At 38.0% G+C, this 144,179-nt stretch overlaps 2 protein-coding genes across 3 annotated transcripts; one reads left to right on the plus strand and one right to left on the minus strand.

Moving 5' to 3' along the window:
- Positions 1-6,779: 6,779 nt before the first annotated feature.
- Positions 6,780-70,005, minus strand: LOC139718960 (NAD(+) hydrolase SARM1-like). Of its 2 annotated transcripts, XM_071630409.1 has the most exons (10): positions 69,877-70,005; positions 61,004-62,425; positions 30,356-30,536; positions 29,323-29,443; positions 27,841-28,073; positions 20,937-21,008; positions 12,988-13,132; positions 11,710-11,899; positions 11,027-11,148; positions 6,780-9,622 (listed from the first exon to the last, which is right to left on the minus strand). In XM_071630409.1, exons 2-10 carry the CDS (start codon positions 62,369-62,371, stop codon positions 9,460-9,462), a joined length of 2,595 nt encoding a protein of 864 aa, XP_071486510.1. In that variant the 5' UTR covers positions 62,372-62,425; positions 69,877-70,005; the 3' UTR covers positions 6,780-9,459. The 2 variants fall into 2 exon arrangements, with proteins under 2 accessions (XP_071486510.1, XP_071486517.1); XM_071630416.1 differs by lacking the exon at positions 20,937-21,008.
- A 36,074-nt stretch (positions 70,006-106,079) lies between these two features.
- Positions 106,080-133,224, plus strand: LOC139718979 (uncharacterized). The gene is made up of 8 exons (XM_071630422.1): positions 106,080-106,156; positions 113,721-113,814; positions 114,904-115,098; positions 116,784-117,011; positions 118,763-118,900; positions 119,702-119,830; positions 121,388-121,624; positions 124,969-133,224. Exons 2-8 carry the CDS (start codon positions 113,739-113,741, stop codon positions 129,948-129,950), a joined length of 5,985 nt encoding a protein of 1,994 aa, XP_071486523.1. The 5' UTR covers positions 106,080-106,156; positions 113,721-113,738; the 3' UTR covers positions 129,951-133,224.
- Positions 133,225-144,179: the final 10,955 nt, after the last annotated feature.

Here is a 144,179-nt window from a genome sequence, read left to right on the forward strand (position 1 = left end):
TTTACATATCTAGCTTTCATTTTATACCCAAAACACCTTCTCTTTCGCATGTTTTGCACAACTGAATGCTCCTCACTAGTACTGTAAAGTGGATATTTTTTCGCACGACTAATTTTTCGAGCTTGGCCAGGTAAGAAGAGTTTCGTGTGTTTTTAATTTCGTGGAATCAAGACATCAGCTACTGGAACATATGGCACGCAAAAATATTCGCAAGTTTTTATTTTCGCGCAGCTTCTGGTTGCGCGAAATGCGCGAAGATTTCCACTTTTACAGTACATTGTACCTTTAATGCCTACTTACCCATTTCTCATCTAGTAATCTCTGTTTAATATTTGTCACTCTTAGCTTCTGCTTGTTCTCATGAGAACATCCCCCTCCAGCACCTTTCAAAGCCTAGTAGGCCTACAGCCGTATATGTACCTCGTACTGGCAATTAAATGCACAGATACAAATGTGCCATGTACATGATTATATTTTGGTTGGTTTGTGTTTCTCAATTATGTAAATGTTTTGCAAGTTTATATGTTCATACAAAATATGTTGAAATTGCAGCATACATACACAGGAATGTATGTAAAAAAATACACACACACACACACACACACACACACACACACACACACACACACACACACACACACACATTCCTGCACATTCACCATGCTTAGCTGAGACATGATGTCACCTACACTGTACAAATAAAAGTAAAAGGTGAAACTACTGATGTCACTACACGACAAGTAAAACTGGTTCAAGTAGCTACCCAAACTCCTTTCAATCTTGAAGCACGCTGCTAACATGCAGCAAACACATTAATTTCTTACACAGATTGCTCCATAATTTTTTTTTTTTTAGATAATATGTAGCTCCACACATTCTGTCAGATAGATTGCTCCACACATTAACTTCTTGGAGAGATTTCTCCACAATAAGTTTATTTTTTGTCATGTTCACACAGATTACAAGCAGTCATATGTGTAACCTAGATGATGATTTTACAATACTTTTATTACAAATATCTATCACAACGATGTCCAAAATCAAACAAGTATTGATTACTGCTTTTCTACAATAATCAATGTTCTCTTGTACTTGGATTCTCGTACAAATAATATTTTTCTGTTAGTGGACAAAATGATGGCAGAATCACAAATCATAGCATAGATATATGGCAATCAATCTAACACAAGAAATAACACTGCACTGATTAAAGATGTTCACTGGGTACTTCAGATTGTAATATTCCTTACTAGTTTGCCTACTGGCACAGTGCATCCAGTCTAGCTTACTATTCTATGACCGTTGCTAAACAGGTCACCAATTATGATCTCAAACATTGTATTAATCATATGATAATACAAGGTACAATTAACACATCCCAGTCATAAGGTGCTCCAGATGAAGGAAAAAAAAGAGGGGGAGAGGGAGAGAGAGGAAACAGAAAAAGAGGTTGTTACTACAATAAATAGTTGGACCAATTACCTGCATCCAGGTGAAAGAATCAATCATGAAATAGAGTCTCATGAACACTTTCAATGCCCTACGGCAAGCTCATATCAGGGATAAGTCACATGCCTTCTCCTCTCTACATGGACAACCAGAAGGAGGTGAAATGCAAGATATTCCCAACATTAGTAGTGAATATGTAAATAATGATCATGTGAAAAGATGGCTTGAAACACCATATACATGTATGTCCTATCATGAAAATTATGTAATCATCTGCAAAATCATGAGGTATTTGGCATTAACTGATAATGGATAGAATATCTCTGCAGTTATCAAGAAATGTCCTTGCAGAATTATCAACATAATACAGAAAGGACAAATTCTTAGAATAACCCATCCAATTTAATCTGATTGCAGTAAAGCTTTTAAAACCTTGATACAAGTGTAGATTCACCTTACAATGTACTGTTTACTATGCATCTATGTTCCTTACGGTACTCCTACAAGTCGACACAAATATAATCCATGAATCTTTACCAACCATTTGGTACAATCCAATATTTGCAAATACATCTGCATCAAACCCTTATCTACTGGAAATGTTAACATTCACAAATCAATCAAGAACATGCTACCTTAAATGCAAAAATTTATACCAGTTTAAGTACTCAAAACACAGAAACCACATTCATTAACTACACACAAAACACTTCAAGAGGTAAAAATGGCATGACAGCATGACTCTAAAATAGCTATAAAATCATCTGTGATCATCTGCAAAACTATTCTGAATAGGAAACGTGCAACATCAACTGAAATCAAACATATTCTGAATAAAGGATTTTGAAGATACTATACAAAAAAGGAGTATTGCAGCATTGAACATTCTATCATAAATATCCACAGTAACTTTTGAAGAAAAAAAATAAATGAAGTACTGAATACAACTGTCCAAGTCTACACTAAGACTGTGTTACAGAACACCATCCATTGAAGTTCAAGTACAAAGTCTAATAACTATCATGCGTTGCCAAGGACATATCTCAGAAAGTACAATATTACAGGTAACAAATCAATAAATATATAATACAACAGGAATTTCAGATGGAAACAAATACAAATTTCAAGGGTTTACATCTACAAATAAATGGATCTGCACACTTAAAACAGCTACAATATCAATTCTATAGGTGCTTGGAAACCTGTTCAAACATACAAACTTTCAAAACAATGCACAGACCAGGGAGCCATCCCAAAATATAACATTGCAAAGTTCCCCTATTCTTCCATAGTAGTCATGGAGAAGTTATTATGCAATCAAGTATGAAAATAAAGTTCATAAAAAGGATCACACAACAACCAGATCAAACTGCAATAATGGCATGTCTAATCTACAAAAAATATTTAAAACACCCATATCATTATTGGTGGCTTTTAAGAGTCAATTTTCCATCAGTAGAAGTGGGTATGTTAAGAGCCTTAATCACATTTGCATAACACATTGGGATTTTAATCTACCTCATCAACCATCCAGCACAAAATTTCATGTATTCTCTGTTTCTTTCAACATAGTTTGCAAAAAAAACCTAATACTTCACTTTCTAATGCTTATGTTGATACATTGTAAGTCATACCTCATACTTGTGTAGGGATATTTTTTTTTTTGAACCAGCTGGTATAATGTTTTTACTACTGCAATAATATATGCATACACTACTTTCTGTACACTGTCACATGTCACTTCACCTACACATGAACCATTACCTAAACCTAGCAGACTTCCAGTCCTTTAAGTTCTGCTGCCATACATGCTCTCTATTGTATTTGTTGACTTCACCTTATGACCTGCATTGTATCATATTTCTTTCATTTTGTCTAATAGGAGATTGCCATCTTCTCCAGACTGAGTTATCTTAATATTATGTATCTTGTTTCTAAAACACTGCATTCATATCATTCTTTGCAGTTGCCATAATGATTATTCAGCTTATGTACTAAAATTATACTGATTAAAAACCTCTTCGGGCCTCAAATTGAAAAACCAAAGAAAAACAAAACAAAAAACAAAACTACAGCAGTTTGTGTTTTTCTGGCAGTCACTAAATTGCAGAGCCTCTTGCCTAATCTCTCTACCTTTTTTAGTGAAGTTTTGGCACATGATCAGTCACTCAACACTTGTATTCCTTGTAGGCCCTTATACAATACTGTGACATTTCATGGTACCTCCTGCCACATTATCCACATTAGAAACTGCAAATAAGAATTAATTAACACACAATAGAGATCACATTTTTATTTGAAAACGATATTTTTTTTCTTCTCATGACAAACATTTGAAAACATGTTCCCCTTCAAACTGGGTGGCAAAATGTAGCACTTTTCTTTGTGGAAACCACAGACTTTTAATATCGCTCACTACTAAACAACACTGATTTTCAGTCAATCTTGATTGGTAAACCAGCAAAACATACTAGTAACATCATGCAAACATTTTCCATACATCACATCAACATCATGGCTATATACTGTCCTTTCCTGTTTGGAAAATGTTGCTATTACCTTTAAAAAAAATGGTATAGGAAATATTCAAGGACATCTGATTTTGCTGATGGATCCCTAAAGTTTCTTACAAAAAACAGAGCTAAGACCAAGATAATATACCCATATACCTAGGTGGTGGATTGACAGGTGGTAATGTTAGGCAGATGGTAGTGTTTTGACCATCAAAAAGCTTTTGCACAATGATTCTTGACATCATAATTTCATATAACATGTGAACTGGTTTTTATATCTCAAAGCATGAAGCACTATAGTTTCCTGAAAAAGAGCTTAAGAACACTAAACCTTATTCCAAAAGCACCTTACCTATGTCGATATTGGAAAATGAAATAGCCCTAGCAACAGAATGACTCCCTACAAGGACCTATGAAGCAGCACTTGTTTTTGAGGTGGGAAAATAACTTAGTCCACTATTTACAAAGTGATGGATTATGAGTGGAAGTCATATGCCTCTCTATTTCCTACATGTGGCACTGCCATGTTGTCACAGCAGGAATTCATTCATATTAGTAGCATAGTTTTTCATTTTTCTTTGCAAGTACCTAAAGACAGTAGAAAACCAGTATATGAATCTGCCATGCCATCCTCTGAATTCAAATCAAATTTGTAGGAGGTCTTTCTTTTTTTTAATGCTATTCTTTTCCTTTTCTTTCAGTTTACCCTCTGCATAAATCATATCACCCGCCTGGATACCAAACAAATACACAAAGCATTGTTTCAGTAAATTGATTGATGTTTATATTGCATCAGTGGCTTGCAGATTATGATTTTTCCTTTTTGGCTTTTGCCCTTCAGAGAATGACTTAACGATTTGAAAGTCAATATTCAAGTCTAATATATGTATATACAACATATACAATTTCATTCACTTTTAGATTAAAATTAGAAATAAGGAAAACATTATTTTCAGTCTTTTATCATCTAATAATTACATGTATGTTTTTGCTATACGCTATGTTGTAGTTTTCCCTGTATTAAAAGTTATCACTTAGGGATGTGTAATAGAACAATGTACATAAAACAGAGCACAATCCTGTTTTACACTATGCTTTTTTCTTATTTTCTTTTCTTTTTTTTTGAAAGCTGATGAACACTTGTTAAATTTGCTCAATTTTCACATTACAGCATTACCATTAACAACTTCTAAGAGTTACATAGAGGAATAATTTACACAGTAAAAATTCAAAATGGTTGAAGGTTTCAATGGCAAGTGACCTACAGGTAGGTAAAAAATAACAAAAAACAAAAACAAAAACAAAAACAAAAACAAAATCATGCACTGAGAAAACAGCATGCCCAGGGTGCCTGGATTAAGGCTAAAACCATAATTGTACGGACACTATCCTTTATGATCTACACACTTAAACTTGCTTGTATTCAATCACTTTACATGTGGAAATATGCACATGTATATAGTGGAAAACCATTTTCCATTTTCCACTTACTTTTTAGTAATTGTTTGATGAAATATTCACATTAAGACTTTGTCCCTTTCTGGAGGTTAATTATTCCAAAACAGATAAAACTGAACAATTCCTACTTCAGTGTCTCAGAAATTACAACTTTCTTTCAATTATATTCTAAAATTCCTTAATTAAAATTTACAGTATAATTCCATGACATTCCCCTATTACTTGGTACCATCTCCATAAAACACATGAAATCTTGATAAAAGTCATTTTGCCAGGAATGTTTTTTTCACTCCTTATGCAAAATGTTTCTACTCTTTTTCCAGGATATATCCTTTGAATATTCCCCAAAACAAGTCAATTGGGGTCAAAAAAAAATGACCACATCAAGCCATAATCAGAAACATCTGCATATGATTTACCTCATAATAGTGTGCAATGGAAAACATAAAATAAAAATCACGCCAGTGTACTCTTGACCTTATACTCAATACATGCACAAACATGCATACATCACATATACATACTCCGCATGCGTACACACCCATTCAGACAAATTACGACTACCTTATGGTATCTACAACAAAAAACAAACAATAAATAGTGATGAACTGTTTGGCAAAAAAACAAGACTAGAGGGAAAAAGGAGAAAAAAAAATGGTTTTCCATTTCATATACTTTGCTTTAAATAGATTTTCAAAAATACTGTCCAAGACAATTTTCTTGCTTTGGCTGGCATTGATTGACATTTTGTTTACACAAGTATCATCTGATGATACTTGTGTAACACATATCAGTCAAAGCCAGCCAGTTTTCTAACTTTAAGAAAGAAGACAGGGATCTTCTGATGACATCATAATACCTCTCTTTTTCTTTCTCAAGGTAGAAGCATTCACATGATGGGAGCTACAAAATACTTAAGTCAAATGAATTACTGAATACATAATAAAAAATTTTCTTTGGTGCTTTCCTTATGATATTGCAACTGATTATCACTGGTGTGCGAGTGCTTTCTAGATTTTACTTATTTGCGTTTACAAAAAATTCCATGATAAAAAAGAAAATCAAAATAATACATCCTCGATATACATGATAGGGTGCTATTTTTCTGTACAGGGCTTTGCAGTATGCAAGCACTACATTACATTCCTTGATAACATCATTTGTCTTTTATCAGTAAACACTCATCCCTAGAAATGAAAAAGGCAATTGAGCTAAAAATATAAAAAATACTACAAAAACATTTTTTTTCACAGCCGATTGGTTGGTTGTGCATCATATGACTTCCTACGACTTCCACTATCTTGCAAAGTACGACAGTAACACAGTCTCCTATACAGAGCAAAAATTATCGACGGGTGACCAAGCGATGATAAGTACAGTTTGATCAATTGATTGTGACCAAGAGACAGATGACGTTGAGTCATAGCATGGCAACCACTCACACTGGACTCCACGGTATCTAATATTCATGAGCTGACATGATGGAGGAGGCTAATTGCACAGCAATCACACTACACTGCCATAGTTCTGTACATGACTGCTAGATGATCACTTGCAATGCTGCCTCCATTCTAATCAGCAGGTGCATGCTGCATGTGAAGATCTTTCTGACTGTCTTCTCACTCTGGGCCATCATGCATCCATACATGGTATGAATAGTATGGTGATATTAACTTTGATGATTCCTCTACAACAGAGGGATTATAATACAGCTAGAAATCATCATCAGCACAATTCATTGATAATTTATCATGAGAATAAAAAATGTTGATTTTCATTCACTGGCATGTACCTGTAACACAAAAATATAGCCTCAGGGATTATCTGTGACCTATTAAGTAGTAATTATTTGATGTTTATGTCAACTGAGAGGGAAATCACACAGAAACTATACTAAACTTTGAGAAATAGACAGGCTGACAGGTAGACATGAACAGAATTTGCTTACAGCAATCATTGCACTGCCGGGGGGCGAGGGTCAATACAATACATTTTGTCATTCCCCCATCACCATTTCAGTAGCCATGCTGCTAACAACGTCATTAGACATAGTTTTTGTTTTTCTTTGGCACAGATAATGGCACACATGCAAAATATGCTATTGGTTCAATACAAGATTTATGCCTTATAGCAGATCAAATGACAATAAGATGAGCTACCAGTACTGTTGGTGGAATAGGAACATGACAATAATAGCTCTGCATCCTGGGTGTAAGCACAATTCCACAGAGTACATGTACTTTAAGGACAGTAGCCACCTCTGCAGTTGCACAAACATAAAATATGAAAATTAATCCAGCACAAAGTCAGTATTCTGCAATCTACAAGACCTATTATGCTAACAGCTGATACATAAAAAACATCCACAGATGTTAAAACTAGCTGTGATTTTATGCCAACAGTACTGATAAAATCAACATGTATGTCACCAATGACTTCACAAACAGGTCAATTGCATTTTACTCAAGTTTTGCTTGCTTTATGTACACACATAGATATTCACTCCACAAAGACATTTGTGTTTAGGTGAGGAGGTGTTAGTTGAATGTAAATATCCAATTCTTGATTTGTAGATTTTCTCTATACACAAATATCAAAATTGCACACAATTTATATGCTGATTTTGAAAATTTGAAAGATCAATCAAGCACATCATAGCGTCAAGACTTCGATACATGTCATGCCTTAGCTTGAAGTGTGTTTATCAGGATAGTCTGCCTTGCCACGCAAGAGAACCTCCATCAATTGGTACATGATATAAGCTTTGGTGCATATTTATCATAATCACACATTTAATGGAATATACTATGTGCAAATATTGAGTAGCATTCTTGACAAAGTGCATTGCAATCTCCTTCAATATTTTCTGATAATCCGTTTCAATGGAGTCCTGGTTTAATTAATTCTGACATGATTTCACAAATCTACATGTTCATTGAATAACTGTTTGCTTATGGTCTATATATAAAAACCACAGATTAACAAAGATATCACTATTGATGATACTTTTATGTCAAAGTGTCTACAAGAAATCTGCAAACATACAGTATGCATGCTCCTCATGATCTCAAGCAAACGCACGAAGTCTTTACATACTATACATGTGGATGGTTTCAATGTTGGATTGAGAGTAAGGTGGACTGCAAGTTACGAGAAGGTATCATACAATTCAATTCAGTGCTACAACCAGAAGTTATAGAATGTCCTCTGACAAAGGGGAACACGGGATATGCTACAAGGTCTGCTATGGCACAACAGTTTGACATCATTGCACCAACACTTGTACAGCACTGCTCTGTTTGTACTTCAGTCTAAAAAGTGCAGGTTCTCAGGTGACAGGGTCACCAGACATCTGATCACTACACGATGACGGCACCTGCACGGCTGCAGCAGTCTGAGCACTGGATTGAGAAAATCATTTGGTCTGTAGTCGAGGATCTCCAAAGTTCCCAGAATTGTGGAGGTCACAAATATAAGGACACCATTGTATCATCACTGCATTCCAACGATTCATGATGACTGCCAAAGGGGGTTGTGTCTCAAGGGATTGCCTGTTGGCCCTCATCAAGGTCTCCATCTCCTACTGTCCACTACAAGGGAGATGGACACAGACACACAGTGTCAATGTTTCTTTAAGTGCTGGGTATTAGGGCCAAGCAGGCTAAAATATGCTACACTGTTGATCACTGCACCACAGAAGCAATGCACATAAACACAGAAGCTATTTTCTAGTCTTCTACAACGCTCCTGCAGCAAGACCTGATGAAAACGCATTCAGTTCTGACCAACTGGTCCCCAAACAGCTGTTGAGATGATAGACTGAATCATCACACACAGGGGACAATGCTGGACTGCTGTTTATTCTTGTACTAGTGTCTACTCCACAGTTTGGAAGTGCTAGGACTCTGCTTTTTGGTCAATGACTTGAGGCTCCTCACTACTAACCACTGAAGTTGAGCAGAACTCTACAGGAGACATATATCCATGCATTCAATCACTATCTCACAGACGGGAAAGGCCAAGGGATGGGTCTAGATGTCTACGACACGCTGCTTCCTCCACTGCTGGTTCGAAGGCCATGACCTGCCATCATCTGTCGCACGGCCATGATTTCGTTGTCAATGTATCTGTCCATGTTCTCCTCTCCTTTCAGAAACCTTTCCAGCTTATCAATGCAGGCATCCTGGTAGTCATGTATCCACCTATTGAATGACAGACCAAACTGGATTAATGAAGACTGTATTTGTTGGAGAAATCTAATATCCAAAGTAACTGTCGAATGGAGATTTGGGCAAAATTGCAAAAAAAAAATCTCACATATTGGTTGCTGAAATACAAGTTAAGTAAAATCCCCATCAGGACTTGTTAATAACTGTGACAAGTATGTGACTTCAATATCACTTGTAGAAAATTCATTTGCTTGCATACAATGTGACAATATTTTTATATTTTCAGGAAAGAGACACTTTTGTCAATCTGCACACATTCCCCCTCCCCAAACCTAACAAGGCCTAAAAAGGCCTGTGCGTATAGGTAACCAAGGAGTGCTTTTTGAACATACATCTTATCAAAAGATACAGAAGGTGATCCGAGAGAATACTCAGATCACCTAACTATGTCATACTGGTTAGTAAAATAAAAATCTGTGATTGCATAAGCACAATCATGTGTAGTGTAAGTTTGTTATGTTCATCTGCAGGCTGAATATTTCTATCATATTGGATGGCAAAAACTGCAAAACCTCAGAATTTTGCGTGAGTTGCATGATTCGATGATGAGAGTAATATTTGTCCTAATGAGTGCAATTTCAAATAGACAGCTGTAGAAATCAGTTACTTCAATTTGAGGTAGAATCTGCTGTCTGCATTAAGTTGTGACTTAGACTTTTAGCAAGAGTTTGTACTCTTGTAGAATTCACACACTTAGCAGGCGTATGTGCATCTGCTCAACTGTAGACAAGACAACATATGATTTATTATAGCATGGCCACTTTACTACTGTAGCCTGTGGTAAATTAATACAGCAGCTTGCATGTATGTGTTGCATTGAATATGCTCTGACATTGCACATGCATATCAAGCAGACAAAAATACACATCTTTACTGCACTGCTAAAATGCCTTGCATAGATACTGTTATGTTCTCACATGGAGGAATCTGTAAGTGTAGTCAAATGGCAAATGAGGCTTAGCAAAAGATGAAGAATCCTTTAACTACAGAATTTATCTGAAAGTCTTTTGAATGCCCCAAACAATATCTACTTCAGTACAGTTTGTGTGACCAAGTTGAGGGTATGTGTTCTTATAGTAATTTGCTAACCCATGTAACTTTTTCAATTATAGCTTTTGTGTTGGGAATACATGGAATGTCCTGACCTCACAGTTTGAAAGACGTGCTGTAAGGATGACACAAGTCCCTCAAAAGGATTTTAAAACCTTCCGGTAAAACATTCTGTATTTTCCCTCCCAAGCCAGTCATCATCTATATGATGAAATGAATGTGTGAGTGACGATATGACTGCATAGTTTTATTTCTTTCTCTGGACAATGCAGAAAAAAGGCACAGAGTCTCCTCCGTACAACTTGTATCTTAGGAGCTGCCTCTTACTTGATGCCATTGAAGAAGCAAATTCCCTTCATGTCTTCTGGAAGGTCATCTGACTTTGGCCACTTGAAGTTGTCAATGACGGGCACAATATTGCACTTGCACTCAAGAGCAGTCACAATTTCCTGAAAGAAATGATCAATACATTCTCTGCATTTGTCTTTGTGATAAATATATGTGACTCTAATGGTACTGAATTATTTACTTTTGATCTGCAGTGTTTTGGTAACATGGCTTTGACTTATTTCCTACAAGTTGTTGATTTACAGTGTAACTGATATCCAACAAAACAGATGTAAATCAACACTGGCTGGTCCATTTTTCCATTTCCCTTTTGTAAGAATAACCTTTCGTCGTTGGTCTTTCTAATACATGTGACGGCCTCTGCTCAACAATCAAAGCTATCATCATTTTTTTTTTGATATGGCATGAAAAGAACTGATCTGAAATACCTTTGGCATACTGCAGGAATGGGGAAGGTTGGGGAACTCTATGTCATATTAAAAGGACATCATGTTTGTTAACTAATTGGCATTCAAGTCAGCAAAACATATGCTTCCTATATCTATCTGAATTCACCTAGCATTTCTTGAGCTTTCCTCAAGAGGCAAACTACTCAACAATGTCAGCCAGGAGTGTCAGCCAAACTACTTCCGTAAGACAAGATCCTATGCAGTCCTGCTCACCCTGTGGACCCAGTCCTTGTGTTCTTTGTCTCCCATGCAGCGGTCCAGTGAGCCGGCAGACAGCACCAGTACAAAGCTCTTGGCGCTGCGCACACTGTTTAGCAGGTTGTTGTCAAACTTGCCAGCCTCAAGCTTTTCCACATCGATGAAGACGGTAAAGCCACGCAGCTGGAGATGGACCTTGAGGAGACTGTTGCAGGGAAAACAGATGGAGGATGAGATGGAGGGCATGTCAAAACATCCTGTACAAACTCTGTGCACTTGTTTCCTATATGTAGTTTGATTGGAAGTTACAGTCGCTGTCAGCTTAATACACAAATTGAAATCACTGTGGCAGCAACTAGCTATTCACAACTAATTTGAACAGCTGATCAACTTTAGTCAGGCTGCTCCATTATTGACTACAATTATGAGAAGTTTACTTTTGTCAGGTGTATGATGAAATAGGCCTCGCAAGAGTCTTCTTTTGAAACATCTGTCCCTATAAAGATACCAATGCTCTTGTTGCTACCATAACTCTCCAAAGATATAAGCATGTATGACAAGGGGAAAAGAAAGAACAAAGACAATTTGTCATGCACAAAAATACAGTAGTCTCCATAATACACGACTTGATGAATTATAAAAATGACTCTACTCTGACGATAGGTTGATAACGCATTTTGAAATACTGTCAACTCACAGAAATGTCTGAATGCGTCAGTTACTCTTTTTAAAAATCTTATTATTAGATGTCTTGAGTAATGGTAAACCACAAAAATATTTGTGGATAAAATTTCAAACAAGGGCCCCACTCTGAATCACTAGAAGAAACTTTGCACAACAATTTATATTATATATGTGGCAGTTTCCAAGAATCTGTACAGAGGTCTATTCTTCTATTAAAGACATGGGTATTAACACAACAGGGTCCAATTTGCACAATCATGACTCTGTTGAGTTAGGAAAAACATACATTTACACAAATGTTTTTCTCAATTCCAATTGCTTTGTGTGGTTTTTGTTTGTGTGGTTGTTTGTTTGTTTTTTGTTACAGAGAAAATATGAGCATCATTTGTTTTCCAAGATCCCAAACAGGTTTCATTGAATAAAAAATTGTCATAAATGGCAAACCATAAACAAACAACCAACCATACAATTTGTGTCTCTCGATGTTGCTATCCCTGACATTGTCATAATTAAAGTATAAACTCTCCATATTGCACATTGTCATCCTATTGCTACTTTTGCTGCATATTTGCAGCATACAGTAGCCTTTGGATGTGACCTGCTACCCACCTGGCAAGCAGGGAGCCTGTGGACCTTCGGTAGCTGATGAAGACATCAAGACTCTTCCTGGGCTGTTTTTGAGTGTCACCCTGGTCTGTTAGCTGCTTCGTCTCATTCTGGGGACTGTCAAACACCTGTGGGTACGACTCCAAACCTGTAAGAGCAAAACAACAACCCTTTGTGTGAGCTACAGGTCAATTCAGTCTCTTTTCCTCACAGAAACAGTATTTCTTTATGCCCAGAAATTTGGAGATTTTTCTCTGTATACTGTGAATGGTATGCTGTCTTCATATAGTCAAGATCAAGACCTTGACCCCTATTCACGTTTATTGTGGGGCTTCTTGTTGCAGGTGCACATGTACAGAGTGTTGGAAAATAATCATATATTTTGAAACAGCTTCACACTTCTCACCTTAGTCTGAAATTTGTCACAAACCAACACTTTCTTGATACTCCAAGTTTGTAAGGTCATGCACGCATGCATAAATATGCTCTCTTTTTTTTTCAGTTACTACTAGAAAAAGTGCAAATCAAAAGTTTCAATTACAGATTAAATACATGTTGATAAGATCATGGTATTCTGATGATTTTTGTACATATTCCAAGTTAAGATTGATAACTTTTCTTCCTCTGTATATTAAAATGAAATTTTGCCATCACATGTGGACAAGCTTTTTCTAGGTTTCTATACTTTCCAAGTCTTTCATGAGCTTTATCATGTCTGCAGCTGATGAGATATTACCAAAACAAAATATTTGATGGGTTGCCATAAATTTTACTGCAGAGGCCTTGTTTTTTTCATTATCTATGTATATCATCATTCAATCAATTGTTATTAAATCTTTTCATTATTCCGCAAGATAAATGAAAATGCAAGGGAGAAATAACGGGAAAATTTTTTTACATGCTACAATGCTATTCTGCACAGATATATGTGATGCAAAAAGGCAGCTTAAAATGCAACTGATAATATATCCTCCCCAACACACACACACACCTATGCACCAATCCTGTATAGCAAATATGAGCTCTTGATATCTGGGTTAAGGCCCCAGTCACATATAAACTTGGATGCTCAAGGATCTACACGGTGATCCGAGGAGATCCGGGGAGATCCGGGATAGTTTCGACCTCGATGGAGTGTCGACGAGCGTTGGTATGACTGTACACACGGTATCAACACGGCAGCCACACGGACCACCCCGGATTGCTCTGCCAACACAGCAATCCCCGGAAGACACCGGATGTTTTTGACCTCCAAAAGTTGCCATGTTGGCCTCCCGGATGTCCCCTGATCTACACGGACATACACGGATGTCCAAGGATGTCCAAGGCGTCAACACGGATCTCTCCCCAGATCACCCCGGATCAGATCCGGGGTGGTCCGGGGTGATCCGGGATGTCTATGTGACTGGGGCATTAACAATGAAATTGCTGCAGACTCGTTTTTTCAGATATAAACAAAAGGCCTGCTGGTCTAATGCTCACATATGCACTGCCCTTCATCTGAAACAAATTACTACCTCCGCCAAGGAAGGAGGAGGTTATGTGATCACTAGCGTTGGTTTGTCTGTTTGCAAAATATCTCAAAAAGTTGTGAACGGATTTGAATGAAACTTGCAGGAAAAGTTGATAATGACACAAAAAACACATGATTCAATTTTGGTAGTGATCCGTGGAATTTTTATGGATTTTTGAAGGATTTTTTTTATCTTTTCACAGATAATAGGGTCAATGAACTTGGGGATTCAAGCTGCACGTATTTGAGATTTGCATACGCACTCTGAAGTACATGCCCTGCTCAGGCGAGGTATCGCGTAACTGGAAGCTGATGACATAAACAAAAGGCTTCTATTTATTGGGAAATTGGGCGATTTTAAGCATGCATGTATAATGGGTGGGAATGAGCTACTTGGCAGAGGTCTGCGCTCTACAAGTGCTTTTCTAGTTTTAAAAATCTTATGACTCTGGGATAGCTGCAGACACCCTGGATAACATTCTTTTAATTTGGGTACATTTAGACCCTGCACTGCACCAGGGACCCATACAGCGGGACCACCACCATTTGTGCAAACTATGATCCCCTTTTCTAATAGATGAATCCTGCCAAGTTTGGTCAAAGTCCAGAAACCAGTTTTGAAGAAGATGATTTTGTTTTTTAAATTACCAGTATGAAATTAGATAATTGGGATATGTACAGTGTAGGCTCTGTGGGACACCACTATCATATGTACAATCTATGATCCTATCCTTCGATTGATGATTACTGCCAAGTTTGGTCAAAATCCAGCCACCAGTTTTCCGTACGAGAAAAATGCAAAAAAAAAATCACAAAAATTTGCTGATTTGGGGCACTTGGAATCTGCCATAGACGTCCCTTTGGGGGCACCATCACTATATGAATAAACTTTGATCTCCTCCCACCTCTGATGATTCCTGCCAAGTTTGACTATTATCCTCTCACCAGTTTTCAAAACAAGATGAAAATGTAAAAAAAGTCTGCATACAACAGAGGTTGGATAACACATATTGGATGGTAAATGATCGCAATAGCTCACCCATGTCGTTCTGTTAAGGTGAGCTAAAAAAAAAAACCATGTTTTTATCTGTGAATTTACATTAATCACACATTTAATTGATGCTGCCTCAGATCTGAGTTCTAAATCATAGTTGACCTATGGAAAGTATACAGATCAATATTGGAATTGATAGCAAGGGAAAAGAGCAGTTTCAACTGTTTTGAAAAGAAAATTCATTCATCAATCTAAGCCAGAAATAGATTGAGCCATTATTTTATGACAGACAAAAGTTTCAATACAGTGCAATGTACCGTAAAGTTCCGTGTATAAGATGCAACCGTGTATAAGACGCACCCCTACTTTCGGACCTAAAATTTAAAAAAAAAAAAAAAACCGAAAATTTCCACGCAAATATTGCGTGTGTCATACATATCATTTCAGCTCAAAATTTCCCTAGAATGCAGTATGTATTTGCCCTATTTTTCGTTTCCTTTTATACTTTCTTTTAACGGTATTCATTGGACATCGGCAAAATATGGAAGACGCAAAATGCGAGACTTGTCTTGGTACTCACTTGCTATTGTTTCGCCTTTCAATCGTGTTACATGTGTCATGCATATCGTACTCATGAGTGTACAGTACAATCTTTGCTGTCATACATAGCATCAGAGGGTGTCTCGCATATTGACGCATGTCAGACTGGAAGGTTCATTACGAAAAATAAGAAAAACATCAAAATGTGTAGCAGAGGGATCATACGGTGAGACGTACGGGGTGCGTACGGTAATTACACTCACTGTTGTTTCGCCCGGAGGGATTACCAGTAACATGTGTGTCTCTTGTACCATGCTTGTATGCACAGTGCCAGCCTTTTGCAAAAGGCAGCTCGCTATAATTTCAGCACACGCACACAGAGAGCAATGGACTTGCACACACAGCGCGCAATGGGCAAGCGCGCTCCGATCCGATCGCTGTGTGCACGCGAGTCCATTGCAAGAGCCTCTCTGCAGCTGCTGCCTTTGCAAAATGCTAGCTAGCTAGCTACAGTGTAGCTATGCTATCCTAGCTGGCCTCGTGAAATGAAGAGCAAACGAATGACACGGATATGCATGCATGCTTCACACATCGTTCATATTTACGGTGACATAGTGTCGATCCTACTCCGTATTTTACAGCTTTTGTCTATGGCCATATTGATACTAGTACATTGATAAGTTTTACGGAATCGGTAATTTAGTAATGATACCTGTACATCGCATATTCCATATTCCAGCTACTAGGTTGGCTGTTGGTAGCTTGGTAGACATGTAGCTGTATGCTACATCGGTAGCATACAGCAGTGCTGTTACAGCTGTTGTCTATGGCCAGATTGAAAGATCGCTCATTTATCCGCAAGTTTTAGTGATTGCTTACCTTCCAAACGTCGATGGGCATACATGGCCCCTATTGGGTGTACATGACAGATTTTTTTCCGTGATTCGACTGTACCCGTGTATACGACGCACCCCCAATTTTCAATGTTTTCCGACGAAAAAATAGTGCGTCTTATACACAGAACTTTACGGTAATACTTCTTTACACAATATGTTAATCATCTTTGAGATATTGAATAAAATTAACAATAACAGAACAAGAGATCAGGTGAAGTTTTTCCATTTTGTTCGAAAGGACAGCTCTTCTACAATCTCTTCAATATCAGCTTGCTAAATCTAAGCCTGGTAGAGTCCCTCCATGCTGATTTACAATCAATCATACCAAACACTTGAGATGATGTATGGCAGGCATACATTACCATGTGTGTCTTCATAATAAAAAGTACACTTCTAGACAATTCAAATATGAGAAATATGAGAAATATGATGCCGAACACATTTCATGTATAGAAAATGACAGCAGAAGACACATGGAACAGAATCCCACATCTTCAAGGTCTAAATTCTCCTGTGGATACTTCCGGGTTGTTTTACAGTCCAGTTTCTCCTTAATCACTTATATTTATATGTCAGACGTTCAGTTTTATGAAGAGTCATTGATTCTGACCACACATTTTCAACTGTTACTTTGAAAAAAAAAATGATTAGGTCTCAAATTTGTTCTGGTGGTTGGTAAACTACTCGAGAATGTGACGTAACAATGCTAGCATTAATGAACCTTGTGTCATGTATCCTGACAGGACATTGTATCAGCAGTGTTAAAATGTGGTCACATAAAATGCTATTTCTCATCTGTAAGCAGCAGGAAAATTGGTACAAACAGCACGTGAAACAATAATGTAAAAACAAGAGTTTGATACCACTATTTAACTTCCCTCCTTCGTATCTTAGTATCTTGATATTTACACAATGTAAAGGGTGCTTTTGGAGAAGATATCACTACACTAAATGTGATGACAAAAAAGTAGAACAAACAAGTTACTAGTAAGAGAACATAGTGCAGTGCTTTCATGATACCCTACATGAGACAGCATGTCATGTATTATACGTCCATGGTGTAATGTCTATGCGACTCCCATTCAAGTACTGTTATTACACATACACACTTACACACAGAGCAGGTGATCGATAGCTAGCATCTAGCTGCCTGCATCTGTAAATTCAGGAAGCTGGGAGTATACCATGGCATTGAGATCATTGCTCGCACTCGGTCTGTGTACAACTCTACACACTATTTTGCAGCAAGCTTTCTTTCTTTCTTTTTTTCCCAAGTGGGCAGTTTCGGTGCTTGTGTCAGTATGGTAGTTTCTACTCAAGATGCTTTTTTTCCTCAAATCCTAAAATCACATAAAAGGACACATCGCAAGCAGTCACATTTACAGAGGCAATATCTTAACCATGGTCTTGTTTGATATGGTCAATATTTGGACAAAGATGATGAAATAGGCAATGACAGATTCTGTGAATACACAGATATTCCAAATAGTCCACATAGGAGAATGTTATCTATATATTCATCTATATGGTTTGCAAATATTTTCATAAATGTGTTACGATGGCAATAACATGCAAATACTTATGTTATAAATGTTCCATTAAATACAGAACATGCAATACAATCATAAGCAATATATTCAGTGTAATGGGACTTGTACAACAATTTCATGTGTGGTTAAATTTGCTATTGAGGCATGAGAAGTATTATCACTTTTCAAGAAAAAGGTAAGCAATTTCCCGCAATGGAAACAATACACAACACACTTGTGTTATGGGAGACAACATTTTAGGGAGTTGTCAATTTTGTGAATAGCAGTCACTTTCTTCTTTTTAAAAAAAATAAGAACACAATTATGAAAAGAAAGAAATATAATGCACATATACAGTTGTACCCTTGTGTGAGGTTGATATGCAGAAGTTTGGAACAGTAGAACAGTATAGCCTTATCTCATGATCACCTGCAATTCACATTTTGTATAGTTTGTGTGCTCTATTCCACAGCACACTAACAAAGCATTCACTTTGAGCAAAAAGCCTTCATTACAGATGATCAGTTTATTCTGCCAATGGGATTAGAATGAAATACATCATACCTTTTACTTTAATCTATGCTGTGTTTAAAAAAAACAAACAAACAAAAACCTTGTCAAAAGTTTAATATTTCACAAAGGAGTCTATAAAGTATCAGACTGTATAATGTGTTATTTCAGGGTAAAATGCAAAGCATTACAACAGACTATAGTATACTACTACTACTACTACTACTACTATTTCGAGGGCATGTATTAGCTTCAGCCGATGCCAACTCGGGTTCCATAAACAAAGTTGAGCCTCCAAACCTCTCTATCTAACATGACTGTCCTTAAGTCATTAATGTTATCAAGGCCTGACTACTGTAAAACATGATATATTCGCGGCATGAAATTTTCGCGAATTGGAGCCAACAGCCTTTTTCGTGGCATGAAATTTTCGCGAATTGCTAAACTGGCATTCAATGCATGCAGTGTAGACAAAAGCTTTCACGTGCATTTAAATTTCGCGAATTTGGCGCTCGCGAAATTCGCGAAATTAAAATGCGCGCGAAAATTCCTCGTTTTACAGTATAGTATACATGAAGACATTATCCTATTAAGCAATCTTATCTTCAATATACATAAGTGTGATTGTAAAAAAATATAAAATAAATGTCACTACTGACATCAAGGACTGGTCAATCTCACTAAACAATTCTTTAAAAGAAGTGACTGACATCTCGAAACATATTAGATGTTAAAATATATTGATTTGTGCTGTGCAGGTGTTTGTGTGTGTGTATATTCAGTAGCAATGGAATTAAACAAAAGAGCAGTGATTTTTCAGGACTACAGCTGCTGCTATGCTGCCAACAAAGAAAATAGTGCAGTAAAACGTAAACTTGATACAGTGCACTTCCATTATAATGAACACGGTGATAATGAAAATGCTACAACAAAGTAAAAAGTCAGGCCCCAAAATTATCATCTATATATGTTTGTAAACTTCATTGTTTGGCCACAACCAAATTTCGATATAACAAAAGAAAACTGCCAGTCCTGAGGACTATGTTACAACCCGAGTTGCCTGTACAACCCACAAACATACTCTACAGTATGTCAATTGCAGGTCTTCCATGATGTGCCTTGGACACTTTCAAAGAGTTTAGCCCACAAGTTGAACACACGAGTCCAAAACAACAAATCATTTGATTGCAAAGTTATAAATAGACTAAACGTCATAAGTCCTGTTGACCATCAGTATGTAAACATGGATTGGACCTACAGATTACACTGGTAATATGCTACAGTAGATGTTACCATTCACATTCAAGCTTTAGATAAACATTGCCATTGGTTTTGAAATCTACAGCTAGATGCATAATCATTTCTTTCCTAACAGGAATTACTTACATTTATCAACCTACCCCCTCCCCCCCCAAAAAAAAGACCAAAACACGACACGGACTGGAAACAAACAACCAAAAGCAATCAGACTGGAGTAGGCAGAGGGGCTACCTCTACCTGCTTACATTTATGATGCCCCACTGTAGTGTCTTTACACACAACATATTTCCAAATTTTATCTATCCATAATAACTACTTACAAAACTACTAGACCTTCCAAGCTGAAGTCATGACCTGAAAATGGCGGAATCTTTTCCCGTTCATTGACCTTTGACTTCAGCCCATATCACTGCATCTGAAAATTGTAATATTGAAGAATTTTTGATAAAAGCTTTAACTGTCAACTAAAGCTCAACATGCTGGTTTTTTTTTTTTTTTTTGTTTTTTTCGTAGATTGTGCTGACGATATCTGGGGCATATGAATGACTAGATGGTTACCCCAAACACATAATGCCACAGGCAACCTTTAGGGAAGAGGCATAAAAGAACAAAGCAATCACGCAGAGAAATAAATATGCCATTTGCAGAACACACAAGGATCACTCTGATTCCAGTGTAGGTGCCAAGTGTTCATAGTCACGCATGCTTACCTTGGAATGTTTTTTTCATGGACATCTTACGAGGAGCAAAAGGAGGAACAGGATCGGAATATGGATTGAAAGCTGGAAGGAAGATAACAAAAGACGAGTGTGCCACAAACAAAGACACACACAAAAATAATATGAAATCAAACAAAAACAAGGGGAGTGAAATTATAGTAATACAATGAATATAAAAAGAGCAACATAAAGGAGATATAAACAAAATGACAGACTGCATCTTAATGGGTTCTTGCATCATGCTGTGAAGGTGAGACTTTCAAAGAATTAATATACAATACAGGGATATAGCAAGATCACCTTGATACACACAACAAAATAAGCACAAGATTACACTTGGAAGGTACACTGATTAGCATAAATGCTTGTGCAACAAGTTCTTCCCTCAAAATATAACCTTCTCATCAAAACTCTACAATATTCTGAAATTATCTATGTAATCCATTATCTCTGAAACATTTCTAAGTGTGTCTAAGATATCATGCCTTTGGTTATCAAATCTTCAGCTCACATGTGCTTTACTTATGAATTCTTTACTTGAATATTGTTTGTGTCAATAGTTGTTTGTTCTTTCAACTGAAAGCTCACACATGAGTCAACATGGATGCTTTTGGAGAAGCAAGATGTTTCTGTCATTTCTAAACCATGGACCAAAATAATCATCAATGACAATGCTGTATGACAAAACATTTCAGGCTGAGTCACTTATAAAAATCTAGATAGTAAAGTGTTTACCTAAAAAACGTTTTGCATGCATATTTCTTATTTCAAACTGTAGCATTTAACTAAACAACCCACTATTGGACATGTATGCCTTATAAAAATCTAGATCTTAGTGAAGTTATCTTAAAATGTTTTGTATGCACATCTCATATTTCAAACTGTAGCATTTCACTGACAACCTTAATTGGACATATCTTTAATTCCTATTCTCATCAAAGTAGTTGCATCACTCACCACAGAAACACAAGATTATATGCATTTCACTGCATTGTAATTTAGAAAGAATATTTGGCATTAACATCATCTGGCTCTTGATTTTGTCCAGGAGACCTTAATTTTTTCTACTACAATTATAAAAATGACAATGTGATTTGTGATAACAAAATCGAAAGTGGTTTTCATGATAATGAAATATGCGACATTTTGTGTAGCTTTAGCATTGAGCAAAGGGTGTCGTAAATATTATTACAAGAGAAAGTATACCTAATGTGCTGTGAGGCTTAGTCATACAATATTAAAAGATCAGAATGTTTCATAAAACTACATGAAGGAGCTGTCAATATTGCCTTTAAGTGTTGACTTCACTATGACTTTATGCCATCATTAGATGAGAATGACACAACTCTGCAAAGGGACTCCAGCTTGAGAGAGCTGCACTGAAATGTCACTTAAACCACATACTGTATGTAATATACGTATGGTTGGTGCATTGGTGCATTATACATGTTGTGCAAGAATGGGGGTAGGGTAAGAAGAATACATAGTATGTTTATGCATATGACATTAATAGCATGTGATGTTCTACAAAAAAAAAAAAAAAAGATACACAACTCTCTCTCAAAAAGATACCTACATCAGTTCAGTTTATACATGCATGAACATGAATAACAACTAAAATGGGTCACCATCTTGGTTCCACAAGAATTTTCTCTTGCAGTGGAATTCTCTGAAACTTAGACCCTAAAGCCAGATTTACTTCTTACGTATTCATCACAATGGGGTAACTTGCTCATCACAAAAGAAAATACACTGAAGATGCAAAGTATAAACTTGGATTGCTCGCTGAAAAAGGAAAGAGAAATGGCCAAGTCATTTTTATATGTGATGGCTTAAAATGACCACAGAAACAGATTTAACACCAGTGATAAAGTATTGCTTCCCTACAAACACTGATTATCTTTAGGATCCACACTGGTGGCTGGGAAGAAATAGCCAACACTTTTCCACGGTCCCTTTGCACTATAAAAACCTGAATATGATCACAGAAGAAATCAACAATCCTGAACAGAAAGCATTTATCAAACACAGTTCTGAAAAAAAAGGCTATTTTCCTACATATTCACTAAAGGCAGGATAAAACTAGGGGAATGCAATCTAAATTGGAATATAGCCATGACCTATCACTATTTTTAGTGGACGATATGATTTCAGATATACAAGTAAAACCTCTCTAATGTTCATAGCTTTAGTAACTCAAACCCCCCATATCTTGTTCTACTACAAGTAATTTCAATTCCCTTGGCATGATGTATGGTGACAGTTTGCTTGGCTGACAGCCTACCTGGAAGATACTGTCATGGTGCAGGACAATAAAGCTGACACTTCAAGCTACAATTAAACAGGAGTACCGGTATGATAAGGACTCGCCAACCACTAATAGAGCAAGACTACATCCCATGTCCACAAAGTCTACTCAAATACCATGGTAACGGACATTCAACACCACAGAATGATCATCCATGTGCCGACAAACACAAAAAGCAGCAAAACCATGGCAGTATGCCTAAAACATGCTGTACAACAGAGTTTATCAATTCATTTGGCTGCTGTGGTGATGGGGAAACAGCAGCTACACTCCTAACAGCTGTGCAACACGGCCGTCTACATTTCTGAGCTCTGGAAAATGGCACATTATTGAATGATAATGAAAAAAGGAATATTGAAACAGATCCATTAGGAAATGTCAAAAAAAGGGCACAGCACAATAATGTTGAAAGTGCGAAATATTAACCAAACAGGTTTGCCGAAGTCACAATCTCAGAATGGGGTTAGGCTAACTCGGACTTGGGGACAACTCAACCTCACTTTGACGGCGGGGTCAAGTTATTCCTCTGGATTGTAGAGTGTTGTACTATGGGAGCGCTTTGCGTTCTGGCTGGTGGCAGTTATGGGCCCAGCTGATACAATGTGGGCATCAAAGAACCTCTTTGGCGCACATACAAAATGAATGTGTGTGTATGTATAAAATATGGGGGGGGGGGGAATTGTCATTGTCATTGTCATGAACTGCATGTAAATTGTCTGAAATGGGGCCCTGAGACCAAGTTAGCCTGGATCCTTCTGGAATAAAAGTCAGTACACCGACTTCTATTTTTGATCTCAAAATACTCCAAAACAACTCATAATCCCGACAAATCGCGTCAGCAGGTAAGTTTCCTGGTAGACTCTTTCGATTATATTATATTGCAAGTAAATATAGTGCAAGATGGGTTCTCAAACCCTTTAATACCAGAACTATGTTTTCACTTTAAATATATCTTAGAGTTTAACACTGGTAACAAGGATTGAGATTAATAAAAGACCCTAGCTGCAATATTCTCCCTAAAGTACTACCAGCATTTACTAACATGAGAGAAATGCTATAAGATATTGATTTTGTGTAACACACTATCAACAAATTTAATTTATAAAAAGTTAAACAATAAGCAAACAAGGAGGCTATATCTTGCAACAATTAACATTTATAAATCAACTGTAAATGCAAACGTAGAAAGCACTTGATGAAATCAGTATATTTTGCTTACCACTGGGTAATCATACCCTCTGACAGAATCTTAAGTGGGTTTGTGTTTAATGAGATCTGTATTTCCTTTGAACACGCTTTGTCATGAGCCATGATCAAGAAAACTTATCTTGACCTAAAAGTGTCAGCCATCATTACTGGGAAAAATGTATTTTCACTTTCACAAGTGCAGTGATACAACAATTCGAAACACAGGCCGCTTCAAACTACTAGAGTGCGCTGTTTCTCATCCTATCAGACTGAAAGATATCTTTGCATATAATGACAATTGTCATTCAAAAGTTAATGCTAAGCTGTTTACACTAGCTTTGCCTAGTTAGGAAAGGCATTTCAATTAAAATGGGTAAAACTGTTTTTTATTGGTCTGTTTGATTATATAGGTGATGTCATTGCCTGAATTATCATCCTATTATGTGGTGACTTTGATTTCATCTATATGCTTAATCTGCTGAACAAGGCAATATTTGCGACAGGACTAGTCAAGCTGACCTCTGACAGAAGCCTCACAACTTGTCAACTCTATGCCATCTTCTTTCCTTTGTGTGTGATATCCTCCCTTCCTTTGTCACCTTAATAAATGCCACAGCCACAGAGATAACATCCTTGTCTGTATTAAAGGAGTTTACCTCACCCCTTGAAACTCCTGGGTAGGAGCCTAATGATGCAATGCTTGCCTTCCACAAGGAGCCAAGTAAGTCTAGTGGTACCCACCAGTTATATGTGGACGTCCTTCATTCACACTCTGTCAGAATATCTGCCTAAATCATCTTGTGGCTGATGATAAAAATCATGACAGTAGGCCTGCTACTGTGTGACACCTGCTTCTGCCTGGGTTTGATGACAAACTGACTCTTTCTAGACACACTATACCTGACTCTGGCTTCCCTTGGAGCTAACAAAGGGCTTCTTTTGTTCTATGGTTAACTGCATGAATTAGTCAATAGGTACAAATGCAACCCTATGCCAGTCATTAACATAGTGAGTTTAAAGCCAAATTCATGGAAGTAGCTGTCACTCTCCATGGCAAATATTTGGCATTGATTTTGTAATGGTCTTCTCCTGATTTGTCAACCCCCATACTATCTTTATCCAACTATTTATCAATGCATATCAATTTGTAATTGAAATTGATACTTTTGTTTGTAATGATATTGTAGAGGGCATTAAATAACTTGTGACTTGACTTTAACATGGTTATGGCACACTATAAAGTCTCTGATGAGAAAAGAATTTTGTTTAAAACTTAATCATGAAACAATAAAAGAAAAACAATCTGTTTGCATGAAGCTGATTGTAAAGATAGGATTTTGTTAAATTTGATTGTAGCAGTGACACATAAATCAACACAGCTGCTTACCACAGTATACAGCTTGTACTGCACTTCCATTCCACATAAATTTCAAAGAGTTGACACTCCTCACATGGAAAAAACCAAATCATCCTCACTTTTGTAAACAAATGATGCTCAGTTGAAGACTGATTGTGTCCTCATTGAACTTGCATGCTGCAATGATTTATGAATATGCAATGTATGTGCAGGAGTCACAATAGCTGCTTAACATAAATCAATTTCACCACTGCTTGACGACATGGCATCATACACAGCCAGCCTTGATTCACGATACTATTTTTATAAACTGTATTTTCAAGGTACATCATCCAGTCCTACGTTGATCATGAAGGTCTATGTTACATATCAATAACCTCTTCAACTAACTGATGAGATATGCACTGCTTACACACATTATTTTTTTCAAAGCACACTTTCTAGTAAACTTCTCAAAATGTCAGTAGGCTGAAGTGATACAGACATATTTACTGTTATTCAAAAATTGAGTAACTTTCTTAGCAGCATTCTTTTTGAATTTCATGAGTAAAATAGTGAAGTGATCAAAGCAAAATTGCTTCAATGTTTTTTTATTGTTTTCTTTCCTAGAATGCAGTAATGTTCTGAAAGAATCTCTGTACCATTCAATTTGCCATTATATAAATATACAGTGTATGTTGTAGACATCAACCACCATGTCTGGTGGTACACGTGACAAACTTGGACCGTATCCATGTCTTGCATTCCATGAAGTTGTCAAACACTTCTTGAACTTTGATCCAGACCATTACCTGTTTTCCACAATCAAAGCAGTGAAGAGCCCTGAACTGCAACCTTAATTCCTAACATTCTCTTGAATATGAATGTTCACTGATTACCCATAAAACAAATAATGAAAGCCTTTGTGTGGATGTGTTGAAGTGAGGTGGGTAAGGGTGGGATTTCACGGAGCACGCGAACGATTTGCGAAGGACGCGAATGACAAAATCCAACATTCGGAAAAGTTTTTCTCCGAATGTTTTCCGACAATGAAGCCGAAAACTATTCTTGCGCAATTTGTGCGAAGTTTTCACGACGTATGTGCGAATGTCGTGTGTATCATTGCTAAAGTACAGCATGTTACGTACACGAAGAACACGCGACGGAAATGCGAACAACGAAGAATTTTAAACAATCATGGGAGAAAATGTACCCAAGGAGAGGTGGAAGCTGTCTTGAGTTGAATTTTTTTCTTTCCTCTATTTCTCCTTTCTTTTTCTCTCATTTCTCTATCGTGTGCTTGCCTCCATTTTTTCCCTAGGACATATCTCCACTAGTAAAGCATTTGATCTTCTTTTTTTTTTTTGCAGTTCCTCCAACACATAATCTCTATAGTTCAAATGAAATTTTACATACTTTAGATCAATTTTAAGTGTATTCTGCGATTTTTTTTATATCAAATATTTATTTCTCTTTGCTAGTCTTTAATTTCTTTTGTTACTGTAGTTGTTAATAATTCTTTGATGTTTAGATGTATGTTACGATTTTTATTTGTAGAAAACGTATAGGTCATACATCCCCCAAACGTGCGCTAAACGTTCGCGAGAGTGTCTCAAAAGGTACGCGAACAGTTTGCGATTACGTCGTAAAATGATCGGAAAAACTTCGCACATTTCGCGTAACATACGCGAGACATTCTCCAAAGTTTCGGAGTCTGTTTGGGGTTTCACGAACATTTTGCGAACATCGCGCGTGTCTTGCGAAGGTCTTGCGCATATGACGAGGCTTTAAAGACACTTTCGAGAACAATTCACGAGCAAATCACGACCAAGTGTGCGGAAAAGGTTCGCAAAAGATTTCAAACTTTTTTGAAATTCTTGCCGAAGTAAAAACGACATTCGCGAACAACTGACGACGCTTCCGAACCCTCACGTTCGTTTGGCGAACTTTTGCAGACTAAAATACGAATGCTGGATTTTGCCATTCGCGTCCTTCGCAAATCGTTCGCGTGCTCCGTGAAATCCCACCCTAAGAGACCAGTGAGAGAAAGAAAAGAGACTTACCCCATGGATGGATTGCCTTGAGAATCTTCATACGGTGGACACCATTTGTTATACCGCCATCATCTTTAAGATGGCCATCGGTGACAAAGGGCAGAAGGTTCATGTCAATGCCACAGTGGGTTAGATTGTGTGTGTACTGGGGATACTCTGGACCTAGTGTCTTCAGCCAGTCATACAGCTCCTTGTCACCACTGTTGGAATTTGACTTTAACTGGGCTAGCTCCCTCAGAAATCTATTTTACGAAATTGAGTCAATTTGATGGGAAGAGCACACACATAAAATGTCAGAATGAATATTGATGCCTAATTCATATCTGTCAGAACTACAGGTTTTAACCATTCTTCACATCACTTTGTCAACTGATACAAGGAGCTTATGTTTCTAAGTGGATGAGTCCACAAATTTTCAGTCTTGAAATTCCTACTTTGAGTCTGTTAGGAAAAGTCATATTGTCATTAGGCACTTTATCCCACAAGTAATTGTCTGTCTGGAGTCCTTATGGGGGATTTCAAACTGTTTGTCTGATGGTTCTTACTAATAGCCACTTTATTGGGTTTTTCTTTCAGTGGAAACATAACAGAAATACAAAACTGAAATTTGAATTCCCACACCATGCCACATTGTCACTCATGTTAATCATAAACATACTATACCAAACTTTAAATTATCATGAGTCAATTGATTTGTAATCATCACTGATGTATAAACTTTTTTTTTCAACAATTTTCATTGTGTCAAAACATGTCATTCATTATTTAGTGTATATATAGATATGGTATTACCAGACACTGTTGTAATTTCGAACGTGTATCTCTGCGTAATAATGATATTCTATACACACGGGACTCTGCAGACCTATCTCACTGAGCATTGTACGGGCTGAAATCACCACAATGAGACACAGAAATGCAGAAATGCTGTTAAAGAAATTAACATTTTACCTCAGATCCAGCAGAAGATTTAGATTTAACACAAGATTTTGATGCATAAATTGTTCAAAATTTTCATATTTGACTTTTAACTGTACAATATGAACTTTGAGCCTCATTTGCCGCTTTTCTTTGTCGTCCAATCAGTATCAATATGTAGAGTTAATTTCGGGTATGACTAGTGATTCTGATGCATGAATAAGATGTGAAAGATGGTGATTAATCCATTACAAAAATCATATTCAGAATCATAGTTCAATTTTGCACTGTGCAAAAAGATAACATTTTGTGGAGGAGTTAACTTGAAGTATATTTTCAAAATCAGATAAAATAATGCACATAATTTTGCAAAATTCATAATTTTCAGGACTTTGTACATGAATAGTGTTATTTTTGCTAAAATTTTCATCCTCTGACGGTGGAATTCAGAGCAAACAAAAAATAAGTGTCCGATGATATAACAGACTCTCCTGCATTCTCGTTCAAGAATCAAAATTTGTCTGTGAGGTGTGTGTGTAGAGAATGTCCTGAAAGCAAGTTATCCATCCTCACCTCCTTCTGAGAAGACTGCTCTCCATCTCAATGTCCTTGATCAGCTCCTGCTCAGTGATTGTCAGCAGTAGGTCTCCATCCACTTTGTGATTCTCAAAGCCAAAGCAAAAGTTGCTGAAACCTGCAATCACATTTTTTAATAGCTCGGATGAGTAGTCATCATTGGCATGCACATTGAGAACACATGAAAATAGACATCAGTGAATAAAACCCAATACAAGCCAAAGACAAAGCCTTACATAAAAAACGTGTAAATTAAATCTGTTCGACTGGACTTACTTGTGAAAATCAAGGAGAGAACGGACGAGTCACGAAACTGTTCTCTACGTGATTTTCACAAGTAAGTCTACAGTCGAACAGATTTAATTTACACGCTTTTAGCTTGCTACCTGGATGAATCGAAATCTTACATAAAAACTAAATATGTCATTTGCATTAAGGGCCAACAGGTGACCCAGTTTCAATTTTTGCTTGATTATGCAATGACTAGCTATTTACTCAGTCTTGGCAGTGGTAATGTATGTAAATAAAACAAAAAGAACTCACTGATCTTTGTACGAGTAGCAACATCTCCTTACAATACCATTGGCACAGAATACCATTCAATGTCATGTCTAAAATTGAAATCTATATGATGAACTTTCTACTGAAAAATTACAGTTCATCATACATTTGCTTACAAGTGAACCAACAAACATGTCACAACCTCAAAGTTTTAAATCTTCAATGAAAATCAGTTGCCATAGGACTGGGCAGAAATATTCAAAATCTATTTGTTTGTTAGTATCTATACTTCCTTCCTCCTCAGCTAAATACAGTATAATACTCCATGTATGTCAAAGTTTTGTCTCTACCATATGATACATTTTAGTTCTTTAGACAATTGGAGAGGTCATTAATTTTTTTCTTTTTGGCAAAAAAAGATCTAAATCTACCAATATGATACTATTTTCACCAAGTGACCCTTCAATGTAAAGATAGAAGCTAACAAATGCACATAACACTCCCGGTCTGAAGCACAGGAAAAACTCACCAATGTTCTTGACCCACATCTGGACCTCCTTGACACTCCAGCAAGAGATGTTAAAGGAGAGCTTGGCTGGGATCTCCTCTCCAATAGTACGCAGGGCCTGGATGGCCAGCTTGGAAGCAATCTCATTGTTGGAGCTTGCCACCTGTCGCAGGGAGCCTACCACATTGATGTCATGGAATACCTGTTGACATGGTGGGCAGGAATGAGAAACCATGAATTAGTTGTCATTATTCTTACAGCTAACATAACTTACTGTGTTGAACTCTAACAGATTTCAACTGTAGACTATCATGCATGAAATGATAAACATTGACTGTAAGACTTAATGCAGATATGTGTAACAGTATTATCACAAGTTCCAAAGTTTTGTAATAATAATGCTACCAAAATGCCAAATCTAGCTTTCTTCAAAGTAAGTATCTGTGTAATATGCTATCAAAATGGTAAATATGGCTTTTTCCAAAATTAAGCATAATTGCAAAATTTACACATCTTGGAAAAGAACACCTCAAAATGTTGCCTTGTACATATTTATTTTTGACACTTTATACATCATCAAAAGCAATGCCTTATGAGAATGCCACCTCAAATTAAATATCATTTTATTACATGTTGCCATCAATCAAATGTCATTAATTGCTCAGTGGAGCCCTAGCTTTTTCACGAGCCCAAATACTGTAGATCACAAATGTGAGTCACTATTCCGAACAGCTACATAAGTTATAAAAACAACAATAGATCCATGAATGTCTATGAATGCTTCTGGTGTTTTCATATAAACTAGAAACTTTCAAAACTTGATTGTGACAATTGACTCTTCACCCTTCACATTAAATGAATTTAACTTCTTGTCTTTGACATGATATTATAAATCTAATCAATGTGTCTTTGCAAAACTGTATATTAACACACTAAGCATCACTGCTCCTACCTTCAGTTGTTTTCATCCCGTGCAAGAACATCCATAAAAGGAAATACAGTGTGTAGATACAGACAAAAGGACAGACAGACAGATAGACAGATAGATGAATTGATACCATGATGTTTTCAGCAATAAAGTACTTTAAAAAGGCATGTACTCCCCCCCTCCAAAAAAAAAAAAAAAAAAAAAAAAACCAAACATATATATATATGAGAATGATTAAAGGCCATGCTGGTAATTGTGGTTATTATTAAAGTGATGGTGATAACAATAAACTAGACATATCGCTACGGCTACTGATATGCCTCCGCCATAATGCATGGTTCTCCTAATAGGTCTATAGTACAATGTCTTGACAATGTGTGATGACAGTTTCACACAATTGGCAAAATATTAAAAGGACAGGTTTGACACAAATGTGCTGAATGTTCACTTTCCTAGAACTAGGTTCAATTGGATGAATGATTAAAATGTCAGAGTGCAGGTATTTGGGGAACTGATGATTTTTACTTGACTTTTGACCCTTTTATAAGTTTATGCATTGAGTAATTTTCAAGGTATTGAGGAAAAGTATAATTTCAGTATCAAATGGGAAAATAGCATTATCTAAACCTGGCCTTTGACCTTTGACCTCACAGTTCCAAAGAGAATCACTGTTAGGTTGAACATGCATAAATATGTAAGTTTCATGATGATACCTGGAGTTACTTTCGAGATATGGAGGAAAAAGTGCAATTTAGCACTTTCACTTGACCTTTGACTTTTGACCTTTGACCTTTTGGCAAGAAACTTCCCCAAAAATATATATTGGGTAATACATGCCATACATCAAGTTTAAAAAAAAAAACCTTCAGGCATATTGCATTCTAAGGAAAGTAGTGATATTTTGAGGAGTTGACCTTGACCTTTGACCCCCTGACCTTTGACCCACGACCCCAACTTCCCTAGATAATCACTGCCCATCAGTACAAGCATATATACTAAGTTCCATGAAGATACCTTAAACCATTTGCGAGATATGGAGAAAAACATGAAATTTCCATTTTTTTTTTCACAAAATAACCTGTGACCTTTGACCTTTGACCCTGTGACCCTAAAATCCACACAAAGTATTATCCCCCAAGGATATACCCTCATACCAAGTTTGATGTAAAACCACCACACGGTTCTTGAGATATCGACAAAAACAAAACGGGACGTACGGACGTACGGACGTACGGACGGACGGACGGACGGACGGACGGACGGACGGACGACCCGAAAACATAATGCCTCCGGCCACTTCGTTGCGGAGGCATAAAAAGAATTATAAAAAGATGGTGATAATGATGACCACACATGAAAAATCAGGAGAAATAAAGTGAAGATAGTTAACATGAGAATAAGGATGAACGTTTCTACTGAGTAGGAAATGATGCACCGTGTACATAAGAAGTCCAAATCTTCATGAGTGCATCATAAAATAATGGGGGAGTAGCCAAGAATTGGGCGGGCAGGGAAAAAGAATAAACGTTCGCCTTTCCTTGGTCATCTGCTATCCGCAGGTTAAATTCGCATGTCATCCAAGCTGCATCAGCATTGCTACACAGCATCCATGATTGGACAGTGCATCCCCCATATGCTGAATATTTCCTGGTGTTCTGAGGTGCTCATTGGCATGTGTGTCTGTGTGTTGTGTGTGTGTGTTGTGTGTGTATGGCCCACACCACTGTGAGCAATTTTCCAGTAAACTACTCACATAATATGTGCTGCTACGTGATCGTCATAGTACACTGCAAACCACAAATCACTCTGGTTTATTTCGTTGCACAATAGTCCTCTTCTTGCCTTCTCTCTCTCTATCTATCTATCTGTTTATCTATCTATCTATCTACGTTATATCTCACTCTCTTTCTATCTCTGTCTCTTCATTTGTCTGTATGAGTACAATGACCATGTCAAGATACACAATGCATCATATTCTCCCCCCCCCCCAAAAAAAAAAGCCTTACTGTGAAAATGGAAATTTTTGTGCATTTCACACAACCAGAAACCAGCAAAAAAACAAAATCATGAATTTTCTTTTCTTGCTATATGTTCTAGCAATTAACATCTTGATTCTGCGGATAAGAATACTGTAAAAGTGGTTTCTATCGGTGCCGACTTTTTCGCGTGTGTTTAAATTCGCGGTCGGTAATGATAGCATTGTAACAAGCGACGAGTTCAAAACATTTTCGCGTGATGTTAAATTCGCGGTTCAACCTCAAAGCGCGAAAAGCGCGAAAATTAAACCATCGCGAAAGAAACCGCTTTTACAGTATGCAAATTTCATCTAACCTGGCTGAGCGTGAAGAAAATGCAAAAACATCCACTTTTACAGTAAGATTACAATAATGCAACAATACAAATTAGTTTAACAAACAGCCTACACCTACAAGGAGAAAATCATCAGTCATTCATGGAGAAGTGATAGAGTCAATGATATTGATACAATGTGGCATCAGTAATTGCTCACCACAAACCTGAGCTTACACACATATAATCTTACAAGATTTAGGCTTGCAGGTAATGAGTTGCTATGACAACAAACATTACAGATAAAGACTGAATATCTTTCAGAAGACATCATCCTTTTGCATGACTACAAAAGATTCAGATTTGAAAATTGAATGGTTATCATACTGTTTTCACATCAACATTAGATTAACAATAGAAAGAGCTCTTGTCATTTAATTGAATTAGATTGACTTTCAATTGTAATTTCATAATTCATCAGCCCTTCTTTACATTTTTTAAAACTTTATAATAAGCAATAAAATCTAACTCAAACATGAATTAAAGCTTGTACAGAGGCGGCAGTTCCACTCTGCTTAGCATCCGAAGAAATCTTTATAAAACATACCTACTATAATAGCAAGCCTATAATAAGTAATTTACAGAGACAGACATTTTTGATGAGTTAACTTGATTTATAACAATATCAAGCCCATGGAAATTACACACAAAGCAAATTGCAGTATACGCCCATGACCTTGGGTGATGACTATGTTTCCATCAATGTGCCATTCTAATAAAACATCCTTTTCACAATGCACATATTGCCATACTCTCAATGAGGTGGATTTACAGCAACCTGCACACATGCAGGAAGTTTGGGAGCTAATCTATTTCTCTCTACAGTATATGTATGTCTCATTTATTTCTGGCTTCATGTCAGCACACATATAAATGCATGAATACTTTATTCATCCTAACACGCCTCAGTCTACCCATTGTACTGATATTCTTCAATGTGGCAGTGTGTGTGTGTGTGTGTGTGTTTTTGTTTTTGTTTTTGTTTGTTTGTTTTTTTTTTTAATGAATCCCATCAGTGTTTAATACCATCAGGTAAGAAAGACGTAAGGAGCTTGTCTTTCGTAGATGTAGTGTTTGTCAATGTAGTTTAAGAAAGGATTTAAACAATGTACAATTGCATTCTAGTCAAATGGCTCATTTTAGTACCTGGTATAATTAGGAATGATACTATCTTAGGCTTTTTAAATGAGAAGGGCTATGGAATGCTGTCAAAATCTGATAAAGGTAAGCCATGATTAAAATAAAGAGGTTGAGAAAGTGGACTAGGCATAGTTGTACAGTAACTATGACTGTCTTAGAGGTATGATTCTCAAGGTATAGTTCTCAAAACTCCTATATTACATAGATAAAACAACACTGAAACAATGCTGGTGTCAGGGAATAGTAAACAATCAGAACTGGGGCAGGCCTCTACACTGCTCTATATTGGCACTTGTCTGAAGGTAATTGGAGGTTGCTGTATAAGCTAGTAACCATGGCTACATGACACTGGCACCACTTTCATGCCTGGTTTGTCTGGTCAAATAATTCTTAGCAAGCCATAAATTTGGTTTCCTGTTCACTCATTACAGTACACTTCTTACGTCACAGATTTTGTGAATAATTATCATCGTTACCTCATCATTTATCAGCTGCTGTTTATGACGAATATTTTGGGAGGTTTTTATCTTCACGAATTTTGCAAGTCAGGTGCTATTCGCAAAATTAAAGACATGCGAAATAATGACTCTGATCCCGATATGAATGTGACACGCACACATACATTTCTCCATTCAGTACAATACTCCATGATCGCATCGGGAGTCCCAATTCGCGAAAATTTAGACTCACTAAATATATGGCGTATACAGTATTTCATTATGTTCCTGATCTAAAGGTATGTGTGTATTGATGATATAAGAATTTCTTTCCAATAAAAGGAATCATCTTATTCATAAACAAAAAGAAATTTACTGATTGAATGTGAGCACACAACTGGAGAAAAAAAATGGTCGAGGCAAATTATGAGAAACAAGAAATTGAAACAAACTCCACAAAATTAAAGTTATGTAGGCCTACATGTGTAATGCATTCAGCAGTTTCTCTCACTACACTGAGTAACCTCAAGGCCCAGTTACACTACCCAATAGTCGCGTAAACGCATGAACCACGTTAAAAAAAAATTGAGCCTTATGCGATGCATGCGCGGTTTGCGCATTTCATGAGTTTGTCTGACGTGGAACCTTCGTAGTTGTCAGCCGATGTGTGGCGGATCGGCGCTTTACGCGATTCCGAGTTTTGAGCAGCTCAAAACTCGGCTTCGCACTAAAGTTTACGCAGTATTGCGCTGTTTTTCGTAATTTTTGCGTAGTTTGCGTAGTTCTTACGCGAACAATGAGCAAAATATGCGTGGAATATCAGTGATCGTTCACGAAATGTCGCCGCAATTGCGTTCACCGACGACTTTCCACTGACAATTAGCAGACATTATGATGCATGTTTCGCACTTGTAACACCTACGTATCACTGACAATCACTGAAAAAAAATCAATTGGCGTATATATCTCTCACAGAACACGTAAATAAGCGCATGTAATACTTATGAAATACTGATGAATCACTGATGTATCACTAATAACTCACGTATGATTGGCGCTATATTAAAACGGCCATTTTATCATATCCCGTCAGGCCAAATCCTGCTGCCGAAGGTGCACATCAAACCCATGTTTTGCGTGATCTTTCCGTAATTCTTGAGCAATTCATCAGTGATTTTCATCGCGTAAATCAGCGAAAATGGTCAAATTCTTGACAGACAAGCACGCGAAGCCTAATTTCTTACGTGATTCATGCGTTTACCCGACTTTAGGTCAGTGTGACCGAGCCCCCATGGAATCGCAAAAAGCGCTGATCCGGCGCACATCTGTCTCTTTTGCTCGCAAATAGTGCAGTGTATGTCACATATCTAAAAAATTAATTAACAAATATTCCATATGAAAAGAAGCTGGCCAGTCAAAATGTGGATGTTAATACTGTATTCATACATAGAAGAGTGTACTCTGATTAACTGTCAGCAGTCATGAGATCAAGTTAAAAAGCACCATTGCGACATACATTTCCACACGTACATGTATTTCCACCTAAAAGTTATCCAGCCTATTATACAAAATGCATGGATACCATAATTATGATGTTTAATCCACTTACACAACTTTTAATAACCAGTCATTAATAGGATTGGGAATCTGGCATATGCTTCAGAGTTTGATGAGTTCTCCTTGAGCACCACCTGCCATCCAGGCTTACAAATCCCATTTATGATGTCATTGATATTCATGTTTCATAATATTTGTGTCTTACAATAGTGGTGAACTTTTTCATTACCCTACATACATTGTACTATGTCCAGGTGGTGGTCAAAATTTGTCCACTTGTTCTTTCACCCATTTCTGATATCTTATAAGAACTGCAGCACAAGTTTATCATTAGAATTTTGTATACTAGCCAATTGCATTTACAGTAGCACAGGCAGAAGCAATTCCTTTGACAAAGGTGAATGTACTTGGGATATGCTACTGTTTACAATAGAGATCCTTTGTTTCATGGATGTGCTATTTTCTCTTTGAGTCATTGCTGCACCCAGGCCTGCTGTCCCAGTGATTTTTTATCGTACAAAATATGGATGTTTTGTACTTAACCGAATACCATGTGTTCTTTACAGGTCTGAAAGATTGTCCAGGTCCATTCATAGTCAAATTTTTGACACGTCATATAATGTGTATTATCTCTGTTTCTCCAAAGAGTATGAATCATACCATACATGAATGGAACATACATGTATGAATATGACAATTCTCTTACTAGTATTGTATTTCTATAATGAATGTTATTGATATAAGAATGGGACAGTGATTCATTATGTACTGCTCTCTAAATATACCCCATTCAGTTTTTCCATGGCAGTGTACAAACACAAGGAGGGAATCCTGTTCACCTGTCAATCCCAAACACTCCCCTTTCCTCCCCAACTTAGCCTCACACTCGAGGACGTATCCTTTTGCATAATCAATTGCATTACATCCCAACCAACACGCCAGCCTGTCTACACATCAAATTTATCATTAAACTTGAATCAGAAAGCAAACAGTGTCTGTAATGCTACAGTATACCTTTGTGAGGAACATTCTACCACAGAAATATTTAGGAAGAAAGGGCAGCACAAGTTTGAGTAACAAATTGGGTAAGCAGTATAAGGCCAAGTAAAACAAGGTAGTAGTTTCTCGTCCGGGTTTTTTGAGCAAGGCGATGAGGGAGGTCCTTACTATTTGATATCTTACTATTTTTTCGAGGATTGTCAAAATGAAAGTACATGGTGTAATATGTGTTCTCGTCCGATAATTCTGAGAAAGGTAACGAGAGAGGGCTTTACTATTTTCTATATCCAATTTATGAAATGAAATACATCACTCTGGTAGCTGTGTTATGAGAGACCAGGTCCCAAGTGTATGTCTTGCCTGCACTCTGTGCATTTTCAAACAAATAGATTATGTACCATACTTGAAATGAAACTTCATGCATGCAGAAATACATTTGCTTTTTCTTTCCACTACAGATGTCAAGGGAAAATGACCATCTTAATACTGGTATTTGGTATTGTAATGGCATTTCTGATACCAGTGTACTTGCAATTCTGATGTATTGTGCTATCAAATGAAACAGGTATAAAACATGTTTTTCAACAAAAAATGTACGACTGAAATAAATTCCATGATATTCAAAACACTGCTTTATTCATCATTGGTGTTTGTGACTTTTTGTGTCCACACAGCTGGTATGTATCTGCATTTCTTCACAGTACAATTGTAGCGCATTCAACTGGAAACTGGAAACTGCAGATGGATGTCAAGATAATACTGATATGGCATTGTAGCATTAAACATTTAAAGATGTTTCTTCATGTTCTAAAAAGACATTTGATAATCACTCATCATTTGGATGATGAATGATTGTATACCACACTACAGATGATACGACTCACGGCCGTGTCCGTGAATTTACATCGTAAAGAAAAGTATCCCGCAGAAATACGAGATAAACCAGAATCCGTGGAAAATTATTTATTTTGTAGATACACCCATTTGATAATTCTACATTTGCTGGAAAAGTGCATTCATTTTCTCTTCAAAATAGAACTATACATCGCCGTCAGATGCAACGTTACAGAGCAGAGTGTACGGGCTACTACACATTCGAATGTGTTCATGCGTGCGTGCAGACAGCTGACAGACCAGGGGGGTGTTTCTTAAAGCTGTTCGTAAAGTTACGAATGACTTACAAGCGACTGGTGATCAGTTCTTGTGCTGAATTATGGAAATTCTGCTAAGTATAGCACATCAAAACTGATCACCAGTCGCTCGTAAGTTGTTCGTAACTTTACAAACAGCTTTATGAAACAGGACTCATATATAGGGGATGGTACCGGTGACCGACCCTGGACAGCTACCCGACAGACACGCACACTTTGCCAATACGGTGTGGCACGGCCACTGCACCGGCACCGTACCTTCCGACACTGCACACACATGCGCATAGTCACAATGACATGAAAATATATAGGGCCTACAAACTCGATACAATCCTCACAAGCATTTGTACAGTACAATTCATCCGCTTGAAATATGAGAAACGGGGAAAAATACGAACAATGCGCGAAATATGCGTGGAATATCAGCGACTGATCGCAAAAATGTTGCCGCTATCGCGTTCACGACGTACCGAGTGCGCTGTACATCACAGCGAGCCCGCCCAGGCCCGCCCACGCCCATCCCATATCCAACTACAGTTCGACTGCTTTGTGGGTCATTCCTTCTTGCCGAGCTCGCAGTGTGAAATGCATGCGTTATTACATACGCACTACAGAAGCTACACGTACTACAGCTAAGTAGAGGACGCAAGGCCTAATTAGAAATGAGACATCACGATTGGTAGGCGAATTGTCGATTTTTTTTCGGAAAATTTTTGTCGAAAAAATAGTAAATATCAAAAAAGTCGATGCGGCAACTGAAAATCGATGCGGGCGGGGAGCGGGCTGGGACGAGAATTATGAATTTCTTGGTATTTTCAGCGCCATTTTGAAAATAGTAAATAGTAAAAAAATCGATGCGGCGGCCAAAATCGATGCGCGCGAGGACGAGAAACTGGTTTCTTTTTTTACTTGGCCTAAAAACTGTCAACAATATAAACAGAGAGACCTACCAAACCTGCATTTGTGTGTCTGTGGCTCCCTAGACACCCTTTCACTATACATACTCAGTCCTTTAACCAGTGACAAAGTTGTCACGGCCACTCGTCTACAAATCTGTCATGCCTGTTCACTTCACATGTGAAAGCAAGCTTTGGGATTTGTCTACCAGTAAACTCTTTTCCCTTTTGAAGACAGCCATCCAAGGACTGCTTGATGAAATATGACCCCTGTCTAGCACCTACTAAAATCAATGTCACAAGCTGAACGATTTTGCAACTGGTTCTTTGCCTTTCTAACATTCTGGTCATTGCAACATATTAAGACCTCTTTCAATCTGCCTGATGGCACTGGTGAATTCATCCTGCATTATTAGACAATTTAGTGCTTCCGTGAATCGTCACACACACTGAAGAGGAAGAGAGTTTCTGCTAAGACGTGGCACTGTTCCATATCATCCACTGGTTACACTCGACAGTGAACTGCCAGTACAGACATTGATCCAGGGTGAGGTGTACAGGTGTGCAGTAATCACAATGGAGATTGTAACAATTAACTTTTCATATCTATGCATCGTGCTGAAGGTACAACGTATATGACTAAGTTTCGTATGGCTATCAGAGAGTTACACAGTACAAGCTATTTGCTAACCCTTTTGCACATGTACTTCAATGCTCTCAGAATTGAGCTACACTATGCAGTTCAGACTATAATTTACTATTTTTGGTTTCTAACATGTGTTTACCAAGCAAACATCATGACTACAAAAGTATATTGCCAGGTACTACTGTACATAATTTTTTTTTTTTTACCACTTGCCTGATCGAGCTAGCAGATTTTCAAACTGTTGCAGAACCCTTGCCTAAACATGAATTTTACTCGCCCAAAAAGAAAGTCCAAAAAAAATTTTTTTTAATGAATTTAAAAATCTCTTGTTAATCAAGGGCTGAATAAAACACAATCATTCAAATAAACAGCACATATTGATTCCCATACTTAAATTGGATTAACAAACTTGGTTCAATCAGGTGTTGGTGTCGCATTACATTGGTGCTTCTTTGCAGAAGTGTTGGAAAGTTGCCGTCAAAATTGAATTAAAGGCATTATTTACCATATGCAGATGAAACAAAAATCCAGCTTTAATGCCTTTAGTGCTTCAAAATAGTTTTAAAAGGTGAGTTAGGGATAGAAACAAACAATGTAGAAATTTGAATCAGTATAATCAATGTTAAGAATCATTACAAAATGTGAACAATAGTTGAATAATAAGATTGTTTCTAGACTAAACCGTCTACAATTATAGTTTATTCAGAAAAATAGTGATATCTCCCTATATTTTAGGCTTTATTGCAAAATTTTCATGTAATAGGATGTTCTGTGATACAACTGACCTACACACATGCATCAAAAGTGATATAAATCTCAACATTTTTTAAATCACTGCTCCCAACGGTAAACAGTACCTTCAGAGTGTGTTGCATCACTGAAACAGTCATTACCCTTGGGCTTCTGTATGACTTTGAGAGTTGGGGGGGGGGGGGGGAGTGGGAAAAAAAAAGGTGGCTTCAAGACTTTTTGCTTGCCCAATTTGGGCATTTTTCTCATTGTTCCAAAACACTTACCCGACTTTGATTTTCACATGTCCCAGGCCATCAGGCAAGTGCTTATTGTAGCACCTTGCATTTTGTACATTGTATACATTACGGATATATTACTGTTACAGCAAGACTACGCTCTTCCTCAAATGGATATTTCTCGAATAATTCTGATCAAGAGATATCCCTGAATTTTCGATGATCTTTACTAGCACACATTAACTGATTTTATCTTAAATCACTGCTCCTCTGGGACGAATGTTCTCCTGTACATTGTAGCTCACAATGATTGCTTTGCTTCCTCCATACACAATGTCTACATAATATGACCTTCCTCTGTGGCCAGCATTCAGCATACCAGGGAGGTCATACCGTACATGCTGCAAGCACAAGCAGATGGCAATCAGCAATAATTATTGTCTCTCCTATCCTGCATCTCATCTCATCTCATCTCATCTCATCTCATCTCATCTCATGCTATCAGAGCTTCTCATTCTACTGCCATGTGGCTGGTCCTCGTATACCCTGGATACTCAGACTTTGAATGATTCTACATGATCAGAAATTGCTATACTTGCTTTGGAACATTGTGATGACAGAGTTATTAAAAACAAGCTATTAAGTAAATTAGTGTTAGAATGTACATTGGAAGCTACAAGTTGTTTTGACCCCCCCCCCCCCCCCAAAAAAAAAAAAAAAAAATCCTAGTAAACTCTTACTGATGTACTTTATCGAGGGATGCACACTAACCCACTTTTTCTACTGGTCCAACCTGTCTGTCGGACCAATAGGTACCCAGTTTTCCCACTTTTTACTGGTCCATTCCTGAAAAACGTACTGGTCCGACAGTGATTTTTACCGGTCCCGGACCGCCGGACCAGTGCCAGTGTGCAGCTTGACTGCACAAGAGTGCTAACAAACCTATAAAAATCATTAAATTTTAGCTCATTATCATTACTTACTTCAGACTAGAATAAACATGCACAGTGGTGTACCTTGAGCATTTCTTCAAGTCAATGGTAAATTTCACAGCAAGGTTTAGTTCAAACTAAGACATCCTATGAGTGTATAAAACACATAAAGTATACCAACACTATGAGCTACATGTATGACTATCAAAGAGATCAGTAAGACAGATACACGGCTTCAAAAGGCAGTTACTTTTACTCATGTAAAGGCTTAGTGATACTGATAACATATATTGAGTGGTTTGTGATCACTGACTATCTCTTCCCCTCTTCACCTTAATACAATAAAAGGCCAATTATGCAGACACACTGGTATAAATGCACACACTTGTTATTCATTAAATTAGTTCAGCAGTGCCGAGTCAGATAATTATCTCCTCATAGGCACTGAGAGACGGAGCACTGAGACTGACAACACCCTGTCCCCAACCAGCAGTACTCATTAGTGGACACAGCATCACTACAGAATTCATGATGATGACCACATTACAACTTTTTGACAAGAACAAGAGAGGTATTCAATGTTTGCTAAAAATATTATATGTCTCGATAATGACGTAGCCACATGACTTTTAAACCCACCATTATTTAGCTACATCTGAATATTATAAAGAGGAGCTCCTTGCATACTCACTGTGTTTAACTTATTTAACAAATTTAATAATATAAACCAAGATACATTTCTCTGCAATTTTTTTTCTAGCATGGTTATTAACTACAGCTGCATGTGCACATTTCTACTAACCACAAAAATGACACAAATCATCGAAATAGCAAATTCAATTGTTGATGATAATCTACTCAAGATATCTAGTACAAAAACTGCACATTGCTAAATGAAAGTGTGTGACATACTTTTTGCAATTGCTCCATATATCAAACCACAATTTTCGATCCTTTCCTGAAATATCAAAATTTCTTCCCTGTCAATGATTTGCTTTTATTGTGCATCATGTAACCATGAGCAGCTGGTCCATCATGAGTCACTCTCGTAGGCTCCTTTCAATGGCACAGATGGATCACACGCAGAGCAAATCCCGCTGATTACGGATTGCTACTCTGCTTCTCAACCACCAAGGCCTGTATTAATTCTTTGGGGATTACATAATATCCTCTGTTAACTGTCATCCCTCCCAACCACATGTCTGATAGCAGTGAGTGTACTTGTACATATGTTAAATACCTCTCAATTAGTGATTGAAATTGAGAGCAATTTGAAATATATATGCCTTATCTGTTGTAAAGTACATTCTGTTAGTACACTGTAAATACGGTAATCTAGATGGCAACAATAAAAGGCCAACAAAAATGTGATTGCACTAATTTGCTTCTGATCTGGCCTTTGTTCTGAAAAGGGATTGTGTACCTCCTACAGAAAATGTTGACTACATGTACTTAAAGGGATGGTACAGTATTGGTGGAGATGAAAATTGGGCTTTTAACTTTTTACGAGATACCAAGAAGTTTATGATATAGTACAGAATATACCATTTTAAGAGGAATTCAAAGTTTATTTGATGAAAATCGGGTTTGGAATGACTGAAACATCCAAAAACATAGTAAAACAAAGCGATCGTAATAAAGTGGGGGTCCCACACTTTATTAGGATCACTCTTTTTTGGATATCTCTGCCATTTCAAAACCAATTTTCATCAAATAAATGTTGAATTCCTCATAGAATTACATGCTCTTTCATATTTCATGAGAGGTTTCTCATTATCTCACCAAAAAATGTTAGAAACCTGAAATTAGGTCTCAACCAAAACTGTAAGATCCCTTTAAAAGCAATAATTCATCATTTTTGACTAAGCAACATTATCTGTTTAGAACATTGACAAACTATAGCCAATAAAGGATTGGAAATGATGAAAGATATACTGTACACTGTGAAGAAATTTAAACCAACAATTTAACACGATATATAATTGGAAATTAAATACACTTTTAAACTAACTGCAATGTTGTATCAGGAGTTGCAGATTTAAATTCTAAAGGAAATAGATGTTTATAACATACCTACGTCAGTTTAGTGCATGACAAGGGCCATCATTTGGCTCATAGCGTGTGTGCTCCCACTCTGAATGACATGGGTTTGATTCCAGAGTCTACCTGAGCTATGTTGTGTTGTATGATACCATCCCCTCTAGTAAAGTGCTGATTTCACTGAGCATGCTAACGATTTGCAAAGGACACGAATACTGATAACATGGCAAAGTCCAACATTTGGAACAGATTTTCTGTGAATGTGTTCAGACTATGGAGCCATAAAACAGTCATGCATGGTTTGTGTGTAGTTCTCACGACATACGTGCAAATGTCATGTGCACCATTGCTAAACTACAAGCAGTTATAAACAATGAAGAACATGATGTGAATGCAAACAATGCAAATTTTCCCAATAATCACAGGAAAAAATTTTCTAGGGTGAGTTGATAGTGAAGTCAAATCTGTTTTCTTTTCTTTCTCCTTTCACTTCTCTCTGTTGTTTTTTGCATGCACCATTGCTGTGTTTGTGTGCAGACTTCTTTTCTAAAGACCTACCCCCATTAAAGGAATTGATGTTCTGCAGGTTCCCCCACACATTACATTTGAATCTCAATTTATACAATATTGGCATACTCTGGAGCCATTTTAAGTGTATTCTGTGACTTTGATCAAACATTTCCTTCACTATACAGGTTTTTAGGATTTTTGTTATATAATACTGTTTGATAGGTTTGCATATGTTATAATTTTAATTTGTAGAAAACCTACTTTATGAAATGAAATGAAGTAAAATGAAATGAAATGAGGTCATTAAAATGAAGTCTGACACCTCAGCCACAAGCTTTATAGAGGTCAGGTGTCAAGGGGTGCAGATTTTACCCCAAACATGTGGCAAACATTTGTGAGATTGTCTCAAAAGGTATGCAAACATTTGTAGATATATATATGTTATATGAATAATTGAAAGAACTTCACAAATTTTGCAAAACATACAAGAGGCAATTTTCAAACTATTGGGATCTGTTTGGGGTTTCACGAAGATTTTGCAAACACCGCACACTTGTGAAGGTCGTGCGCATATGATGAAGCTTTCAAGACATTTTCATGTGAAGTGCGTGCGCATATGATGAAGCTTTCAAGACATTTTCATGAACTTATCATGTGCAAATCACAACCCAGTGTGTGGAAAATGTGTGCAAGAAATTTCTTCTTTTTTTTTAAATCACTGTCGAACTAATAATGACACCCACAAAAAGTTGATGATGCTTCTGAACCCCTGCAAAGGTTTGGCGTTCTTTTGGAGACTAATACGAATGTCGGACTCTGCCATTTTTTCAACATTCCCATCCCTAACAAATCATTCGCATGCTCCATGAAATCAGCCCTTAGGAAGCAAGACACTCTGTTCCTCATTCATGAGTGAGCTTTAATAGCCACAACTCATGCATATAAAAGATTCCACTTCACTCATTCATCGTAAAAAGCAGGGTGCCAACCTGGTTAAGTAATCCACCCACTTGCAGTACTTGAAGAGAAATGAGGAAATGATGCCGACCCCTGGTATCAATACCCTGGTATCAACCAGGTACATTGTGCCATACTACACAAATAGTGCATGCTCTATCATGCATCATATACTTGATTATAGAACGAAAAATACTAAATTATACCAAGTGCTGTTTTGTTTCACCAAGGCCACTGGCCAAGGTGAAATAGAATAGCACAATTTCTTTTTTTTGGCTCATGTACAATGCAATTTAAGTAATTACAAAGCATTTTATGCTTGACCTATTCACTATAAGAGAATAGTACATGATTTGAAGAAAAGAAAATAATGAATGCTCTATTCCTATTAACCTGCTTGGCATATGCTTTAACTCTTTATGTGCCAAGTTCGCACGTCCGACTCAGTCGACGGCGTGCCAACTTCGCATATTACTGCTCAACAAACAAAGCCGCCAAAACCGATCGATAAATAGCTAGAAATCCCGCGGAACAATGAAAGCGTTTCTCCCGCTTTTGTTCCTCTCACATACGGCTTGCATTCTATGTGGTGATTGACTATCAAGCGGTGTTCCCAACTAGATTTGCGTGTTCATTCTAAGTTTCTGTCACGGTTTTATATGCAAAAGTCATGCCGTCACAGTAATGTTGCAAAATGGTCATTCAAAGAAAAATTGAAAATAGATTTGTCATGCAATTTATATCAAAGCAAAGTTTGGCTTTCCTCTTAACTTTGCTCACTATTATGTCCAGCTCAACAGAAATTTGTAGAAGTTATACACATTGGAAAAACAGAATTCTTTCTCAAAGCATGTCTACCTTTGTGTCCTAGAATAACGTGGCACACAGGGGTTGCCACCATGGCACATAAAGAGTTAATATAACAAAGACAGCTTGATATAACGACTCTAAGTGTTCTCTCACAAGAAATGTAATCAATATGATACAGTAAGTTGATGTGTGTGTGTGTGTGTGTGTGAGTGTGGGCATTATCATTAAGATTAGCCTTTAACACTGCACAATACTATCAGACAAAGATATGAACTTACCAAATTTTCACTAGTGATATTCTTGGTCAAGTCTCAGCCAAGAATCAATGATAATGATGATGATAATGATGGTTCAAAAGGCACATGTTGTATTAGTTATGGTACCATGGCAATACCAACATCAATTACTGTAATGGTTGCACAAATACTAATATGCACTATATAGTGTAGCTTGATTTGTTCTGGTTATTTTAATACATAGAACTTAAAATGGCATTACCTAAATCATAACTTGAGATATGATTATGGATTGTGAAGGATAGACAAAGAGACAGATGGAATGCAGATGACTTGAGAACACACAGCCTGCTATATCATTACACCAATTGTATGTGGCAAAGCAGTATTAAAGTGATTGATGAACTTGAGAAAGGCCACAGTACTGTACCTACGTGTATGATATTCATGACTGAATAAAGTCTAGTAACATGACAATGATGTCTTTAATGTAACATTTTCTCTATTATGACTTGTATATATTGCTTTATATTTTGACAAATAAATGAATGAAATAAAAAAAAAATTAATGAAATACATACATCACACTTTTAACAGGAATGTGCAATGTCTGACATTGATTTTGTTAGGAGAAAATTTAGATTTATGTTCCATTGTTGGCATATACCTTTTTCACCTGTTGGAGACTACAGTTTTCTGCACATATTCCTAAAATTGCTAATGGCATAGTTAATGAGGATACTTTTGGACCTGCGTTTACAGTTAAAGTACATTTTAAGCATGTTTCTTCACACCATCAAGTTCCTTGCCATGAACATTGACCTGTAACTAGTAAAACCAGCTTCAATAATACGGTTTCCTCAAACAACTAATTACCCACAGATAATTAATGAACTTTCACCATACACACAAAATATATTGTAGTGCAACATGCGTCTTCAACTATGTCTGCATTTATAGGGCAGTCAAGAAAAGACTTGAGAAAATTTGTAGTTGATATCTCTCATTCCCAAAGATACCATGTGATAATTTGAAAATTATCATACAATAGTCTTCACATCCTCTTCTACATCTGTATTGTATACAGAATTACATGTATGTGGCTGACTTTGCTAGAAATACAGCCACACAGCAACACTACACAGCAAAAGGGCAAGCAGGCATGACAACTAGTACAATGTACCTTCAGGTTATACTAGGGCAATTGGAGGGGAGGATCTCCCCATCTGAATATCACTGAAAAATTTAATCAAAACTGAGATGTTCCTTTCAGACTGGAATACAAGTTTGGATATATATGCACATGTGTCCGTAAATTTCTGTGTGAGTGTGTGCTGTTTGCACGTTGTGTACTCCAGATTATACGGATCCACAAGCAATTTCTATGTTTCGTGCTTGGCACAACACTGTATGATGCATGAAGTGGGAATTGCATACAATGTGTGTGTGTGCACCTCGATGTAGGTTGTAATATGTTTTGCTTTTTCGAACACAAGTAACCAACAGTCTTAAATTCTTTCTGGCTGCCAGGGGCAGTGTGCTTGAAATTGCCTCTTAATTGTTTCATTTTCACTTAAGAGAGTTTGTTCTGACTGCTTTCTATTTCGTTTTAATATTGGTTTGTTTGTTTATTTTTTGTCAAAATGCATCTACCAGTATCTCTTTTTCTACTCTATTTCCTCACTGTCGTGTCTGATATGATGTCAGTTGCACTGAGTGTACTGGAGGGTACGCTGTTATTTTCGTTTACAGATATTTTCGCGGATGACGAGGTCATACACATTTTCGCGAGATGTTGTTTTCACGAATCGACGCCAACCTTTATGTAAATGCTCTATCAACGAAGTGTATGGGGACATTTTCACATGTTGTTAAATTCGCAATCGGACTGTGATTAAACCCTCGCGAAAATAACAGCTTACACAATATTATATTTATATGGGGGGGTTGCTAGGACACAACAGTTCAAGCTGCTGTTTGGGGAAAAGGTTGAGTGATAATGTATGATGCCACTGCTTGGTGTCAAATTGTCAGTGGCGGATGGGGGGGGGGTAGCCCCCTCCCCCCCCCCCCCCTTGGGCTGCCAAGTGAAAAGGCGATGTGCATAAAAAACACCATCATGTGTGCAGAGCCACACAGTATACAATTTCCAACACTCTGTCTCAGGCTCAGGCCAACAGCAAAAATGTGAAGAGCTTTTTTTCTTTTCTTTTTTTGCTTGTCATTTGGTCAAACCCTTCCCCCTTTAGCAAAAAGCTAGATCCGCCCGTGATCGTTAATGTAAAGTAGCAAAGTAATAACACCAGAATACATTTTCACAGAACCAGGGACAAGATAATGACCAGCAACACAATGTGTCAAACAAATTCCTTATTCCTGGTGGGTACATGTTACAGGAATACAGCACTGAGCAGAACTTTGTCTAAACCAACTTTATAATGTCATTGTTACATGAGCCCAAACTATGGGCAATTGTATGAGGCACTTACCTAAAGATTCTGTAATTGCCTGTTTGGTGAAGATGGATTTTGTTGGGTTTTGTTATCGCCTGGTAATGTACATGAACGAATGGCCCTTTAAGTATTAGACACTTTATGCAATTACTGCAGTATATTAAGTAGAGTAGGGATTTTTGTGTTGTTTTTTTTTTTTTTCAAACTGTATAGCCCTGGGAATGTATACAGGAGTTTCATCACAGCTACAATTGACATGACAATGCATGCAAGCTGAAATTTGATACGGCTTTACTGATGTCACCTTCTTTTATTAATCAAATCATGTTCAATTTTGTTAGAGGAATGTACACATATATCTGATGTTGCTTCCACTGAGGTAAAATACAGTTACTGTAAATGATGATCATGATACACAGCACATGCTATGATGCAATTCCATTAGCAGGCAATTAGCAACCACAAGCACTGATGATCTCCACTATCACATTCAGACTACACTGTGTATGAGAGAGCAGCCAACTCTGCCAAGACAGACAGAATGAAATGATATACAGTAAATGACAGTCTCTGCCTTGGAAATCTTGTTCAGAATTTGCACATTTTCAATCATGCAAACAGTATTACTGGTTCAATTCAACTGCCATGGCGCATGGACCCAGGTCATATTCAATGCTGCTGCTGCCCACTTTTTGTCAGAGGTCCTCTGATTATATTGATTTCCTCTGCTGATTGCACTGAGCAAAGCGGAGTGGCCTGATAGCAATGCGTATGCAGATACTGGCCTTTTTTTCTCCTTCCTCTATGGTGTATGACCTGAAACCAAAACCTAAAACTCTACTACTTACAGCCACCATATCTTAGCTCTGGAATACTGGTAGCACTGCTAGTCATCAAAATTATAAAATTGCCAGATGCATGAATTATTTGTTTAGATTTCTTTTTCAATTCATTTTTTTCCCTTCATTATGGATGCAATTTGCTGATGAACAAACAGCAACTACATTGTATATATCACAGATGATGTACACATGTACTTCAAATACGTACTTGTACACTGTATGTTGGTTTTGTTTGTTTTTCCTAACCACTGCAAATAGTTCCGCGTTCATTTGAAAAGAAATCATACAAGATGAAATAAAAGAAAATTTCATATAGGAATTTTTTCATGAGACTTTACTGTGTGTATATATATGCTGCAAGTCTAGCCATAAATGGTTAAAACATACAATATAAATGCCTGCTATTTACATTCTACTGCAAAATTAATGTTTACATTTAAACAAACAAAAAAAAACTTGAATGACATGTAACTGTAGTACATTGTAGGTTGCTAATGTACTTCAGTCACAATGTCTAATTCTGAGTGCATCTACATAATGAATGGAAATACAACATCTATAAAGAAATTGAAAAAAAAATAATGATGTGGCTATTAAAGATCATGGATAAATCAAATGATGGTGCATGACTAGATATTAGTGACAGCATTAGTAATTGCATCAATAATTAAGATTTGACGACATGTACAGTTCAAGAAAGAGTCAACCACTCTTCTTTTATTATTTTGTTAGAATGATGTCTACAGTAAGTATTAATGTTTATAGCTGCTCTGCAATGCATTAGGTGGGCCAACACATGAATAATTCTCGATTTCATTCCAAGAAAAATTCACTCCCAGATAATACCTACATTGTACTGGTATTCAAAGCTTTGAGGAACTTCGCATAGCCTCGGCTATATTTCTTCTTCATGAAACTGCACATACAATATCTCAGATCTTAACACTGCCAGGTTCAGAAAATAAACATGAAAGTAACAGTGATTAATCTATCCCAAGAGAAGCTACGTCCAGCAAATCAATGCAAAGCTACAATGATAACTCCCTTTACTGCCCTTAAGGTTTTCCAGACACTCTATTTCCTGTTCAAACAGAATATGACAGATCTATGGTAAGACTTGCTCTGACACTAACAACTGCCTGCCTACAAAGTGTATCATACAGTACACTTCATCAGTATAGATTATTGGACTCTTTCCAACCATACTGAACAGTGGTATCCAAAGTTTCAACCGTTGTGTATGCAGACATCACCTCTCATGTTTCAGGAAGTGTACAAATCTTGTACATTATACACTGCATGCATAATTGAAAAACAAACTACAGCTGTACAATGTAAGAGATCTTACTACAGTTGTACAGCATGGTATCACTGCAGCATGCCTCTAATTTTGGTAATTTCTATCTCCGCAGGACTCAGACTTACATTGTATAATTTTGCAGAGATTGTGCAAGAGAGCCCACCAATGTGTTCTGTGTTCAATAAATGTGTTTGATATTGCAACATTGTACATAAAGTTTAGAGTACCAAAGGTAAGCCTCTTCCAGCTTTGAGAAAACTTTTTTTTTTTTTTTTTTTTGGGGGGGGGGGGGGGGGTTAACAGTCGGCATAAGAATTTCATCACAACCAGATCATGTATGAAGACTAATTCACATTGATTTACACAATGTGGGAGAGAACAATTTAATGAAGTGTTGTTAGGCTACAATTTGTAGGACTATTTCACTGCCATCATCATCACAATAACATAATTTAGGGGAATACATACTGAAAAGCATTAAAATGCCAGGATTTACTAAAAATCAAATCCTCCCTCTTTCCTTGTTTGAATTAAAAGAAAGCTCTCATCTTACAGTTCACCGCCCTCTTTTACTAGACAACTCAGTTTCCACAGAGATATTCTAAAGATGACACTTGGTAGCATGGTGAATCAGCAAACTTTAAAGAAAAACGAAACCCAAACATGTACATGCGCACTGAATAAATGCAGCAATTAATAAAGAAGAAAACATCAGTAAAAATTAGAATGATCACTGAAGGTGATTAATACCCCCACCCCTTGTGTTGCTATATATGTGATATCATGGGGGCAATGATGTTAATACCAAGTTTGTCCACTTGTCGAATTGGAAACAGAATAATTTCAATTTACTGTACACTTACAGAGTTGACATTGAGTATAAAACTTACAGAAAATGGAAACATGCTTTTCCCCAGCATCACTACACGTAAAGACCATCATACGCACCAAATTTGACCTTCATAGCTTGGTTTATTTTGATACAAAGATGAGTGGTTACCATGGCAACACAGTTTCCTTAAACTAACACATTGGTGTCTTGCAAAACTTCACTTCTAGATTATGATACATACTAAATTTGACTTTAATTGCTTGAAAAATGGAAAAGTTATTCGATCTGCAAGGTTTTGGTAAATTTGGTTTTGGTGAAAGTTTGGGGAAAATCCGACAATCCGTTCAAAAGTTATGAATTTTTAAAGTATCTGCACAATCACTGCTGGAGGAGAAGACTACTACAGTATATGATGTCACATGCGTAAAACGACATAAGGAAAATAAAAAGAGAATTTCACGAAACTTGACTTTTTGAATAAAGTGCACATTTCTTCGACTTGTTACTGATGTATGTTCGGGGTAATATTATTCCCCCTGACTTCTGAAAGAGAGAAGTCAAGTGTTATTTTGCTATGTGAGAAAAGTGAGAATATGTTGAATTTTCTTTACACTTTCTTTATATCGTTGTACTCATATGACATCACAAACTGTAGTAGTCTTCTCATCCAGCCGTGACTAAGCAGAAACTTCAAAAATTAATAACTTTTGAACGGATTGTCCGATTTTCCTCAAACTCTCACTGATGTGTTCTACTAATATTCCTGCATTCACTCAATCCACTTGTCTATGTAGGTGAACTTGTCCTTTAAATACTATGGAAGTTATTCAATCCACAAGGTTTTGGTAAAATTATGGTTACCATGGCAACACATTGTCCGACAAACACAAAAAACATGTCTTGCACATATATACCTCAATATCATCATTTACTCTAAGTTTCATTTAAATTGCTTCAAAACTATAGGAGGAGTTCGCGACGCAAGATTTTGCAACAGACCGACCGACCTACCGACCGCCCACCCACCCGACCGCTCACCCGCCCGCCCGGCCGACCGACCACACGCCCGACTGCCCGACCGCCCGACCGCCCAACCAACATCACTGTGATTCCTGTATACCCCCTTCACACTTAGTGTGGTGGGGGTATAATTTAACATAAATTGGACAATCAACTCAAAGTCATATTTATACAATTTTAAAGTTTCGGTGCAGCTGTTGCTGAATGAGAAGACTACAAAAGAGTGTGACGTCATGTATTGATTTCCAACAATTTCACAAAATTTCATTTTTTTTTTTAATGAAATGTACACATTCCTGTACAGTGTATGTCCAGGGTAATATATATTTTACCCTGCACATTAAGCTTCTATACAGTTTGTGTAGTTGAATACTCTTCCATTATGCTTGAAAGTGAAAATGAAAGTTAAATTTTCTTCAAATTTTCATCATATCTAACAGTCTTCTCATCCAGCCATGGTAGCACCAAAACTTCAAGAATTTGTAACTTCATTGTAGATTGTCTGATTTTTCATCAAACTTTCACTGATCTGTTCTACTACTGTTGCTGCATTCAGTCAATTTACATAATTTCAGTTTCATTCTCCTCTATTAATAATAGCCTCAACAGACAAAATCTACTACTCTCTGATTCACCGTCATACTTACAGCATACACCACATGTTTACCTCACAATATACCCTTCCCCTTCACAGAAATCTTGTTAGTCACACATCCAAACAGATTTACAAAATCCATGAGATGTAAGAAGATATGACAAATCCAACGAGAAGTAGACAGATTTTGAATGTCAACCAAAGGGTGTATCTATCAACTCACTTCTGGCATGGAATTAAGGTTTCCAAATGACTTTGACAGAGATTTAGGCAATTGATTTATAAATGAGTTGTTTTGATTCATGGGATTAGATAGGCCTGTCTGAAATGCCGAAAGAAGTGTGATCTCAAGTGCGTTTGAGTCAGAAGCGCATTTCTCTAGAGATGAGAAATACGTGTATCTCAGCCCTACCCATGCCAACTACATGTACAATGTACCAATGATCTCTGCTCCTTGGGTCAAACAATGCAATGGAGCTGCACAGTGCTCAACAAGGAGTAACCCATTGACTCGCAGGAGAGATGATAAATGCAACAATTCGAGAAATGCTATCTGAAAGGCCTAAACAAGTTGCAAACATGCTTTGACAGCGGCTATTGAAACATGTTTCAAACAAAGGTGATTTATAAATGCAGACAAAGTCACTCACAATGTCATTCAAAGGTATACTGTGGGTACTCTGGGACAGTGACAAATGAGACTCATGGACAGTTTTGCATGATTTCACAATGCTCAGCATCTGCATTATGTACGAAACATTTTGTATTTTTCTGCAGGACCTCGACAGTACTGCACACAGTTGCAGACAGATCACTCAAAACAATAAAAAATATTTTAAGACACTAGCATTTCAAGGTAGCACTAATACATAAGGAATGGCTCTAGAAAACTAACATTACGACTGTCAATTATGTCACTGATGAGCAATTCATCAGGGCTTAATACTATGCATAATATTGAAAGTTGTTTATCATGAACTTCTGTATGGGACAATAAAGTCCATGTAAGTAGAAGAGGATATCATATCAAATCTTTACTACAAAGTATAGTTTCTATTTTTTCCCCCTCAAAACAGTGAGTCCACTTAGCATTGAAAATTTTGTGATCCGGACTCCCTACAGGCTCTAATCACTTGTCTTTCACTGACTCCTTAGACTGTAAGGACCAGCTTTACGGTTTATAGTGACCTCGTCTACAGCCACTCTGTCTATTTTCCAATTGGTCTACTGGCAAATCGTCTATTACCGATTCGTCTAATACCCATTTGGTCTACAACTTGTTTTGTCTAGTACACATATTGTCTAATAGTCACTTTGCCCACTACCCGTACTGTCTAATACCCAACTCGTCTAAGGAGCATTTCGTCTACTGAGCAATTGATCTCTATACTCACAATGTCTACTTGTCATGTCGTCTAATATCCATTTCGCCTACTGCCACTTTGTCTACTCCCACCTCGTCTACAAGTCATCTCGTCTACATTCACTTTGTCTAGTTATCATATCGTCCAACCCTTAGTTCGTCTATACCCAACATGGTCTATACCCATCTGGTCTACACCCAACTCGTCTACACCCAACTCGTCTACTCCCAACTGGTCTACACCCAACTGGTCTATACCCAATTGGTCTACTCCCATCTGGTCTACTCCCAACTCGTCTACTCCCAACTTGTCTACTCCCATCTGGTCTACAAAACTCCCAACTCGTCTACTCCCAACTCGTCTACACTAAATATTGGTCTACTCCCAACTGGTATACTCTCAACAATTTACCCAAACTGATCATTCCCATCTGGTCATGCTAATAATGAATATACCACTTTGCCTAGTGTGCAGTCCGTCTCACTGTCACGAACTATTCATAACCCTGCCCTGGTACGTACAAAAATCAATAATAGTCTATTCTTTAAAGTTGTTAATTATTCCGCACGTGTTGAATATAAAGACATATTAATGGTGAGACACAACTATCCAGTTAACATCCTGGCCGTAAAATAACTAAATAATAATAAACTAGCTCAGTTACAATCCTCCATCACAAACGAATTGTCAGTCATACGAAACAGAATTACATTTCGACCGCCCACCCCGTCCACCCCCGTCCATGCATGCAGCGATCTTGGCGGGATCCCGAATGAGGAATTATCGAGTAATATTTCGTCGCGTTTGGTACACAAGTAAAGGCACATGATGTGTGGGTGTAGTTGGATTGACACCGGATGCACGCATATAATTACACATCCAGCACCACAACACAGCAAGTTTTTCACACTGTGACATTATTCTTTTTATAAAAAGTCATAATTAGAACAAAAAATGTAAACCGAATGGGGCACCAAGCGTGTTCAACCTATTTCAATGGGAAAGGAAACTAGATGAAGTAGACTTACGTAAGGAGTTTGGAGTAGACAAAAAAAAACCTATATAACAAGTAGACCAGTTGGGAGTAGACCAGTTGGGTGTAGACGAGTTGGGTGTAGACCAGTTGGGAGTAGACCAGTTGGGAGTAGACCAGTTGGGAGTAGACGAGTTGGGAGTAGACAAGTTGGGAGTAGACCAGTTGGGAGTAGACTAACTGGTTATTAGACTAATTGAGTATAGACAAGGTGGATGTAGACCAACTGGCTATTAGACAAAATGAGCTGTAGACTATTTCATTCATAGACCTAATGATTAATAGACGAAATGGTCAATAGACATAATGGGTATTAGACGAAATGTGACTGTAATAGACAAATTAGAGATTAGAATAAATGGTTAGTAGACGAAATGGCAATTAGACTAATTGGCATTTAGACAAAATGGTTGGTAGACGAGTTGGTAGTAGACAAGTTGGTAGTAGACGAAGCGAGTTTAGACGAGATGGCATTAGACTAGGTAAACAGTGGACAGTGTGGTTGTAGACGAGCTGCCAGTTTACCAGTTTTACAACCATAGACCATGGACCCACTTATAACTAGCATACAAGTAAACAATCCCATGCAAATGTGATGGGAGTGGAAATTGTATCAGAGTCTTGATCAAACATTGTGAGTAGTAACAAACAGTGTAATCAAATTACATACTGTATACATGGTATGGTAAGTACCATTGTGCCACACTCACTCTGTGGCTTGAAATTATGTGTGCATGCTACGTATGGTATCTACTGTCTGTATTTCACATCTACAAATTGATTTACTTTTCATTCATAAAAGCTGACAATAAACTTACAGTAAAAATTGAACGTACTATGTAACAATAACCTGTGACAGCAAAAAACAGGCCATCTTGATCTATTCATAAGAATCTTTGTATGTGAGCGTAGTTTTTTTTTTAACTGACTGTACATTGTAGCTTCAACAGCGATGAACAACAGTATTGGACTGCTCTGTGTTACAGGTGTAGATTTCCATCATCATACCTTTTACCATACATGCATGTCACAGAAAAACTACATGTAGGGCCACAAAACAGATACATGGGTGTTGTACAAGAAAGCATCTCATTGTGGATGAAAAAAAAATATTCTGTGGGTTCCTCTTATTGGAGATTATATCCTATCAAGTGAACTGCTCTGTTACAGGGCATGTTGATCCCATCTTCTACCAAGCTGATTGATTGCTTTCACACATTTCTGGGGTCATTATGTGAACAGTGAAGTCTAAGAATCTTGGTTAACCTGCGACCCTTAACCTTGCCTACCTGAAATCTAATAAATCAGCTCATCTTGGCATGCTCTCAACCCCATCATCATGTTTTACTACAGTACCTGTCCAGTTATTTTCAAGCTCTTACCAAAACAAAGAAAAACAACTGTACACACTACCATACACCGAACATCATTCTGTTCTGTGTACGTCATACTCGTAAGTGAATCTTAGTCCAGTGTATTTCTTTGTCTTCGAGGTTGTAGAAGGCTGTATTCACTCATGATTACTGTAGGTACAATTTGTATATTGTTGCAAATAACATTTCAACTGCTTTACAAAATATTTTAGTCATGTGCCCACATTTGTAATGTGTGTATGCTAAGGAAACTCATTTAAATCTAATTTTCTTGTACACATCACATACACTGTATGCTTTATATTTGGTCAGACAGGCCCTTTGATTGACTTTGCTCAATAGTGTACATTTGATACTACAGGTGTATCTTACAAGGTTTGAACAATGAACGAATTAGGGCCTTAAAGACATGTAGATGCAGGGCTGCCAACACTGGAAACTAGTTGAGAGTGAGACTCCCATCTAGGCCAGTGCTATAATTTAGGAGCCAAAATGAGTGAGATCAATAGAAATGCATGCAAATGAAATAAAGTGTTAGAGTGAGAAAGGACCAAAATGCGTGAGTCTCACGCTCAATGCGTGAGAGTTGGAAGCCCTGTAGATGTCATGATAATATAAAAATATCATTGCTTATAAGATAATGAATAAGGAACATGTCCTTGTATCATGATCATTACTATTGCTATCATTACCATCATCATCATAATGACATTGCAACAAGTGTGCAGTGTTAAAAATTGGAAATATGTAGTATACACTGGTTGCTGAACCGGGCAAAATACAGAGCTTTGTACAAAAGTGTACTTCCCCTTGAACATTGGCCAAGTAATGTGTTACATTGTCAACTATACATTGTACCACTGCACAGTCCTGTAACCTAAACCTGCAACAACAGTCTTTATGGGATACAGGATGGCTTTGTATGCAAATTCAAAGCTTCTCATTTCAGGATGGACTAAAACAGGGAATCTCAGTGCCTTGTTCTCGGACTCCATAAGAATACAGTAAACCTGACACAAAAAGAGTATTTTGGATCAGTCACTTATAACTGTTCAAAATAAATATCAAATATGCTTTGTTTCAGAGTATTCCCTCATGTGTAAATCATGTAAACCTGTAATCCATTTTGTCTAATGTTTCATACAAGTACATTGTATGAAACACAAAGTTTTCCCCAAGCACAAACCGTATGATCATCTCTGTCTCAACAGCAGAATAAAGACAGACTAGAAATGTTGCTACATATGGCAACTGGTATGAATCTGCCATTGAACATGGTTCTCCCAATACCATGTAGGTCTAGAGTACCTTTTGACGATGTGAGACAACAGTTTCGCAAAATTGGCAAAAAATTGAAATTACATGTTTGTCACAAATGTGTTGAGTGTTTACTTTCCTTGAACTACGTTTCATTTGGATGGATAGCTAAATCGTTTAAGTAGGAAAACAAGTAATAGGGGAATTTGAGCATTTTCACTTGACCTTTGACCCTTGTCCTTTGATGGCCTACAATTTTTCAAATTGATAACTGGTAACATCCATTTTCATTACAATACTTTGAGCTATTTACTTTGAGCTATTTGAGCATGATTGTTCAAAATATGACATCCTTATGAAATATTCTCAAATAATTTAGAGTTGAACCTCACGTATCCGGACAAGTCGGGACCAGGGCTCATCCGGATAAGGGATTTGGCCGGATACGGGAGACTTAATGCTTTATACATGTACAATACATACACATGTACTGATGTAGCCCATTGTAACTTTACCACATGTAGTAATGTGTATACTGCAACCTTTTCATTGTTATACACTCAGTAACAGACAGCTACATTACCTAACACCGTACCGGGCCCACGGTAAAAAGTGATAGCGCATTGCGATTGGGTTGCTCTCTTCCCCACACTCTCTCTCCCTCTCTCTCTTTGTGTGTGTACTGTGTGTGAACAATTTTTGAGTGTTCAATATCATTCGTTGCTCAGCCAATGACTCGAAACCATGCATGTCTATCTAGTCATATCGACGGCTGTGTATGGACCTATATGTGGCAATGCGATATGAGAGGACTCGAGCGCATAATCTGTCCATATTCTTGCGATGATTTGGGGATGTTTGGGGATGTTAAAATGTCTGAAGGTAAGCAATTTGGAAGGAAATTTGATGTAATGTATGTTAATCACGTTGGAAGTAATATGTAATTCATGTGTGTTTGTGTAGGAGTTCTCAAGGAGTTGGGAATCCCCTTTCCACCCGTAATTATAAAAAAAAAAAAAAAAAAAAAATCACGGCGAGATTGTGTCCGTATAATAGAGAGATCCAGATAAAGGGAGGCCGGACAAGATAGGTTCAACTGTACTTAATTTTGAGTTCTCTAAACCAGTGTTTTGCAATCAATGCAAATTCATGGTGCAGTTGTTAAAGCCCTCCTGACCTTTTGCCAAGCATCATGATTTACAATCATCTACATTGTATCATTGATTTTCTATATTTTAATACCTGACAACACAAACTGGGCAATCATTTCAAACTAAATGCACTTTGAATACACTATATTTTGCAATCCTTTTTGCTCATTGTTTCTCTCAAGAATTTTACAAGTCACACAATTTTTCTGCAACAAAGTTTAAGAGAGCAAAACATACTACATTGTATGATACTTTCTTCTCTATCTAAATTATATGTCTCTTCTCTGTCCTAATATCCAATCACCTCCTCTCCTCTCTCTCCTTTTCCCTTTCACAGACCCACAAAGACACAATCCTACAATGTATATCAGATCATGATGGCCTACTTCCTTTGAGCCGAAAAGCTTTTTCTTTCCAGTTGTCTCCTACTTATACATAGATTTGTATGTGACAAATGAAGTGGAAAATTTTAAAATCTGACTTCTAAGAGAATGTTGTGAATGTGAAGTTTGTCGCGCGAGATTTATGGCCAACTATAAGCTGCTTTGTCACATTACGGCATAGAGCTACAACATAACATATTGATTAGTACAGAGTACATTGTCATATGTTCAAAATTGTACGCATACACTAACAAATATTTGGAGACCAAGCGTACCTCAACAAACTGCTAACGGTAACAATGTAAACTGTATAAAAACATATCTTGAACAAATGACAAATCATGCCATAGTACACCCAGATTTCCAAAGACTTTGGGCACATGTTAGCTCTGCGCGCTGTTGTGTGTGTAACAGGGTTTTAAACATTTCCCCCCTCTGCAACATAAATGAGAAACTGAGAATAAAATTGTGCATGACACAATGCTTGGTTCACTATACAGCAAAGCTCACCTTAGTTCTGCCTTGTTCCTTCTTGATGATCGCCTCCATTGCAAAGTGGAAAGCTGCCAGGCACTTGGCCTCCCTCCTACTGCACTCCAGGAGAGGCATCAGCCTGGTGAGCCAACCCTCTGATCTTCCCTGGGCATGGGCCTTATCACTCCTAGCAAACTCCCCAGGATCATGGGTGGTCACAAAAGGCTCCACTAGGTCCAACGTTCCAGAGCTGACTACTTGCCTCTCTATAGCATGGTTGGAAGCCAGGACGGCAATGGCCAGACATGCATAATAACGTATGCTGTTGTCTGAGTTGAAAGCCAGGGGAAAGAGCCATTCTGATGTGCGAAACTCGATCATTCGTTGCTGGTTGGCGGAGCCACCATACATGGCACAGTTGGCCAGTGCAGCTGCGCAGTGTCGCAAGGTGATGTTGTCACTCATACGGCAGCTATACAGCACAGCTTGCAGACCACCCCTGTCTATGACCTTGGTGCATGTGTCTTCTGAGTGCTTGAAGAGGTTCTCTAGGATACCCATACCAATCTGAAGAAGGGTGGGCTCTTTCCTAGAGCAAGCTAATTTCACTACAGAATCTAATCCTTTCTTCACTACAAAGTCACGATTGTTGGCAGTCATGATTTGCTCAAGGAGTCTAGCTGAATTTAACTGAAGGGCTCTATCATCAGATTTACAGTTCTTGAGAAGGATATCCAAACCACCTTCAACACGCATGGCATCACTGATGCTGTAGGCGAGATCACGTCCATATTTGGGTGTGCTCCAAGCATCATCTACCATCCTGTATAGTTGCTGGGTTGCTTCTACTACTTTTTCTGTGGATTCCTGCTTCAGTTGTTGGATCACATCCTTGGCCAGAGACACGGTGCTCTCCATCCTAGCAGGGTACCCCGAAGGGGGTGGAGAGGAGCACTCTGGAGATCCTGGTTTGCCTGACATCTTCTTGAACTTTCCACTACGTTTCAGGGATGATCTAAAACTACCACCTCTACCTCCTATATGTACATCTCCTTCATCCCCAAGCCGTGTCACCAGCTCCTTGTTGGGTTGGATGTCCAAAGTATCCGGTGTCACAACATCCTGGGTCTTCTTTACCCTCAGGCTACGGCTACGCTTCGGTGATGATGATCCAGGATTCCTCTTGAATGAGCTCCACACAGTTCTGGTCTGCCTTGGAGGGGGCTTGTACTCGAATGAAGACTCTGTAAGGGGATTCTCCGTCATCGAGTTAGCGGATGAGGGTGGAGATTCCTTAATAGTTTCTTGCAGTAGCTGAGAAGGGGGAGGGGTAGAGTTCTGAGTGTCACTTGGTGGCAAGTTTGTGGTAACTTTGACTCCTTTCTTACTGCAATGTACACCCATTAATCTCAAGATATGGTACTGGCTTTCGTAGTGCTAGAGAATACAATTGCCATTCTGCAAGAAATGAAAACAAATATGGGTTTTGTCAATGCAAAGCAAATCAATCACAATAGTAACAGGATTTCACTGGGATTCTTTAACAGGATCTGTTTAATTACGCTAAAAAAAGATAAAATAAAAATAGCAGTGCCAGACATTAGAAACACATTCTAAAAGATATTACTCATTGTACCACATGACATGTGACCCTGCATCACAAAACCAACAAAAAGTCGCCAGACATGCACAGATTCTGAAAGAGCAGATTCTAAGCTTTAAAATGATGCATAACTCAATTCAAATGGACTCTCTTAACATATCTAAATAATGGAAAGAAAGCACACACTCTGGAAAGTGTGAACTGAGAAAAGAGGGTACAAGTACAGGTCGAAGCTTTGCTAGCTGTGGTATGAATGGGACAAAAATGGGATATAAACCACTGGAGCAACATCAACTAGAGAAGCCCTCTGAGAGCGCAGACCTCCGCCAAGCATGCAGCTCATTTCCATCACTGATCTTGTTCTTCCATTTAAGTGATTTCCACCCATACGTACTTTTACTATAGCATGCTGAAAGTGTTAGTGTGCTGAAAGTCTCCCGATTTCCCAATATAGAAGCCTTTGTTATGTCATAAACCCTCAGCTGCACAGCGCGCCTCACCCTAGCAGAAACTGGAGCACGCACTTTAGTGCACGCATGCAAACCCCAAATATGCGCAGCCTGAACTCCCAAGTTCATTGACCCTACCTGCCGAAATATCAAAATCCTTCACAACTTCCCCCAAAATTCTCGGATCACTACCAAAAGTTAATCGTTTGCTGGGCAAGTCCTAGCTATTAGATCACACAAGACTGAAAATTCAAAATGGGTCAATCTACATAAACTTGGTATCATTTTAAAGCTAAGAAGTTAAAATACATGAATTTCAAAAAGAAAAAAATCCTTTCGCATAACCAGCAATAAATCAATTAATCTGCATAAATTAAAATTTAGAGTAACGCGTGGGACATTCAAATATTCTGCATTTTAATATATAACTTTTCATGAAAATAAGTATGGTGACCGTAAGTCTGACTAACAAGTTATCATGACTGTGATTTTAAGTTTCTGAACTCATTAAATATGCAAATGAGGGATGGGCCAAAATTAGCATGTCCCACGCGTTACTTTTTTAGGTCATTATTTCTCATTTGCATAAAAGGTAATGATTTAATTGACTTAAAACTTTCAAAAGGCCAAATTCACAATGGACCTAATCATATCCAAGAGATAAAAAGTTAGTCTGATAAATCTCATACTTGTAATTTTCAATTAAATTTAGTAACGCGTGGGACGATTTGTGTACAAGTCAATGGAAGCGTACTAAATCTTAGTCTTCTATGGGAAATGTGCACATTATTGAGGGATTTTTTTAAATTTTCTGAATTCTGACGTGAAATTTGGTGAAAAGTTCCACTTTGGATAAATAATTCACAAAAGATCATTACATGCTATTTTCAAGGTCACATTCAAAGTCAAATGTCAAAAATGAAAGGATAACAGAGGCATATCATATTTTTTTTATTATACCTTTTGTTCTGGTGGGTCTAAATCATTGAAATTTGCAAGAATTTATTAGAAATACATCTATTTAGATAATTAGTACCCCATATTAAAGTTTCTCTGAGCAAATGTGCAACTCACATCACAATATTCATAGTGACAAAAATGTCCCACGCGTTACTTGTCCCACGCATTACTATACCTATCTTTCTATAATTGACCTTGAGTGAAAACAGTTTCATGATTTTTTCTGAAATGTTTTGTTTCAGGTACAGTTACTGTTGTAGAAAAAGATGTTTGTAATGATTTTATAGTATACCAAGTATTTTCACAATAATTGAGATAAAAGTAAAAGAAGAAAAAAAGGACAATCTTTGTGGTCCCACGCGTTACTGGAGAATAAATTTGCATAAATTAAATACTGAACGTGTGATTCTCATTATTTCTATTGTTTTGAACGAAGATACCTACTAGCTATCAAAAGCAACCCAACATTTGAAGTTTCAATCTTAGCAGTGCAATATAGCGCTAAATCTTCTTGTGATGTCCCACGCATTACTGGTGCAAAATAGTTTGGACTTGCCCTGCTACTTGTGTCATTCTCAACCTTTCCTGCAAGTTTCATCCCAATCCGTTATCTACTTTTTGAGTTGTTTTGCGCACAGACAAACGAACGAACAAACAAACCAACGGTAACGAAAACATAACCTCCTCCCTTGGCGGAGGTAATGAAGGGATTATCAGATTAAGCTGAAATTGAGCATGCTATATAAACACATTCTGTCCATGATCATTGCCAACATAGCAGTAGCATTACACCCTTTCAAAACTTATTAGAGTTGAAAGTAAAGAGTGAGCAAGGGATATCAGGGTGCTACATAACAATTTTTTACCACTTGCCCGGTCGGGCAAGCAGGTTTTCAAATTGTTGCAGAACACTTGCCTGAACATGAATTTTACTTGCCTGAAAAGAAAGTCCAAAGACACAAGATAATGATCTAGAAAATCACAAGTAAAGTCAAGGGCTTGATAGAACACAATCACTTGAATAAACAGCACATGTGCGGAGTTACAAACTTGGTTCAATAGAGTGTTGGTGTTGGATTGCATTGGGACTTCTTCACGTAGGTGTTGCAAAATAAAGGTGACTTAAAAATGTTTTGCTTGCCCAATTCGGGCAAGCATTTTTTCTCATTGCTCCAAAACACTTGCCCAACTTTGATTTTTTTTTTTACTTGCCCCAGGCAATCGGGCAAGTGCTTATGTAGCACCCTGGATATGAAAAGGGACCTCTATAAGACATACATGATCACACTACTACAAAAAAGGGTAGTAGAAAAAATGCTAAAAACACAATTTCCAATTCATTTTATGTTCTCAAACTTAAGGATAATGTAGAAGCAGGCGCGCCGGAAGCAGTTTTGGATTGGGGGGGCAAACATTGGAGGGGGCTCAAGATTAGACCATGCATATGTTACACAATATACACATACACACACACACACACACACGCACACACATCTATTATATATATACATATATATATATATATATATATATATATATACATATATATATATATATATATATATATGTAAAGTGGCGTACAGTGGGTCGAAACATGGGGGGAACCATAAAGTAATTTTGACGGTCTGTATGCTTGTGCGTGTGTGCGTGAGCAATAATGGGACTACAATACATCACGGAATGTGATACATTCAACAACAGTCATTGAGGAACATTGTAAGTTTTCCTTACATGGATTATGGAATGACGGTGTGAAACGATCGACAAATTATATACTGTCAGCAACATAAGGTGAATGGCATAACAATAAAATGCAAGCGAGCGAAGCGAGCGAGCTTGAAAATTTTGATATTCTACAGTTCCAAAACTGGAGTTTAAATTGTAGCTACATATTTCGCTTTGAAATAAATGGGGGCGCATCGGGCACAACTGCTGGCAATTATTGGCAGCAACATTAGGAGAATGGCATAACGATTCAAAGCGAGCGAGCGAAGCGAGCGAGCGAAGCGAGCAAGCTTGAAAATTTTGACATTCTACAGTCCCAAAACTGGGGTTTGTAGCTTTATCTTTCACTTTGGAAATTAATGGGGCGGCGCATCGGGCGTAACTGCTGGCAATTACTGGCAGCAACATTAGGAGAATGGCATAACGATTCAATGCGAGCGAGCAAAGCGAGCGAGCTTGAGAATTTTGACATTCTACAGCCCCAAAACTCCCGTTTGTAACTATATCTTTCGCTTTGGAAATTAGGGGGGGGGGCATCGGACGCAACTGCATGCTGGCAATTACTGGCAGCAACATTAGGAGAGTGGCATAACGATAAAATGCGAGCGAGCGAAGCGAGCGAGCTTGAAAATTTTGGCGTTTTACAGTCCCAAAACTCCCGTTTGTAGCTATATTTATCTTTCGCTTTGGAAATTAAGGGGTGGGGGCATCGGGCGCAACTACTGGCAATTACTGTCAGCAACATTAGGAGAATGGCATAACGATTCAATGCGAGGGAGCGAAGCGAGCGAGCTTGAAAATTTTGACATTCTAGAGTCCAACAACTGCCGTTGTAGCTATGTTTTTCACTTTAGAAATTAAGGGGGAGGCGCACTGGGCTCAACTGCTGGATGCGAAGCGAGCGAGCTTGAAAATTTGGACATTTTACAGTCCAAAAGCTGCCGTTTGTAGCCATATTTTTTCCCTTTTATTATTTTATTTTCTTTGTTTATTCATTTATTTTTATTATCATTATTATTATTTTTTTTGGGGGGGGGGCTTTTTTGGGGGGCAAAAATGCGTTTTGCCCCCCCACTTTTTGGATTGGGGGGCGGCCGCCCCCCTGCCCCCCCCCCCCCCCCCACTTCCGCCGCCTATGTGTAGAAGAATAGCTTTTTGTACTATTAAATATGTAAAACTTAAGATTGACTTGGCTGACCCGTTCACCTTTTTTGAGTCCTCATGAAAAATCAAGGGGTGCGACTTTTTGTTTGTTTTGTGATGCACGGTCACATGTATATATTGTTGCACTTACATACAGCTATTTTATCATTCAGCATTTTTAAAGTGAAGCTTTATGCAAGAACTGGGTAAAATCACAACAGAAAAAAAAGAAGAAATTGAGTGTGTTCTACATTCGTGAATACACATGATGAATAACTGCAAATACTAGTAATCAGTATCATATCAATATCAGTGAACACAAGCATATGTACACTCATCAGATTCACAACAACAGCAGAGCTACAACTTTTGGGACAATGTGGCCAGCCATCACAAAAGCTTCAAGTGTCTCAAGATGGTGATCTCTTGTTGTTTTCGTAGTAGACACCCTATAACATTTCTACATACAGACCAGATACTTTCAAATTCCAACCAATTTGCCCATCTTTCAAAAAGGAAATCAACAAAACAATTAGTATCATGGTGAAAATTGTAAGAAAAATGTAAAAGATAGCTCTCTCTCTCTCCCTCTCTCTTTTTCTAATTTTACATTTTGTCAAGGCCCTACAGTATATATGTCTAGGGGAAGACTTGTAATACACAATGCAGGGCTCAACACTTTAACTATTGTACACAGCCCTGTCGCTGTACTGCGCACAGCATCTGGTCGGGCTAGGCTCAATGCCAATTTTTCTGTCTGGTGGCCTGTTTTGACCAGAAATAAAATCTTTTAATCTGTGATTATAGTGTCCTGAAATAAAAGTAAAAGAACAATCCATTTGAATCTTGGCAGCCTGATGATCATGATTGGGCCACCAAAAAGACAAATTTGGAGAGCCATTTAATGGGTAAAAGTAAAATATCACACAATGATAATTTTAAAAAAAAACTCCTCCAGACAAGACAGATTTTTCTGTCTAGCCGACACACAATGGCAACAACACACTGCAGGGAAATAAGATGATGAGCAGCTGTAGATATGAGGACATGCAGCATAGCATTCCTTTGACAAATTAGAAAGATCAGTATGTATCTGGACATCAGGGATATGTTCTGCGGAGACTGCGTCTGGCTTCACGGATCCCCTCCTTTTGTCTACGGTACTACGGAGAGCCGATTTGAAAGTAAAAAACCAGAAAAGCACTCTGAGATCACAGACCTCCGCCAAGCAGCTACTTTCCACCGATGATCTTGCTCTTCCATAGAGATCAGTGATTTCCATGTTGAAAAATCGCCCAAGTGGTTCCCAATAATGGAAGCCTTCGTTACGTCATAAATCCTCAGCTGCGTCGTGCGCCTCGCCCCAGTGCTAGAGCATGCACTTTAGGGCTCACACCTGTAAATAAAATGGACTGTCCCAGACCCCTTCACAAATTTGTACCAAAGATACCAAAATAAATGAAGAAAAAAATTAATGAAAAATTAATTATGTAGTTTGGCAAAAAACTGAATAGCTGTAGATATTGAGTATGAATTCCTCTACAAACTGCATTTTGGTTGGAGGATGAAAGCTTTTCTGATGGAATTTGAGGGGACTATATGTCATTGGGTACGTGTACGGAAAATAGGTGATTTTTTGAGTGACAAGAACTCGTAGTCTGGCTTTGCGGACCCTTGAACAGAATTTGAGCCAAAGAACCCACCCTGGAAATTTGATGGATGAAAGGTTATATCTCACTTATCCAGGTTAGTGAAGCTGAAACACCTCATATCTCCCAGCTATTTTATAGAATTTTCTGAAATTTGAATTTTAACACACGTCTCTATAGGGAATTATTTACCCGTGTGAGCCCTTTAGTGCACGTATGAAACCTTTAAAATGCGCAACTTGAACTCCCAAGTTCATTGACCCTACCTGCCAAAATATCGAAAATCCTTCATAAAATCCACAGAATTAGAAATTTCCGGATCACTACCAAAATTTAATCATCTGTTCCTTTGTGTTAGTTTCAAACCTTTCCTGCAAGTCTCATCCACATCCGTTTGGAATCTGCGTAGTGTTAGATCTACGACTTTTCAAGTTATTTTGCACACAAACAAACCAACACTACGCAGCAGTATTACGAAAACATAACCTCCCTCCTTGGCGGAGGTATTTAAAAAAAATGATAGAGACGGATTGATCTGTACATAGCAATCCTGATATCCCAGAGCTACCAAGTCTCACGCATTCTGTGTGAGACTAAAGCATTTAGGGGCCATCTCACGATCTCACGCATGGCACCCATTTTTCTCACGCATCGGGCGAAGTCTGCAACTTGGGCCTACAATAATGAGCATAGCTCAAAAGATTAAAGTGATTGTTGCAAATGAAGGTATAGACGTATTTTTCCCTCTTGTCTTCCAACATAAGTAAAAAATAGTCACTTACTTGAGTATGCACCTGATCGCACCATTAAGAGCTAAAAATTGAAAAAGCTCACTACCGTGGGAGGCCACCGGGGGGGGGGGGGGAACCCTTCCCACACCCTCGCTTGCGTGCACATAAGCATACCGAGATGTAGACAGAAAGATCCGTCTGTCCGGAGGACTCTTTTATATTTTGCCATTTTATATTTCTAACGCTGTCCTCCGTAGACAGAGGGGATCCGTGAAGCCAGACGCAGTCTCCGCGGAACATTCCCCGACAGACAGATACAGACCGATCTTTCGGTCAAACCGAGATGCCGAGTCATGAAAATCTCACTCACAAAATTTTTTTGAACTTGACATCCCTGGATATCCAATTCTACCTAACTAGACAATAGGGTTGACTTAACCAGACTAGTCTACTTCAGTGTAGAACACACAAGGAGAGTATTATACTTTTACAGTCACGAAGACACACTTACATTACAACTCTCCCTCTCCCTGGCCTGGCCCACGCGCCTGTCCACTTTACTCCTGACACACATTCTTATCTTGATTGGTAATCTACATAAGAAAACAGCAAAATACTAGTAGTCGGGAGTATGGTTTTGTTCACTCACCTTTACCACCATCCAAAAAGGCGCTGAATTCAAATGCGTTGTTTGCTCACACGTACATGCAGCAAACAGAAAGTCATTAGAACGCCCTACCAATACCATCTGATATCCTCTGCTGTTGAGGTTTGTCTAACTGTTAATGATACCACCAGGGGCCGGTCATCGGGGTCTCAGTTCATCTGACGACGTTTCGCTAGCTCTCGCTCGCTCGCGCATCGAGTTCACAGTATCCACAGAAACCGTGGAAGATGTGTGAGGAGATGATCACTAACGGGCGGGGAGTGATGTTGAACCCATTGCAGTGGGTGCCATGCACAGACGATCAGTGTACCATAGGAGCACGATGCGAGGGGGACGTATTCCCTTGCCTCTAACTAGCTCGGGCGGTGCGAGGTGGGCTTGCACGCAGAGAGGGGTCATAGTCCGCAGTTTCCGCGAGTAGCGTCGTTTCGTTTTTTGCGATATAATACTGAGTAGGTTTAAAATAGTTATGGAACGCCAAGTGTAAAATCATCATCATCATCATCTTCTTCTTCCTCTTCCTCTTCTTCTTCTTCTCCTTCTTCTTTTTCTTTTTCTTCTTCTTTTTTTCTTCTTCTTCTCCTTCTTCTTCTTCTTCTTCTTCTTCTTCTTCTTCTTCTTCTTCTTCTTCTTCTTCTTCCTCTTCTTCTTCTTCTTCTTCTTCTTCTTCTTCAAAAGAAAATGCCGAGGGCGAATATGTTTCCCCCTTTTAATTAATTTGTATGTAAACGCCATATTCACCAATTTGAATAGTGTGCTGCTGTGATGTAAATAAAGTACTATGTCAAAAGTCTTCTTCTTCTTCTTCCTCAAAATACTCCTCAACGTTCCAGCAGCCTGGAACCAAACGAGGAGGAAGGAGTGCGCAATACTGCTTTGTTAGTCCTTGTAGCTTGAGTCTTGGTTACAGAAAAAATTAGTTGCTTGACCATGCTCTGGATGATTCCTTGTGCGATTTGTTACGACGACGTAATAGTGATTCACAAAATAACATTTTATGCATGAAACAGCGAAGAATTAAAAGTAATTCATTGCATCAAAATCAATATAGAGACTCTGCTATCATAGCGAGAAAATTGTACGCTTTATTACTGCCTCCCTCGTACAACCTATAAGGTATAGAATGAATGAATAAATTACTTCTAGTTTGTTTTTTGTTTTGTTTTTTTAGCTCTAAATACGAATCATGGCAGTAGGGAACAACAACTCCAGCATAATACAATCACCTTAACCCTGTAAAGCCCAAGCTATTTTGACCCTTCAAGGTCCGGAGGGTTTCCTTCTGTTCAGTGACTATATAGGTCTCAATTTTGTTGTTGTTGTTGTTCTTGTTGTTGTTGCTGCTGCTGTTGTTTGGTTCTGTTTGTGGGTGGTTTTTTGCTTTTGCTTTTTTTTTTTTTGCCTATTAGAATTTGATATTCTTGGAGAAATCGCCACAGGCTTTTGTTGATATCAAATCAAAAACAAAAGTTCCAGTTATGAGAAACCGGTAGTATCTATACTTACATATAGATGTCTCGGGATGTTTTGAATAATAAATGAAGACGATCGAGATATGATTGAGATAACCAGGTATATGCATGCCTCCAGCCCCATAAGAAATGGGTGGTAAAAGAATTACAGTGACACCAATGTCCTCATGTTTACATGGCAACTATAATTCTGAATAATATCCCAACAGCATTACATGCAATGTTATACACTTTTTGTATGATTGTCGACGTAAGATATTGGTCTGACCACTTCAACAAGATGGTGAAATTTAAAAGTTATTCTTTGATAACTTCCTTCCTTATTCGAACACTCTTCCGCTCGTTTTGACTGTAATGTCTTTTCCTTATACAACTGTATTATCATTACATATTTTGTGTATAGGAATGTCGATCACAACATTTTGATAACAAGTTTCAAAGTTTCGGTGTTTCTAACAGGGGCCGCGGAACGTTTTTCAGTGTGTGTGTTGAGGGGGGGGGGGCTGCGGGATTGGGGGTGTCAAGGTCAAGCAAGCCTCTCCCCTACGCTTAAGCCCTTTTTACACTTGTGTTTCTTAACCCCGGACTCTCTCTGACCCAGGACTATCGTTAGTCCCGTACCAATTTTTTCAGCTTTTTACACTGGCCAATTAGTCCCGTACTATCTCTTGTCCGTGGCTAAGGGTGGGATTTCACGGAGCACGCGAACGATTTGCGAAGGACGCGAATGACAAAATCCAACATTCGGAAAAGTTTTTCTCCGAATGTGTTCCGACAATGAAGCCGAAAACTATTCTAGCGCAATTTGTGCGAAGTTTTTACGACGTACGTGCGAATGTCGTGTGTATCATTGCTATCAAGTACAGCATGTTACGTACACGAAGAACACGCGACGGAAATGCGAACAACGAAAAATTTTCAATAGTCATGGGAAAAAATGTACCCAAGGAGAGATGGAAGCTGTCTTGAGTTGATTTTTTTTTTCTTTCCTCTATTTTCCTTTCTTTTTCTCTCATTTCGCTATCGTGTGCTTGCCTACATTTTTTTTTCCAAGGACCTATCTCCACTAGTAAAGCATTTGTTGTTGTTTTTTTGCAGTTCCTCCAACTCATAATCTCTATATAGTTCAAATGATATTTTACATACTTAAGATTAATTTTAAGTGTATTCTGCGATTTCTTTTGTATATCTAACATTTCTTTCTCTTTGCTAGTCTTTAATTTCTTTTCTTACTATAGTTGTTGATAATTGTTTCATATTTAGATGTATGCTACGATTTTTATTTGTAGAAAGCATATAGGTCTTACATCCCCCAAACGTGCGCTAAGCGTTCGCGAGAATGTCTCAAAAGGTACGCGAACAGTTTGCGATTACGTCGTAAAATGGTCGGAAAAACTTCGCAGATTTCGCGTAACATACGCGAGACATTCTCCAAAGTTTCGGAGTCTGTTTGGGGTTTCACGAACATTTTGCGAACATCGCGCGTGTCTTGCGAAGGTCTTGCGCATATGACGAGGCTTTAAAGACACTTTCGAGAACAATTCACGAGCAAATCACGACCAAGTGTGCGGAAAAGGTTCGCAAAAAATTTCAAACTTTTTTGAAATTCTCGCCGAAGTAAAAACGACATTTGCGAACAATAAGACGACGCTTCCGAACCCTCACGTATGTTTGGCGATCTTTTGCAGACTAAAATACGAGTGCTGGATTTTGCCATTCGCGTCCTTCGCAAATCGTTCGCGTGCTCCGTGAAATCCCACCCTAAGGGTGGGATTTCACGGAGCACGCGAACGATTTGCGAAGGACGCGAATGACAAAATCCAACATTCGGAAAAGTTTTTCTCCGAATGTTTTCCGACAATGAAGCCGAAAACTATTCTTGCGCAATTTGTGCGAAGTTTCCACGACGTATGTGCGAATGTCGTGTGTATCATTGCTAAAGTACAGCATGTTACGTACACGAAGAACACGCGACGGAAATGCGAACAACGAAAAATTTTCAACTTTTTTCTTTCCTCTATTTCTTCTTTCTTTTTCTCTCATTTCTCTATCGTGTGCTTGCCTACATTTTTTTTCCTAGGGCGTATCTCCACTAGTAAAGCATTTGATCTTTCTTTTTCTTTTTTTGCAGTTCCTCCAACACATAATCTCTATACTTCAAATGAAATTTTACATGCTTTAGATTAATTTTAAGTGTATTCTGCGATTCTTTTTTGTATATCAAACATTTTTTTTTCTGTTTGCTGGCCTTTAATTTCTTTTGTTAGTATAGTTGTTAATAATTGTTTGATGTTTAGGTGTATGCTACGATTTTTATTTGTAGAAAACGTATAGGTCATACATCCCCAAACGTGCGCTAAACGTTCGCGAGAATGTCTCAAAAGGTACGCGAACAGTTTGCGATTACGTCGTAAAATGATCGGAAAAACTTCGCAGATTTCGCGTAACATACGCGAGACATTCTCCAAAGTTTCGGAGTCTGTTTGGGGTTTCACGAACATTTTGCGAACATCGCGCGTGTCTTGCGAAGGTCTTGCGCATATGACGAGGCTTTAAAGACACTTTCGAGAACAATTCACGAGCAAATCACGACCAAGTGTGCGGAAAAGGTTCGCAGAAAATTTCAAACTTTTTTGAAATTCTCGCCGAAGTAAAAACGACATTTGCGAACAATAAGACGACGCTTCCGAACCCTCACGTATGTTTGGCGATCTTTTGCAGACTAAAATACGAGTGCTGGATTTTGCCATTCGCGTCCTTCGCAAATCGTTCGCGTGCTCCGTGAAATCCCACCCTAAGGGTGGGATTTCACGGAGCACGCGAACGATTTGCGAAGGACGCGAATGACAAAATCCAACATTCGGAAAAGTTTTTCTCCGAATGTTTTCCGACAATGAAGCCGAAAACTATTCTTGCGCAATTTGTGCGAAGTTTCCACGACGTATGTGCGAATGTCGTGTGTATCATTGCTAAAGTACAGCATGTTACGTACACGAAGAACACGCGACGGAAATGCGAACAACGAAAAATTTTCAACTTTTTTCTTTCCTCTATTTCTTCTTTCTTTTTCTCTCATTTCTCTATCGTGTGCTTGCCTACATTTTTTTTCCTAGGGCGTATCTCCACTAGTAAAGCATTTGATCTTTCTTTTTCTTTTTTTGCAGTTCCTCCAACACATAATCTCTATACTTCAAATGAAATTTTACATGCTTTAGATTAATTTTAAGTGTATTCTGCGATTCTTTTTTGTATATCAAACATTTTTTTTTCTGTTTGCTGGCCTTTAATTTCTTTTGTTAGTATAGTTGTTAATAATTGTTTGATGTTTAGGTGTATGCTACGATTTTTATTTGTAGAAAACGTATAGGTCATACATCCCCAAACGTGCGCTAAACGTTCGCGAGAATGTCTCAAAAGGTACGCGAACAGTTTGCGATTACGTCGTAAAATGATCGGAAAAACTTCGCAGATTTCGCGTAACATACGCGAGACATTCTCCAAAGTTTCGGAGTCTGTTTGGGGTTTCACGAACATTTTGCGAACATCGCGCGTGTCTTGCGAAGGTCTTGCGCATATGACGAGGCTTTAAAGACACTTTCGAGAACAATTCACGAGCAAATCACGACCAAGTGTGCGGAAAAGGTTCGCAGAAAATTTCAAACTTTTTTGAAATTCTCGCCGAAGTAAAAACGACATTCGCGAACAATTGACGACGCTTCCGAACCCTCACGTTCGTTTGGCGAGCTTTTGCAGACCAAAATGCGAATGCTGGATTTTGTCATTCGCGTCCTTCGCAAATCGTTCGCGTGCTCCGTGAAATCCCACCCTTTTCACGGAGCACGCGAACGATTTGCGAATGACGCGAATGGCAAAATCCAGCATTCGCATTTTAGTCTGCAAAAGATCGCCAAACAAACGTGAGGGTTCGGAAGCGTCGTCAATTGTTCGCGAATGTCGTTTTTACTTCGGTGAGAATTTCAAAAAAGTTTGAAATTTTTCGCGAACCTTTTCCGCACACTTAGTCGGGATTTGCTCGTGAATTGTTCTCGAAAGTGTCTTTAAAGCTTCGTCATATACGCAAGACCTTCGCAAGACACGCGCGATGTTCGCAAAATGTTCGTGAAACCCCAAACAGACTCCGAAACTTCTGAGAATGTCTCGCGTATGTTACGCGAAATCTGCGAAGTTTTTCCGATCATTTTACGACGTAATCGCAAACTGTTCGCGTACCTTTTGAGACATTCTCGCGAACGTTTAGCGCACGTTTTGGGGGATGTATGCCCTGTACGTTTTCTGCAAATAGAAATCGTAGCATACATCTAAACATCAAACAATTATTAACAACTATAGTAACAAAAGAAATTATAGACTAGCAAAGAGAAAGAATATTTGATATACAAAAAAAAATCGCAGAATATACTTAAAATCAATCTTAAGTATGTAAATTTCATTTGAACTATAGAGATTATGTGTTGGAGGAACTGCAAAAAAAAAAAGATCAAATGCTTTACTAGTGGAGATACGTCCTAGGGGAAAAAAATGTAGGCAAACACACGATAGAGAAATGAGAGAAAACGAAACGAGAAATAGAGGAAAGAAAAAAAAATCAACTCAAGAAAGCTGATTTGAGTTGATCTTTTTTTATTGCTTCCACCTCTCCTTGCTACATTTTCTCCCATGATTATTGAAAATTTTTCGTTGTTCACATTTCCGTCGCGTGTTCTTCGTGTACGTATTATGCTGTACTTTAGCAATGATACACACGACAATCGCACATACGTCGTGGGAACTTCGCACAAATTGCGCAAGAATAGTTTTCGGCTTCATTGTCGGAACACATTCGGAGAAAAACTTTTCCGAATGTTGGATTTTGTCATTCGCGTCCTTCGCAAATCGTTCGCGTGCTCCGTGAAATCCCACCCTTAGGAGAAAACTGACTTTTTTACACTCGTATTTCTTAGCCCCGGACTTTCCAAACCACATGAATATTCACGATTACGCTGTGTGCTGTACACGTACACGCACGCACCGGCAGCACTTGATTACCTCGTTTCTGATTGGTCAGTGAGGGTCGGACTTCGTCTCCGTCGCTTAGCCCAGGATTATTTTTTTTCGTTCTGTTTACACTCACTTGCTTGGCACCGCAATTGCGGTGCTAACCCTGCTATTTTGCAGGGCCAGATAGTGCCGGACTATCGGTGGGGCTAGCCCACTTTGGCAAAAACGAGTGTAAACAGAAAGTGGGCTAAGGATAGTCCCGTACCAACGGTGGGGCTAAGCCCCCCCCCCCCCCCTTAGCCCCACCGTTGGTACGGGACTAAGCAAAAAAAATACAAGTGTAAAAAGCCCTTATGACTCACCGGCGTAGCCAGGATATTATGATCGGGGCGGTTTGCGAGCGAGAGGGGCAAGCGAGAGGGGGAGGGTATGAGAACTTTTTACATTTTGATGTTGTAAATGGTACAGCATGTTTTTGCGTGTTTTATCGACTTGAAACGGCCCCACTTGTTTAAGATATTACACAGCAGGATATTTTGGTATCGATTATTATTGAACAATTTGCCTGTAGCATTTAAATAAACTTCTTGTATCAAATTCTTACAATGAATTTCATGAACGCTGTCTGTTAAGCAATCAAACAGAAAAGGGCATGCACACAATGGTGTTCACAAGGGATATTTCTTCTCCCACACGAAGGTGATTTTACATTTTCAAACCTGAAATTCAGCAATCTGCGGTGCAAACTTTTGGTGCAATACTTGGAATTTTTTCTAGCTCCCCCCCCCCCCCCAAAAAAAATAATAATAATGGAAATAAACAGGGCTTTTTTTCAGGGAAGTGTTGTTAGAAAAATGATTATGGCATTTAGCTCTTATTCCGCGTGTGCATCATCTGTGTATGTGTATGTACAAAGTCTATATAATGAGCGGAGGAGGGCTTGTGCCGAAAGGGTGGGTTGGGTGGTGGCGCGTCGCGTTAATGGGAACACCACCCTTCGTCCAAAGCCCCCCCCCCCCCCCCCGGTTTTGCCGAAAGGATGGGTTGGGAGCGTTGGGTCGCGTCACGTTGACTGGAACTCCACCCTTCGTCCAAATCCCCCCCCCCCCCGGTTTTGACGAAAGGGTGCGTTGGTACGGGTACTTTTTCTCATGTAATATTAAAAGACGAGTTTTGAATTTATATTTAACCTTCAAACAAGCATTTCAAAGAGGCTATCGTCCGGATCGGTTTACACTCTATTACCACTTGGTCTACAGCCAGTTGGTCTGGCACCATGGGGGAGGGGCGAGGGACCCTAAACTTTACCCTAATCTTATTTCATGTGTATGAACATCTGTTTTCTCCCTCAATGCAAGGTCAGAGGGTAGTCCGTAGTCGTAGAAAAAGGGCCCCCCCCAAAAAAAAAAAATAATAATAATGATAATAATAAAAAAATAAAAAATAAAAATAAAATAGCCCAGTCGGTCATAATAGACGAAACGATGATTGGACATAATGGTACCTGATTAGACCAGGAGGCTGGCTATTAGACCAAATGACAATAAGATCAATGGTTATTACACTAGATGGGTGTAGACTAAATGATGATAGACAGAGGCTAGACCAACTGGGCAATGGACCAAAATTAATGATGTGTACCTGGGACACCAAATTTATATTGGACAAATTTGATTTTATTTTAGACCATTTGATGATTAGGCGAAATGGAATTAGACCGACTCATAACAGACCAAATCGGTATTTGATTATATAAATTGGTGTTAGAACAAAAATAGACCAAATGGCTGTTATTAGACGAATTGGCTGTAGACCAAATAGTAATTAAACCAAGTATACAATTAGACCAAACAGTAATTGGACGAAATGATGACTAGACCAACTGGTTATTAGACCAACTGATATTAAACAGTCTATTAGACCAACTGGCTGTAGACCAAACTAGTGGTAATAGAGTGTAAACCGATCCGAACGATAGCCTCTTTGAAATGGTTGTTTGAAGGTTAAACATAAATTCAAAACTCGTCTTTTAATATCACATGAGAAAAAGTACCAACGCACCCTTTCGGCAAAACCGGGGGGGGGGGGGGGGGTCTTTGGACGAAGGGTGGGGTTCCAGTCAACGCGACGCGACCCAACGCTCCCAACGCACCCTTTCGGCAAAACCGGGGGGGGGGGGGCGTTGGACGAAGGGTGGTGTTCCCATTAACGCGACGCGCCACCACCCAACCCACCCTTTCGGCACAAGCCGAGGAGGAGGAGGGTGTGGGAGGGGGATGCCCCCTCCCGCTCGACGGAGCTTTTGCGTTTTTAAAATTGAAATAAAGCGATCTGAAGCACACTTTTTGTGGGAAATTCGGAAATTGTCATTCCCCAAAGTGTACTAAGTCTATAGAAGGGACCAATCAATGGGAGGGTGGCAAGGTAACGGTACCCCTGGCATATTCGAGGGAGCTTTTTTTTTTTTTTTTCGTTTTTAGAACTGAAATTCAACAATCTGGCGCACACTTCTGTTGGAACATCTGGAAATTTGTCAATCAGACTAGAAGTGCAAGTCTGTATGTATAAGAAGGAGACAAAGCAGGATGATGTGGGAGGGGATAAACCCTATATTCTCCCTCCTTACATGAGGGAGATTCAGTATGTTCTGATTTCAGTTAAACGTTTTATATGGCATATTTTGAAAACTCAAAGTGTATAGCCATAGTCTACTTATATGCACAGAGCGTGGGGGGGCAAACAGGGAGAAAGCGTGGGAGAGTGCTATCCCCCCTTCCCGTATACGAGGTAGCTTTTGCCTTTTTGTCCCCGCCGAACGAGTTCGAGCAGGGGACTATGAAACGGGCTCCGTACGTGTGTGTGTCCGTGTGTCCGTCCGTGTGTCCGTCCGTCCGTCCGTGTGTGCGTCCGTGTGTGATCAAAATCTTCAATTTGCTACTTCTCTGTCATTTTTGAGCCAATTTTGATTCTGTTTGCTTTATATGATAGCAGTACATGGGAGCTTTGAAACTCTACACAGAAATTCAGTCGTGACCTTTGACCTTGACCTTTGACCTATATTGTACATTTTGCTACAAAATGCTACTCCTTCGCCATTTCTAACCCGATTTCGATTCCGTTTGCTTTATGTGATGGCACTAGGTGAGGGCTTCACAACTTCTACACAGAATTTTGACCTTTGACTTCTTTGACCTTTGACCTTGATTTTTGACCTGTATTGTACATTTTGCTACAAAATGCTACTCCTTCGCCATTTCTTACCCGATTTCGATTCCGTTTGCTTTATGTGATGGCACTAGGTGAGGGCTTCAAAACTTCTACACAGAATTTTGACCTTTGACTTCTTTGACCTTTGACCTTGATTTTTGACCCATATTGTACATTGGCTACAAACTGCTACTCCTTCGCCATTTCTTCCCCGATTTCGATTCTGTTTGCTTTATGTGATGACACTAGGTGAGGGCTTCACAACTTCTACACAGAATTTTGACCTTTGACGTATTTGACCTTTGACCTTGATTTTTGACCTGTATTGTACATTTTGCTACAAAATGCTACTCCTTCGCCATTTCTTACCCGATTTCGATTCCGTTTGCTTTATGTGATGGCACTAGGTGAGGGCTTCAAAACTTCTACACAGAATTTTGACCTTTGACTTCTTTGACCTTTGACCTTGATTTTTGACCCATATTGTACATTGGCTACAAAATGCTACTCCTTCGCCATTTCTTCTCCGATTTCTATTCTGTTTGCTTTATGTGATGGCACTAGGTGAGGGCTTCAAAACTTCTACACAGAATTTTGACCTTTGACTTCTTTGACCTTTGACCTGAATTTTTGACCAACATTTTGTTGTACATTTTGCTACAAAATGCTACTCCTTCGCCATTTCTAACCCGATTTCGATTCCGTTTGCTTTATGTGATGGCACTAGGTGAGGGCTTCAAAACTTCACAGAATTTTGACCTTTGACTTCTTTGACCTTTGACCTTGATTTTTTACCTATATTGTACATTTTGCTACAAAATGCTACTTTCGGCGGGGACATATATTACGCACCGCGTAATTTCTACTTTTCCTTGTTAAAGTTGAAATTGAGATATCTCGTATACGCATATTAAATTTTGATGAAATATTTGGGAAATTATCCCCCAAAAAAATGATCGGGGGAGCTGAGAGAGGAAAGGGTTCATTAAAAGTGGATATTCCCCCTGTACATGAGGGAACTATCGATTTTTCGGAATGTAAGTGATAAGCCTTGTGCACTCCCATTGCCCCCCCCCCCGTCCTTTTTTTTCTTTTTTTTTTTTTTGCTACGCCCGTGCTTAGACGTTAACTTTATGTAAGGGCGGAATATTTGGAAATTCAAATTCATGGGTGTTGTGATTCTTTCCCCGATTTTTCCCCCCTTTTTTTCCTTTTTTTCACGAACCAAAAGTGTGTGTGTGGGGGGGGGGGGGTAGTCCCCCCCCCCTTCCCGGTTCCGCGGCCCCTGTCTAATAATCTAACAATTTCGTTCTTTCGAGTGGAAAGTATGCAGTAATTCATAAGCAGCTCTTGACTGGCATATTGGTCATGTGTTATAGAGAGTGTCATGCATTAGATGTAGAAATAGTAACATGTGACTTTTTGGGGGGGTCTGTATGTAGTCAAACATGTGTTTTATATGTTTATATATGTGTTTTACAGTCTGTCTGTCAATGCCTTGCGCTTACAGCACTGACAGTAAAGGGCAGACGCTACGTAAGACTCATATTTTACAGTTCGACGTGGGCCCCTTGGGCCCCAGGGGGAGCATGGTGGCATTTGAAAAAAAAAATGCGGTCCTCATATCCCCCTATAGGGATGATACCTGCCAAGTTTGGTGAAAATCCATTGTGGGGTTCTCAAGAAGATGAACATGTACAATTTAGGCTCCAAGACACCTCCCACTCTCTCCCCTTGGTACCAATGGGGCACCCCTGATTCCGCCACGAACAAACTTGGAATTATAGTAATCAATGTGGACTAACTGATATGGTATTAACTTATAGCTTTATCACTCATGGCTCTAGCGAATAAGTTTTTTTAAGATTCCTTAATTTTTCGGGGGGAGGGTTGGTGGGGACCCCCTGGGGCACCCCAGGTAGGGCATGGTGCCCATTTAAACAATTCAAGATCTTATCCCCGTTAGAGATGCTACCTCCCAAGTTTGATGAAAATCGGTTTTCAAGAAGAAGACGAAAATGTAAAATTTTCACCCCCATTAGGACCCCAGGGTCACAAGGAGGCACCCCTGATTCCGCCATGAACAAACTTGAAACTACTGTCATTAATGCATTAATTCATAGTATTAACTTAGCTCTTTCACTTCTGGTTCTAGGGAAGAAGATTTTCTAAGATAAGGGGGCCCCCAGGTGGGGCATGGTTCATGCCCCTTTTGGATAAACCTAGATCATATCCCCCTAGGGCTGCTACCTGCCAAGTTTGGTGAAAATCAGTGATGGGGATTTCAAAAAGAAGATGAAAATGTAAAAAGTTAAGGCACGACGTACGACGGACGCCGAACGAAGGTCGATCGCAATAGCTCACTTGAGCCTTTGGCTCAGGTGAGCTAAAAAGTGAGTTTATCTACCATCTTTATATAATATCGGTGAAGTAAATGATTTGCACATTTAACGAAAAATGGAACGTTTGCACATTTTACCGGTGTTTGGACATTGCCCGCCGGCAAGGCGTTTGCACATTTCCCGGCGTTTGCACATTTCCCGGCTCCATAGACCTCCACCACTAGCTATTTGTTTTTGTTTTTTAATTTTGGGTGTTGTGTGTGTGTGTGTGTGTGTGTGTGTGTGTGTGTAATCATAGGTGTACTCGTAAACACATCGTTTATACGTACTGTATAACTGTCTGCACGCAGGTGGTTGTTTGCACCAACCACGATGTGAATTTGAAGAAATAGATATAAGATGGTCCTCGGCAACTATTACAGAAATTGTTATGGGGCAAATAGCAATTAGTCTGGCATACACCGAACACCAAACACCAAACACCAAACACCGAACACCAAACAGTAGCACTAGCCATAACCCTATAGCCCTAACCCAGCCCTAACCCTAGCCCTAACCTTAACTCACCCTAACCCTAACCAACCCTAAGCCTAACACCAAACACCCAACTGTAACCCTAGCCCTAACCCTAACAATAACCCTATATAAAACCCACCCTAACCCTCACCCTAACCCTTACCCCCCAACCCTAACTCACCCAAACCCAACCCCAACCCCAACCCCCAACACCCGACCCCCGAAGGCGACCCCGACCCCAACCCCAACACCCCAACCTCTAACCCCCAACCTCCAATCCCCAACACAACACCCAAACCCCTAATCCAAACCCCAACCCCAAACCCCCTATTTGTATACGCTGAGACATGCAATTGCTAATTCTTAATGCTCTCGGATTTAACGTGGTTCACTGCATCAGGCAAGATGTTTCATTAAAGAACTAGAAATGTCGCTGTGGCGACTGGTATGCCTCCGCCATAATGCATGGGTCTCCTATAAAATACAATGTCTTGACAATGTGGGATGACATTTTCAATATTGAAAAGACAGGTTTGTCACAAATGTGTTGAATATTCACTTTCCTTGAACTAGGTTTGCTATATTGTGACTATGAGTACAAGTATTTGGGGATTTGAGGATTTTTACTTGACTTTTGACCCTTTTATAAATGTATGCATTGAGTAATTTTCAAGGTATGGAGGAAAAAGTGTAATTTCAGTACTAAATAGTAAATCATTTGCATTTTAGCCTGGCCTTTGACCATAATGACCCTGAGATTCCCAAGAGAATCACTGTCACTTAGAAAATGCATTAATACTTCCCATGTACCAAGTTTCATGATGATACCTTGAGTCGCTTTTGAGATATGGAGGAAGAAGTGAAATGCAGCGCTTCCACTTGAGCTGTGACCTTTTGACCTTTGACCTTTTGACAAGAACTTCGCAGAGAATTTTTATTGATATATCATGTATACATCAAGTTTGAAGACCAATATTGGCCCTAACGAGTGCAATATTCCATGGTATTCCACGAATTAATGCCATCCATTATGATTATTATCATCTACAATCAAGTAGATCAAGCATAAACTGCACAAAAATGCCGGGCTTCTACTCGTCTTTGAAGTTAACTCGACAGTCACATCCCAGCGCTGAAAAGGGGAAGCTCCTAAAACTGCATAATATGAAGCAATAAAGCAACTAGCAAGATTATTTGCGCGCTTAAAGTGATGTAACCAAGGGCGTGTTTATGCTCAATTTGCGATGGCAAAATCAGCGTTCTGAAACGCTGATTCAAAACGCTGATTCAAAACGCCGTTCACGGGAGCACTGTTTATGCTCACTTTCTTCGAGCCTTGGAAAGAGCGTTTGCGATTGCTTCGCTGACCTCAGCAGAGGCAGGTCAAATTGGGGCGCGCGCTGCGATCGGTGGCCTGGCCTGAGAGAGCTACTCTAGCAGCCAGAAAGGGTCCCCGCCGTGCACCCCCCCCCCCCCCCCCCACCCCCTTAAACAAAATTCTACGATATGTTCGAAGATCGTCAGAACCTGTATTTTCCGAATCCGGTTGTCGCCAGCGGAAAAAAAAGGGTTGCGCGCGTGTCTAATTTGCATATTTCTAAGATGGCCGGCGCCCGTTGCTAGGAGACAGATTATTTTTGAATAACTTTAGTTAGGAATAACAAATTACCACAAAAAAATGGTATCAGTTTGAAGAGAATTAAATTTCCTAAAAGTTAATACCCCATCTGATGGGATACATAGTTGTTGTCATGAAATATTAAGAAAGGAATTATGTTTTTTAACATTTTTTAAAAGAATACGGAATTTGGTTATAATGTTCTTTTCCATACATTTCATATGCATTTACAAATAACATTTGAATTTTCTTAAAACTATCCCCCAAACATAGCTATTATCATGTGAAAACGGCTTTCCAATACACCAATTCCTTACACGACATTAAAGGGGATATGGTTCAATAGGTTTTACAGCAATATCTAAGGATTATAATGTCTCCGCGCGCAATTGCGTAGGTTCTGTATGTGGGGTTTGTTGTAGATCACTGCTATCTATTGATCAAATCTCATCGAAATCGGCGAAGAAAGAAAGAAAAATTACACTTTCTATTCCTTACATGAAATAAAAATGTTTTTTCTATTCTGTGTTACCGAACTCAATCCATTCAGCTCCCCATATCAACAGTTTCTTGTCTTTTTGGATTCCCTCCAAGAACGTGGAAATAATCACGACTTATCTGATATCAAAAAGTTAAAGAAAAAAATTAGACATGACACACTCTTAAAACACCCGAGTCAGAACTGACCCGGAACTGGGTCCGTTGGGGTCACACACCGTTCCGGGTCAGAAATGACAAGGAATGGGGTTAGATTTGACCCCATTCAGAGTCATGAATTGGGTCAGGATGACCCCATTCGGGGTCTTCATGACCAAATTCCAAGTCATTTTTGACCCGCAACGGTGTGTGACCCCAACGGACCCAGTTCCGGGTCAGTTCTGACCCGGATTTTTTTAGAGTGCAGTTTCCTCTTATTGGAAGATTGAAGTGAAAAAAAGAAGAATCTTATGTTGAAAGCGCTAAGAAATAAAGAACTTGCTAAATGGCCTTTCAGAGTTTAAAATGAAACATGGCTATCTTATATTTTTTCATAACAAAATGAAGGGAAGTATCTGTGTAGTTCATGTCGGCCCATACTGGGTTACATCATAGATTCTTCAGAAATGGTCCCCGTGCAACCCCCCCCCCCCCAAAAAAAAAATAATAATAATAAATGAATAAATGAATCTACGATATGTTCGAAGATCGTCAGAACCTGTATTTTCCGAATCTGGTTGTCGCCAGCGGAAAAAAGGGTTGCGCGTGCGTCTAATTTGCATACTTCTAAGATGGCCGCCGCCCGTTGCTAGGAGACGGATTATTTTTGAATAACTTTAGTTAAGAATATCAAATTACCATAAAAATGGTATCATAATATTAAAGAGAACTAGATTTCCGACAAGTTAATACCCCGTTTTATGTAATAAATAGTTGTTGTCATGAAATACTCAGGAAGGATTTTTTTTTTTTACATTTTTCCCAAGAAATACGGATTTCAGTAATATTTTTTCCATACATTTAATTTCTGCTTACAAATAACATTGGAATTTTCCTCAAGTTAAACCCCATAAATAAGTATTATCATGTGAAAGCGGCTATTCAATACAGCAATTCCTTTAAAAGTTACACAATTCAATTCAATTCAATCATAGTTTATTTCCAATCATCGAAAATCAAAGAACATAGTACAAAGTATACATGTGATGAAATATTGTTCAAACGTTTGCAAAAGATTCATGTAATATATAAACGAGACAAATTATAGAACAACATATAACATGTACAATATTTAGGAAAAACACTGTATAAATACTTCGTGGGCGAGCGGAAAATAAATTCGATTATGGAAAATAGTGATCCACTAAAAAGTAAAGCTTGTCGGACGTGGATCGCTAGATAAATAATGAGCAAATTATATACTATTCTATGACAATATACATGTAATTATTTTGAGATACACCGGTTGAGAAAAAAATATAGAATGCCAATGCTAGTGCCCGGACACTGCTCACTGAACCACGTGTACCGGGAAAATATGACAAGGACAACACGTTCGTACACACATTCGATTACCCACACGTATATACACTGTAAGACGCGAGACAGTACCGAGAGGAGAGAAGACGGTAACAATACAAGTCTACGAAGAACAAAAGACAGGAAAGGAAGAGGAGAGAAGAAAGAAGAGAAGTCTGCACACAGAACACGCCAAGTGCTGCGACATCAGGACAGGTGAAGGCACAAGCATGAATCAAAACAATTTAAATTATCTAAGATTATAAGTAGAAAGTAAATATTTCCTGAGTTTGTATTTAAATGTAACAAATTTGGGGGAATCTTTTAAACTATTGTATTATCTAAATTATTCCAAAGTCTGGGTCCGGTATAAAGAAATGTATTTTGGGCATGTGCGGTTCTCATTAAGAAATTCGTCGGATCGTCGCGTGGGATAGTTATGAACATGACTGTTTCGATGAAATGAATCGTGGAATATTTTAGGTAAAAAGTTACTGTTGTAATTAAACATGAACTGGCCAAGTTGAAACACATACAAATCATTTACTTTTAATATTTTATGGCCGAAAAACAAAGCATCTGTGTGTTCTCGGGTATGTAAATCAAAAACAATTCTAAGCGCTTTCTTTTGCAATAAAAGAAGTTTATCAAGTAACATCTGATATGTATTGCCCCAAGCAAGAATCCCGTAGTTTAAGGTAGTATCAAACTAAAATAAAGAGTTAATAATGCAGATGAAGGAAGATAATATTTCAATCTATTCATTACGCCAATGTTACGTGATATAATTTTACATATGTTATCAATATGATTCCTCCAAGAAAGCTTATTATCGACGCAAACACCAAGAAATTTAAAGGAAGAAACTTCTTCTAAGGGAATAGTATCAAATGTTATTTTGCCTGGGAGGCTATCTAAAGAATTACTAAAAAGCATAACTTTTGTTTTTTGAATATTTAATGACAATTTATTTGCGTATATCCATTGTATAACCTTTTTCAGTTCTTCATTGACTGTTCTTATTAAAATGTTTGGGTCAGGGTGAGAAAAAAAAAGGTTAGAGTCATCCGCGAATAATATGAATGATAGTTTCTCCGAGGATCTATGGAAATCATTAATATAAATAATGAATAACAATGGGCCTAACAAACTCCCTTGTGGAACACCACATGCAATTGTTTTACTTTGAGAGTCAAAGCCGTTGACATGTACAAATTGGGATCTTTCTGATAGGTAACTCGTGAACCACTCCAAGGCCTTTCCACGTATTCCATAATGAGACAGTTTGGCGAGAAGTATTCCGTGGTTAATCGTGTCAAAGGCCTTGGAGAAGTCCAAGAAGATACCTATTGTGTGTGAAAGTGTGTCGAGTGCGTGTGTGACTTTGTCGATGAGGGCAAGTATTGCGTGTGTTGTGCTGTGATTTTCCCTGAATCCAAATTGAAAGTTTGAGAATATGTCGCAGGTTTTAAGAAAACGTACTGTCCTGATATAAACTATTCTTTCAAGAATCTTAGATATGTAGCTTAGTAGCCCCTAGTCATTTCATACGTTTCGGAAAGTTGTAATTTTCCTCATGGAAAACAAGAGCAAAGAGACAAACTAAAATACAGCTAACTGAGACGCAACTTGGTATATTGAAATTAACCTAGGGATAAATACCAGTCGAACACCTCATAAGAGGTGAGCACCCTCTGAAAGGGTGAAACTTTGCAGCCCCATGTGCAAAAGATTGAACTGAGCAGCTTTGAATAGTAAGGCAACGACCAGCCAACCATAAATGAATAACAATGATGTGTTTTACGTAAGACTTCGTTGCCAAAAGATATACCGTATGAAATATGTTGGGCACGTTGACTCTCACTTTTCGAATAGATTTGTAAATGGCGAGAGTCATTGATTTGAGCTTTTCTATGGAATCCAGGATGTTACGTATACATAATGCCCCAAACGAAAACTGGCCTGTTACACGTGATATGACAAAGATGATAAAATGTTTCGTGTCGACGTGTGTTCGGAGTAGCAAAAGAATAATATAATATAACAGCTAAAACCAGGGAGCTGGCCAAACAACCTGTTAGCTATCAAACAACAATGCTTTGTTACGTAATATTACGATGACACGTGTCCCCATTTTAGCACACAATAGTAATGTTACAATAAACGAAATTCACGTTTGAATCGCAAACGTTTCGCTTTTGGAGCCGGGGTAGCAAAACTCAAAAGAGTGTTACGTAAAAGACTCTTCGTGGTGTTCAAGCCAGTTTTTACACGTTTCAGAACGAATAAACAGCATTGAAATTAACGAGGGAAGTGGAGTAATAACCCGTCAACTCTAAGTCATTGAGTCTATCAATTTTACGTAAATTACAGTGAGCGTCTTTATAATGTTTGTGGAAGAATAGCCAACAGCTTTTACAGCTTAGAGGCTATTATTTATGAGTGGCGGGAAATGAAAATAAAGGGATCAGATGAGAAAAAACAAACAAAACAAAACAACGACTTCAAGGAACGTGTGTTAAGGTCTTAAAGTGTAACCCGGTCTTAAAGTGTAACTCGGTGCCTAGGCTTCTGAAAATGTGTCTCGCATAAGTTTATAGGCCAGTTCTTTCTGTCGTCTGCTCACACACCATCCGTGGTTTTGAGTATACGTTATCAGCCAGTTCTTTCCGTCTTTCGCTCGCTTGCTATAAGAATTGCACTTTGAAAGTTTCGAAAATGAATTGCAGAGTATTGCTATTGTGGTGTTTGTTCCTGTTTACATCGCTATTTGAGTGTCAGTGTCAACCACGTCCAGGCAGAAAATCAGATGATGATGGCGAAGAAAGGCTCGGCGAATGGCAAGAAGATGGACAGTCATTTGCGTGTCGAGGCAGTGGTGATGCTGGCATTCCAGCTGCAGTATTTCAAATCCAACCTACTCGGCGTTAGCATTCCAGACTCATTTTTTGTACTTGTTGTAAGTAGTGTGTGATGATATAAAAAGCAATGGATTGTACATAGGACTATAATCATATCGATGATTGTTCAACTTGAGTTGTTTTCAGTTGCCAAATAACCTCTGTGACTTGGAAGTCATTCTGACTGGGACTGTAACAAGTCTCCCAATCTTGCCATTTCTGATGTATACATGCATGTACGTGATTATGTTAATTACATTCCAGCTATTCCACTGCCAGTTGACCTATTCAGCATTCTGGTATTCCAAGCTGTAGTATTGTATTTGTTGTAGTAGTGTGTGACGGTATCTAAATAAACTAATAATCTGTACATATTCTATGATCGTCAATATTTACAATGTAAGTTGCATTCAGTTGCCAAAGTATCCTCTATGAAAAGTTTTCTATCTAAACATTTGTTACATAAGTTGCATTCATGCCGTTGCCAAAGTATCCTCTTAGAAAAGTTTTCTATTTAAACATTTGTTAAATATCTACTTTGGAGAGTCATTGGGAGTGTGACAAGGTTTCAATCTTGCCATTTCTATAGTCATTTATTTCACGATTTTACGGGTATTTCAGCTTTTTATAAGCAAGTATTTGTTTATACATATAATTCCTGTTTTATTTGATGCATTACTGTGCAAAAATATTGTATGTAAATGTTCACTGTTACCATTAGACACAAGCAAATTCGGAATTTGTAATAGTTTGAGTTTTGGCTCTTTTTGTTCTCAGTGTCTTAATAAGATTAATATTCGCTAAAGATATTTTCTCAGCTTTTGAGTAATCATAATGGAATCTTACACATTAGAGCCTTTGAGGGCAGATTTAGAAACATTATCATAATATGCATTGCATTGTCGAAAAGGGCATTATCAGTGATGGCATATGACGCAATACTGTCGATGTGTAATTCAAAAGAATAATAATCCTCCCCTCCCAAACAGTGCTCAGGAGGGGACTGTGAAATGGGCTCCATAACATACGTGTGTGCAATGTTTCCCTTGAACTATCAATGTAGATTATTGCACACTGTATAACGTACATATTGTCACTCTGAGATGACCAACCTTATTTATGTATGATGCACGTCATGTCAAGATACATTTTAATAATTGTATTGCTCGGAAAGGATTTGGTATACTGTGCACTGTGTATAAGCGACTGTCAGCAGAATCACGTTATATTTTCATAGCTTACCAACTCATTTATATCAGAACTTTTATATTTGCTATGGTTTTAGAATAGAAAAAGTACATTTATTTTGCATGCCTATATTTCAACATGCCATAAATAAAGAAATATTATAATTTTCTTCCCTACTTACAAGATTCCATCATTATTATGAAGTGCGCTTATTTCTTAAGAGGCGTTATAGATGAAGAGGTGGATGACAGATGAGGAGATGACGGATTAAATAGTACTGAAAGGGGGGGGGGGGGGAATGACAGGTATGTGTGCAAACCATCATACTGGCAACCTAAATTTAAGGAGTGAAAATTGCCATCTTTTCACAATTTGGTTTGGTAGCTAATCTATGTATAACTTAATTATGTGAGTGTCTCGTGTCAATGTGTTGTTAACGCGTGATGTGCGAGTGTCTTGTATGACTTTAAGCAGCAATATGATACGTGTAGATGTTAAAACCTCTACAATAGTATTTGTTATACCAAGCAACTTTTCCTTATCATAGTGACTTGTAAAATGTTTGTACACTTAATAATCACAATATGGATGATCATTTCTGTATGCAGGATATTTTGTGGGGTGTTTTCGAGAACAATCATGTGCAATAAACCGCACATTACGTGGAGCAGATACCAATATGTAGGCCTACACGTCAGGTCCTATGTGAGCAGTTCTTTTCATTATTATCATTTATTGTTGTTTCTGTTTGGTATAATGTATCAACAAACACCTTCGAAAACATACTTATTTGTTCACCATTAATCTTGGCTAACTTTGCAAATGAGAAATAAGGAAATCATCAAGAGAGAAAGCAGAGATAAAATAAAAAGAAAAGTGAAAGCATGGGGAATGAAGTTTGCATTTCCAGATAAAATTGTGGATTTTACCATACAAGCAGTAGATATCTCACCGATCAGAAAAAAAGAAAGACAATAAAAATGATGAAATTACTTTCCTTCGCTGCATCAGTGGCCACCATCTGGGGTTTTAAAGTGAAAAACCACAGAGGACCTTCCTCGTCTTGGGATGTAAAACAGTCAGAAATGTATAGGCACAAATTGAGCAAATAAAAGTCCACAAAAAAAAAAGAGTTACAAGCCAGCAAAACCGTTACATTGTTTATGTAACAATACAGTGTTAGGTGTTGAATTACTCTTAGGATGCTACCTGTCATGTAAAGTAAAAATCTTTTTCAAGAAGATGTAAAAAATATGAACAATACGCCGCCCTCCTCCCCCCCCCCCCCATTCGACATAGCAAATAAAAAGAAATCATTCATACATTCACCTTCTAATATAGCATTGCATCAGCTCTGTTACTTCTGGTTCTGGATAAGATTTGGGTGTATTTTGTTCAAACAGTCCCGTATATGTTGAGATCTTTGGATTTGGTGCCCCTTCAAACAAAGTGGGATTCCTTTACCCAGGGATGCTATCTCCCAAATTTAAGTTTAGTGGAGATGTATATGTCATAATTATATTTTTCAAGAAGATGCTGGAAATGTGAAAATTCCACCTCCCTACCATGGACACGCCTGCATGGATACCGCCATAATCTAACATGAAGCTTCTAACTTAACTATACTATTTGCCTATAGCTCTATCATTTGGTTCTTATTATTGAAGAAGGTATACAAAAAAATCCATAATTTCTTATGTAATTATTTGCACATTAATTTTGGTAATGCAATATATTTTGATAATAGAATTATTGTGCACATTCATTCTTTTTTTCCTTTAAATCATGTACATAGTAATAATCTGATATTTTCTGAGATTTCGCTGAACGCTGAAAATGTTTTTGATTAATAATAGCAAAATATGTTGAAGAAAAATTAATAAATCTTACGAACAAAATAAGAAATATATTATGAAAAAAAAATCGTAATTGTTCTATTTATCGTTGATTTTGCTCTTTTTTCTTCATTTTGTTCTTTTTCTTTTAATGTATCAAACCTATAGCTCATGTCTGCATCCCCCTTCCTATTATAATAATTATTCTGAAGAACAGGCATCTTGTCCTAATATTGTCCGTGCTCGTATGTCTCGAGATGTGGTGTGCTGCGTTGTATAGTAACTATTTTCATTCCTTAGTTCTTTGTGCAAAAAAAAAGTTTGTTTCCTTTCTTTTCCTCTCTCCAGTTGCCCTCTATTTCTTTAGAAAGGTTATACTCTGAGGAGTACATGTCAAGCTATATTTCTAGTGAACTCCTTCGTTCTTCAGTACGTGTTATTAATCTGTAATAGTTTGACATGAATTTTGTTATTTCGTTGGTGACAAGGTAAGGTCCTTTGCCTTTAAGTAGTTTGTATTCTTTAAAGATTTCATTTATATCATGTTGAAGAACAAGTGAATTCAATTGAATTGAATTGAAATGAACGTGCTTGACTATGACAAATGTATTATTTATCATGATATACCGCTAGTTTGCAGGCACACACCCTTGTTGGTCGTAAATGAGTCTGCACCACAGGACCACTGGCACTGAGCCTCTCTCCCATGGGAGATTGGCATAACGAAATGTGTGCTCGACCGCTGCATACGTATCGCTCTGACACATTTTCAGAAGCCTAGGCATCGAGTTACACTTTAAGACCGGGTTACACTTTAAGACCGTAACAAACGTGACCGTCGGAAGAAACAAATACAGTCTATGGAGGACGGTTGGGGCGAAGACCATTAACTTCTATAATAGCTATGCTATATATCGTGATTCATTAGCAAGTTTTAGAATAACCCACATAGAATTACTTAATAAAATGGCAGATATAAAATGATTTTGAGTGGCCAATAAAAAATAATTGTTTCTTTTATAAAACAAACATTCAATTGTTTAACAGGAGTAACATTGGAAAAAAAACTGTTCTACTGTAAAATTTCCTTATCATAATTCATTTCGCTATATATAACAAAAAATAGAATTCATTCACAAAATCAAAGACTTTATACTATGAGTAATAGTAACTATATGACAACGATCAACCTGAGTGTGAGCGACGATGGTGTCTTACGTAAGACTTTATTGCCAAAAGATACTATAAACTCTCACTTTCTAAATAGATTTATAAATAACGAGAGTCCTTGATTTAAGCTTTTCTATCGAGGCCAAGATATTGCGCGTACATAATGCCCCAAAAGAAAACAGACCTGTAGCACGTGACATGACAAAGATGATAAAATGTTTCGTATCAACGACCATGTGTTATGCAGAGTAACAAAAGAACAAAATAGTGTAACAGCAGAAGCCAGGGAGCAGGCAAAAGAACCTGTTAGCTATCATACAACAATAATGCGTTACATTATTACGATGACACGTGTCCCCATTTCAACACACAATAGTAATGTTCCAAAGAATAAAATTCACCTTTGAATAACAAACTTTTCACTCTTGGAGCCGGGGTGGCAAAACTCAAAAGATTGTGACGTAAGGGATTCTTCATAGTGCTCACGCCAGTTGTTACTTCAGGTTTCAGAACAAATAAACAGCATTGAAAATTAACGAGGGGAGTAGAGCAATGACCCGCGAGCTCTAAAACATTGAGTCTACTTTTACGTAAATTACGATGAGCGTCTTTATAATGTGTGCGGATGTAGCCAACAGTTTAAACGGCTTGGAGGCTAATTTTGTGGGTGGCGGGAAAAGAAAAGAAAAGAAAAGAAAGCAATTGGATGTACAAACAACAACAAAAAAAAAGAACTTCAAGGAATGTGACCGTCGGAAGATGCTATACAGTGTATGGAGGACGGTTGGGGCGAAAATCAATGACTTCTATTATAGCTAACGTAATTCACTGCCAAGTTTTAAAGTAGCCCTAAAACCCGCTTTTAATAACAATTGTTTAACAACAGTAACATAAAAGATTGTTCTATTGTTACATAGGATTTCCTTATCATGAGTCATGTCACTGTGTATGCAAACACAATCACATTGGACCTACATCTTCAAAAATTAATATACCAAAATTAATGACGTGCAAGGCATTCAGAGTTCATGTGCAAAGTCGAGGACTTCATACTGTAAATCTATGTTAACAGTCTAATGATGCAGCTGGGGCAACGACCAGCCGACTGTGAATGACGATGGAGTGTTACGTAAGGCTTCGTCGCCAGAAGATACCGTATGAAACATTTAATACACATTGACTCGCACTTTTCAAATTGACTTGTGAATGGCTGATAATCTTTCTCACTAAGGCCAGGATGGTACATACATTACGCCTCAAACGAAAGTGGCCTACAACACCGACATGATAAAGGTGACAAAGGTGACAAAGGTGACACGACATTAAAAGGAAAAGGTTCAATGCAGAAATTTAAGGGTTATGTCGACGGCCGCACTTGCGTAACGCGTGTAATACTATAATAATTATTGAAAGTATGAGACCCTATCACTTCTTACATCCAAATTATTGATTAAATATCATTAAATCTTGTGCAATATGAAAGAAAATTAAATTTTCTATTCGCTATCACCTTTGATCTACTCAGCTTCACTTTCAGTTTACGTCTTTTTTCATCAAATAGAGTGAAGGCCTTACGAGAGGTGTAATTTCATGAAGGCCGAAACGGGCTTACCTGGATAGTGGTTTCCAACATATTGATATTAATCAAACTTCTCTTCATCAACTCTTATTCTTCTGATCATCTTCACACACATACTCACACCTCCAGTATCACACACAGGCATTCATGCAGGGGAAATGAGCTCAGTCGTGAATTTCGTGAATTTTTTGAATACGCCATTAATGCATTCATGGAAAATCAAACTCGAATGCTTTATGTAGATGTCGAAATAAGAGATACATGTATACCGCACAAGCGAAATAATTCTCTCCATGCTCTAGCATGAAATCAATTTATTTTTATATGATAAGATCGCACATACGTGTTCTCATTCTTTGGTGGTTCGCCTGGTGGTTTTTAAACATATTGCTCATACGTTCATTATTGCCAAGAAACTAATAGATAGATTACAGATACCAAGGAATGGCATTGATACTGAAAACGAATAGTTGCAAGTCAAATCAAGTCGCTTTCAAATTCTGATTTTTTTTAATAAAAAATGATTTCATGCACTTAACTTTATTACATGGGTTGATTTAAATGCAATACAATGTAAACTTGGTTGTTAAATCCGTTAAGAGTGACTAATAATCAATATTATACAAAAATGAGAGAGAGAGAGAGAGAGAGAGAGAGAGAAAATGTTCTGGTGAAGTAGACCTTAATGCATGGATCTATAAAACATGAGGGAAATGTCAGAGGGAACATTAACCATGCAAGCGTGTATGTATGTGTGCATGTATATATTATAACTATGTGTATGTAATATATATATATATATATATATATATATATATATATATATAATTATATATCACGTTTATATTTATGCAGGTTTGTATACGTTTGTGTTGTGTGTGTTTGTGTTCAAGGATGTATGTGTATGACTAATGTGTTAAACATTAGATATATTCCGACTGTAAATGTTTAACCACAACGAATACAATATTTTCATGTTTTCCACAGAAATTAGACATCTATTATAATTTAGATAAATTTGCTAAAATGATTTGAAGTGTATCTGATATAAGCGCATCTGACTTGCAATCCACTTTATAGAGCGCATGTAAGTTCCGCTGGAGTAACAACTCATGCGTGAATTAAATACGCCATCTAATGTTTTCAGATATCCATGCCCTACTCGTCCGCCGATCCTTTTTAGATAGAGTAAATATAAATGTGCATGATCGATACCCAAAAGATTATTGACATTGCACGTTAAACACTTTCACTAGGTTCCCATTGTCGCGCGTCTCGATATGCTAATACATGTATGTATACTATCTACCACAAATCGATTCTTAGTCTACGAGTGATCGTGGTGATCTTATCATGGCTTATCACATCTTGAGGTCTATGGAGGTAATCGTGTTGATCGTAGAAGAATTATTGGACTGTTCGAAAAATTACTACGATCAACACAATGTCTTTGACTGACATCAAGATTTGATTATCTGATGATCAGCACGATTAGTCCCCGAGTAAGACCATGATTTCGGGCGAATCGAGAAAGTGAAACCAGCTTAGTGAATTCCACGAGAGTGGTAACGTACCATAAAGGATAAACAACACGACAGTTTCAATACCGTACATATCAATATTTACATATTTTCAAAGATTACTTCACCTATGTAATCTATAGATTCTTTTTTATGCCTCCGCCACGAAGTGCACCCCCCCCCAAAAAAAAAAAAAAAAAAAAATTCTACGATATGTTCGAAGATCATCAGAACCTGTATTTTCCGAATCCGGTTGTCGCCAGCGGAGAAAAAGGTTGCGCGCGCGTGGAATTTGCATATTTCTAAGATGGCCGCCGCCGTTGGTAGGAGACGGATTATTTTTGAATAACTTTAGTTAGGAATAACAAATTACCATAAAAATGGTATCATTTTGAAGAAAATTAAATTTCCTACAAGTTGATACCCCATTTGATGGGATAAATAGTTGTTGTCATATTATGTTTTTTTAACATTTTTCTGAAAAAAATACGGAATTTGGTTATAATGCTCTTTTCTATACATTTAATATGCATTTACAAATAACATTTGAATTTTCCTAAAATCATTCCCCAAACATAGCTATTACCATGTGAAAACGGCTTTCCAACACACCAATTCCTTTAAAAGTTACACGACATTAAAGGGGATATGGTGCAATAGGTTTTACAGCAATATTTAAGGATTATAATGTCTCCGCGCGCAATTGCGTAGGTTCTGTATGTGGGGTTTGTTGTAGATCACTGCTATCTATTGATCAAATCTCATCGAAATCGGCGAAGAAAGAAAGAAAAATTACACTTTCTATTCCTTTTATGAAATAAAAATGTTTTTTCTATTCTGTGTTACCAAACTCAATCCATTCAGCTCCCCATATCAACAGTTTCTTGTCTTTTTGGATTCCCTCCAAGAACGTGGAATTAATCACGACTTATCTGATATTAAAAAGTTAAAGAAAAAAAATTAGACATGACAGTTTCCTCTTATTGGAAGATTAAAGTGAAATAAGAAGAATCTTAAGTTAAAAGCGCTAAGAAATAAAGAACTTGCTAAATGGCCTTTAAGAGTTTAAAATGAAACATGGCTATCTTTTATTTTTTCATAACAAAATGAAGGGAAGTATCTGTGTAGTTCATGTCGGCCCATACTGGGTTACATCATAAATTCTTCAGAAATGGTCCCCGTGCACCCCCCCCCCCCCCAAAAAAAAAAAAAAAATCTACGATATGTTCGAAGATCGTCAGAACCTGTATTGTGCGAATCTGGTTGTCGCCAGCGGAAAAAAGGGTTGCGCGTGCGTCTAATTTGCATTCTTCTAAGATGGCCGCCGCCCGTTGCTATATAGGAGACGGATTATTTTTGAATAACTTTAGTTAAGAATATCAAATTACCATAAAAATGGTATCATATTAAAGAGAATTAAATTTCCTACAAGTTAATACCCCGTTTTATGTAATAAATAGTTGTTGTCATGAAATACTCAGGAAGAATTTTTTTCACATTTTTCCCAAGAAATACGGATTTCAGTAATATTTTTTCCATACATTTAATTTCTGTTTACAAATAACATTAGAATTTTTTTATGTTAAACCCCATAAATAAGTATTATTATGTGAAAGCGGCTATTCAATACACCAATTCCTTTAAAAGTTACACGACATTAAAGGGAAAAGGTTCAATACGATTATACATGCAGAAATTTAAGGGTAATGTCGACGTAACGCGTGTAATACTATAAAAATTATTGAAAGTATGAGACCCTATCACTTCTTACATCCAAATTATTGATTAAATATCATTAAATCTTGTGGAATATGAAAGAAAATTATAACTTTTCTATTCGCTATCACCTTTGATCTACTCAGCTTCACTTTTAGTTTACGTCTTTTTTTCATAAATTTAATATAGTGAAGGCCTTACGAGAGGTGTAATTTCATGACGGCCGAAACGGGCTTACCTGGATATGGGTTTCCAACATATTGATATTAATCAAACTTCTCTTCATCAACTCTTATTCTTCTGATCATCTTCACACACATACTCACACCTCCAGTATCACACACAGACATTCATGCAGGGGAAATGAGCTCAGTCGTGAATTTCGTGAATTTATTGAATACGCCATTAATGCATTCATGGAACATCAAACTCGAATGCTTTATTTAGATGTCGATATAAGAGATACATGTATACCGCACAAGCGAAATAATTCTCACCATGCTCTAGCATGAAATCAATTTATTTTTATATGATAAGATCGCACATACGTGTTCTCATTCTTTGGTGATTCGCCTGGTGGTTTTTAAACATATTGCTCATACGTTTATTATTGTCAAGAAACTAATACATGTAGATAGATTACAAATACCAAGGAATGGCCTTGATAAAAACGAATAGTTGCAAGTCAAATCCAGTCGCTTTCAAATTTTTACCATTAAACTCGTAAGATTTTACTCTTTCTTTTTATCAAACTAACTTATATTTGTACCATGCAGATTTCCTCTTTAAGGGAGAAGATCTTTTGAATCCGGTTAAAGGGTAAGTCTATCCTGAAGAAAAATGTTTGTATGAATAGAAGCAGAAACTTTAAGGAACTGAACAATGAAAGTTTATGCACATTCTAATTAAAACGAAGAAAGTTATGATTTTTTAAAGTTTTGATCAATCAAACACAAATCGGCTAATTATATTATGTCACACTCGAGCTCACCCTTTGTTCTGCATTGTTCATATAAGAATAAGAATTTTCATTTTCTCATCAAGTGAATTTCCGATCATACATGCGCTCTTATTATTTTCTTTTTTGATATTTTATGTGATTTTATGTTGCATTGTCAGAAATGCATGATGGAAACTGTCAGATTATATAGACAGTGATTTATCAATTATTATTGTAATGTATACATAATAACCTCTCTGAGTTTTCCCCAGAGCTACACTTTTAATAGTTAAGAATCTCTGGTTTTTCACGAATGTTTCAACATATGGCGTTCCATAACCACTGATCCCTGTCGAGTTCAGTGGATAGATATGAGACTCGAGAGTAGGCACCAGGGGGAGGCACGCGCTATCACTATAGCTGTGAGGAGGTGCACGACAGAAACAACCATGATTTCACGCTGGCGTATTTTCTTAGCGATATAGCATCTGATGAGGTGTGTTTGTTTTATTCACTGATGTATACCAAAAATAATCAGATTCAAATGCAAGTGAGATGAGATGTTTTACATAAAAATAAAAGGAGCAAAGACGACAGGTAGTAGTCCATTATCAGACGTGACAAATCCACAATACATTGTTTTTCGGGTCTCCCATGGGGCAACATTTTCTCTTCCCATTCGGGTAAGCATGCTTATACATGGGTGTATGCAGGGGGGGGGGGGGTCCGGGAGGGTCGTACTTTCCCCCAAATTTTCAAAAGGTCCACTTTTTGTAAAAGACATTTTTGTTTTTCGAGGGCTTTTTACCCTATATACAACAGGAAAAAAAAAGGGACCCCTAGTGTTCCAGCAAATTGTCAAAAACCTCGTAAATTTCTAACTTAGTTTTAATATGCCATATCTTATTTCTAAGCCGCACTGCCATGCCGAAAAAGTCACTTTTGTATGCATCAAATGGCCCCATTTTAAGATATAAAATTCAAAAACTCCCTGCCGTTGGAAGGGGGGGGGGGAACGACCCCCTCCCACACCATCCCCCCCCCCCCAAATTTTTGATTGCGACCCCCCCCCCCCGAAAAAATCCTGGATACACCCCTGTTGTGACTAACATCAAACTTTGGTTCTTTGTAACCGAAGCTATATGAGAGCGGGTTGCAATAAAAACAAATAGTTTCCATCGATTTGTAGTTAGTTGCGTAGATTAGAATTCTTTCTTGTTCCAATCGTCACTGACATGGGCCCGTAATTTCAAGCCATACTTCGATCTAAACCAGCATAATCGCGTTACAAATGATATAGGTCCTACTCTTGGATGTCCCATCCGATCCAGGTCATCTTTTATTATGATCTGTGTATCTAAACAAAGATGTACTATGCGCATGGTATAAGCAAACCGACTGTATATGTTTCAGTCACGGTATAGTCTCATCATGATAATCATGCTTATCATGATAATCCGACACGACCTTTAATCCCCACAACACCCAGGCAGGTAACTTGTACTCTGCTTTGCGAATTAGATAAAGGTAAAAACAAAAACAAAAACAAAAACTCACCTACACACGTCCATTCACGCTGACTGCTATCTATTAGTAAAGTAAATATTCAGACAAAAAGAATACTCACATATCTATTAAAATCACGTAAATGAGAGAAAAAAAATGATGAAATGTCACATTTCATGCCCATGTCTTCGATGTACAAGGTTTATAGTTCACATATAGATATATATGCTTTGCCAATTATTTTATTTGAGGTTGGTGATGGCATATTTCTTTATTGAGTGCGTATCTTGCAGAAACTGAATAATTGCAATGTCTTATGTAATATTGTGGTATGTTATTGTCCGATCAAACATTCTTGTCAACACGCTGCAGATTCCATTTTGGGTCTTGCTGTCAGGCCCTCCGAATTCATCATTAGCAATTCCACATTCTACTTCGTTTCCCTCTCTTCCTCTTTCCCTCTTCCTCTTTCTAACTTTCTATACAGAGTTTGACGGCAGGCACCAAATGACTTAATAGCTGTACATGTTGCTTTTTGAGTCTAATTACTGATCATAAAATTATCCTGGCGATATTTTATTGCAACAGTTTATAGTGTAGGCTTTGTGATTATGCAAATCATGTTGTACTCCTGAAACCAATGATAGCTCGGTCACAGTAATAGTTCACATTTTAGTATTTTTTTTCTTATTTGGCACCATTACATCATCTGGTTTTATCTTCTATCCGTTCTCCGTTTCTTTTTCACAAACACTGATTACTCGGGGCTTACAGCCAAACAAGCTTGCTTTCATGTAGGTCCCGTCATACTTTTCTTTGATCGACCCCATCTCGATTTCGATTTTGATCAGTTATCATTATTATAATTACTGTGTTATCACCATATATATTGTTTGTGTTTTGCACATTGTTTACAAGGTGAAAGAACTTGTTTGATTTCTGTTATAATGTCCACAAAAATGAGAAGTATGGAAATAAAATGAATTGAATTGAATTGAAAATATTCTATAGCCTCACTCATTGGCGCCTTAATTAAAATCATTCCTTTTGGTATTATAATGCAAGAAGAAATTGTATCCTTCACTTCAAATCTGACACTGTAAAATAGTGTATAACTACTTCATTTGCATTGAATTTGTAAAAAAAGTATAGAAGGCCGTGTTTATTATAGTTTCCAATAGAAGACAAAGGTTTTTGATATACACATGTATATATAGTATTGATATACAATGCACGGAAGGGAAATATAGGTGATGGCATCATTACCATGTCAAAAATCTGCGAATTGTGATTGTAATCTGTCGAATGTTACGCGGAAACGTCTTTACCCGTTGAGGACGGGGTGATTTTGCTATACAACACGCATTTCCCATAGACACTTGCCCGAGTTTACAAGGGACGCCCTTCAGTAACAATATTATTACTTCCATGATATTGATCATACTGAGTCAACTATATGGTATCCATAGTTCAAATGTCAGATCACATGTTAGGTTTACATCAAGTCATCATTTTGAAGTCATCGGATTTTTGTATATTTTAGAAAGGCAGATGATGCTGTATAAAGCTTCATAAAAATTGGTGTCGTAATTTTTGTACATTCTGAGCGGATGCAACGTGATGCGTCAGCTACACTCAGTTTCACTGACAAGCAAACTTGCTACAGTAAAAAATTTAGCAGTTATATTTTCCTCCATTTAATCGAGAAGACAGCTTCGACCTTTTTAACTTTCTTCTTTTTCTTCTTCTTCTTCTTAAATCACTTATGCCAAACTGCAGCTCAACTATTATCTTATTATCTGTTGTAATGAATAATGAAATAATTGTATCAATGTGAATATATACCGTTTTTGGATATCTATCAACAGTGCAGCCGTCCATCGTCATTTCCAAATAAGAACACCATAAATATCATTCACAGGTGCTTGTGTAGCAGCCCTGCACTTGAATCTTAGAATACATGTTTAAAAAAATACATAGGCCCTATAGCTACCCTAATTATTGTGTCCTAAGGTTCAAACTTGAATATTCTGCGTATAATCCACATTGATTTAGAATTACGGGCATCATTAAGTGTACGAAGACATGTGATTTGTTTTGTCATTGGCAAATGACGGTGAAAGCCACCTTATTTTGTCTGATGTCTGTAAAAGTTAGTAATTGGTAGCGTGGCTTTTTTGCCGTTGTTATTGTTTTTTGGGGTGTTGTTGTTGCTTTTTTAAAAACATCAATCTCTGTCTTAGCTGTCTGTGCTTCATGGACTCTTGCGTATATTCGTCGACAACAAGATGGCGCTGTACGCATTTCAACCATGGAGCAGAGAGCGAAAGACGGATACTCTGTAGTATATTCGGATTTCCCTATACACTGACTGAATTTTCGTTTCTTTTAATTTATTTCCCGAATCCAAATGCTACAAAATTGTAACAAAGTGACAACCCATTTGCGCAAACATTATGAAAAGGCTTATCAGTCTATAACATCACGAAATAGTCACGAATACATGTGCATAAAATCTACGTAAAATAAGGATTAACCAAAAGCATTATATTCATTGTTCTGCCCACACACACACAAAATATATATTGTACATATTATTGATATTCGTGAAACCAAGGAATATAATGTAATCGATGGAAATGAGAAATCGTAAAAACAAAATACAAGGAAAATGTGATAGATACCAAAATTAACACAAAAGTTTTCTCAATTAATTTTGTAAAGAACCCATCCGTTTTTATTTACAGCAAACACTTACATGTACCTTTTATATAAAAAACACTATCATTAACAAAAAAAAAAAATGGCTTAAAGATCTACTTACGGATTTATTCAAAATCTAATCAACATCTTGTAAATTGACATCAAAATAAACCTATTTGGTTTTAAAACATAGTAACTAAGGCCATTTAGATATGGGCATTACTAGCATGTCCGGAATAAAAAACGGGGGATTTCCAAAATAGGAAAAAAAGATGATTCGGTGGGTTATGCCGAGTCAGGTGCGTTGCTATGTCAGTTCATAAATCAATAATTAGGCATACTGCAGACCCTTAGTTATGGCTGAAACAGAAATAATAATAATAAAAAAAAATACCGGCACCAACACCGGCACCAACACCGGCCAGGCCTACGGAAAAATACATTGATGTTTGCTCAAGTTTTTGGCCCGGATAACAATTTCAAACACAACATAGTCAAACTGAATACAACGTACAGTGGTGGATCCAGGGGGAGCGCACCAGGCGCGCCCCGTTTAATTTTTGTTATAATAAAAAATATAAAAATTGCTCTAGGGGCTAGGTTTGTTTGTTTGTTTGTTTTGTTTTGTCTTTGTTTTTTTATTTGGAAGTGGCCTTTTTCTTTTCCGTTTTTTGCTTGTTATCTGATTAAGCCCGGAAGTGGCACCAGATACGTTTTCTGCGCCCCCCCCCCCCCCCCCCGTACGCAAAATAATGATATTGATAACAGTTCCGTGTAATTATGTCATTAATCGCTTGGAAATGATAATTTAAAAAATACAGGAGACCGCTATTATGAGCAGTTGCTTTATTTCGATGGCGATCTCGGGGAAAACAAAATGTATGGACTTAAATAGGGGAAATATACCCTCAAATTAGGAAAGGAAGTGGAAAGAAAAGAGACAAAAATAGAGGAGTGCGAGCGAGAGTGGTAAGAGTGCATGTTGCTATGATTATTATGTAAAATTATGCATGGAAACAGGTGCATTATGTCTGTCTTTTTGTTGATGATTGTATAGGCCTCTTATGCCTATCAAGATTAGCATGTGCCTATTACTCTCTAAAAAAAATTGAGTGAAAATATTCACTCTTAAAAGAGTGAATACAAAAAAGAGTGAATTTTGAGTGAAATTGGAGTTTTTGAGTGAAAATGTTCATTTTCACTCATTTTGGAGTGACGTCAGGGATCACTCCAAAATCTTCGAGTGATCCCTGACGTCACTCCAAAATGAGTGAAAATTAGCATTTTCACTCAAAATTCACTTCAATTTCACTCGAAATTCACTCTTTTTTGTATTCACTCTTTTTAGAGTGAAAATTTTCACTCGATTTGTTTTAGAGAGTATGTGCATGCATGCAAAATAACTTCTGTGCGGGGGTGTGAGCGTTTATGTGTGTGTGAGTGTATGTTTCGCATGTGTGTCAGCGTATATATTTGATGTGCAATACAAAGAAAAAAATCATACTTGCTATTCGAAGCGCATGTTATACAGGAACAGCTATCACGTTGACCAAAAAAAAAAAAAAAAAAAAAAAAAAAAAAAAAAAAAAAAAAAAAAAAAAAAACTTAGCCAGTAATCTGAGTGAGTTGAACACACATCATGCCTTGTGATTCAGAGAAACATAATTCCAATATGATCTCCAACAGATAAAACTTCAACCACCATCATACTGTGAATCAAAACAAGAATATGCAACAAACAGTTTCAACTTTAACCATAACCCATATCAACGAAATTCACGTAAATCAAAATAGCATGCATTGAAAAAAAATAAAACAAATGGTAAGAATTTTAACCAACATCATGTGAATTAAATTGCATGTGAAACAACAGTGAAGAGTTTAATTGCAAGATGTGCTAAGCGATATTTTTAAACATTTTAATGTAAGTCCATTATCAAATTAAAAGAGCAAAATACAGAATTCCAAGTGATACCACACTTGTGAATAAAACAAGGAATAAGTTCGGACTGATCCCATTTTTTTTTTCAGCAGCGTTAATGGCAAATACTTCAACTAAATATAGACAAGAATGGAGTTAACTCATTTTGCGATTAAACCAATAACATGTGTATAAAAGTTAACCAGCATCACGTTTAAAAACCTTAACCAACAACCTTTGTAATTAACTCTACAAACTTCGTGCGAATGAAAAGAGAATTAACTCATAAACGGCTAAGATAAGATTAGCCAATGTTGAGTGTATTAACTCTGACCAACACCTCATTATAGTAAGCTTATGCAACATCAGGTTATTAACAATTAATAAAGTACAATTCACTGACCTGTAAACGCTTGAGATCGTCAATCGACACCATGTACACCATTATTAGGCAAAATGCAGTTTCATTTCATTCACTTTTAATTTCATTTTTGAAAATCAGTATGAAATGAAGTGATATGAAAAAAAAGGTTATTAAATGTGAATCTTACATACATATACCACTTACAACTACTATTTTTCATCGATGAACGATGTATATAACAGGTAACTTGGTAAAATGTATAATTGTATTGACTACTTGGTTTCAATTCTCACATCATGCATTGTTTTACGTTTAAGTTGCTGCAGCTTTAGAATGCGAACGTGAGAGTGAGAGATATAGTGATATTTTCCGGTCTTTGTCAGTTTAAGTTTGTTAACAGAAAAGCTAGGATGATGCATAACAAATTAATGTTCAAGAATTTTACCCGGCAAAGCAAGATGTACAGAAATTAGCAGTGACCGATGCATGACTATGGTATCTTTTGGATGACAAAAATCAAACAACTATCACAAGATGTATCATAATAGCTTTATGACCTAGATCTACGCCAAACGTGAGCAACTGCTTTTGTTGCAATCAGCAGATCTTTACCAACTCTCGACAACGCCCCTGGAAACAGCGAAATGACCTCCATCAGCAGAGGGCGTCCTACCTTATAACCTTTTCGTAGCGAGCACAGGGGTGTTGACGTACTGTGTACAAGAAATCACGCCGTGAATTTACGCCAAAAATGTGTAATATCACGAACAGGGTGAGTACAAGAGGAATTAAACTCATTGAGTACTTTAAACAAATTGTACAGTACATACAGCTTAATGTTTTGTAGTACAATTCTGTGAGATTTGCGACGTCTGTCGTGCTAATTTGGATCAGCAGGCAGTTTTCTAAGCCTAGCTAGCCCATGTCTCCACAATACCCCATCATGTAGTGCGTAGCGGTAGGCTTACTACCCCACAACTAACACACGGCACGGTCACGGCTTGCCATTAAACTTGGGCTTGCCATTGAGCCATCCCCGCGCCCATGGGCCATGGCATAAACTTGTGCTTGAAGCTCGTAGCCCTTGTACCGTAATTGTTAGACGTGTAGAAAGTAATCATCTGCCTTCCCGTTCTGAATTCCGTCCCATTCATTAGGTTTGGATCAGATCAGCAAATGTTTTACTTTTAATGCATTTTGCAACTGCTGCCGAGTATGTAAAGACAAGTAACGACATAACGTTTATTAAATACTCTCTCACACGTATGACCATACGTGGTCGGACCGGACAAGTTGTAGCCTTGACCGGACTAAAAATTTACTTCAAAAAACACAATAAAATCCCATAAAATGGACATAGAATACAATGGCTTTTGAATAAATATTTTATACCAATTTTTGAGGTAACTTCTCTAAAGCAGAATTCGGCAATTTGTTTCATGATTTGTCAACCAGAAGAAGCACGCAATATTCTATCACACGCGCGATGTGAAACTTGTGCCCGTGTTTGAGTCAGAAACAACAAACCTCAGTGTTAATCCATTTACATAGACAATACACGCAGGCTGGCTACAACGTTCAAAATACATTTGCAAGGGTTTCAGTTAAGTTCTCTAATTACGACAAAAATTGATTTTCTTCGCTTTGCTTTGGAAGAACTGTTATAGTACAGCCTGTAAGTGTTCAGTATCATTTCAGAACCTCATCATTGTGTATTGGAATATTTTCAGTGAGAATGGCAATGTGAAAAATTCATCTAAATCTCAACTTCTAAAGTGTCCGGGTTCACAACCCCCCATCATACCAACTCAACAAACTCGAAATGATGCCAACAAGATACTTCTCAATAACATTGAGCTTGAACTCGACCATGAGTCCATAGTGGCACAGATACGTGCTCCAGAAAGTCAAGTTGCCTTTCCATAAGATTCTAGGAGAGTCAATTGATGTTAACCAGGACGTAGTAGACCCGGCAATTGTGCACTTCATTACGCACACTCACGTTGACACATACATGCACTGCATCCCAACTAACCTCGGGGTGCTCCTTTAGCGTTCGGTGTTCGGGCTGTGTTTCGCAGTTATATCCCAACATGAAATCTCACACACATGCACACAGCACAGTACTGGAACACATGCTGTCGAAGTGGCGGTGCCTGGGTACTGGAATTCGCACGCACTGCTCGATTAGGGTAAAATCTCGCACCCATACATGTAATATAGGGCCGTAAAGTGCACAATTGCCATAGACGCTAATTTAGTTTGAATTGACAATTTGTAGATCTAGAACTCTATAGAGTCTACTCTTAATGTTGCAATGATAATGTTGACTACCGGTACTGTACTATATTAAACTATATTAGATTTAATGCTAAATGACGAATGGTGGGAATGAATGTTGCAGCTGCTGACTGCTATTCTTTCTCTCTAACAGTTTGTGTAGAACCCCCTGTCTCCTTGTAATTGTATGAAGAAAAAAAAAACAAACTTGCTATTGTAAATTAAAGTGTGTGGTTCTGCTTGAGCATTTATGAAAAAATTGTTATTTGACCATGCTTTTGACAGTACTTTAGTATCTGTTTGCACTACAAGGTTAGTAGAATCTGCTAGTAAAAATAACAGCTAGGTATAGTTTTACAGAGCCATAGACCCTATATATACAGTCAAATCTGTCTATAGTGACCACCTGCTGTATGCAAACTATTATAAAATTAAAACAATTTCCCCCCTAGAGAAAAAGCCATGTTAACGACCATGTGTATAGCATTCACCTATCTACAAAATGGCCACTTTTTTTTTTGTCTCCCATGGGTTGGCTGCTGTAGACAGGTTTGACTGTATCTACTGAACGTCAGAAATGTCACTGATACAGAGTTGAGCATAAACAGTATTAGCATATCATGTTCTGAGATTATGGACAGGATTGACAGAGCAGAAGTGAGGCTTGACCTTGTAGGACTAGTTGAGGAGTGAAATAGAAAATCTGCTTCCAGTGTCCTTCTCACAATTACGTGGGTACAGACTGTACATACTGTTTTTTCATGTTTTGTTTTGTTTTGTTTTTTTTTGACGTGTGTGCATAGCACGTCATATACAATTGTATGTGACCCGCTACAACAAAAGGATCCTTAAGTCGCTGATGGGTGAGCCGAGAAAATCATGTTGAAGTCAGATCATCAAAAATCCGTCAAAAACGTTCGGATTTCTGTTTTTTGACATAATTTTGTAGTCTAATGTATCTTCTATCATCTACCGAAAATTTCAAAGCTAAATGATCAAAGGAAAGGCAAGAAAAATAACATTTTTTTCTTGGCCATGATTTTTCCCACTTTGAACGGAACAGAAACGTGTCCAAAGATTTAGATTTTTAATCGCCACAGCTAGACTCCGCCCCTAGCAACGAGGGAGTGACCTCATTGGTCAGTGCGTGGCATTCCTGGTTACTGATTGGTCGTGCGTAGACCGCTGGTGCTAAGCTTGAATGAAACATCGCGGAGGTTGCTAGGAGCGTACCTTTTATTGTCAAACGGTGAAAAAACTGTCTTGCTTCCCCTTGATCATGATAGTGACGGAAGGAAAAACTTTGAAGGCAGTTTTTCTCGAAACGCTGATTTCTTAAACCACTTGACATGAGCTAATAAAATCATGGATATCTCCGCAACCGAGTACTTTTTATGAGTCATGTTTATATATGACATTAAGGTGGAAGAGTAAGGGAATAATGTCATGTCATATTTTTGAAAAATTGTCCCTCCCCCCGACTTACGGATCCTTTTTGTTTGCAGCGGGTCACAAAATGACCCTGCACCATTAAAACCAACAAAAATGTCGCCAGATATGGATTTTTTAGTTTAGGGGGCAGATCCTGAAAAAAGCAGACTTTTAAGCTTTTAAAATGATATATAAACTCAACTCAAAATGGACCTCCCCTAACCTATCTAAAATACTGGAAAAGATAGCACACACTCTGGAAAAGTGTGAACTGAGAAGAGAGGCTCTGAAGTACAGGGTCTATTCAAGTGCTTAGTTTTTTACCAAACCGTGCCTAGCTGTGTGATGAAAGGGGACAAAAACACAGGATGTTAACCACTGTAGCAACAACAATGAAGGGATTATCAGATTACGCTGAAAACTAAGCATGCTGTATTAAACAAGTTTCTGTCCATGATTAATGCCAACTTTCAAAGCAGTAGCATTATCCATTCAAAAGTTATTAGACTTTAAAAATGAGAGTGTGCAAAGGATTTCAAGAAAGTGAAAATGGGCCTCTGAGAGTAAAAAAGACATACCTGATCATTCTACTCTCCGCCAAAAAAGGGTTGTGGAAAAAACTGCTGAAAACACATTTTCCCATTCATGTTTATGATCCCAAAACAAAAGAATAATGTCGAAGAAGGATAGCTCTTTCAGAAAAATATGAAAAAACTCAACATTGACTTGGTTGATCCATTTCACTTTTTTTTTGAGTCCTCACGTAAAATCAAGGGCTGCAACTTTTTTTGTTTTGTTTTTTGTGATGCACGGTCACATATGGAGAATAAACCCCCTAGAGATGGTAAACCCATTGAGTACCTAAGTGAGAGAGATGTCACAGCCATTCATTTGCCATGGATTTCTAAAACAACCTTACTTATTCTGAAATTTTTGATCTATGAACATGTTTTTACTACCCATGTTGGAACTAGGTTTCCAAACCCCTCTGTCATGAGTCTTGTGCAAGAATATTTTTGTTTTTGCAACCAGCACTAAGCTACACGTTTGTATAACAAAAGACTGGGACACATCACTTCAGTACTTGATTGCAGCAGTTGACATCTATGCGATACTTGCATGCAAGATGCCTAGATATTACCTTTTTGTGTACAAATATATAATGATTGATAATCATATTGCTGTAGATTTTCAAAATTACTATTTTTTCATACAGTCTAATTAGTAAACGTGGTAAAAACTTGATAGAAAAAAAAGTAAACTACATACTGTATAATGGTTTACTGTAAATGGTTTCCACCACAGTGTATCATGAAAATTCTGGGAGCTGTCAATCATTTTTTCATTGTTTTTATTTTTATTTTTCAGCATAGAAGCACACAAAGTACCCGGTAATTAAAGATGATATGAATTTGAACTCATTCCACTTTGGACCTATCATTATCAGCTTTATTGTATTACTCTAGCAGCCTGCAGGCCTTCCCCAGAACTTGGGACACCAAGAGCAGATGTTATAGCTAAAAATCATGATCAATTAAAAATGCTTGCCCTTCGAAATATGAAGGAAGAAAATTAATACGCAGAAAAAAAAACAACAACAAAAGTTGCAACTTGTACAGTATGTGTTTAGGAGCAAACGTCAGCATGTCATGAATCCAGTAATTTTTAAACCTGTTTGAGGACGGTTTTGATTTTTGCTACAACACGCACTTCCCATAGACGCTTGCCCGAGTATACTCGGGACTCGTCCTCAACGGGTTTTAATGAAACTGTGCTTGTTTCACAAGTCAGCAGTTGTAGGTACTGGGTAGGTATTCAATTAGGAAATACTGGTATGCCTGGAATAGAGGATGGATGAAGACCTCTCTGTCGTGAATACTGGTACACAGTACCAAAATACAGGTGTGGCTTTAGCTATGCAGTCAGTTTGTATATCAACAATCCACCCAGAGGCCCTAAAGTTTTCACTTGTGATATTTTCAGGAAGTCCACAATCTCTCCTATAGGCCACTCACATAAGTTAGCCCTGCAACCCCAGTCTTGCACTGCATTTTAGTTTTTTCTTTTTCTCTTCAAAGCTAAAACATGTGCCAGGTGATATACTCCTTTTTACATACTGTTTATGCACTCTGGCAATAAAAACAGGGGGCAGTGTCTGAAAAATAGGTTTCCCTACTGATCTTTTTTCATGAGGGGATGATACCATTATCATCATGACAGTTTTTCAAATTGATCTGTACATTAAATTATCACAGGGATTTTTTTTATTTATTTATTTATTTATTTTTTTTAGTCAATGATTATTTTCTACACCCTTTCAAAATTGTCATTTTTATGATAGTTTTTTACAAATCTGAGGTGATTTAATGCAAAGGATATATCGTTCATTTTATTTCATTAAAAAAAAAAGAATGTTTGGGTTCAGTTTATGTGAACATCAATGGGAAAATTCTTGAGATGATGATGTCTCTTCTAAAACTGGCTAGTCTATGAGAATTATCTTTCATGGGATGGTACAAGCTTTCACTGATCACATGGTATCTGCCATCTTTGATGTGGAGTACAGCGTATGTGATTTCAACTGAACCAGAGATAGAGAGAGAGAGAGAGAGTGTGTGTGTGTGTGTGTGTAGAACAGGGAGAGGTAGAAAAGGAAGTATTTAGTACAGCTGTAGGTGACCACATTACTAAGAGTATGAATGATGAGTAAAATCTGATAAGTGGTTTATAGATTTTTGTAGAATATGATTTTGTAATCCAAGTGGTCTGTCTGTGTCACTGCACCTATTTGTCTGTGAGACAAAGACAGAACTTCAACCAACAAATATGAGAGATGATAGGTAGATCCAATAACCTGTTTCACTTTCTGATGTCCATGACCTGAGTTTGTCTGTACAGTCTGTGGTGCATTTAAAGGACAAGTTCACCTTAATATATATACATGTGGATTGCAAGTTAATAACAGCAATAAAGTAGACCACATTAGTGAAAGTTTGAGGAAAATTGGGCAATACTTTTAAAATGAATTATGAATTTTTAAAGTTTCTGCGCAGTCACTGCTGCTGGATGAGAAGACTACAACAGTTCGTGATGTCCCATGCGTAGAATGATATAAGGAAAATGTAAAGAGAATGTCACAAAATTTCCTTGTGAAAAAATACTTTCTCTCGACGTGTACCTGATGTACATGTACATGTATGTTTAATACTAAGGGTAATATCATTGCCTCTGTCTTCTGAAAGAGGCAAGTCAAGTGTTGTTTCATTATGCAAGAAAAATCAAAATAAGTTTAATTTTCTTTATATCGTCTTTTTATTGATCTAAACATGTAACATCACAAGCTGTACTACCGATAGTCTTCTCATCCAGCAATGGTGGCACTGAAACTTCAAAATTCATAACTTTTGAACAGTTGTCCAATTTTCCGCAAACTTTTATGTGTTCCACTAATATTGCTGCATTCTGTCAATCCGTATGTACAGTATAATAAGGTGAACTTGTCATTTAATTAACTCTCCAGTCTCAAAGGAAGTGTGACATCCATGTATGCAAGTGTAGTCAAAGTTTATGTGCAGTGAAGAGTCCTTGGAGATATAAGGAAACAGAAGGTTATCTGTTGGGCATCAACAATTGCATACTTCATTATTTGTTTTGTTCATATCATATGTAGTTTCCAGTCTTGATTTAATCTACATATATGTATGATTGAGTTATGCATGAAAGAATGATTAGATAGATTGATAGACTAAAAACTCACCTGTTTAATTAACGTCAATAATCCACTGGTAAAGAGCATTTGAACATATACGTTTATCGAAAATGTGCTATATAAATGTATTATCATTATCATTATTATTATTATTATCATTATTATTATTATTATTATTAGTAGTAGTAGTAGTATCATTATAGACCAGAAATGACTGCATATTTAAAAAGATACAATGAGGAAATTATCAATGATATTCTGCAGACAATGAAGAAGTATGAAGTGCAGAAAAATCCTTTTGTCTACGGGCAGTTTAGTCAAGTGATTTTAAGTCTTTAGTTGAAAAAACCAGATGTGCAAGTGCAGTTGAACACAATCAGACAGAAGACTATAGACTGTTTCTAGGCTCCTCTGTTTTATATTGCTGTACTCATATGATGTATTATCAGCATTTATGGGAATTAAAAAGTAAATTCCTTTTGCATATTAAAACATGATGGTTTGGATAGTAGCTTCTTTTATCTCTGCTTAGCCTACATAAATGGCATACAGACCTACCAGAAATGTGTTTGATAAGAGGGATTAGTAAACATCTTATCTCATTTCCAACCAGCTCTCTTGTTCGAGGAAAGAGGATGGTTCTAGGGTGGTTACACTATCTGTTACAGTGTGCATTTTCATCAGCACTCTCAAATATTTATTGAAAATTGATTAGTTCACCCTTTTGTCAATCGTATTACTAGACTTAATTTTATGTGAATGCAGATTAGCCATTTTGGTTGTTATTGCTTTTCTCACAGTGTTACTACCACCGGTGTCCAATTTATACTTTTAACATTACTCTTGTCAATATACTTAATATAAATTGTGCCTGTTCATTGTTAATAATAGTGTCCCAATTTTGTTTGCATTCCAGATAATGATTGGCTGAAATATGGAACAATCTGGGTCAAACTCTGCCTACAAGGACCCAGATGAAACTATCAGAGACTTGATTGGATTGATTGGAGGCAAGTCATTACTTATAACAAATTTCTGTGCATACATGTACATATACTTTTTGACAGTAAGATGTACATTTAAGTATTCTGTGCCTCAGTTCAAAGCATGTTATGACAGATTCAAGACCTTTGTTAAAGAGGTTTCTGTTAGAGTGACAGCATTTCTGTGAAGGTGTAAATCTTCCTCTTTTTTTGGTGGGGGGGGGGGGGGTTGGATAAAACATGCACATGTATGGTACACACAAAAGTACAGTAGGAATAGTCTTACATATGATTTCTCTTATGATTGATGATACAAGTGAGTTATCAAATATTTATGATTTAAGAGCATAAGAGAAGGATGCTCTTACAATGGTAGGCTCTCCCATCATACAGTGTAAATGATGTTGGCTTGCTTACATTTTGTCCTACCCTGTACCTACACTGTACAGTTTTCCCCATCATATACCTGGTAAACATAAAGATTGTCACTGAAGCAGGAGCACAAGCTTTGCATGTTCTCGTACCAGTATTAATGCCAACTGCTCCTATTTCTATGGCTGACAGGAAGCTTGACCTTGATCTTTTCTTGATACAGGGAACTGTCCCAAGATTGTGCAATAATATCCCTTGTGTTTCTTCAGTTTTTATATTCTGACTGACTAGCACTGAAGCTGTGGAAATCAAATAGAATTGAAGAATTGTAATACATTTGTACTACAGACACTTGTTCACTGGGAAAAAGACTGTGACTGTAATGAAGGTAGACTTGAACATTGCTTAATCCTGTATGGCCAATCCTGCAGTAAACAAGTCTCATTGGCTCTAGGTGGCATTATATAACAGAGCCTTTGCTTTGCTGTAACATGTGTAAGACATCAAACCCTCTGAAGATGGCACAAATCGTGAATAAATTCAGCCCCTATGGGTCACTGGTACATCACTGTATAATTAATCATTCATAGTGTTCACCTACTCACTTGCACCATGCTGTGCCTTCTTTTGATAAGTTTAGCTCCTCTGCAACAAGGCTTGTGTCAGATGAGTTTGGCCACATGCTCTCACAGTTGGTTGATATTATGTGTAGTTTGTATTTTACACACACACACACACACACAGGATATTCAGGAGATGCAGGATCTGGGAGGGGGACCAGTTTTCCCAGCACAGCCCATGTGGGCCACCTGACACACCAAGAGCTTGTGGAGAGAGCCAGGAGAGAGGGGCTGTCTGACCATGCAGACATCAGTCATCGTCACCAGTCCCTCAACTATCTCATCGCTGCTGCCCAGCAGCATGGCCTCCCCCACCAAGGTGAGCAGAGCAAGATCCATGCATGCCATTCTCAACTTTGTCCTGGGCTCTGTTTCTCGGTTTCTGTACATTGTGCAAGTGTATCATATGGCACAACTTGTTGCATGATGAAGTGTGCCCTATTCTCCCCGTGACTCGCTCACAAATCGTCACCAATTATCTTAAACTCTTTTAATGTAATTCACAATTAAGAAATTGTCTTGTAGACCTATGTATGTTGATGATGAACTCTTTTTTTGTCCCCGCCGAACGAGTTCGAGCAGGGGACTATGAAACGGGCTCCGTACGTGTGTGTGTCTGTGCGTCCGTCCGTGCGTCAGTGCGTCCGTGTGTGCGTCCGTGTGTGATCAAAATGTTCAATTTGCTACTTCTCTGTCATTTATGAGACAATTTTGATTCTGTTTGCTTTATATGATAGCACTACATGGAAGCTTTAAAACCTCTACACAGAATTGCAGTTGTGACCTTTGACCTTGACCTTTGACCTATATTGTACATTTTGCTACAAAATGCTACTCCTTCGCCACTTCTAACCCGATTTCGATTCCGTTTGCTTTATGTGATGGCACTAGGTGAGGGCTTCAAAACTGACACAGAATTTTGACCTTTGACTTCTTTGACCTTTGACCTTGATTTTTGACCTATATTGTACATTTTGCTACAAAATGCTACTCCTTCGCCATTTCTAACCCGATTTTGATTCCGTTTGCTTTATATGATGGCACTAGTTGAGGGCTTCAAAACTTCTACACGGAATTTTGACCTTTGACTTCTTTGACCTTTGACCTTGATTTTTGACCTATATTGTGCATTTTGCTACAAAATGCTACTCCTTCGCCATTTCTAACCCGATTTCGATTCCGTTTGCTTTATGTGATAGCACTAGGTGAGGGCTTCAAAACTTCTACACTGAATTTTGACCTTTGTCTTTGACCTTTGACCTTGATTTTTGACCTATATTGTACATTGGCTATAAAATGCTACTCCGCCATTTCTAACCCAATTTCGATTCCATTTGCTTTATGTGATGGCACTAGGTGAGGGCTTCAAAACTTCTACACAGAATTTTGACCTTTGACTTCTTTGACCTTTGACCTTGATTTTTTACCTATATTGCACATTTTGTTACAAAATGCTACTTCCGGCGGGGACATATATTATGCACCGCGTAATTTCTACTTTTCCTTGTTTTTTTGGGGGGGATGGTGTGATGGAAGCCACTGGTTCATAATTGTCAAAGAAACTGAAAGACTTTAGATTGTGTTAAATATACAAACCAATTAGAGAGTCGCAAATCTGTAAGCTCCAAAATGAAAGAAAAATTTTGTTACCCAACCTTTTGCACGATGGAGTATGCTCTAGTTTCATATTTACTTGCAGAGAAATTGTCACATTTATAGCGTTTGATGAAGTCAAAAAAGAGAAATGTTCTGTTTTTCAAATATTTCCAAGGCTTTGATGATATTCAATCACAGACTTTAAAATTTTGTCACTAGATGAGTTATTGCTGGAAATCATGTATTGTGATAATAATGTTTACTGCATTTTGTATACAAACCTATTTGAGAGTTATATGGTGACAACATCATTTCTCCATCTTCTTTCCATATTTGCTGCTTTGGTGTAGGAGGGTGACTGTGACCATGATGATTAACATCGGAAAATTGCATTCTTTTGTTTTTCAGCTTACTCCAGAGAATCTCCTCTTATTTCGGAGTCAAGAAATTCAAGCCTCATTGCTGTGGGGACCTCCCATGGCCACACCCTCAGTCACAACCATTCCCACTTCCACAACCAACCAGTGGATGCGAGGGCCCAATCTGTTGGAGGAGGAGTGAGGAGAGCCTCCAGTGATGGACACAGATCCCAAATCGTCAACTACCGAATGGATACCTCGAGCCACACCCATCAATGTAAATCTTTTGATAACCTATAGTTCATTTTTTGAGGTGTCGACTGGTATGTTTTCTACATTATTTGTTATTTTTTGCTTTATCAAAAATTTTGAAATATGTTTTTCGTGCATAGTGTGTGTTATTTTGCAATTTTGTTAAAACCAAAATTTATTGAGTTCAGAATATAGTGGTGGAGGAGGGGTTCAGGTTGTCATGTTGTGTATGTGTGTATGTGTGTGTGTGTGTGTGTGTGTGTTTTACATGGCATCGCTGCTGGTTGTGTAGACAAGATCTTCTGCTTGCATTTTTAGCTCACCTGAGCCAAAAGTGACCTATTGCGATCGCTCTTCGTCCAGCGTCCGGTGTGTGTCGTCTGTCGTGCGTAAACTTTTTACATTTTCATCTTCTTTTTGAGAACCCCTGGACTGATTTTCACCAAACTTGGCAGGTAGCATCCCTAGGAGGATAGGATCTCAATTTGTTCAAGTGGGCACCATACCCCACCTGGGGGGCCCCCAGAGGGGCCCAAACCCCCCAAAATTAAGGAATCTTGAAAAATCTTCTCTAGAACCAGAAGTGATAGAGCCAAGTTAATGCTATGAGTTAGTACATTGATGACTGTAGTTTCAAGTTTGTTCATGGCGGAATCAGGGGTGCCCCCCCTTGGGACCCAGGGGAGGGAGGTGGGGAGGGGTCCTAATGGGGCCCAAATTGTACATTTCTCCCTTTTTCTTGAAAATGCCATGATGAATTTTCACCGAACTTGGCAGGTAGCATCCCTCTTGGGAAAGAATCTCATTCCCATCAAATGGGCACCATGCCCTTTGCGCGGGGGGGGGGGGGGGGGGTGATGAATTTAACCAGAAGTGATAAAGCAAAGTTAGATAGATAGATACTTTATTTTCTGCAAATCAATATATACATAAATTGAATAATCGTGAACATGGGAAACATACAAAGTATATTTGAAACAGAGTCATTTGACTTGCATAAACAACGATATAAAAGGAAATTAATTATATTACAGTATGCATGTCTATGCAGCTGGGATTACAATAACAATATTATGTTTAAGAAATGATAATGCAGAGGGCCGCCATTGTAAGCATTGCTTGAAAAGATGGCCGGCCCGAGGAAAAGGTAGGTAGGTAAATTGGTAAACAATACAAATTCTGCTGCGAAGATAGCAGGGGAAAATAAACTCTGATGTGTGATGGTGGTGAATGTGCGTGCGAGTGCTTGAGAGTGCACAGGGGCAGATAGGCTGGGATTTGGAATGATAAAATTGGTTTGTACAAACTTTGAGTTTGTACATTGATGACTATAGTTCTAAGTTTGTTCACTACAGATCCAGGGCTGCCCCAGGGGTTCCAAACCTCCTACATTACTGATTATTCAATAATATTTTTCTCTAGAATCAAAGTGATAGGGCTTTAAGTCTTTTTTTTTTTCAAACTGCATAATCCAACATTCTATAAAGTACAGTGTACTTGGCAGGTATTTTTACCAGTGTAATGGAATATAGATATGCAAATGGACACCATGCCTCCAGCTCTCAAAGCTACCCCTCACCACAAGCTTCCCATGTTAGAATGCATGGAAGGTGAACTTGCAATACTCAGGTGAGCGCGAGACCCCGGCTCTCTTGTAATTTCATTAATCTTGTTCTTGCAAAATTTGCGAAATTAAACTGCAGGCAAACATTTCAGGTTTTACAGTATACTGAGCTCTGATTATCTCTGTAATTATCTTGTTTGTATTCATTTCAGTGTATCAGAGGCCTGCGTCAGCTGAGCCAGCCCTGATTGCTCACCGACCGCCCATACTCACAGATATGCCTCAAATTTCAACTGAATCACAACCAGACCTTACAACTCAGAATAATGACAACTCCATTGTAAGAGAAGGTGAGTTTAAACTAAATCTTAAAGGCTAGTAAGCTTTATAGCCGCATGTGTCATGAGAAATTATGATGATAAAAATCTTCATGAGTAGTTTTGCAAGGAGAGGTTTGATTACATATCAAAACTGCAAAAGACACTTTATGAGCAGGTTTGTTTTGAAAAGCATTGATCTACTGATGAATAATCCATGTGATCACCACTCTTACTCTACATCCTGCTTTTAGAAAAGAGAAGGTCTGAGATCAATTGCCATCACAACATTTTACTCTCTTGTCACAGCCCTGTTTAAAAGAAAAATCACAAATGTAACTGGAAATTATTGCCACTACTGTAAAAGCGGAAATTTTCGCACTTTTCGCGCTTCCAGAAGCTAGTGCGAAAATGAAAGCACGCAAAAATTTTTGCATGCAATACGTTCCAGTAATTAATGTCCCAATTCCGCGCAATTAAAAACACGCGAAATTCATCTAACCTAGCCGAGCGCGAAATATGACTCCCGCGAAAATATCCACTTTTACAGTAATCAGAATAGTAACCAGAAATGCTGTAGACAAGTGGTTGTTGGCATGGTAGGCACAATAATGCATTGGATGAAACATGTATTATGCATAATGCAAACCCATATTCTTGGATAATGCCATTAAAGAGAGAGAGAGAGAGAGAGAGAGAGAGAGAGAGAGGGAGAGAGAGAGAGAGAGCAAAACAGTGTTCCACGGTGACGAATATTTCTTGTTAACTTGGGACTCTGTTTTCAAAGCCTTGTTGACACACAGTTGTACAATCTTGTGCTCACTTTTTATCCAGCATTTGTACGTTCAATGGCGGGGGAAACGGTGCCAGAATCAGGTCCAGACTTCCTTGATGATAGGATAGCAGAAGGGAGGGAGAGAAGTCAAGAGACAATAACAGATAGTTCATCTGTCATTCAGAAAGGTGAGTGCCTCACAACATGGAACTATCAAAGATACTTGTGCAGGGTGATGTGAAACCTACCGTAAACTTCGCAGTTCAGTCAAAGTCCTCAGGACTGGAGAAAGTGCTTCAACTCAAAGCAAAACTCTTTTGTCTCACATAAATTTTATGTTTGTTTGTTTTTATTTAAGTCATAATTGCATTATGTGTATATTGATAGATGTTTAGGCATGTTTCTGGTGTATGTTGCTGTTAACAGAGAAATTGTCCATGAATGTATATAAACTTTCTTTGATTTATTGATTAGATATTACTTGAAAATATGATGTGCTAATATACTGAAAAAAAAAAACCAACCAAAACTGATAGCTAGCACAAATGAATTCATGTGTTGATCTGTGCATGTGTGTCTGTGTGTGTGTGTGTGTGCGTGTGTGCATGTGCATGTGTGATCACATTTTAATTGGAGATCATTGCTGCTTGATAGCCAGTGTTCAGTTATGACAGCAGGATCATTTACAACTAGCCAGTCATAATCCACCGGCGATCACTACAGCCATCTGAAGGGGTTGTTTCTATGATTAAAAGCACAGAATTATAATATGCATGCAGATGCCAGGGAAAGCATTGATACCAAATACACTCCAGTTCTTATGCTGCAGCTTTATCTATGATCATCACTGTACATTGTGACACAGGAGTGTACACTCCTTGCAGCTGTTGGTCCTGTGTGTGCTTGCTTCCTTAGCAGCCGTGTAAAATAAATCATAATGCTTTAAAAAAAAATATGCAAAACTTTGGCTTCCAATTCGAACTAACTGGACACACTGAGTCAAAACACACACATACATGTGAAGAAAATAAGGAGAGGGCATTGGAGTAATGTATGTAGAGCGTGGTTTCGTGTGACGCAAGCTTGTGTTATAATGGTATTTACTGGAAAACTCAACCACTTCGACTCATGCAATTCTCACGAATTTCAAATGAAAGGGACTGGACTGTTTCTTTGACTCATGCGATATATAACCCTGTAACTTTGACAAAGCCACAATGTTTTTTTGTTTTGTTTTGTTTTGTTTTTTACATGTGAATGCATGGGGAAAATCATGATTTATGGGGGCTTTGATCCAGGGAATTTCAGCTTTAACTAGACGAGTTTACTGTACTGTCAAATCACTCATCTGCACATCTACAGACTTAGTGCATTGGTGATGGAAGAAGGCAGAAGCATGCAATATGAACAAATTAGTCAAGGGCTAAGGAATGATCATTAGTGATTAATATGGACAGTGATCTGTGTTCCAGTAAGATAAGAAAGTGTTAAATTTACAAAATTTGTTTCAAACTAACACTTTGACCCTTGGTAGTGTCACAATAGATTTTATTTTGATGAAGATGCTGTATCAATGACTCTTTGGACCTGGGAATGATACCATTAATTAAAGAAATGAAAAAAAGATTTTTATCACAACAGCAAAGTATCGAGTGTGCATTTGTGCTGCTCAATTTCTAGTGTCCACCAAGCTGAGCTCTGCTTTGACTGACTTCCTATTTGTTGTTGTTTTTCCTTTTCCCCAGCATATGAAGAAGTGATGGGGACAACACAAGACTCACCCACATCACCCTCTCCTCCCCCGCAATCTTTCACTACAAATCATCAGCCACCTCATCATCCAGCCCCAGAGATATCACCCTTCAATGCCATTGGTCACCAGAGGAGCAACCCAGAACAAAGTACTCATATGGCAGAAGCAGTGACCAATATTCAGGATTGCCAGGGAAACCCTCATGCTCAGTCTACCATACATGGACATGGTGAGAATGGACCAAACTAGAGTTTCATTCAGGACAAATGTAATATATCCTTGTGTGGGATTTAACCTGCTTTAATAGGTACAAGTACTCTTAAGTGGGGCTCAAGTTTATGACTAATGTGTTGTATCTTGACACATTGTCAATTTCTGAAAAGCTAAAGAGGTACAGTCAACTTCGGATACCTCGACGTCAGATAAGCCGAATATCACTTACCTCGGGGGCAAAATGAAAGTCCCGATTGTTCCTATGGAGTTTCCGTGTGTTAAAATTCGCGTATCTCGAAAAAAATAACTCGAAGTTCGGTTACCTCGAAGGGAAATCGACTGTCCCGATCTTAATTAACTTATTGTTTTTCCCAGCATGTACCCCGAATCGAAATTGCAAACATCACCCAGCATCTCTGATTAAGCGCGCGTGAACAGCGGAGACATGTCACAAATCTTTTCACACTCGACTGTAAATATTATGAGACCAGAACAATCGCGCGCCCAAAGAAATACCCGGTACACAGCTGACAAGAAAAATCCCCAACACCTACCTACATACGTACATGGTATGCACATAGCACCCATGCCAACGGAGTGCTTACGATAGCACTACGCTCTGCCCCCATCATCTTCTTTTCTTTAACCACTGTGTTCTAATTCTTGATCGTGATAGTCATACCGTGCGCATAGATTTCTTAACCGTCGTGGCGCACCTGCTTAGGTGTTGACAGTTATATCTCTGGCATTAATCATGGTCCACTGTCCAAACATCAATCTCCTGCGTAGTGCCTTTATTTTTTTTTTTTTGTGTGTGCCTTTCACAAAGTTTGTTTCATTTATTCTTCTGGTGACACACAAAAAAAATCAAGAAAAACATTAGAAAAACTAAATCGGCCCTACTAAACATAGAAAAATTAATATCAAGCATTATTGAAGTGATACAGATGCCCATGTCTGAAACAAATGAATAGAAAATTCAATCATCTTATTCTGTGTTTTAAGATTTAGCAAATAGGCATAGAGACTATTATAAAAGTTGATGCCTATATATTTAGGAGGTCAAAACTTACGTTTGAAATGAGAAAATGGGAGCATTTGCTGACATTTGTAAGCATCCGTCATTTGGTTTAGCATTGTAAAGAGCCGAAAGTTACTGTTATTCATTTCTTATTGTAAAAGCAATCATCCAACATTTATTAGTCTGTTATCACCTTACGGAGCCGAATATTACCGTTAATCATTTTTAAATGTAAAAGGAAACAATGGACATTCATTTTAGCATCTTACGGGGCTGAATGCTATCCTTATCCATTTCCAAATGTGAAAGCAAACATCTGCCATTTGTTTCAGCATCTAACTGAGCGGATTAATACCGTTAATCATTTCCAAATGTAAAAGCAACAGTCGGTTATTTGTTTTTGCATCGTACGAAGCAGAATATTACCGTTATTCATTTCAAATATATGACATTCATTTCATCATCATACGGAGCCCAATGTTACTGCTGTCCACTTCCGAAAGTGACATGAATCATCTGACTATTATTTCATCATCGTACAGAGCCGAATGTTACTGTTTTTCATTTTTGAACGTCAAGGCAGACATCAGACATCTATTTTACCATCAAACGTAGCTGAATGTTACTGTTATTCATTTAGAAATGTAATATCAAAAATATCCAATATCTTTTTAGCATCGTATGGGGCAGAATGTCACTGCTATTCACTTCCAAACATGCCAAACGTAGAAGCAATCATTTGACATGTATTTTAGCGTCTTGCGGAGCTGAATGTTATTGCCATTTACTTTTGAACGTAAAAGCAAACATCCGGCATATATTTTATCATCGTACGGAGTTGAATATTATTCTTATTCATTTCAGAACATCAAAGCAAACATTCGACATTTATTTTAGCATCTTTCGGAAATAAATGTTATTGCAATTTACTTTAGAACGTAAAAGCAAACATCCAGCATTTATTCTATCATCGTAAGGAGTTGAATATTATTGTTATTCATTTCTGAACGTCAAAGCAAACATCAAGCATTAATTTTACCATTGAACGCAGCTGACTGTTACTGTTATTCATTTTGAAATTTAAAAGAAACATCAGACAGTTATTTTAGCATCGTATGGAGCAGAATATTACTGCTATTCACTTACGAACATAAAAGCGATCATCTGACATTTATTTTAGCATCTTCCGGAGCCGAATGTTATTGCTATTTCCTTTCAAAAGTATAGGGAAACATCCGACACTTATTTAACCATCGTACGGAGTTGAATATTGTTTTTCATTTAGGAACGTCAAAGCAAATATTTTACATTTATTTCAGCATCTTCCGGAGCCGAATGTTATCCTTACTCATTTCCGAACGCAAAATCAAATATCTGACATGAGTTTTAGCACCATACGGAGCTGAGTCTTATCGTTTTTCATTTCCAAAAGTATAAGCAAACTCCGACATTTATTTTAGTACCTTACCAAGTCGAGTATTACCGTTATTCATTTCCAAACTTAAAAGCAAACATCTGACATTTATTTTAGCATCTTATGGAGCCGATTGTTACTGCTCTTTATTTTCAAAAGTAAAGGCAAACATCCGACTTTTTTTGGTGACGCGATCGGGCCAGCAAAATCTTTATTTCTGAAATTATGATTTCAAATTCCGATCTTCATTCAATTCATTCATATAAAAGTCGATTCAATTCCAATTGACAAGCATGCAAACAATCGGTAGGTACTATAACAGATACCATGTTGAACATCGATAAACGTCGGATAAGTCGAAGAAAATTCGACGTACGCGTACCTCGAATTTCGCGTTCGTCGAACCATTTTGTTCAGTCCCGACGAATTTGAGGTATCCGAAGTTGACTGTTTAATGCTTTTTGGTTTGTATGCCTCTGTCCTGAAGAGTACTAAATGCATTATGTTTAGGGGTTCTCCATCTGTCTGTCCACCATCTGTCTGTCTGTATCTCAGAGCTTCTCATATTATAAATGACTCAGGACTGCTATGAAAGATATAGATATGCTTGTTAGACTTTTGACAAAGTCCATAAAGGCTAAAGGTCAAAGATCACTGAACTTCAGCTAAAATCAAATATTTCAGCCAAAACTTCAGCTAAGAATGCCAAGTTGCAATGTAGTTTGTTGGGAAGAGTACAAGTAATCAGACAATAAAGAGTGTAATATGTTATCATTCAAAGGTCAAAGGTTGCCATACTGATATCAATTGAACAAATGAGGAAGGGGAGGCAACTGGATCACCTAAACATAGCACTTTATTTGCTTTAGTCTGAAAGGAGCCTCATTCTTTTCGTTTGTTTGTTTTTGCATGTTTATATTCACAGCAAATATTGGAATGCAGGCAGATCAAGGAAGTTCACTGTATCAGCAGAACATCATAAAGGGGACTGCACATGGAGCAAGGCATGAAATACCTGGAGGAGCATCCTATGCAACCTTTGCAGGTGGAGGAAACCAGTTCCACGGCAAGCAAGAGGAGATGACAGGGAACACTCAGCAGAATGGGCAGCTGACTGAGGGACGAGGTAAAACTGTCCATGAAGCACTGACAGATGGGGTCCCACAGAGTGTGTTCAGAAGTAGTGGTGGCCTTGTGAAATGCGGTAGCTGCCTCACCTTGTTCCTGCCGGCAGAAGAAGTGCAGCCCGGAGTTGTTCCTCTGTGTGAGGGGTGTCTGAAGCGTTTCACAAGCTCACTCCCTCGATGCAAAGAATGTGGTAAGAAGCTGACAACTGATGAAAGCCTCATCACCCATCAGTGCTCAGAGCAAGGTGAGAGCTTCATGTGTGAGGTTTGTGGGAAGGTATTCAGCTTGGCCAAACACCTGTCTCGCCACAAGGTGGTTCACAACCCATTCAAAGCACATCAGTGTGATCAGTGTGGAAAGCGCTTTGGACGAATGGAACACCTCAAACGGCACAAGCTGACCCACGCAGCCAACAAGCCCTATATGTGTGACAAGTGTGGCAAGACCTTCAGCCGTGTTGACAATTTGAACAGTCATAAGTGCAATACAGGACAGCCACATCCTAGACAGAAGAGAAAGCCTCTAACTATGGAGGACACTGGAGAGATACACCCTTGTGATCTTTGTGTCAAGAAATTCCCCACCAAGCAGAAGCTGACACGTCACAGGCGCTTGCACAATCAACCAAAACCTCATCAGTGTGACCAGTGTGAAAAGGCTTTCACCTGCATGAGCCACTTAAAACGTCACAAGTTGGGTCACCTTGGTCTGAAGCCATTTAGTTGTGAAATGTGTGGCAAGTCCTTTGGTACTACAAGTCACCTTAATAGACATATTTTGACACACACCGGGAATTCCTTGTATAGATGCAATAAATGCACTGCATTCTTTGGAACACCGGAGCAGTTAAAGGAACATTACCAAACCCATATTCCAGATTCACACCTGTTGGTTGGCACTGCCAGTCACTTTGCTCAGTTTCCAAATGGCAAGGATCATTCTGTAGAAGGCACATCCAAAGAAGACCTCTCCATGTCCTTTGAAGACCAGGAGGCCCGGACCAGCAGCACCGACACATATTTTTGCCATGTGTGCAAGCGTTGTTTCAATAATCTCATCACTTTGAATCAGCATCAGTGCTTTCCAGGTGATGACTGTGATGATAGCAAAGTCTCTCTTATGCCAAAAGGAGACAACCCTTCCATTTCAGGCAGCCACCATTTCAACTCTACCCCGACTTCACATCCTATCTCAGCATCCTTGCCAACTGCACTTACGCCTGAAGCATCCATAAGAACTGTCCCACAGCCTCTTGAAGCTGTTGGGCTGTCGCCAAAGTTTCCACAGAACCATTCAGTGGGCGTGTTTAAGGAAATGCAACACACCACAAACTTGCCTCAGCATCTGGAAGATACATCAACTAACATTCATGTCAAGAGCAGTGATGGAAACAAACTCCCAGAAATCACTGATTCTGCAAATGCTGGCATTCATGAAGCCACAGAACCACCATCAGTATCAAACACTGATATTGATTCTCAGCAAGCACTGCAAAATCCTGTAAATGATACAAACATGACTCCCATTACTAACCCACCTGCTACAGAGCAAGAAAAAAAGAGACTTTTCAGTTGCAAAGTATGCGGAATCTTTTGTGGATCTTTGAATGGACTGCAACTACATGTCCAAATCCATACGATAGAAAGGCCTTACAAATGTGAATCATGTGGAAAAAGATTTAGGAGGCAAAGCCACATGGAGCGCCATTGTCTAATTCACTCTGGAGTTAAACCCTATTCCTGTGACATATGTGAAAAAACCTTTACCAGGCCAGATAATCTCAACTTTCATCGCAACACACACTTCAAAAATGAGGAATGTGAACCAATCCCATGTGGAACTTGTGGCAGAAAATATCCAAATGTTGAGATTTTTGGACATCACAAATGCATTGATCCAGCAAATGTCACTAAGATGCCAGTGCAGATGCAGCCAAAGTTGAAAGGCTATGTCATTGGTGAAAATGAAGAAAGAGCATGCGATGTATGTGGCAAGGTCTTCACATCAGGGAGCAGGCTTACCCGTCACATGTTAATTCATTCAAGACCAAATACCCACAAGTGTGATGTATGCAATAAAGTCTTTAATCGACGTGACCACTTAAAAAGGCATCAGCTCACACACTCTGGGATACGACCTTATGGCTGTACTCAATGTGGCAAACGCTTTATTCGTAATGATCATCTCCAACATCACATACGTTCCCATGTGGGCATGTTACGAGGAGGACATGGCCGTGGGCGGGGCAGGGGACGAGGCAGAGGACGGGGTAGAGCCATTAGTAGAGGCAAACTTCCTGTCAGAAGGTTGAGTCGTACAGGAAGCGGTAGTTGTGACAGCACTGGCGGTGTTACCAAATCAGACAACAATGCCTTCTTTTGCCACTTGTGTGGTATTAGATTCAACAACATGACAGAGCTTGATCAACATGCCTGTACCAACAACTCCCAAAATCAGGCTGTTATGTCAGTACCAAAACCACTGCGTAGAATTTCCAGACATCAGCGCAAGACCCAGGTGCAGGTAAGCAGGAGGAGGATACAAAATGGAGCAAGCAGTCAGTCTGTCGCTCTAGAGGAGCCAGGGCCCTCACGTAGAAAATGTACCAGACCAAAGAGAACTACTGTGAAAAGATTCAGTGCAGCACTAACAAGTGATTGTAGCGAAGATGAAGGAGCAAAGGGTACCATTGCATGGGGCCATGATACACCTTACCCCAATAAGAAAATCAAGAATCTTGAACCCAGGGAAACACAGCACCGTGCTTGCAGAGAGAGTAAACTACACATCTGTGACATGTGTGGGAATGTGTTCCATCACTCCCAGATTTTTGAGCAGCACAAGATGTTTTGTGTGTACAAACCACCTCCAGTGTTCTTTGAAGATCCAGGGCAGACAGCAGGACCATCTTCAGAAGCTGAGAAGGTCATGAGCAAGCCTGGGCCAGAGCCAGTACTCCAAAATGCTGTTGTGCTGGCTGCACAAGTGATGAAGAACCCTAGTGCTGAGGAGGTGACCTGTGGAGTGTGTGGGAAATCTTTCAACAAGATGGAAAAGCTCATGAGACATGTTAAGATCCACACACAAGACAGGAAGTATGAATGTGACATCTGCAAGAAGACCTTTGGCCGTTCAGATCACCTGGCAAGGCATAGGCGAACGCACACAGAGAAAAAGTTTCATTGCAAGAAATGTGGAGAGCGCTTCAAGGACGTCAAAGAGTATCGCATTCACCTCGAGTCTCATCAGGAGTCTGCTGCTGAGAAAGCCTACTCCTGCAGTATGTGTGAAATGTCCTTCCCCAAACACACTACTCTAATCAAGCACAAGCTGAGCCACAATGTACATGGGCAGCACCAGTGCAAGAAATGTGGTGATATCTTTCCAGAGGAAAGTCTACTCGAGTGCCATGAGTGCCAACAAGATGAAGAGAAAATTCATAGTTGCCTTGAATGTGGTAAAGGATTTAAAACTCTGTATGCCCTCACTCGTCACCTCTTCTGCCACACTGGGCTGCGTCCATATGAGTGTGATAAGTGTGGAAAGAAGTTTACTCGCAGTGGACACCTACGTCGACACCAGATATCACACTCAGATGAAAAGCCATATGGTTGTGATCTGTGTGACAAACGATTTAGACGAATTGATCACATGCGCATTCATAGGAAGACTCATGAAAAAAAAGCAAAGGAGAAACGGGAGCCGTCTGTAAGACCTTTCCAATGTGACATCTGCAACAAGAAGTTCAGAACTGAAGCGGTACTGGAAAGGCACAAAACACGCCACACAGTCGAGCGCCGCTACATGTGTGATGTATGTGGCAAGACATTCAAGCGTATGGACAACTTGAGGATGCACAACAGAGTCCACACAGGAGAAAAACCCCATGAATGCAAAGAATGTGGCAAGTTATTCTCCCACCACACAGCACTTCGAGGGCACATGCGCACACATTCTGATGAGCAACCATATATATGTGAGATCTGTGGTAGAGCATTCAAGCATCCTCATAACATGAGATCCCACCAGTATGTGCATGGTCTGCAGAAGCCCTTCAATTGTGAGCATTGCCAGAAGCCGTTTCGAGACACCTACCACCTGCGTCTACATATTTCTAGGTGCCACAACCCTGACAGAGTGAGGAAGCCCAGAGGTGGAGGTAAAAAGTCAGCAGCTGCTGTTGTAACTGCCACAGCAAATTCTGCAGCTTCCAGTGATATCAACAGCATCGCTGCAAGAGTGCCTGAACGGAAACCAGCTGTACATGCCCCTCATGTCTCTGAACCTGAGATCCCTGTAACTGTTCACCAGCAACTTGAGGGCTCCCCTCCAGTTTCGCAATCACAGATCAAGAAGAACCCTATGGCCTGTGAGCGATGCCACTTGGCATTTCCCACTCTGGAGCTTCTTCACACGCACCAGTGCCCAGCACTGTATCACTTGGCTTCTCACTCCGCTCACACTTGCAATCGCTGTAATCGTACATTCCAGGATTCCCACCAGCTCCGTATGCACCTCCACACCCACAAAGATGACCAGTCGGTCATCTGCGCCATCAGCGCCATCCAAGAAAACTTTGAGGAGCCCCAGGCCCTTCAGCAGCGATACCAGTTACCGGTGCATCCTGAGCATGCTGGTCCTCTCACATACACAGTCCCCCACCAGACACCCTATATGATCTCCCAGTCTAACCAACTTGCATACTCCATGGCACATTCATTACAGAACCCCCGAACACATGCTCCTCATGGAGAATTGCCATCATATCAGATGCTTTAGATGTTGACAAGAAAGGGAGCTGTAAGAGCTTCTATTATGATCACATGTTTTATAACATGTCAAAGATCAAATCTGTTGTATTACAAAGTATTGTTGGGAAAGAGAGATGGAAGAGAATGAGAGAGAGGGAAGAGAGGGAGATAGAGGGGGAGAGAGGAAAGATGCCAAGAGATGATTATTCACATGTATAGATTTGAAATCAGAGCTGTATCACATTATAAGAACACATTATCAGTAGCGGTGCTTTTTCACTATATCCTAGAAAGTCAAATATCTATATTACATATATTCTGTAATGATCTTGGTAATATGAAATCAGATTTTATCATAGAGTTTATTTGTGTATGATGTTTGTCTCAAATATAGTATTGTTACATTGTGTAAAAGAGAATCATAACTAATCAAAATGCATGAATGTAGAACCAGTATGGTAATGACACAGTTTCAAGTTTTATAGCTATTACATTCACGAAGCCTACTTCACATAGTTTTTAATAGGCATGATTTGTAAGATAAGATACAGGCAAACCCCATTCTAACAAAATGTTTAGGGCCACAGAATTTTCTAGATAAAACAGACATCCATGGGATGGTACAAGTACATGAATACATGCTTTTAAGAATACAGACCGTGGTGACCCTATAGGTATTTGCAATGTCTTGAAAAGAAAATATGTAAATGTGTATTTGTATATGTGGGTCTGCAAGTGCACACATCTTGCAGACATACAGTAGAAGGGGATGGAGGGAAGAGGACTTTACCCTCATTTCCAATGACAAGCTTTCTATGGATTCCTACCATCCATATATGTTATGTAGTGGAAACATCTGCTAATCTGCCAAAGAATTGGTCACACCCTCTCCTGCAAGCACATGCATAAAGTGGTATCTCACTGTATGCTGAATTCTGCATGCTACAATCTACATACACAGTGACTGTTTCCTCTCCGCTTCAGGAGTAATGAAGTGTGATGTGTGCGACAGGTTTGTCTGATCTAATATACACAAGATATTAACCGACTATGAATCCTTGAAACATGTATTGGACAGTTAGGCATAACTCCCCACTTTATTCAATCTCAGAACGGGCAAAGCAAATATCCGTTATGGAAACAGAATGACAGTTTTATTAGTAAAATACTTTTCTATGGACAAATTATCATTCTAAAAGTTTTTTCCCAAAAAAGCCCGCTCGCTGTATGGACTGAGTTGTGTCATAGACATACATGTTTGTCAAAAAATGCATTTATACAAATCAGGAAAATCTTATACAGGGAAACCCCGTTATAACGAGCTCGGATATAGCGAGATACCGCTTTTAACGAGGAGATTTTACCGGTCCCATTTTCATTTGCACATATTGAAATGGTAAAAAGATGCATACATTTATAACGAGGTACTGGTTGTAACGAGGACAAATTGGCTGTCCAACTGACCTCGTTATAACAGGGCTTCCCTGTATCAGTTCATTGTAATGGGGTTTGCCTGTAAGCATTACCATGATACCTAAATTTAAGTGCTGGCAATTGAGATAGGTAATACTAAATATGTAACCCACACTTGAAAACTACGTAAATTTTCAGGAATGATGTTTGACAGTCCTGACTTTGTGTCGTAATGCTCCCTGTGCAAATAATTCAAAAGTAATTCTGCAAAAGTCTTACGAGGTACAGAGTTTACAAATGTGCCATACTGTAAATTATAAGGGATTTATACTTCTTACTGACTTGTTATTTACACATCTCATAGAATTGAGTTATCAGAAATTGTTTTATTCATTTATGTGAAATAGATTGTCTTGAGATTTATGTATTTATTGCAGATGGATGACATGGAAACATTAGTGTTGTAAGAATCTGCAAATACTTTGCAGATCGCAGGATTTGTTGAAGGGTACTTTTGGTTTCACTTCATTTTTAATGTACTACTGACTGAAAAAAAATAGTGTTTTGCAATTTGGATATAGAATATTGTTTGTATGTCATGAAAATATGTAGTTGCCTTTGATATTGATTGTTTTTTACCTACCACATGATATTCTTCTGACATATACACATTTAAAATCATTGAAAACCATTCTGTTGTTTGATCCACAGTTTGCATGCACAGAGAGAGTTTTCAGAAGTTGTTCTCATGATTTGTATCTTTATACTTCTGACTTATTCATGCAGTTTCATGAGTTAACTCACAGGATTGGAGGTGTTGATTCAATGTGTCTTAGATATTTTGTGACCTCATCAGTTCCATAAATTCCTTGTGAGACTTGGGACAGTATTTTAGGGTGATTTGACTGCCAGAAAGGATTTAAAGTGATTGATTTCTAGCTTTCCATCATCTGTTGTGTGTGAGAAAAGAAACTGAAAAGTACTGGTTGCTGTCAACGTAATGACTGTTTCATGTCATGCTGGAATACAATAGTCATGACGCCATTGTCAAGTAGAGAACGATCTAAGAGAAAAATGGCATGGGACTGCACTGTTATTTTAAGAGATCTCAAAGTCAACAGTCATGCTAATTTCCATCCCAAGTTCATAGTTATTGCAATTTTATACTAAACTGATGTCCTCATGTTCTATGTTATCTTTGAATGCCATTTTATGAAGCAAGGGACAATTAATTCAAATTGCCCGTCCAAACCTGAGTCACTATTGATAGAGCACAGACTAATGGTCCCTTTAAAAAAAAAGAAACCAAACAAACAAACAAGCAAGCAAAAAAGCAAACAGTGTCCACAAGATGCTGTAAACAGGAAAAATTTGACACCAAATACATCTGTGTGGAATTGTCAGCTATAATAAGCTTACATAGGAAGGAATGTAAACTCCTATGTGGTAATGTGGTCAGTTTAACAAGTAATCTTCAGACCTTGCAAGCTTAGTTTGTATACAAGATCTATGTGTAGGTATGTGTCTTCGTGTTTAGAATGCCATGGACTGACAGCATAATGTCTGTGATTGTGTTTTGTCGTAGTCCCTGTTTTCATTCACCTTACCATGGTATGAGGGACTGAGTTCCACAGTGACTTTCTTCTGGATTTGATGATAGTGTGTGTAGCTGATTTTTCTCAGGATTACATACAGAAGAGATGACAGTCCCACTGTTGTGATCAGCAGCAATTTTAGATTCATTGTATGTTTTTGTGTAGATCATACAGATGGTATGGTTTTCCACCTGATTGAGTGGTGTTAAGCTCTTCATAAATTTTGAAGTTACAATGTTTAAACAAGCAAATGAAATGTGTGATTTGAAAAGTCAGTGTAATGCTTGTATTCATTATGAGAGAACCCCTTCCCCACTCCCCATGTCATACATGTGCATACACTCTGTAGTGTAAAGATTTATAGATGTTAATCAAGCTGCTGAATATAGTCAGGTAAATGAACTTGTGACAATTTGTCAAAGAGAACTGCATACATTTTGTACATTTTGTGTTTTGAATATAATGTTCCCACACTGCACTGGCTGTTGCGGTTTTTGTTTTAATGCTTGCCGATGATTGTATGACTTCTTTGTTTGCACATATGCCATCATTTAAAGAGTCATCTGAGTGTAGTGCAGTAAAATGATTGCTAATCATGTCAAGGAAGCATAGAATTATCTGGTCATGTACTGTTAGAGAAACTGCTACCGCTGAATTCATGTGTTGGGACTGCTGTTTTGTTTTTTTTGTTTTTTGTTTGTTTTTTTTTAATCACAGATTTCAATCCAGTAGACAATTCAAAGTTACATGCTATCTTTTGAGTATCATATCAAGTATGTGTATGTATTTATTCATATTATTTAATCAGTATACATTTTGGTTTTCTTTTGTGCCTGTGACAGATTGTAGTAGCAGAGACCGTGTATCTGTGTAATTAGTGTGTATTAATTGCCTTGCCAGTCAGTCTGTCGCAATTACCAGGTACCACCATCATTTGGGAAAGACACAAGATACATGTATACCAGTGAAACTTTAGTGTATGTCTTTGTAACAGAACTGTATAAAGCTAACCTCATCTGATTATTGAACACAATAGTAGCGGTTAAAGGGATCACTTGAACTAACGTTTCATGTTATACTTTCCGGATAAGGTGAAGACATTGAAATCTATAGTATAAATGTGTATGGAGTGATTAGGTCAACCTGCAGCTAACAGCATAAACCAAGCACAGCACATCATCTCTGTTTTATGCTCAGACGTTCCAGGTAGATATATGAAGAATTAAATGTGAAAGTATAAATGTGAAAGTCAACATGAAATCTCAGCTGAGGCCTTTAAAGCAGTTGAGAGAGTTGAATCTATTTCAAAGACAAAAGCTGAAAACTCACTTCACTAATCATCCTTTGAGTAGATTATGTCCCTCAGGTAAATAGTCAATGGTCATAATAACTGCTTCCTTGTAGTGAAGTGTCGGACAAGCTCACTTTTTTTTTCATTAATTTGAATAATTACGCAGTACCCGCTGCATTAGAACCAGCATTAGCTGTTGGGCAGAAACTCGGTGGTCTAGTGGATAAGACGCCTGTCCAGAGATCAGGAGGTCATAGGCTCAAATCCTGCTCGAGTATGTATGCCCATAGTTTTTTGGGTTTTTTTGTCATGGCTGCTACTAAAACTGATCAATTCAGTGCTTATTTACATCGATGTAGGGCAATTTGTCAGTCAGTTACAATAAAACAACTCAACAGAAGAATTTTATGAATTTGAAAGCTCGCTTTTGTTATCGACTGGTAAGGTGTTTACAAGGATCAAACAGGCCAAAATGCAGGTTTGAAATGGAGAGTGATGGGCATTCCAAGTTATCCATAGAAAATAGGATGTCTGCTCAGTTCTTTTTCTTACAACAGAGGTTAGTATTTGTCTTGTGTTTTACCCTCCCACAACTGCTGTCTCAAATTTCTACTATTGCTGTGCATCATGATTTTGTGATTGAGTGTGATGGGGTTAAATTATGAGACAGGAAGACCAACAACAACAGCCGGGGAAAAAAAAAGAGACAAATCTTCCCTCTTAGCTCAGACAAGACTCCCATGAACTACAGACAGGGGAGTGTATTCACAATGATTGTCATCCATGTTAAGCTGTCTTTCTTTCTGTTAAAGTCTTGTTCCACCTGGGATTGGGATTGAATTTGATGTGTCAAGTTTTGGTCATTACTTCTGCAGTTAGCAGTGGGGCAAGAAAGTACTCTCATGATTTTTTCCCCCATTTTCTGTGAATATTTCATGTGTCTTCCAGATTATCAGGTGGATGTGACATTGATGCACATTGACTGTTGTGATACCCATGGATTCTCATGGTGTATAGCAAAGGATTTTTGATATATCATTTCAAGCATTTATTTTCCTAGGCTCATGTCAATAGAAGAAAGAGTGTGAAAGTTCCAACGTGAACTGTTACATATTGTGGTTCAGTGGAAATGTTCATGAAATATGCATCGTACAAGCAATCTATTTGCTTGAGAAAAGACATTTTCTGTATGACATCTATCAGTACTAGTGTCTTGTAGCAATTGGTCTTGTGTGAGAATAGAAAGCTGGGTAATTGTTTGTCTAACAAATAAGGCGTAAGTGGTAAGACAAATGCATTCTAATCTTAAAATGATATCAAAAGAAAAATTAAGACAAAACAAATTTCTTTATGGCAATACATTATACAATGCAAGAAGTTTTTTTTTTCTCTAAAACACTAATAAGTATTAACCCGTTGAGGACGAGCTGATTTTGCTCTACACCTGCCCGAGTATACTCAGGACTAGTCTTTGACGGTTAGTAAGAGACTGTTAACCTCCTAGGAACATTTTTCTTTATCCGTTCATTTACTGTATAAGCTGTTATTTTCGTAAGGGTTTAATTTTTGCAAATTTCGCGAATCACAGTCGGATCGCGAACTTAACAACACGAAATTGTCATGTTGTGCTAAGGTATACTGCATTTACGAAACCGTTGGCGTCAGTTCGCGAAATCAACATCTCGCAAAAATGTCTCCGACATCCTCATTCGTGAAAATATCTGTGCGTGAAAATAACGTGAGTGAAGAAATGTTATGGTGGTTAGGTGGTTTACAACGAAGGAATTAATGCCAGATCATGTTGTTTTTGTTGTTACTAAAGAATTATTGCAATTCACATTGTAACATCTCTTAATGGTCAAAAGTAATTGGCCATTGCTGTTCATGCTATATTTCAAAGTTACTATGGCAAAGTCCTTTATGAAATTGGGCTTAGAGAGTAAATCTATCTGGTTTGAAATGACTATGAGATGTCATGTGCCATGCACAACACAAAGCCCGAATTAGGTATGCTGAAATCCAGTGTATGTTGTTCCTCCTAAAAACTTCACAGTTACAAGTCAATAGATATTCAGGTAGTGTAACCACTCTTCTGCTGGTGTATGTACAATGTTAGATTACTCAGCCCTTTAGAATATGGCTTTTGGCTTGAGCAGGTTTTGTATTTTTGTTAACTTTCATGATACACGAATCACAAGTCATGGATGCACTGATGTATCCAGATATATGATTTTCACTTTCAATACACTGTTAACCATGAAAACTTATTGTAATACAGTACATGTATTTCATTTTGTACTGTACATGGAAAATTCTACTACTAATTACTGTATTGACAACTAGTACTAACAATGCTTTACTATTCTAGAACCTGCCCTTATTTCAATATTTGAACAAATATGTGAGAGTTGCGCTGAGCCTTTATTTGCTGGGTTGTTGTTTTTTTTTTTGTAGCCTGGTAGAAATTGCAAATTCCCAATTTAGTATTCCACGCTCACATATTACAATAACAACACAATAACTACTAAAGCAATGTGTAAAATATTTGCTTCTTTACGATGTGGAATATGTTGTTTGATGAGACTTATAATTAGCGCAACAATTCTTTAGGTTGCATGTTAATAACATGTTACCAAGTTGCGAGTTACTGTCACACATGATTGTGATGTCATTGTCATATTTCATTTCATGTCATGTCTCATTTTAAAGCATTTCTGACTAGATTCTATATTTATTTTTCCATCAGTGTTAGTGTGCTTTGAAAATTAACAATCATTCTATGTGATTATATGAGAAAAATCTTTCTGCCAATTTGAATCCCAAAGGGTTTTGCCATATTTATTGAAATCTTTAGTATGATATAAATGTAGTTGTAAGTACAATTAAAATTTTTGTATGAAAGTATTACTCTTGAATCAAGTGTAAGTAGTATTCAATGGCTTATTGTTTTATCACTTATATTAAAAGTGATTGAATCGTACAGATTTTTATCTTTTTCCACCTCAGATTTTTCTAGATGGTATGGTGCCTACATGCATGTAAATACAATTGTAGGATAGTCTTTATCATCTTGCATCATCCCTTTGATGCAGTGGAATGCTACTGTTCTGATTTCTTTGATTTCCCAAGCATCACTATTTGCTTGAAATAGATATGTGTTTTCTAAATGCCAAAGTTCTTGATATTCAAATATCAACATGATCCTGTTATGTCAAGTGCATGCACTTAGTATAATGGTCTTTGTTTACTTTTCATCAGTGTTATATTGGATGTAGAACAAAGGTGGAATCTTTATACTGAATGAATGTATACATATTTCAGTGGTTCTTATATGATACAATTTTGTTGACAATTTTATTAGCAATTATCAGTGTGTCAGGCCCATTATGGCCCATAAAAATTGGTTTTTAAGATAATATAATGGACAGATGTGTCTGTTAGTACTTTCCTGTCATTAAGTGAAGGATGAAAAGGCAGTTAGTTGGCTGATAGTAATAGTATGAGAAATTTCTTGTGATCTCACATTGTGTAAATATAGAAAGTGAAGTTACCAGACACAAACTGTACGAGGACATATGCATACACACAACATACACACACACGCACATGCATACATGCAACACACACACGCACATGCATACATGCAACACACACACACACACACACACACGCACATGCATATACAAGCACATACACACAAGTATTCAGTGTTTGCCAAGTGAATAATTCAGTTTTACTATTTTTGAACTTGTATCTTAAATCTGAAATTCCCTTTTGAACACTGTGTTAGCCATGTAGGCAGGTTGCATTTTAATGTCTGAGATATAATTCACTCACATGTATCAGGGAAGAATTGACTTGACCTTCCCACATATAGCTGTATTTTTAATTTGTGCCAACTATTTTGTTTTCTGTCATTCTGACTGCATGCATTGGACATATTTCCCTGCCTTATTTTCTCTTTCTTTCTGAAGTGACTTGTTTCCTTCCATCCTCCTTCTTCCATACCCTTATCACAATGCTTAGAACTTGCTTGTAAAGTTTGTAAAATCTATATATGTGCAGGATGTTTGAAGTTAAACAAAGTCTTTATATACTTATTCATTTCACATTTAGATCTTTTGATTTTATATATATCTCAATGTGTAAGCAAGGTGATTATTTGATAATCAGTACCCCTTAAAAGTGTAGAACATTATGAGAAATATATATATGTGCCACTTCAGATGTTTTATTACTTTAAAAATATGGTACTTGGCTATGAAATCATGAAATAGATTGCAAGGATTACTTTTTTTTAACGCATGTTACCCAGTGCTCGATAGAGAAAAAGTGACAAAGTTATCGCGTTACATATCCTTGACAATACTTGTTATAGCAAGCCATGTGATAAACTCTGATGTTCATGTGATTTTGTTTCTGTAACTATTTTGTAAACATTTACAGGACTCAAATTAAATTTCTTGCCATGCTGAGCATCATGAAGTGCTTTTACCAATTGTATTAATTGAGTGTTTAAAAAAAAAGACTGATGTAACACAAAGAAAAATGATATATTCCATTCTAGTTAAGGAAAAATAGAATCAACCCATTGAAGATGAATCCCGAGATTACTGGGAAATGCATGTTATAGCAAAATCAGTTAGTCCTCGACAGGTTAAGAAAGGATCGAGCTTGATAATGAAGTCTTGCCAGAATGTTTTTGCGCAGTACTTAGCAATTAAAGTTTTATTATAAAAAAAAAAATGATAACAATTGATGATTATTATTAGGTTATCATCATCATCGTGTATGGCAGTATCATTGTTGCGTTTAATTCCATTTCAGTTACACTTGGCTGTCATACCAATATTTATATTCAATTTGTTAAGTGATTTTCAATTATGTTTCCCTTAACTAGTATTTTTGTTTTTTAAAAAAATTGCAATTATTTAGCAAATTTTAGAGTCATGTCATTGTGGCCATAATGCAGGTCACCAGATTGACCCAGCAAATTTAATTGATGGAAGGACTTAGATGTGCTACATGTTGTGTTTGTATGTGTACATCAGGGTAATGATGAATTGATTTTTCTCATTGTATAAACTTAGTGTGATGCTAATGCTGATTTTAGGTTCATTAAGTTCTATAATCGAGCACACCTTAGCTATTCCTAGATATTTATCAGCACATGGGAATAGACTCACAGTAGTAGACAAACAATGCAGATTCAATAACAGGCATGTTGGTAATGAGCACCTCCACCTGATGGACAGGCAACAGGATGTTGCCAGTGTCGGAACAACGCATAATCATTTCAGGACCTCTGCCCAAATTCTTGTTTTGGAGTCCTATGTGTATGAGATAAAAAAGTGCCTGCATTATGGCTAATCCACATCATGTTGTACAAGAATATTCAGAGTGCTTGCACACCTCACTTGCTCCAAACAGAGCAGTGAAACCCAAGTATTATGTGGATTGAGTGAATGCACAATTAGTAGAGATATTAGTAGAACACATCAGGGAAGTTTAAGGAATATGAGATGATCCGTTGCATAGCTTCGCTGGATAAGAAGACTACAACAATTTGTGATGTCACAGGAAAATGATATAAAGAAAATGAAGAGATAATTCAGTGTAGTTTCATCTTTCTAGCAAAGTGAAAAGGAATGAGGCTTACCTCTTCCAGAAGGCAAGGGGAATAGTATTACCCTCAACATAACAATGTCAGTAACAATGGAAGTAATGTGTAGTTATGATGAAAAATGAAATTTTGTGGAATTCTCTCTATATTTTAACTGTTGTTCTTCTGTGACATCACAGATTGTTATACATTTAGTTTACCTATCCAGGAATGGCAGTACCTAGACTTTAAAAATTCATAACTTTTGAATGGATTGACTGATTTTCCTCAAACGTCACTGATACGGTGTATTGATTTTTCTGCATTTTTCTGAAAGTTTGCATGGTGATGTGATTGAGAATGAGAGGCTTGCAGTAACACCATGTGTATGCAGTCCTTGAAAGGACTGTTGTTTTGTGAAAGAAGAAGCTAGAAAGAGAAGAGTGGATGAGGGAAGGGACATAAGGAGAGTAAAAGGAAGGCAAATAGTGACAGTAGAAAGACGGCAGTAAGCTAGAAGTTTAAGTTGAATGAATGAATGAATGAATGATTTATTTAGTAAGACTTGCAAACACGTAGCCGAAGGCTAAAATATATTGCAATGACATATAAATACCTCCAAATTAAATAGAACACATTGAGCTGTCGTACATAACATAACATTTTACCAAAAATACAGAAGTATGAATGTCATTCACCATCCTTCATCATTCTACTTAACAATATATATATATATATACAGTATGTCCCCAAAAAAATTACAACGGGCCCTCCGCACTGATATCTTTAAAAATAGTGAATCAATCGAAATACAAATTCAGGGTATGAAACTATAACTCATTGCCCACATCTTACAGAAAACCCCATTCGATTTGCTTCAGTGGTCAAAGAGAAATACGGAATTTTGTAGAGGATGTCGGGAATCTCTTCTGTCCAAATTCTGTCTATTATTCACACACAAGAGCATTGAATTGCTAAAATTGGAAGAATCAGACTCATGACATGCTTTACAACAATCCACATTTCTCTGTGACTGCTTAACCAAATTGAATGGAGTTTTCTGCAAAATAGAGCTAAGATGTTATATTTTAAGACCCTGAAGTAGCACTTAGACAGGTTGATCATATGAGGTGTTATCAATTCGAAAATCTGATTGTAATTTTTGGGGCGACTTACCGCAGAAGGTCCAAAAAAAAATTACAATCAGATATTCGCATTGATAATGCTCAATATGATTAATTTTTAAAAATGCTACTTCAGGGTCCTAAAATATAACATTTTAGCTCTATTTTGCAGAAATCCCCATTCGATTTGGTTCAGCGGTCACAGAGAAATGTGGATTATTGTAAAGCATGTCATGAATCGGATTCTTTTAGACCGGGGGCCCAGAGCATTTATTCAGCTGAAAAGGGTCACACTTTTTGATGGTCTCATCATGTAAGGATGTGGCCAAGGGTCAATAAAATGAATTGCTGGCAAGTCACATCCTGTACCGTAAGCCTAGGGACCACAAAAAGGGACCCCGAAAAATGGATTTATTCAGCCGAAGGGGGTCACGGACAAAAGTTGGTGGATATTGTTCCTTTGGGTGTACTTATCATGAAAACAGCAATGCCAGCTATTTTATCCTGTACGGAGCCCCAGACAGTAGCCCCAAAGGGCCCCACAAATATGGTGTTATTCAGCTGAAAAGGGTCACGGCTAATTTCTTTTGCAATGGAAGTAGTTCCCATCAGAGATATCCAAAACACCAATGCCAGCTATTTTATCCTGTACGGGGCCCTAGACAGTAGCCCCAAAGGGCCCCACCCCCCATAGGCCTACGTACAAACACACACAAACATTGATTTTATTCAGTTAAAAAGAGTCACGGCTAATTTCTTTTGCAATGGAAGGAGTACCAAGCAGAGATATCTAAAACACCAAAGCCAGCTATTTTATCCTGCACGGGGCCCCAGACAGTAGCCCCAAAGTGCCCCACCCCCTATAAGCCCTACGTACAAACACACACACACACATTGACTTTATTCAGCTGATAAGAGTAACGGCTAATTTCATTTGCAATGGAAGTAGTACCCATCAGAGACATACAAAACACCAAAGCCAGTTATTTTGTCCTGTACGGGGCCCCAGGCAGTAGCCCCAAAGTGCCCCCCCCCCCCCCCCAACACACATACTCACACAATAGTTTCATTCAGCTGAAAAAGGGTCACGGCTAATTTCTTTTGCAATGGAATTAGTACCCATCAGAGAAATCCAAAATACCAAAGCCAGTTATTTTATCCTGCATGGGGCCCCAGACAGTAGCCCCAGACAGTAGCCCCAAATTGCCCCCTTACCCCCTCCCCCCCCCCCCCCCCCACACACACACACATTGATTTTATTCAGCTGAAAAAGTGTCACGGCTACTTTCTTTTACAATCGGAAGTAGTACTCATCAGAGATATCCAAAGCACTAAAGCCAGTTATTTTATCCTGTACGGGGCCCCAGACAGTAGTCCCAAAGTGCCCCCTACACACACACACACACACACACACACACACACAGATATATATTAGTTTCATTCAGCCGAAAAGGGTCACGGCTAATTTCTTTTGCAATGGAAGTAATATATCCATCGGATATCAAAATACCAAAGTCAGATATTTTATCCTGCACGGGGTCCCGTACAGTAACTCCAAATTGTTTTGCTTTATTCTCTTTATTGTTTGCATCTCTTCTTCTTAAATATGCGCTCCTTCGTCTTCATTTTCGCGACAACGACAACGCGTCCTCCTCATCATCATCAGTTTTGCTGTTCTGGCAAACATTTTCCAGCGTATCGGCTACATTCGATTTTAGAGCGGCGAGAGTGGAAGACGTGCATATTGAGTCTGGGAAAGCGTAGGAACAGCGTAGCTAAAGCGGCCAACAGCGTTATCGAAGCAGGAATGAAGCGTCGTTAGGAACAGGCCTTGATTTTATACGAGAGTAGAGAACTTAGTGAGAGCGTCGTTAAAGCGGGAAGGTCGTGCTTTGATCAAGAAAGCGGCGCGGCAGCGGGACCATGTCGTCGGTGTCTAGTTTAGACTATATTTCCCTTTCTTGTGCCGCTGTTACTACGGTCAGAAAAACCTGGAATTGTTATGCTCATCCCGTGGTATTTACACTGTCACTGCTCTCTCCCCGTTTGAGCTACGATTCAAAATAGGTCAATCTTGATGGGGAGATGAGGAAGAAATTTTGAACCAGTTCAAAATTTCCCGATCTGTAAAATTGCCAGATCCAACCCCATCACCCAAACGCTGCTGCTACGATGCTCCCGGTCCCCGTACACTTTTGCCGCTCTCTCCCGATCTGACAGATTGAATAGATCGGGATGCAGATCTTGATAGTGGAATTACATGTGGGGACACTTTAGGAACACTCCGTGGGGCCCCGTACAGCTATTTAACTAGTTTCGGTGTTTTTGATACCTCCTTGAGTACTACTTCCATTGCAAAAGAAATTACAGCAGTGATTCTTTTCACTTAGAATAAAATAATACGGGAGCACTTTCCAGCTACTGGCTGGGGGCCCCTTAACTGGATGGGCTTGTGTTTTACGTATCTCAGCTGTTGATTCCACTGCCAAGGAAAATAGGCATACATGACTCTTTTCACCTAAAAACAATTAATTCATATGGGGGGGGGGGGGAATACCTTGGGGCTATACCTGTCAAGGGCCGTGCATCCGGGCCAATATCGCACCTCTTTTAATCGAATTCTTTAATGTTGAATTAAATTTAGCAAAAATTTCGCCTAGATGACATGGTAGTTCAATGTCATATTAATCTCTTCATTCAAATTTATTTTGAAACATTCACATTACCTCTAACCTTATTCTAAATAACACTTTTTCAACTGAAATCCATATATAAGACAAGTACCATTCCACTATCCGTTCATTCATAAATTCATAATGATATAGTCACGTGATTACATGGTGCGCTCGTTCATTCAAATTGATTTCTGGCCATCTAATTTAACATGTTCTGCAGTCAATTAAACAGATATGTTCATGCTTGGCCTCTTTCCTTATTTTCTTTCGTCGTAGTTATTGTTTTGTGAGCATTATAGCATTTCATGTTTTCGTATTCGTTTAAGAGACTTTGACACCATTTTTTTAACGTGCTTTTTGAATCCAAAGAAGTAAGAAGCCACAAATTATCTGGCCGTTACGAGCGCTTTATTACGAGCGGTCGGCCAGTTCCAAGAAGTAAAGGTTATGATCCTCAAATGTTTTTTTTTTGTTTAATAATTCTTTCTATGTCTTCTAGAGATATACGTCTGTATCTATTGTGCTGTCATGACTATAAAAATGAAGTTGATCTGCAT

The sequence above is a fragment of the Diadema antillarum genome, unplaced genomic scaffold (genome assembly GCF_040938485.1).
Source record: "Diadema antillarum isolate AM-2024a unplaced genomic scaffold, OU_Dant_1.0 scf00000008, whole genome shotgun sequence".
Lineage (NCBI taxonomy): Eukaryota > Metazoa > Echinodermata > Echinoidea > Diadematoida > Diadematidae > Diadema > Diadema antillarum.

Excerpts from the sequence above, each read along its gene's own strand:
- LOC139718960 (XM_071630409.1), bottom strand. The coding sequence starts at position 62,371 with ATGGGTGTACATTGCAGTAAGAAAGGAGTCAAAGTTACCACAAACTTG. Across the intron at positions 29,444-30,355 it reads GATGTGGGTCAAGAACATTG|GTTTCAGCAACTTTTGCTTT; the intron begins GTGAGTTTTTCC and ends ATGTGATTGCAG. Across the intron at positions 28,074-29,322 it reads AGCAGTCTTCTCAGAAGGAG|ATTTCTGAGGGAGCTAGCCC; the intron begins GTGAGGATGGAT and ends TTCGTAAAATAG.
- LOC139718979 (XM_071630422.1), top strand. The coding sequence starts at position 113,739 with ATGGAACAATCTGGGTCAAACTCTGCCTACAAGGACCCAGATGAAACT. Across the intron at positions 117,012-118,762 it reads CTCGAGCCACACCCATCAAT|TGTATCAGAGGCCTGCGTCA; the intron begins GTAAATCTTTTG and ends TATTCATTTCAG. Across the intron at positions 118,901-119,701 it reads CAACTCCATTGTAAGAGAAG|CATTTGTACGTTCAATGGCG; the intron begins GTGAGTTTAAAC and ends CTTTTTATCCAG.